Below are 144,179 nucleotides of genomic sequence, written 5' to 3'. Positions count from 1 at the left end.
ACTTTTCTGTCAGCCAGGAGGTGAGTGTTTCAGTTCCAAACTCCATCTGAATGCTTGCTTTCTTGAATCACTAATGGTACTAACTGTCCCTGGCTGGCTCCCCAGGATGTAGACTCTGAAAGGGAGTTTAGCTTGCAGGGTGTTTATTAAGGAGTGCCCTTGGGGTCAACATTTGTGAAGGCAGGGGAAGAGAGCAGGACTGGGTAGCAGGAAAAGTCAAGCTGCCGGAAGGCCAAATGCCATCCTGGACTGACCCCATGAAGAACTCTGGGCCTTGACTAGCTTTGTAGAGTTATCTGGAGTTGGGGCAAGAGGGTCAAGCCTTTATATTCCCATTTTGATCTGTTGTTGGATGCAGGCTGCCCTGAGAAGAGACTCAACCTTAGAGAATGTGGGTTTCTGCAGTTGAGGCCATCGTAGAAGGGCCTGTCAGATGATGGTTGACCACTCTCTCAGCAGCTGGGCAACAAATCCTTCATCCAAGGGGAATTTGAAAAGTATCTCACATTGTCTCTCACATTGCTGTTAAGGAAATTCAAGCTGCTTGGAAGCGCAGGTGTTTTTTATTCAAGTCTAGAAGGAGGAAACCAGAATTAGAATAAAGAGTAATTGATAGCAGCTAAATACTAGAAAATTCATGATTACATTATTTAAAACTTATTCTAATAATATTTTTGAATATGTTTTATGATTTATTCATTCAAGAAATATTTGAGAGCTTATATTAATGGAGACATTTATCCTTCATCTTGGCCATCTACTAGCTGAATCCCTTATATTTGGGAACTCCTCTGTATGAAGCCAAGCTCACCTACCACAGTAGAGGCTGAAAATGCAACGTTATTGAAAGGGCTGCAGGCCTCAAACCTAAGCTCTGCCAAACAGACACATTTTTTAATCAGACCTCGTGTTGTGAAGGACCAGAATTTTGTTTTTAGTGGTTTGTTGTGCCAGCAGAATAGTGAGTAAAGCCATATCCACTTTCCAGAGATGGCAGACTCCACTTCGGTGGAGTCAGCAGTGTAAACACCCAGAGCTAAAGACAGTAGTTTCCTCACCAGCCCGGTTCTGTGGCATGCTTCTTTGGGTTTTGTTTCTGACTGGGTAGCCTATCTGCTTAATTAACTAGGATTGGTGTCTGTTGCTTGCCCCTCAAAATCCCTGGCTAATATAACTTACCCTCCACCAAATGCTCTAGGCAGTAGGATTATCATGGTGAAAAGAAAAACGTTTAGTGGGGAGAGATTGATGGTTAGTAAAAAGATAAATTGACAATATAATTCTAGACTATAAGTAGCACAAAGGAAGTGAACAGGAAAAAGATAAATAAAGGAGGGGAAATTGGAGATGGGGGGCAAGGGATCCTTAAAGAAGGCTAGGAAAGTAAAATGATTGGCCTGAGACCAGTAGGCTGAGAGGAAGAGTGAGCTGGGTGAAAGGGGAACGGGTGTGATGAAAAAGAATTTTCCAGCCAGAGACAAGAGCATTTGCAAAACGGGTGAGAATGAACTTGAATTAACTGTTCAAGGAACCAAAAGGAGCATTGTGGTTGTCAGTTGTGTTTGTTTAGCTAATTTAACAGAGTTTCTCTTTTTAAAGAAAAATACATTTTGATATGAAAACCTATGCTATAACTGATGGCTCTCTATTAATTCTGAAGCAGTACTGTTTAAATCCAAAAACTTGTCTGATTGACTACATTAGAATCACCAGGGAAGTTTTCAGTAAGTACAGATTTCTGGGACCTACCCATAGAGAGTCTAATCAGCCAAATTTGTAATCATTAGTGTTAGACTGCAATGTTATATGAGGTAACACTGTCAGCAAAGCAGAAGCTTACTTTAGTTTCAGCTAAAGCACACTTGAGTAACAGCGCTGGTTACTGCAAATGCTGTGCAAGTCTCATGCATGTGAAATTGGTATATACCCCTTTACTTGATAGACATAAAGCTTTTACCTGACTAGAAATAAAACAGGGAGAAATCAGTCTTTCTTTCATTAAATTTTGCCTTTTTATGTAGAAGTCTATGCTAGTTGTGTTGTACAAGGTAAAAAAAAAATTATTTGGAAGTCTAGTTGCTAGCTGTATCTGACAAGGTGAAAATCCTAGTAATTCTTAGTAATATTCAGTATTGAATGAAACCCCAGATGCTAATATATTGAATCCTGTTGTGAGGTTATTGGTGATAACAGATTAAAGACTTTTTTTAATTGTCTATAGGACATGTTTTTATCCAGAGTCTCTAAGAATACTATGGATTAGCTTCAGGTTCAGCTAATTTGAAGGTAACCCCAGTCCAGGTTTTATTAACAGATATAATTCGAAGTATATCTTACCAAAGAGTCAACCTAGTTAAAGAACTCTGAGCAGAAGGCAAGCTGTTTTAATTATGAGGTCATTGATAACTTGGAGCTTTTCTAGGTGAGAACCAGTGTATCCAAGTAGAAGCCATGCTATGCTTATTCTGATCACAATCAGACAATTATGCAATTTTGTCTCCCTGCGTATAAATTTTTACCAAAAAACCCCATAAATGTTATATTAAAATATGAGAAAATTGTTGTCTAAGATTCTGTGTTTGTCACACTCAAACTGGTGTCTTGTACATTTTATTTCACTCCCCTGAGGTGGGAATAAACATGGCACTTCTTTCTGAAGCATCACTTTCCCTTGATGCTCGTGATATAAAACCTTATTTTTGTATGGAAACAAATATGTATATATTCTAGAATAGGGAATTTATTATTTTCATAAAAATGTGTCATTAATATGTAGTGATTTATTGTTTTAAAATGATTTAGTAAATGTTTTCAAATTTTCTTAATTTCCATTATTGCAAATATTAATTGTTATAATCACATAAACAAACTCTTTGGAGTTCTCAATAATTTTAAGAGCATAAAGGAGATCCTGAAACCACAAAGTCTGAACCAGAACTACTGGACTAGGTAAAATACTACTTTCCCCCAACTTAGCTAACATTTAAATATATCCTCACAGCCTTGTCCATGGAAAATATTTACAGCTTCTTGTTTCACTTTCATTTTTACTCCTTATTTTCTTTCAGTTTTGCAAAGAGTTAGATAAAGCAAAGACCTGGACTGGGAATGGGAAGCGAGTAAGGAGGCAGATAAGCATGTTTCCATTATAAGAAGATAGCTTAAAGTATTGGGAGTTGTCAAAGCATATCTTTTGTTTCTATGATTCTGACTTAAAGAAGTAGTAATTTCTGATGTATTTTAAGCCTAGGCAAAGTATATTTTGACTATATCAATGTTTTATTTTTCTTTGAAAACATTTACTTCATCTTTAAGGAAGCAGTGTTTTTAAAATTAATGTTGGTTTTTTTTAAAAATGGTAACTCATTTCCAGTTTTTAGTAGAAGTTATGAGGAAATTGATTCCATTCACTGTATTTGTTTTGCTCTGAAGCCTTCAAGAATGGTTCTGTATATTCTTCAGAAGTGAGATAGATAGACTGATAATCAATGTTAAATCTTTTTTTTCAAACTTTCTGATATAAAAAAAGATTACTGTCTAGAAAGAACCAATTCTTTTTTCTGAAAGAACTTTAAAAATATAATAATTGTCAGTTGCAGGAATAAATACCACCAAAACTCTCATATGTAGATGTAGAAATTTGGCAGTTATTTCACCATTATTTGGAAAATTATCTGTGGAAACATTTATTTGCATTTCAAGGGGATGATTTTTTTTTTTTTTCCTTCCGGTATGCGGGCCTCTCACCGTTGCGGCCTCTGCCGCCGCGGATCACAGGCTCTGGACGCGCAGGCTCAGCGGCCATGGCTTACGGGCCTAGCCGCTCCGCGGCAGGTGGGATCTTCCCGGACCGCGGCACAAACCCTTATCCCATGCATCGGCAGGCGGACTCTCAACCACTGCGCCACCAGGGAAGCCCCAGAGTTAGATTTTTAATAAAGTCTAACTCTTCTCTTCCAAAAGCAGTAGCTTTAGTGACCACATGTTAGACTGGGAGTCACCACCAAGAAATGCCAGTAAGTGTCAATGGGTACCACTTGGGAGGACAACAAAGAAATAAAACTACCATGGGATAAAAAAGTATAAGAGAGAAAAAAAGAAAAAGTGAGGGGTGGTAGTGGTAGAGTCCTTCAGTAGTATCTAGTGAGAATATTCAAAATAATTTAGGGCCATTACGGGTTTCAGGCACTAACCAACAAATAGATAAAGCCAGCAAATCTCTACTGTGATTTGTCAGTTGGCTGGTAAGTCCCCTTGGTCAGCATCACTAGCATGCTGTTGATTCCTCTGAGTGCATGGGTGATATTGTGAGGAGGGTCAGGAAATACTTGATCATACCAGCCAAATATCAGATGCTGGCTTAAGTGTTTTGCGTGATATGTTTTTTTAACTGAACTTTTTATCTTGGAATAACTTTAGATTTACAGAAAAGTTGCACAGATAGTACAGAGTCTGGGTATACCCTTTACCAGATTTCACTTTCCCCTCAGGTTATCATCTTACATTACTGCTTGGTTTCTTTTAATCCTCACGAACAACCTTTGATAGAAGCTACTATTATTTTGTTTTCTGTAAGAAGAAACTTTGGCCATATTGTGAGGAATAATATATCTATTATTTCAACAAATATTTGAGTGCATACTATGTGGCAGGCGTTATTTTAGGGTTGGCCATGGGCATACATTGGTGAATAAGATGGTATGCCTGCCTTCATGAAATTGTAATATTTATGTCATTTGTTCTGCATAGTACTACGTTGAACTAATTTCCTTTTTGTTCCTCTAGGAAGTCATTATAGGAAAAGCACTGAAATGTTTATCTTATGGGTGAAGTAGTATTGACTATCACCCACCACCCAATTTGTTTCCTCAAAATTATGAGATGTAGTTAGCTCAAGATCTCTCCACTTAGCCACCTTCTCAAACTGCTCCGTAATGTTAATATATTCCAGTTTGGATTTCTGATTATCTGTATACCCAGTTATATTTATTGCTGTATATTGTCATCCTCAAAACATCCTTTGTTGGCTTACAACCTAAAATGCATTGGCTCTGTAGGTAGTATAGATTATGTGAAAATATAGTTCTCAGCATCAGAAGCCTGGGTTAGATTTTCAGTGATGGAATATAGCCTTCAAGTCTGTTAACAGAAATGGGAATCCCATGACTACCTCACCACACTCCTTGCTGAAAATACTACTATTCCTGAGGAGGGGGGTCATTGACCTTTACATCCATTATAGAGGTATGGGAGGAGCAGGGAGGAAGAAGTACCTTAAGTAATATGTTAGCCACAGAGAGACGAAAGAATAATCAGAGCATTTAAAAGCTGGAGGAAGCTTATGAAAGAATGGGGAGGTGAGCTTCTTGTAACAGGGATCCCTGCTGTTCTCTATTTTCAGTGTGGCAAAGCAAACCAGGCCCCTATGGACTCTAAAGAATGAATTATGGACCTGAATAGTAATGTGGTAGTGCTAATGATTTCATCAGTGACCATGGCCTTTGTCATTCTGTTTTGGGTGTATGTGTGTTTATGTGTGTGCATTTGGGCCAATTAACTTATTAAATAACTTATTTGGCTTAAAAAATAAATTGTAGTTTTTCAAGAATAATTTAGTTATTATGAATTTGGCAGGGTGGGAAATGCACTTTACATGTTTCTACAATCATACTGACTGAACAAACAAATGGGTTACATCATTTTTGTGTGTGTTTAGTCCCATGTACATACTGCTTTCAGCCTAGTCCTTTTTCTGTCAGTCTTTTAGATCTTTCTCCAAATTATTCTATCAAAAACTGAAATTTTCACTTTTTTCCTCTAAATTGTTTTCCCATTTTCTCCCATCATCCTTTAATTCATTCTCATGCATTAGTTTTTATAACCTTCTAGAGGGAATCAGATTTCCTTTTGTTTGTATTTACATTTTTTTCAGAAATCTAGTTTTTTGGGTTTTTTTTTTTGTGGTACGCAGGCCTCTCACTGCTGTGGCCTCTCCCGTTGCGGAGCACAGGCTCCGGACGCGCAGGCTCAGCGGCCATGGCTCACGGGCCCAGCCGCTCCGCGGCCTGTGGGATCTTCCCGGACCGGGGCACGAACCCGCGTCCCCTGCATCGGCAGGTGGACTCTCAACCACTGTGCCACCAGGGAAGCCCAGAAATCTAGATTTTAATCTTTATATTTGTGAGTTTTATTAAGTGTCTTTTGTGGCAGTAATGATTTATAATAAACTCCCAGTTGTCAATGGAGATGTTATACCACTATTAAGTCTAAAAAATATAATAATGAAATGAATATTTCTTCTAGACATGTATTTATTGTTCCTCCAGACCGGTATCTAAGACTTAATCCAAAGTTCAGTTAGTTTTAGAAGAGACATTTTACATCTTTCCATACTTCCTCATCTAAAATATTCCTGAAAAGTTTATATGCTTTTCATGCTCTCTTTCTCCCAACTGTACATTTATGACATTAATGTTCTTAGAGTTTAGTGTTTCATTAGTTTTCTGGAATCTCATGGTTTTCTCAAACCTAATTTTGATTTCATACTACTAACTTTAAACTTCTCTAAGATTCTCTCAAGAGATCCTTGCGGGAGTTGGACTTGTTCTTGAGGCACTCAAGAATGATTATTCAATCTGTTCTTAAGTATGTGATGTGGGTCAGCATTTCATTGAAGACAAATGAAATATCTCTTAGTTTTAAGGTGAAAGTTACCTTATTCTCTTCATACTCTGCTAAATACCAAGCTACAAACAACCACAGACCACACGTGGATGGAGACATGATGCTATGCTATGCTAGGCTTCACTACACTACACTGCACTACTTTACACTAAGTGAAAAGTGCAAGGATGGGCTACTGTCCTCAATTTATATGAAGATTTGTGTGAAAGAAATGTACCTCGAAGAGGTGGAGATCCTCCAAAAACCCTCTTTTACCTAAGGGTGTTCTTTGCTATTGACATTAATTAGCAACTTTGAGCTAGTTTTATGCTGCCCAAAATGAAATGGAGAATTAATAATTTTCTCTAAATCTGAATTCTCTTCTAGATCATTTCGGACATCAATCTACTTTTTTATTCTTCTACCTAGAGCGTGGCCCTTGTGCAAGTGACAGAATTTATATTTCTGTTAAGCTTGAGACTTCTAAGAAATCCCCTTTCTTTTCTACAAAGGGACAATTTAAGATCTCTCACTGAGACTTCCCACGTTGTCTTATGTGCTGGATACTGCTTGCTGAGTTTAGATTGCCAATTTCTGTCTAATGGTTTTATCTTCTAGAAATCTCAAAAGCAAATAATTCTGTTGCCATTTTTCTCAAGGTGTGTTTATGCCTTTCAAATATTTGGTTGGAAACAGAAGACTGTCCCTGTCTTGCTTATCTGGGTAGAACTCATTTACTGTTTTTCCTTTTAAACTGTTAGCTCAAGTGACCTTACACACGAGTCCCAGCTGTGCATTAGCATTGCTTGGGGATGTGTTTGTATCTTTTGTCTAAAAATACCCAGCCGGTAGGATTCATGATCCATGAAAGCTAATTGAAACAATTTCTCTTCAAGTTTTGGCAAGCGAAGCATGCATTATAAGCATTAATATCTATAAATTGAATTGTTAATGAATCTAGACACTAATAATGAATGCCATTTTGCAGGCTTAACTAGAAACACTAAAATTAGCAGGATCTGGAGCAGAATTTTCAATCATTTTTGCTTATTAAATAGCAAAGCTATGCTTTTAATAAGCTAATCATTTTTATTTGACCCCATAGGAGTAGCTCAGTTGATTAGAAACAGGTTTCTAAGTGCAAAACAATGTTGTTTTTCTCTTACCAAAGCACTGAAATTTTAAGATGGATATTTGATCTCACAGTCTGTATCTTCTAATCACATCTGTACATACATTTCAATGCTTTATGAAATACTTACTCCATTTCTCCTACATTAAGCTGTATGTTTGTGTGTATGCATATGTGTGTGTGTATGTGCACATGTGCATCCTCTTCAGTTTTTAAAGTCACTGTCACAATTGGCTTAAACAAATGGTCTCATTTTGCATGAAAACATTTGAGAAGATTGCATTATTAAGGTGTAATACAATCTGGAGTGTAGTGGTTGCCTGATAGCTTTATTATTTTCAGAGCCTTTGATATATATATATATATATACACATACATATATATTTGCATTTGAATATCATCTCCTAAAACTTTTGCATAGACCCAGTTTAAATAGCAGCAAAATCTAGTATTGGGTTGGCCAAAAAGTTTGTTCAGTTTTAAGTAAAAAGACATTTTTCATTTTCACCAAGAATTTTATTGAACAATGTAGTCACTAACCGAATAAACTTTTTGGCCAACCCAATACATAATGTTAAACAACAATGGAATGTTTTTCTCCTAGTGCTTGAGTGACTTGAGATAGTAAGTCATGCGCTGAAGGGTACATTTAGTGCCTTTCAGTAGCTATATACCAAATAGTTACCAAGTGGCCTGAAAGAGTTAACGCACCTTTCTGTGTCCTTTCGCTTACTACCAAGGAATGACTTAACCACTAGGAAGAATGAAATGGTACTAACTAGGAATATGTGACATCTCTCTCTATATTCTCATGGAGGTGACTGAAACTGGAAGTCAAAGTACCTTTTCTGATTGCTTCTTTCCCTACAAATCTTAAGGATATTGACCACTGCTTTGGCTTGAACTAAAAAAAACTAAGATCATAGATTATGATCCTTTGTATTTCTATGGTGTCAGTTGTAACTTCTTTTTCATTTCTAATTTTACTGATTTGAGTCCTCTCCCTTTCTTTCTGGATGAGTCTGGCTAAAGGTTTATCAATTTTGTTTATCTTCTCAAAGAACCAGCTTTTAGTTTTATTGATCTTTGCTATTGTTTTCTTCATTTCTATTTAATTTATTTCTGATATGATCTTTATGATTTCCTTCCTTATACTAACTTTGGGTTTTGTACATGTATACAATGGAATATTACTCACCCATAAAAAGGAATGAAGTTGGGTCATTTGTAGAGACGTGGATGGACCTAGAGAGTCATACAGAGTAAACTAAGTCAGAAAGAGAAAAGCAAATATAGTATATTAACGCATATATGTGGAATCTAGAAAAATGGTATAGATGATCTTATTTGCAAAGCAGATGTAGAGACACAGATGTAGAGAACAAATATATGGATACCAAGGGGGAAAGGGGTGGGGTGGGAGGAATTGGGAGACTGGGATTGACACATATACATTATTGATACTATGTATAAAATAGACAACTGATGGGAACATACTGTATAGTACAGGGAACTCTACCTAATGCACTGTGGTAACCTAAATGGAAGGGAAGTCCAAAAGGGAGGGGATATCTGTATGTGTATGGCTGATTCATTTTGTTGTGCAGTGGAGGCTAACACAACAGTGTAAAAAGCAACCATCCTCCAATAAAAATTAATAAAAAAAAAAGAAAGAAAAGAATACTAAGAAGCCAAAGTGTAGAAGCTGAGTCTGATAGTAATTTTTGCTTCAGAGTTTATAGGTTGGAATTTTTGTGGAAAGGTAGCCCGGAAGGGTTATTAGGATTCTTTGGTATTGTTTTTTTTTTTTTTTTTTTTTCTTCAGCATGTTGCATATTCCTTTTTACTACCAGGTCTAAGAATCTATAATACATTTAGAAGAATGAAATGTATAACCAATGTATGTCATACATATTTTCTCAGGAATATAGTGTGTATTGTATTATCATTTATGAAAGTGTTTTCAGGATTTGTCAACCATCATAGATGTGATAATTACAGTCATGCACTTTTTTTCCCCTGATGACTACTTTCTTTAGTTAACTAAGGCTTATACCTTAATTCTTATATACATGGCTTCATCAAAATGGAAATTGAATAGTCTTAGAGCATTTGGTACCACTCCTCCCAAAAGCTGATGATCAGCCTACATGTATGTGACTGAATCAGCCCAAGAAAGTCTTCCTAGTCACAAAGCCCAAGAAAAAAACAAACAGCAAAACAAAATCCTTCCTCAAAGGACTGTTTAGAGAACACTCATTTCTTAGTTAATAAGCTTTCAGTACTCTGGCATTTTGATCAATATTTTAAAATGTTTTAATTGAATTCAGTCTTTCTTTTCCTGTTAGAAATAAAATTTGGATGGACTATATTTTTCATATCAGTAAATCTTGATTAAATGATTCCGTGGATTATAATCCTGCCTGGATTTGACTATCTACTTTTATTAATTTCCAAGAACATGTAATTTTAAAACTGTATTACCAATCTAAGTTCTGATATCAAAATCTTCTCCAGAATTGCCTAAGTCATTTTGCAACCATTTGACATGGCCACTTGTAGCACAGAAATAATATATGCTCCTGAATAAGCAAGAGTTTTTGCCTATTCAAAACTTCTTGCTATTATCTGGTCAATTTCATGGAAATGAATTCCACAGACAAGTCTTAATAGTTAAGGTCAACCTATTATAAGTGATTATACTTAGAGCAGAGTAGGAATCTTCTACTTTTCTTTCTTATCCAAATACTTGAAAAAGTTTTCTACATCAGTTCAGTTTTCTTGAAGTTTTTACAATATCCTGGGCATGTGATAGTTTACATTACAAACATGACTTAAAATCTTTAAAATAAAATTTATTTCTGTTTTTAGTTAGAAGGAAATGTGCTGACATTATCACTGCAGTATTTGATTTTTACACTAGCTCTGTTTCTCAAAAATGTTTCTTTTAATATCTGCAGTGTTTATAAATAGAAGGACCAAACTCTGTGTTATACTGAATGACATACCTCATTCCAAAGTAGAGAGGGGTTGAAAGGATGTCTCTAACACAAACATTTTCTCTTCTTATAAGTGCTTTTGGAAGATAGCATTCTATGAAAGAAATTAAAAACAGTAAGTCAAACTTGAACATAAGAATAATTCTTATTGCAAGCTTACTTCTTAAAATATCATCATCTTCATCTTAAAATGTATCCTCATTGTCATTATCTTAAACTATTCCTCTCCGTTAAAATAGTAGGACTTGAGGCTTTGTAATGTTAAAAATCTATTCTGCAGTGCTTATTTTAAAAATACAATGTTAACAGAGTGATTTTAAACCAAATCCTGAGCTGTATCTAAAGGTTATGGTTTTACATGACCAAGAACCAGAATTCTCTTTAGATCCTCAAGCCTATGCTTTTCACAGTATCTTTCCATGACTTACATAAGATAAGAAACCAATAGGGACGCTTACACATCGCTTATGTGAGGAATCCAGGAAAACAAACACATACAAGAGTGGGTAAATTATGAGACTTTGAAATTATGATTACTTGTTAATACTATCCTGTTTTTAGAAGTTAACTTAGAAGTACCTTGGGGACATTATGTTCCTTATGACACATTTTACTGTTGTTGTGACCACCCATTGGTTATATTATAGTACAAGCTTTAATGTGGGTTCTAAAACTATATCAGTTACAACTTTATCTTATCTACAGTAGATTAATCCAATATTTTATCCAATTTCCCATATTATTTCCTTATTTTCAAATAAGTAGTCCAGGGCTTCCTTGGTGACGCAGTGGATAAGTATCTGCCTGCCAATACAGGGGACACAGGTTCGATCCCTGTTCTGGGAAGATCCCACATGCTGCGGAGCAACTAAGCCCATGCGCCACAATTACTGAGCCTGCGCTCTAGAGCCCATGAGCCACAACTACGGAAGCCCACGGGCCTAGAGCCCATACTCCGCAACAAGAGAAGCCACTGCAGTGAGAAGCTTGTGCACCGCAATGAAGAGTAGCCCCCGTCCGCCGCAACTAGAGAAAGCCCACGTGCAGCAACAAAGACCCAACACAACCAAAAAAAATTTTTTTAATTAAAAAAAAAATCAAATAAATAGTCCAGAAGTAGGCAGTTCAGAGCTGGTTCATCTACTTGAGGAAGTCATCAAAGACCCAGGTTCTTTCTGGTAATTTCCTGCTCTTCCATAGTTAGTGTGCAGCTTTTGTTTTTCCAGTCAAAATGCTTGTTCTGACTGCAGGCATTGTATCTACATCCCAAGTAAGGAGAAAGGAGAAATAACAAAGGGCAAAATTTATCTTGCTAGCCTTGTGTTTATCAAGAAAGTGAAACTGTCCTCAGGGACTTTCATTTATATCTCATTGGCTAGTACTGTCACATGATCATGCCTACTTGTGAGGGAATCTGAGGAGGTGAGTACTTTTTTTATTGAGGTATAGTTGATTTACAATATTATATAAGTTTCAGGTATATAACATAGTGAGTCACAGTTTTTAATGATTATACTCCATTTATAATTATTATAAAATATTGGCCATATCCCTTGTACTGTACAATATATCCTTGTATCTTATTTATTTTATACATAATAGTTTGTACCTTTTAATCCTCTATCCCTATCTTGTTCCTCCCCCCTTCCCTTTCCCCACTGGTAACCACTCGTTTGTTTTCTGTATCTGTGAGTCTCATTCATTTTTGTTGTATTCAGTAGCTTTTTTTTTTTTTCAGATTCCACATACAAGTGATAACATATAGTATTTGTCTTTCTCTGTCTGAGTTCTTTCACTAAGCATAATACCTTCCAAGTCTATCCATGTCGTTGCAAATGGCAAAATTTCATTCTTTTTTATGGCTGAGTAGTATTCCATAGTGTATGGGGGTGTGTGTGTGTGTGTATGTATACACATACATACCTATGGAAGGTGAGTATTTTTTTAAATTATTTCTTTTTTTTTTTAAATAGCCAATACAGTCTCAAACTTAAAACATCAAAGTACAGAAGGGTAGATTAGTGAGAATCTCCCTTTCATATCACACCTCCTTCATCCTTCCACTTTCATATACTGCCCCCCCAAGAAACAGGTAACCACTGGTATTAGTCTCTTTTTTATCCTTCTACAAATTTTTTAAATGTATATGATTCAAATATGTGTTCTCTTCTCCCCCCTTTTTCTAAATATCGTAAGTGGTGCATGAGATAAGTATCTTTAACTGGTCACATAGCTGCCTCAACCAAACTAAACTAAAAAAACAAACCAGGATTCTTTTAATAAGGAGGGAAGGAGAGTAAAAACATCTTCCTTGGACTGTTTTATTTATTTATTTTTGTCTGAGTTGAGTCCAGTATTATACAGTTAGCTGTGAAACTATTGATTCTGTTTAGCAACTGACAAAGGCATAAGTGTTCTTCAGAACAGGTACCTGTGTCATCTGTGTAGCACAACCCTGTATAGAGGAGTTGATCAATAAATGTATAATATAGAGCTCATGATGTCTTTTACCCCATAACTGCTCATCTTCAACTCAATTAATGAAACTAACATTTGGTAAATTTTTCAGGCCAGAAACTAAGTGGTCATCCTTGATTCCTTTTTCTCCAGCCTCCAGATGCCTCTCCTTCTCTTGTATGCCACATCCATTCAGTCAGTCAGTCAGTCAGTCAGTCCTGCTGCTTCTACTTTCAAAAGATATCCCAACCCCTCCACCACCTCTATCCTGAACCTGACCACTGTACTTGTCTCCCTACTTCCCTTCTTGCCCTCTACAATCCATATAATAAACAAAGTGACCTTAAAAATAAATCATTTTCCTGCATAAACCTTTCTAAAGGCTTTCAACTGTAATTAGAATGAAATCCAAAGACTATTCTGAGGCCCATGAAGCCCTAGTGATAGGGTGTTTGTCTGCCTCTTCTTTGTCTCCTCCTACTCCTGCCTCAGTGTCATTGTATTCTCAGTTTTGCATAGTATGGTCTTCTCCCAGCTGCATGCAGGGCTCTTTATTGGGACTCAGCTTACATGGCACCCCCTGTTGACAATTTTTTAATCATCTATACACCCTTCTTCCTTGTACTCCAACATTTTCTGTTTCATTCCTCTGTTTTATTTTCCTCATAACACTCACAACTATCTAATTATTATTATTTGTGTAGTTGTTAACTCACTGGCTTTTCCCACTAAAGTGTTAAGTTTCATGAGTGCAGGGACTTTGTATTGTTTATTTATTCATTCAGCAAAATGTTTGCTGAGTACCTGTTATGTGCCAGATCCTTTGTCATGCAGGGATGATAACAATGAACAAAATGGACAAAAATTACTTCCTTCATAGAACTTTTATTTGTGTGCATATGTGCATGTACATTTCTGTATGCCGGAGGATAGACAATAAACAAATAAATAAAATATATAGTAATTTAAACTTAAGTACTTCTATGAAGAAAAATAAATAAGGAAAGGGGATGAGGATCATCTGGATGTTGGCAGTTGTTTTCACTTTCTCTTTGCTATTTTCACACTAATGTTTGTACCAAACCACCTAAAAATCAGTGGCCTTTCAACACCAGACATATCTGTGGGTTTCCTGAGGTTGAAATAATCCAGGCTAGACTTGGCTCCAGTTTATGGCTCAGTTTCAGGTATGTTCCATGTGTCTCCCATTTTTCTGGCACCAGTGGAATATCAAATCATGTTAGCCTCCATGGCAAAAAGCAGGAGTATAAGAGCCCAGGACTAGTAGTACAAACCATTTTAAGTCTGCTTGAATCATGTCCAGTAACTTCCCAGTGGCAATAGCAAATCACATGGTCAAGTCTAAAGTCTAGGGGCAAGGATGTACATTTTGGCCACCATAAGGCCAGAGTGTGGATATGTAATGCTACTACAGAGGAGTGAAAAATTGAGACTGATAATGTAATCTAATGTAAGGTCAGGGAAATCCTTGCTGTCATTTGAGTAAAGTGAGAGGTGAAGGAGGGAATCATGTGGCTATCTGGGTGATTCAGGCAGAGAGAACAGCAAACACAAAATTCTAAGGTGAGAATATTCCTGTCCTGTTAGAGGAACAGCAAGAAAGCCAGTGTAAGCAGAGCAGAGTGAGAGTGAGAATAACAGAGAGAAGGTCAGAGAGATTGTGGAGGATGATGGGAAGGTAGGCTTGTATATCATGGTAAAGACTTGGGCTTTTCTCAGAAGGAGATGAGAAACCTAAGAGGGTTTGAGCAGAAGCATAACATGATCTGACCAGCACAGAGCCTGGCATGTGATGATTGCCCAGTATATATTAGTTAAGTGAATGCATGGTGATAACACTTATTCTGACTTAAGTAAACCTTCCCAAAATAATGAAAGAGGGAAATACTTAGAGAGTGAATGGAGTAAAATAACCAAAGCCTTAGAAATGATAGTTATTAGCAATCAAATAGAAATGACTCACAAAAAGGGGAGATCCTGGTGAGACAGGAGTAAGGTATTGCTTGCCAAGTGAAAGCCATTTGGTGGAATCTTTTCAACCCAAAGAAAAGCCCATTGTGTTTGAAATTGAGCTAGTTATCCAAAAAGTACAAGACTGAACTTGGTGGCCATCCTTTTGGGATTCTGAAGGGGTCAGGGATTCCATCATTGTAAAATGATAGGAAGGAGGTGATTTTAGATAGAAGCAATTCACTGCAAATTAGCATATAGTAAGCACTTAAATACTTACAGAACTAAGCATATAATTGAATTGCAACAGTTTTTTGGCTGTGACCCAAAGAAATCAAGCAAGCCTTAATTCTATTCTATGGCTACTGTTAATATAAGAGACTAAAAGAAACTTGTCAACTTTATTAATCCAGGATATTAGTTCTCTTCCTGGCCTAGTGGGCTAGCTGTCTCCAAAACAGTTTTATTCCTTTACCTTTCTGTCTTCTGTCTGATCACATTTCTACAGAAGAATATTATAAAAAGATAGAAATTGTCAAATATATAACATACTTAATTTCTGGTTGAATATCCAAACTAGCCATCCATGAAAAATTTGCTTGAACAATATGAAGATTATCTTTCTGAATATCTTTCGCTTAAGACTTGTAACAAAAGTTCAACTGGTCTGAAAATCACACTTGTCTTTCTTTTTAGCCCCTGTATTGATCTTCTGTTGTTGATCTATTAAAGATGACAGTTAGTCAACAAAGACAAAAAAAGTAAATTATATTCCTTTGATGTCATGAGTGTTCTTTAGTCATTATTTTTAGTTTTAAGGGGAACTTTGGTTCGTATTCAAACCCAGTCTGGCTTCAGAGTCTGTACTCTGTATAGGATACCCTGTACTGTCTCATCACACAAGTTTTTAAACACATTCTTATTGTTATTATACTTACTAATTTTACAATCAGTTATTACTGATATTCACTACCCTGTTATGAATATCCTTGCTCATTTTTGCTTTGTTCACTGCTTCCTCTTGGGTTTGATTTTCTTCCTGTTTAAGTACATCTTTAGTATTGCTTTCAATAAAGGCTGCAGATAGTAAAATTTCTCTATAAAAAAATTTATATTACCTTATAAAAAGCTTTTAATGTCTGAAACAATTTTTTTTTCACCCTCTCTCTTTTGCGATAGAATTCTAAGTTTACAGTTATTTTTTGCTCCACATTTTGGTAATATTTTCTGTTACTACTGATGAGAAGTCTGCTGTCAATCTGATTGTCCTTTGTAGACAGTGTATTTCTAGAAAGCATCTTTTATGTTTTTCTCTTTTTCCCTTAATGCTCTGTGGTTTCATTATAATGTGGGTCAAACTGTGATTATTTTTTTTTAACTTCCAAATGATGCCTGCTGGCCCTTTGTAATCTGACGATTCATATTTTTCTGCATGTTTGGAAAATTCTCAGCCATCATCTGTTCAAATATTGCTTCTTTAGTTTTCTCTATTCTCTTCTCCTGGTGCTTTCTATATTAGAGCTCTGCATTTTATCCTCTATATCTACTGACTTCTCTTTCATATCCTCCATCTTTTTATTTCTCTTACTGCACTTTGGGGGATTTCTTTCCCCTTATTTTGAAATTCACTAATTCTCTCTTTAGCTTTGTCCAGGTAACTATTTACCCATTTAAATGGATTTTAAAATTACAACATCTGTTTTTTATGCCCAGACATTCATTTTAATATTTGCCTGTTTTATGATCTCTCATTCTTATTTTATCAGTGTTCTTTTTCTTCCCAGTAACTCTTTGGATACTTATAATCTAAAGTTCCTTTGAAATGTTTAGCTACCACTGTTTCCTAGGATGAAATGTCTCTGTAAGTTATCTTTATTGATATCGTACATTTTTAAAAGTAGTTTTCATATAAAAGAGAAACGTGTGTGTGTGTAATAAAACATATATCCATGTACATACTACCCAGCTTGAGAAATAGAACACACCAGTATGTTAAAAGCACCTGTGTGTTGCTCCCTGTTTTATCCCACTTACTTTCCTCAGAGTTAACCACCATACTGAAATTTGTTTTAATGAGTCCCCTACTTTTCTTTATAGTTTTCCCAACTATATTTGGATTCCTAAATGACAGAGTCTTTAGTTTTGCTTGATATTGAACTTGATGTGCATGGAACCATCTTGCATATATTCTTCTGTGCTTGCCTCTTTAATATATTTACAATCATGTTTGTAAATTTCAGTTATGGTGGTAAATATAGCTGTACTTTCATTTTCATTTCCACTGCCATATAATATTTATCCATTCCATTATTGATGGAAAATTAGGCTCTTTAATGGTTTATGTTGCTATAAATAATGCTGCTAAGAAAATTTTGCATATGTGATATATACACACATCTAGGCTATATTCTCTAAGCTCTGTTCACTTGGGAATAGGATTACTGGGTTGGAGAATATGTGCATGTTCAGTTTTACTAGAAATTCCAAACTTATTTTCCAAAGTGCCTATACTGGTTTTGTTTTCACTAACAATATGCATAAATTCCTCTTGCTTGACATTCTGGCAACACTGAGATTTGTTAGGATTTTAAAATATTGTCATTATTTTATGGGTCTCTTGGGTCTGAATTGGTATCTTTTGGTTTTAATTTGCAGTTACATCATTAATAATAAGATTGTCATGTGTTGATGAACCATTTGTGTTTTCTCTTCTCTGATGTGCTCTTCTCTTTTGCAGATATTTCATTTCTGATTGATTTGTGGGGGTTATTTAAATAGTCTGCATATGACTTCTTTGTTGGATGTATATGTATGCATATTACAGACATCTTTTCTTCGGTTATGGCTTATCTTTAAAAGCTTTTTTAATTGTTTTACAAAAGTTCTTAATTTGCTGTGGTCCAATTATCAATCTTTGTTTTTTAAATGGTACTTTGGTCTTTTGATTAAGAAATCTTTCCCAGTGTAATATAAAAATTCTGTTACAGATTGTCTTCTAAAACTTTTGTAGTTTGTCTCTCACATTTAGGACTGTAATCTACCTGGCAGTGATTTCAGTATATGGTGAGAAACAGGGAACCAGTTTGATCTTTTTCCATATTGAAACCCAGCTGTCCCATTGTGGGACTGCTTAGTCGGACATTTTCTCATTGATCATCAATGCCAGCTATGTTAAAAATGAAGTTTTCATAATCAATGGGTCTATTTCTGAGTTCTCTCTTTTGTTTCTTGGTCCCTGTACTGTGACCACTGTGTGTTTATCTTGGCTTTAGTAAGTGTTGGTGTTTGGAAGACGATTTTTGGTAGGACAATCCCCCTAACTTTTTCTTCTTCATGAGTATATTGGCCATTCTTTGCTCTTTGCTTTTCCATGTATATTTTATCATCATTTATCAAATTCAAGGAAAAAGCTATTGAAATTTTTTACATTTATAGATTAATTTGGGGAGAATTACTCTCTTTAAAATATAGAACGAACCTTTCTTTCTTTATACATGCACTACTATCCCTCCATTTATATTGATATCTTACTGTCTTTTAATAAAGTCTTATTTTTTTAATAAATCATATATTTTGCCGTATTTATTACATATACGTCTTGTGTTGATATTGTAAATGGCTTATTTATTTTACGGGTAAATACTTTAAATATATAGGTAAGAATAGAGAATAATGTAATGAACAACTATGGACCTATTCCCAGGTTTGTATAATATTACCACTATGACTGATTTCCTGCTGCTGCTCTTTCTCCTCCAATTAAGCATTATAAATACAATTACTGTTCCCACTGTGATCCTCTCCTATCTCATTCTCTTCCCTCCCTTCTTCTCTAGTGTTTCACACATCCAGTGTTTTCATTCTTATACATGTTTTTATATTTCCACTATATGTTTATGTATTTGTTAGCAATATAAAGTATTATTGTTTTATAATGTGAATGGCTTGATGTCCTTTATTAAAACAATAGTTTAATATTATTATATTAGTAGAAATAGTCTCTAAAGAAGGTCTTTCTACCTACAGTATTGGTAATTTGTATTTTGCTCCTAGGTTCTAGCTAAAACATTGCATCTTTGGAACTTATACTGTTTTCCTCTTTGAGAAACCTCTAGAGAGAGGAAGGTATAACATTTTCAAATGAAGGAATATATTTGAGCATAATCATGTATGTTTCCCACAGACATTTCCATATCATATGAGAAATATTTGAGTTAATTATTTTAACTATAACTCAATGAGATGAAATTTTGCTACCATTGATTTTAGGCATTTTTAGTTCTTGCCTCATTCACCCATAGCCCAATTTCTTAAACACTTGGCCAAAATAAATAAATGATAGACAAATAAAATGTAACCTAAATTATACATAGTATATTCCAAGTCCACAGAACCAAGATCAGTCTGGTTTTATACATAAATTTTCTCTTTAGCTTTGACACTGAAGATAGAGAAGAAAGGCAAAAGTAGTCACTTTTTTGGTTGGATAATTGCTGATGACTGGAAGTAAATTGAAGAATTTTCTTTATTTATTTAGAAGTCTGGTTCAGCTTTCCCTGGTTGTGGATGTATCCTTTCCCAAAGTTTAAACAAATTCAAGTGATGTTTTGCTTACTTTGAGCTAAATATCAACCCATGTCCATGTTCAAGAAATGACACATGGATACATGTTTTGCTTTTTTTGCCTACTAATGTAATGCTTATTTATATGACTATAGGGACTAATTACTGTCCTGCCTGAAAAGAGTATAATAGTTTACCCATGGATGAAGGAAATAAATATGAGACTTAAATGGAGTACTTCAAGGAGAACTTAAGAATTCATAAGACTTCTGTCACAATGCTTTTTCTGTAGTAATGGTACTGTTAGAACAAATGAATCAAACAAGGACTATTTATCTTATGGGTGATTTTAATAAGACAAGTTTAGGTCCTTTATACAAAGACTCATCAAGATGGTAATTCAGGTTTTGTAGCCTTTTATAAAATATGCTGCCCCTAGAGTGATAGAATTTATATTTCTATTTATTAAAATAGAAAAGATATTTAAACCACACCGCAAAAAAGTTAGTTTCATAGGATAGATCCCATGCTAGGCCAAAAAACAAGCCTAGTAAATTTAAGAAAACTGAAATCATATCAAGCACCTTTTCCAACTACAACATTATGAGACTAGAAATCAACTAAAAGAAAAAAACTGCAGAAGACACAAACACATGGAGGCTAAATAATATATTACTAAACAACCAGTTGATCACTGAATAAATCAAAGAGGAAATCAAAAAATACCTAGAGACACATGAAAACAAAAACGCAATGATCCAAAACCTACTCAGCAAAAGCAGTTCTAAGAGGGAAGTTTATAGTGATACAAGCTTACCTCAGAAAACAAGAAAGATCTCAAATAAACAACCTAAACTTACCCTAAAGGAACTACAGAAGCTACAAACAAAACCCAAAGTTAGTAAAAGGAAAGAAATCATAAAGATCAGAGCAGAAATAAATGAAACAGAGATTTTAAAAAAAAACAGTAGAAAAAATAAATGAAACTAAAATCTGTTCTTTGAAAAAATAAACAAAATTGATAAACCCTTACAGACTAATCAAAGGAAAAACAAGGAAAGGGCCCAAATCAATGAAATCAGAAGTGAAAAAGGAGAAGTTAGAACCAACACCACAGAAATACAAAGGATTACTTTTGTATTTCATTTTTTTGTATTGAGACTACTATGAACTATTTTGTATTAAGAGACTACTCTGAACAGCTATATGCCAAATCAGAAATGAAAAAGGAGACATTAGAACCGACACCACAGAAATACAAAAGATTGCTTTTGTACTTTTTTGTATTAAGAGACTACTATGAACAACTATATGCCATTAAAATGGACAGCCTAGAAGAAATGGACAAATTCTTAGAAATGTACAATCTCCTAAGACTGAACCAGGAAGAAATAGAAATAATGAAAAGACCAATTACCAGTAATGAAATTGATTCAGTAATTTTAAAACTCCCAAGAAACAAGAGTCCAGGACCAGATGGCTTCACAGGTGAATTCTACCAAACATTTAGAGAAGAATTAAGACCTATTCTAATCAAACTATTCCAAAAAATTGCAGAGGAAGGAACACTTCTGAACTCATTCTGTGAGGCCACTATCATCCTGATATCAAAACCAGACAAAGATGTCACAAAAAAATAAAATTATAGGCCAGTATCACTGATGAACATAGATGTAAAAATTCTCAATAAAATATTAGCAATCCAAAGCCAACAATATATTAAAAGGATCACACACCATGATCAAATGTGATTTATCCCAGGGATGCAAGGATTTCTCAGTATCTGCAAATCAATCAAGTATGATACACCATATTAACAACAATAAAAGAAGAATAAAACAATATGATCATCTAAATATATGCAGAAAAAACTTTTGACAAAATTCAACATGCATTTATGATAAAAACTCTCCAGGAAGTGGGCATAGAGGGAACACACCTCAATGTAATAAGGGCCATATGGCAAACCCATAGCTAACATCATACTCAAAGGTGAAAAGCTGAAAGCATTTCCTATAAGATCAGGAACAAGACAAGGATGCCCACCCTTGCCACTTTTGTTCAACATAGTATTGGAAGTCCTAGCCATGGCAATCAGAGAAGAAAAAGAAATAAAAGGAATCCAAATTGGAAAGGAAGAAGTAAAACTGTCACTGTTTGCATATGATATGATACTATACATAGAAAATCCTAAAGACACTACCAGAAAACTACTAGAGCTCATCAATGAATTTGGTAAATTTGCAGGATACAGATTAGTATACAGAAAAATGTTGCATTTCTATACACTAACAATCAACTATCAGAAAGAGAAATTAAGGAAAATCCCATCTACCATCACATCAAAAAGAATAAGATACTTAGGAGTAAAATTACCTAATGAGGTAAAAGACCTATACTTGAAACACTAAGACACTGGTGAAAGAAATTGAATACGACACAAAAGGATGGAACAATATACCATATTCTTGGATTGGAAGAATCAATATTGTTAAAATGACCAAACTACCCAAGGCAATCTACAGATTCATTGCAATCCCTATCAAAATACCAACGGCATTTTTCACAGAACTGGAACAAATAATTTTTTAAAAATTTGTATGGAAACGCAAGGGACCCTGAATAGCCAAAACAATCTTTAGAAAGAAGAATGGAGCTGGAAGTATCATGTTCTCTGACTTCAGACTATACTACAAAGCTACAGTAATCAAAACAGCATGGAACTGGCACAAAAACAGACATACAGATCAATGGAACAGATAGAGAGCTCAGAAATAAACCCACACTGTTATGGTCAATTAACCTATGATGAAGGAGACAAGAATATACAATGGAGAAGAGACAGTCTCTTCAATAAGTGGTGCTGGGAAAGCTGGACAGCTACATGCAAAAGAATGAAATTAAAACATTCTTTATCACCATATATGAAAAAAAAAAAGCCCTCCAAATGAATTAAAGAACTAAATGTGAGACTGAAAACTATAAAAGTCCTAGAGGAAAACAGGCAGAACACTCTTCGATATAAATCATAAATGTTTTTTGGATCCTTCTCCTAAAGCAAAGGAAATAAAAACAAAAATAAACAAATGGAACCTAATTGAACTTAAAAGCTCTTGCAAAGCAAAGGAAACCATTGACAAAACAAAAATTCAACCTACCGAATGGGAGAAAACACTTGCAAATGATATGACTGATAAGGGGTTAATATCCAAAATATATAAACAGCTCATACAACTCAACATCAAAAAAACAACTCAATTGAAAAGTGGGCAGAAGGGGCTTCCCTGGTGGCGCAGTGGTTGAGAGTCCGCCTGCCGATGCAGGGGACGTGGGTTTGTGCCCTGGTCTGGGAAGATCCCACGTGCCGCAGAACAGCTAGGCCCGTGAGCCATGGCCACTGAGCCTGCGCGTCCGGAGCCTGTGCTCCACAACGGGAGAGGCCACAACAGTGAGAGGCCCGCATACCACAAAAAAAAAAGAAAAGAAAAAAGAAAAATGGACAGAAGACCTGAATAGACATTTTTCCAAAGAGGACATACAGATGGCCAACAGGCACATGAAAATATGCTTAACACCACTAATCATTAGGGAAATGCAGATCAAAACCACAATGAGATATCACCTCACACCTGTCAGAATGACTATCATCAAAAAGAGTACAAATAACAAATGTTGGCAAGAATGTGGAGAAAAGGGAACCCTAATACACTGTTGGTGGGAATGTAAATTGGTACAGCCACTATGGAAAATAATATGGAGGTTTCTCAAAAAACTAAAAATAGAACTACCATATGACCTAGCAGGTCTACTCCTGGGTATATATCTGAAGAAAACAAAAATGCTCTTTTGAAAAGATACATGCATCCCAATGCATTATTTGCAGTTGCCAGGATAAGGAGGCAACCTAAGTGTCCATCAATAGATGAATATGATAGAGAGGATGAGGTATATATATACAGTGGACTACTACTCAGCCATAAGAAAAAGAATGAAATTTTTTTCATTGTGCAACAACATGGGTGGACTTGGAGGGCATTATGCTAAGTGAAATAAATCACACAGAGAAAGATAAATGCTGTATGATATCACTTATATGTAGAATCTAAAAAATGCAACAAACTAGTGTACATAACAAAAAAAGCAGACTTACAGATACAGAGAACAAACTAGTGGTTACCAGTGGGGAGAGGGAAGGGGGAGGGGCAATATAGGGGTAGGAGACTAAGAGGTACAAACTATTATGTATAAAAATAAGGTACAAGGATATATTGTACAGCACAGGGAATATAGCCAATATTTTATAATAACTATAAATGGATTATAACCTTTAAAAATTGTGAATCACTGTATTGTACACTTGTAACATATAATATTGTACCTCAACTATACTTCAGTTTAAAAACGTTGTTTCAGAAGAAGGTAACAAAATCAGAGATGTGAAATTATTCTAGAAGATAAAATAGAAGATGGCTGTTTAGAGAACTATAAATAGAGTCACACTATTGTAGTTCTGAACACAGAGGGTAACTTTAAATTTAAATTCTGGAGAATTCAAACATTTTATGCAAGGAAAGGTCAATATTTTTATTTTACTTCCTGAAAATTGCTTTTATCTGTGTTTTTGACACAGTGAAAACACCACAATAACAAGTTCTGACTGCTAGCTTTCATGACTACACTGTGTATGTGGTCATGAAACAATTCGTGTACCATTCCTTTTAGATACAGAACAAAGGATACATGGCACCTTGGATGGAATCTGCAGCCTCAAAGAAAGATGCCTGAGTTTGGGTAACTTTATCAGTAAATAGAGACTCCTATTAGCTTGTCCATCTGTACCTTTTTAATCCCTTTAGGTATATATATAGCAAAGGAGTTGCCATGTTTGCTTTAGACACAACTGTAAGGGTAAAGAGAAAAGGGTCACAGAAGCTCTTTGATTTTTCTGGCTATCCTATCTAAACAATGGCCTGCTTCCTCAAAGGAGACTCCATATATATGAAAGCCAAACTAACCTATCAAGGACCTCTGACTTCAATCCTTTTTACTTTTCTTCTTGTTATTTCATGATATTTTCTACCTTTTTTTTTTTTAACTTAAATATTTTGGGGGGAATTCCCTGGCGGTCCAGTGGTTAGGACTCCATGCTCTCACTGCCGAGGGCCCAGGTTTGATCCCTGGTCAGGGAACTGAAATCCCATAAGCCACGCAGCACAGCCAAATATATATATATTTTTGAATAGGGAATGTTTCCACAGTATTAAATTCTAAAGGGGAAAACAGTACTAAGTGAAACATAATACTACCCTTGTATCCAAACCACGTAGGCCTCTTCTCCAGAAGCAACCACTATCACCAGTTTCTGGTGTGTGTTTCCAAGACATTTTATGTGTATGTGAATATATAAAAACATACACTCATACACACATTTTTTAAAAAGTACACACCTACACATATTATAGTATTCCTTGTATATTGTTACGCACCTTGCCTTTTTAACTTGACATCTCAGATCATACCACAATAGTTCCTATAAAATTGCTACATTAAAAAAAAAATGAAGCATAGCATTTTGTTACATAGATGTCTTTATCTAAATGGTTCCTTCATTTCTGACATTTAAGTTATTTTTAGGTTTTTTAAATTATGAATTCTGTTACAATGGCTATCACTACATGATGATGATTTTTATATATGTATATCTAGGAACTACAGGTTTAAATGTATGTGCATTTCTCTGGTTTTCTCTTACTGCTATGTTTTTCTGTTTCAGTGATGTCCACTCATATATTTATTATTTCCTCCTCTCTGCTTTCTTTGATTTAAATTTGTGTGCTTTTTTTTTCCCACTTTTTAAGATAGAAGCTTAGATGATTGATTTTGAATATTTTTTTCTAATTAAAGCATTTAGAGCTATGGATTGCCCTTCAAACACTCCTTTAGCTGCATCCTAAATTTTTCATATGTTGTGTTTTTATTATTATTTTAAAACATTTTATGATTTTCCTGTAATTTCTTATTTGACATATGTGTTATTTAGAAATATGTTGTTTTAAATGTCAGCACTTGGGGCTTTTTGAGATATCTTTGTGTGATTGCTTTCTAATTTGATTTGGTTTTGGTCACAACACAAACTGTATATTTTCAGTCTTTTAAAATTTGTGACTTCTCAAAATTCATTGAGACATAGCATATGAATTGGTGGATGTTCCTTCTGTACTTGAAAAGAATGTACATCCTGCAGTTTATGGGTTTACGCTGCTTAACAGTTAATTAGGTCAATTTGGTTTTTCAAGTTTTCTATTTCATTTATTGTCTAATTTTCCTATCAAATACTAACAAAGGGATATTAAAATCTCTAATTATGACTGTGGGTTTGTCTATATCTTTATTTCTGCCAGTATTTAGAAATTTATTTTGAAGCTCTCTTAAGAGTTGGATACATGTTTACCATTGTTATGTCATCTTAATGAATTGATCTTTTATTATTATGAAATGTCTTTATCTCTGATAATATTCCTTGTTTTGAAGTCTATTTTGTCTGATCTGAATATAACCAATTTAGCTTTCTTATGTTTAATGCTTGCATGGTATGTTTTTTTCTGTTCTTTTACTGTTAATCTATCTGTATTTTTATGTTTAATGTGTGCTCCTCGTAAGTATTGGTCCTTGTGTTTTTTATTGTCAGACGGTTTCTGACTTTTAATGGGAATGTTTTGTCCACTTATATTTAATTTAACTTTGAATAAGCCTTTGGTTAAACCTACCATCTTGCTATTTGTTTTCTTTTAAGACCTGCTTAAAAGGTCTTTTCTCTGTGGTTTTTTTTTTTTTTTTTTGCTACCTTCCCTGCCTTTTGAATTAATTCATAGTTTTTAATATGTGATTTTTTTCCTCTTTCAGCTTATTAGCCATATCTTTTATATTATTATTTTCAGTGTTTACTCTAGGGTTTATAATTTAATCTTTAGGTTATCACATCTGCCTTCAAATAATATACGACATCACATATAATTTTACACCCCCACCATTCTTTGTTTTTGTTAAATTTTATTTATATCATATTATAAATCAACTTTACAATGTTCAAAGAAATAAAGATATGAAAGAAAATATATTTTGTATTTACCCATACATTTTTCATTTCCCATGCTCTTCATTCTTCACTTAGATCTGGTATTGTCCTTCAGCCTGAAGAACTTTCTTTAACATTTCTTATAGTGCAAGTCTTCTGAAAACAAATTCTCTGAGCTTTTGTTTGTCTGGGATATGAAATTCTTAGAAAAACATCTTAATCAAACTGCAGATTTTAGACAACACCCTTGATGCTTCTAGATAAAATACCCAGTTTACTTGTTTTCCTTTACCCCCCTTTCTTCCTAGCTCCCTTTGAAGCCAAATGTTTCATTTCTAAATTACAAGATGACTCTAACCATCACATGATTTGGAAAATGAGTTTCATTAACTCTCTCCAGACTACTTCACTTCATAGCCTCTCTCCTCTTTTTATCATTCCTATTATTAGGAATACCAATCCATGTGAAATTCAATGTAGGTGACCTGCTTAAAAGGTCTCTAGTCTCATCGACTTTGAAGATTTGGTCTGGTGGACCCAGCCATCTCATTGCACTACAGTCTGCCCTCTGTATCTGTGGGTTTTGCATCAGTGGATTCAACCAACCACAGATTGAAAATGTTCGAAAAAAATTCCAGAAAGCTCTACAAAGCAAAACTTAAATTTGCCACACACTGCAACTATGCAATACTGTGCCATTTTATATGAGACTTGAGCATCCGTGGACTTTTGTATCCACGGGGGACCTGGAACCATACCCCCTTCCCCCGTGGATACTGAGGGATGACTGTATAGGCCTTTTTAAGAAGAGGGAACACTAGGGCATGAAAAGGCACTCTGTAAGACTAGTAGAAGTGTATTTTAAAATTTCCTGTAAAATTGTCTGCAGTGATTAAAAGTTCTATTCTTGTACGTGAGCAGTTGAGGCCTTAAAGGAAATTTAAGGGAGGAGTTTTCAAGTTACACAATATTCATTTTCCTATTTTATAGTTAATATCTTTTATCTCTTGCTGTCAAGAAATAACTTTAGCAGAAGTATATACTAACCAATTTTATCTCCATCAACTTTAGGAGACTGTTCTTCAACTGCCAGTCTTCTCTCACTGTATATTCAATCTATCAGCAAAAGCTGTCAGGTTTACCTCCAAAATATATCCCAAATCTGACCATTTTTCTTCACCTCTAGTGCCCTCCCTTAGTAAAAATATTTTGATCTCTTATCTAGACGTCTCTAACAGCCTCTTAACTTGTCTCTTTGCTTTTACTCTTACCTCCTAAAAGTCTATCTTTACACATCAGCCAAGTCATCATTTTAAAATCAAAGTCAGATCATATTACTTCTTTGCTCAAAACCCTTTAATGGTTTCCCTTCATGCTTAAAATAGCAGCCTGTCTTCATCATGGTGTACAGTGCTCTGCATAGTCTGGTTCTACCTCTCAATGCCCTGCCATTTTACCCCTCACTGATTCTGCTCCAGACACATTGGCTTTTCCTTGAACATGCCGAGCATGCTGCATTTTCTGGGCTTTATTCTTATTGTTTCTTCTGTATGAATGTTCTCCCAGGTATTCTCAAAGTGTTGGCATCCTCTATTTACTCAAGCCTCTTCTCAGAGCCATATCACAGAGCACTTCTAAAGTAGCAACTCTCCCACATTGCCCCCTTGCTAGCATAGTTATCTATCTCTTTGTCCCTAATAAATGAAGAGAGACATCAAGAATATGTCAGGCTAAGTGAGGATTTCCAGCAGAAGCCCCTTTCTGATCATGTATGAAGTGCACATATACATTTGTTGTGTGTGCGTTTTATGCTTCTTAAAGAATTAGCTCATTACCTAATGTACATTATGAATTATATTACTGACAAAATTACTAGAAAACTTAGCCAGTTATTAGGAAAGTTATCAGAAAACTTTATAACCTACCTATAGTGAATGTGTATCCCTGCAATATAGAATACATTATTTATGGTTTCATTGTTTCCACCCTTGTTTTTCCCTCTTTTGTTTCACATTTAATTTATGTTCTGCTGTTACATAATGTATTTTTTTTCCAGCTGTCTTAAATTCTTTCTGGATCAAGGTAGAATATAAATAAATAAACCCAGATGTTATAGCATTGCCCACAGAAATTTAAGTTGGTAGAAATGCCAAATAAAATGAGATGAGTTCTGTCTTCTGTATAGTCACTGTTTTTAGTTCAACAGAAAAAATACATAGGGACATTGATAAATTTTAATATATGAACTTATGGGAGAGAATTTGTTTTTTTTAGGGTAGAGAGCATCTGTGGGATAGTGTGTCTAGCATATCTCTTTTGGAAATTTTTTCCCCATTCATATGTTTAACACTTTTGGTCCTGGATATGTACTTCAGGGATTATTTGCCCAAGCTTGGACACAGTTCCTTACCTACCAAGGCAAAGTTAATTTGTCCAGGGATAGACACGTGACTCATTAGTTAGGTCAATGAGAACCTTCCCTAATAATTTTGCGTTTAGGACTAAAACACTATGATTTTTTTTTAAACATCTTTATTGGGGTATAATTGCTTTACAGTGGTGTGTTAGTTTCTGCTTTATAACAAAGTGAATCAGTCATACATATACATATGTTCCCATATGTCTTCCCTCTTGTGTCTCCCTCCCTCCCACCCTCCCTATCCCACCCCTCCAGGCTGTCACAAAGCACCGAGCCAATATCCCTGAGCCATGCGGCTGCTTCCCACTAGCTATCTACCTTCCTATGTTTGTTAGTGTGTATATGTCCATGACTCTCTCTCGCCCTGTCACAGCTCACCCTTGCCCCTCCCCATAACCTCAAGTCTGTTATCCAGTAGGTCTGCGTCTTTATTCCTGTCTTACCCCTAAGTTCTTCATGACATTTTTTTTTCTTAAATTCCATATATATGTGTTAGCATACGGTATTTGTCTTTTTCTTTCTGACTTACTTCACTTTGTATGACAGACTCTAGGTCTATGCACCTCATTACAAATAGCTCAATTTCGTTTCTTTTTATGGCTGAGTAATATTCCATTGTATATATGTGCCACATCTTCTTTATCCATTCATCTGATGATGGGTACTTAGGTTGTTTCCATCTCCGGGCTATTGTAAATAGAGCTGCAATGAACATTTTGGTACATGACTCTTTTTGAATTTTGGTTTTCTCAGGGTATATGCCCAGTAGTGGGATTGCTGGGTCATATGGTACTTCTATTTGTAGTTTTTTAAGGAACCTCCATACTGTTCTCCATAGTGGCTGAACCAATTCACATTCCCACCAGCAGTGCAAGAGTGTTCCCTTTTCTCCACACCCTCTCCAGCATTTATTGTTTCTAGATTTTTTGATGATGGCCATTCTGACTGGTGTGAGATGATATCTCATTGTAGTTTTGATTTGCATTTCTCTAATGATTAATGATGTTGAGCATTCTTTCATGTGTTTGTTGGCAGTCTGTATATCTTTTTTGGAGAAATGTCTATTTAGTTCTTCTGCCCATTTTTGGATTGGGTTGTTTGTTTTTTTGTTATTGAGCTGCATGAGCTGCTTGTAAATTTTGGAGATTAATCCTTTGTCGGTTGCTTCATTTGCAAATATTTTCTCCCATTCTGAGGGTTGTCTTTTGGTCTTGTTTCTGGTTTCCTTTGCTGTGCAAAAGCTTTGAAGTTTCATTAGGTCCCATTTGTTTATTTTTGTTTTTATTTCCATTTCTCTAGGAGGTGGGTCAAAAAGGATCTTGCTGTGATTTATGTCATAGAGTGTTCTGCCTATGTTTTCCTCTAAGAGTTTGATAGTTTCTGGCCTTACATTTAGGTCTTGAATCCATTTTGAGCTTATTTTTGTGTATGGTGTTAGGGAGTGATCTAAACTCATACTTTTACATGTACCTGTCCAGTTTACCCAGCACCACTTATTGAAGAGGCTGTCCTTTCTCCACTGTACATTCCTGCCACCTTTATCAAAGATAAGGTGTCCATAGGTGCGTGGGTTTATCTCTGGGCTTTCTATCCTGTTCCATTGATCTATCTTTCTGTTTTTGTAAAACACTATGATTGAAGCTGTGAAATGTACAACTCTCTAGCTCTAGGCAGCCATGTTTCTCTTTATGTGGAAAAAGGCAGACTTGCAGTGATGTTTGAAAACTAAGCTGGCCTGTGGAAATAGATATAAGAAAGAACCTTTACAAGTTTCAACTGTATCTTTATCCTTCATTTTGTACTTCTTCCTCGTACAGTTTTGCTAAGCCAGTTCAAGATAGTTTTGGTCGCTTGTAACCAGAAGAGTCCTAACTGATAGAGTTAGTTATAGGCAAGGTGAGTAATAGGAAGTACATGTGGGAAAAGAATCCATATCCTGGGAATTCCCCAGTGGTCCAGTGGTTAATTCCACACTCTCACTGCTGAGGACCCTGGTTCAGCCCCTGGTCAGGGAGCTAGGATCCCACAAGATGCACAACGCAGCCAAAAAAAAAATGAATTCATATCCTTACCCTGAACTACCTGAACATGAGAGTCTGCCCAAATACAGAAAGCTGTTATTCCTAGAATTAAATTGTGAAGATATGCAAATTGATGAGTATTTAAGAATATGTAACACTTCTCATTAAAACACTTTTCTCCAAACTTAGCCTGTTTGGGGTTTTTTGTTTAATATTATTATTTCAGAATCTCATGCCTATGCTTTTATAGGCAGGAATGAAATCAGAGATAATAGTAACATTAGGCTATATTCGGTCATTTCGATGAAAAAACCCTTGGAATAAAAAGAAGTTTTGTGTAATGTACCTTGTATTATGTGACTGAATGTTAGCCAAGTCCCCAGGGACAAAGCTTTTATCACTGGCAGAGTGTAGCAGCAAAAACTTTTGTCTTATGTTGCAATCAGCACTTCGTGTTTAATGTTTTAAAATATTTGGCAAATACAACAGAAGAAAGGTTGTAGATGTTACCTTTAATTGGACTTTAAAAATTAATACAGTGAAACAGTGTTCTGATTTTTGCCCTTTGCCATTGACCATATCTGGTCTATCGAGGGTACTTTTCTCAGCTCTATTTTGTTCTTAATGAAGGTAGTGGTATTAAGAAGAAATTATTTGCTCTAAATGGTACTGTGATCAGTTGCATTTTTAGTGGGTTTTTTTCTGTGTATATAGTCTATGTACAATAATATTGATATATAATGGTTATTTATATACGAGAGGGATTATTCCAATAAACATAATCTCATTTCCACCAATAATCTCAATTTTCTCCCCAAAGATGCTAGATGCAGGATAACTGGTTTACTTTTTATCTGCTCTTCTGAAGCCCTTGCCAATTTCTAATGGATGTACAAATGAAACATCAAAACAGAGAATGCAAAGTAGTCTAGATAACCAACAAAGCAAAAATTAATTTTTCAGTTTTTTAATTAACTAAAGTCAAAACGCATATTTCCTCAAGCTTCAGAATTAGATTGATGCCATCACAAGGTAAAAGAGGGTCTTTCATGGGAACTAATAACTTTTGACTTCTCTGGGATTAATGTTCCAAGCCACCAGTCTATGCCACAGCCAGCTCCATTGAGAAAGTTCTTCTACCCTTTAGGTGCTCTTATGATTTCTACCAAGACAGAAGTCTAGGAAATGAACCACTCTTTTCCCAGTATATCTTGACTAGGAATTTTTTGGCAGCACCAACAGAATCTGTGCAAAGATCTTTGCTGGTCAAGCCCTCTACACTTAACTGAATCCTCAACTTAAACAAGTCCTACTAAATTTGCATCTGGAACCTAGAGCATCTGGTGGGCATAATTATAAAAGTAGAACTAAGTAAAAATCATTACTCCTCTCTATAATAGCTATTTAACCTTGAAAAAATTATTTAGCTTCTTGGTCTTTTCTGGTCTACCATAAAATGTTGTTATGAGATATTATATCCAAAGTATCTTCTATAGTACCAGCCATTTTTCGTTTCCCTAACATTCCTTATTTCACCATGTTCCATATTTATATCTTCATTGTTCATGAGCCCAAATACTATCCCCGTAAACTCCTTTCTTTTACTGTAAACTGTCATTCATGTAATGCTCTGTGCGTAGTCTTATGATCTTTCGCTGCTTTTGCTCTTCCTCATCCCTTCCATTGTGCCTGGTGGAACTGGTCCTATGAGAAAAAATTACCTTAGGTCCTCAGGCTTTTCTCGGAATTATTCTGGTACTGGCTTCTATTTGGAGCTACACCAAGAATTTGACTATCCCTGAATACACTCTAGAGTGGAAACTCTTTGTCTTCTTCATTATATATCCATATGTCTGAGACATTGGTTACTCAGTATTGTTCAGGTTGGTTTTTGTTGCTTATAATTCATCATTCCTCTATTCTCTGCTAAAAATAATCTCCTATGGCACAACTATCTTTCAACAATATGACTATCTTGCTTTCTTGTGGTCTTCTACCAGTCTCCAAGTTACTTTTCCATATTCTGTGCTAGATGCCATCACTAGACTCAATGAAATGTTCTGTCTGATAACATAGTCACATAGTTTCTTGACATCCTTCTATATCTTGATGACTCTATCCCTGAAATCTTATCTGTTATTGTACAAAATCTGGAGATATTGTATAAGAAGTGAATTATTTGCTACATGTATTCCATCTCAGTGTACCCAGGTGAAAGTCTTAACGGTTGCCCTGCACAACATACCAGGAATCACTGATCACTAGTTTTGTCCTTATTGACAGACAGCCAGTCAGTGAGTGAATCAGCTCTAGAGTCTCATCCTTAGAGTATGCTTTGTAGGGCCACTTATGTCACCAATTCTCTTAGGTTGGGTCCCCTAGAAGCAGAGCTCAAGAAAGAGATTCTTGTGCAGTGATCTAGTAAGAGGATACTCTTCAAAAGAAAGTAAGGAAAGCAGGAATGAACAGAAGCTAGACAAAGATGTGGTTTCAGAAGTCTAGCATCATTTTGACCCCATGGGGAGCTCTGGAGAATGAACGGTACCACAAAATTATCCTCTTATGGGACAACCCCTCTGTGGGACCAAGATGTGATGACTTGGCTTTTGTAGCCCTGTATTTGTTACTCAACTGTTGTGGGCCACCCCTAGTTAGTTGACTTATATCACAGATATACTGTGTAAAGAGACTGTCATTAACAAAGGGTAAGATTGGCAATCACTAATTTTAATTAGGTTCCTAGTATTCCGATGTAGGATTATACCTATATTTTGTTTAGCAAGAGTCCTAATTATTAGACATTTTGATTGTTTTCATTTTTTCTATTGTAAACCAGATGAAGATTAACATATTCTCTAAATAATTGAGATGTGCAATTTTTTAAAAAGCAATAACAAGATAATTGGAAAAATATGAAAAAAACCTAGACTCATCAGCTTTTTATTGTGTAATACCTATATAATTTAAGGATGAAATTTGAGTTAAGTTTTGGATTAAAAGATGAAAATATGTTAAAGTTGTTACATAGATATAGAGATGAGAAATGGAAATTAAAATGGAACCAAAAACTATGCAAGGAAAATTTTGATAAGAAAGAGTAGAAGTTTACATTTGTTAGAGAATAAATATAGTTCTTATTTTTAGGTACCTGCATACATTTGCTAATCTCTTAACAAATGTATTGACATACAAGACTTGGCAGAAAAGCAGGTTGAGAGATCTTCTTATTGGTTTAAGCAGGTGAAATTGGACCTATATGCCATAATTAGACCATAATAAGTAATTTAAGAATATGTATACACCCATAAATGAGAAAGAGGCAGCATCAAAAAATGGTCCAAAAATATATAAGTGAAGGGGAATGCATTGAAGAAGAAGAAGAAGGAGAAGAAAAAAAGTTGTATGTAAAGGTAACACTAAGGATTTAGGTAAAGGAAGAATTAAAGAAAAAAATGATTGCTTTCTTCCAAGATTATTGTGAACATATCACAAGATATTCATTATTCATGCAGGGAAAATTCAATATTTAGAAAAGAGAATAAATTAGTATAAGATGGAAATAGATAACTAAAATGCCTGAGATAGTTAATTCTTGAAAAAATACATCTTAGCTATAAAGATACTTAGATAACTGTATAAACAAAAAACATAAATATTTTCATAAAAGCAGTTGCCCCTAAGAGAGAGAAAGAAGTGTGCAATTGGAAAGATGTATATAGATAGCTGCTAAGGTTACTGGGGATGGCATTTTTTAATCTGTGTGGTGGGTACACACATGTTGTTTTTAATATTATGTTTTCAAAACACACTTAGAGAAGTCTGACATATTTCCTCAAAAAAATAAAATTAAAAGTATGTTTTAATACATCAAAAAGAATTTTAAATAATCAATAAATTAAAAAGAAATTACAGAACTTCCCTGGTGGCACAGTGGTTAAGAATCCGCCTGCCAGTGCCGGGGCTGGGGACACAGGTTCAACCCCTGGTCCAGGAAGATCCCACATGCTGCGGAACAACTAAGCCCATGCACCACAACTACTGAGCCTGTGCCCTAGAGTCCGCACGCCACAACTACTGAAGCCTGCGCACTCTAGGGCCCGCGTGCCACAACTACTGAGCCCGCATGCTGCAACTACTGAAGCCCACACGCCTAGAGCCCATGCTCCTCAACAAGAGAAGCCACTGCAATCAGAAGCCTGCACACCGCAACAGAGTAGCCCCCACTCGCAGCAACGAAGAGCCAACTCAGCCAAAAAAATTTTTTTAATTAAAAAAAAAAAGAAATTACAGTTGTAAATGTAAGGAGGAACAATAGTTTTGTTCAATTCACATGAACCATATTGATCTTGGTTCAACTTATCAATTCCAAAATACTTAAAATAGAAGCATTCTATTAATCTTTATTCATATAATATAACAACATTATCATGGTAAATTGTTATCTAAAATTTAAACAACTCATTACATAACAACAGAATTTGGAATAAGATATCTTTGTAAGTTTACATCATGGATGTGAGAACAGAGTGAGGCTTCCATGCCATTAGACTGCATTTATGAAAAACATAGCAATTGCAGGAGGATAGAAAATTGTCAGTAAAAGCATTGTTATTCTGCTGAGAAACAATCATAATAGTAATTTAGTGCTAATATTAAAAAAAGAAAACCAGTGACCCTGAGCATGATTCTGTTTTTAGTCCACCATCAGCCACTCCTAAAATAATGAAACAAATATTAAGTGGCAAAAAAGTGGTATGTTCTTAAGAATGCAGCAAGACTATAAACATTGAACAGCCTTAGAATCTAAAAACATAAAGCGTAGAAGAACTTTATTAATGATTTATAAAAGAGGATACACATCATGTTAATTAAATTTACAGATGATGCTAAATTGGATAGTGTTGAAAAAACCAGTGAGGGCAGATAAAAGGGACCTAAAGTGGTTAGAAATATGGGCAGGAAATGAAATGTGATTCAACCTGGAAAAATGTAGCTAATACATCTGGGGGAAAATAATCAGAAACACAGCCATTCAATTGGCAGGATATACAGTACTTGGAAAGCAGTAATACCAAGAGACTTTGAGATGATAGTGGGTAGCAAATTATATATGATCTAGTAATGTAATACGACAGTAAAATCAGTCAATGAGATTTTAGTCTGTATATGCAAAAGCTTCACATTGTATGGCTGGAAGATAAAAGTTATTTAAATGTTACTGCTGAGATCACAATGAGAATACCAGTTTAGGGCATAAATACCTCAAATAAATAAATTGAGTAGTGTTCAAACTGGAAAATAAATATACAATGGGCTTCAGACTTTAACTTGTCAGAGAAGATTAAAATAACAAAACATACAAGATTTGTCTATCTCTGAGTCCAATTTTGATAACATTTCACAAATATTTGATATATATTTATATCTTTCAAATATAAACATAATGGAAGCCAAGTCATTTTGAAAGGTAGAATAAGGGGTTTATAGTCAAGTAATGGGATGAAATTAAGTAACGGAAATTTAAGACTGAATCGGTGATATGTTTCCTGACAGTGAAATCTATTAGTCTCTGGAATGGATTCCCTAGAGAGATGAGGGGAAGTTCCATTGCTCTAGTCATTGGACTAGATCAAGGCTTGGACAACACATTATTTAAAAAAAAAAAAAGTAAAAACTAATTCAATCAGTTTGCATTGGCAGGACTGCTCACAATAACAATGTTGGGTCTCATCCAATTGTCTTAGATGGCCTCAGACTTCTCTGACATGTTATGTCCTATCATTAAGGAGCTGCATGTTACTTTTTTAATGAATGATTTCTAAAAGACAAAATTCATATTTTCCAGCTCATGGACTTCAATTTCCTGGATAATTATTTTTTTCTTCCAAGTCATAGGAGTGCTAGAAAACACCCCTCCTTTTCCCTATTGATGAGCTTTGGCCTTAAATATTCCAAGCCTTTCGGAACAAATCAGGTGAGGTAGCTGAACTCTGAAGTCTCTCTTATACCAGTGCATTGAAAACATATTTTTACTGCAGTTTTGCAACCACAACTATGCAGTATATAAAAATTCATTCACTTCCTTTTCTCGGTTAATCCACAGAGAGATTTTTACCAGATGGTGTCCTGGAGGTACTATTTACTTTTAGCAAGCAATATAACTGAGTTTGAAAAATATAAAGTATGCACTTCATCCCAACATTAAAACATTCTGTCAGTTTTACTTTTAAGTTATGTAGGCTAAAGTTTGTCTATAATTTTGTTCTGTGTCCCCACTGAGTGAAATGAATGTGGAAGAATTCTTTTAAATGATAATCAATTTTAAACCAAAGTGTGATTCTTCTAAGTAAAAACAAATTAAAATTATGTACCAGACTTTGAGGTAAACTTTATATATATGCATATATTTATGTTTTAAGGTATGTATATACACTATATATTTTACATTATTAGTTCTTGTTATCATCTCTGTAGAAAGTAAAGAAAACAGAGACTTCTGTCCTTGAAGTGCTTAACAGAATAGCTGGAGAGAAATATGTGAGAAGTAAATATAGGTGTTATAGATAAATATTAGTAATTTTGTCAAAGCATTTCAATGGAATTGTGCAAATTATGTAGAAGGTGACAAATGGATTGATTCAGTGGGGTGGAGAATCTGTTGAGGTTTAATAAGAAATGAGCTGGTGAAATGGGACTACAGAGTTAGAATAGACATAGTGTATTAGGGTTCTCCAGAGAAACAGAACTAACAGGATCGAGAGAGAGAGAGAGAGAGAGAGGAAGGGATGGAGGGGGAGAGAGAAGGAAAGGAGGGAGGGAGGGAGGAAGGGAGGAAGGAAGGAAGACAAAGGGAAGGAGGAAGGGAAGGCAAGGAAAGGGAAGAAAGTGGAAGGGAAGGAGGTCTAGATCACCTATCTATCTGTATATCATGATTATGGAGGCTGGTGAGTCTAAAATCTGCAGAGTTGATGTTTTAGTTCAAAGGCCATCAGACAGGAAGACCAGATATTACAGTTTGGTCATAAGCCACAAGTATAAATAGAGACTACTAATTTGAGTTTAAAGATATATATCAGTCTGGCGATTTAATAGTTGTTAAATGGAAATGGGGAAGTTGAGACGATTATTTTGCTTTATTTGGTTTCTAAAAAAGATTTCTTTTGTCTACCTCTGAAAAAACAATTTTGAAAACCACAATTTTATTCCACTTTACTCTTAAATATATTAAAAATATTTTTGAGGGAAATAAATGATCAGTTCTGATTTTGGTATAATTAAAACATATGCAGTATAATATGTCATGTAGAGGTGAGTTACAAATATTACATAAGTTCAGGTGAGTTGAAAACTGCCTGGTTTTTCTTCTTGACTGAGTAAATAGTATTGCTCTAGGAAAGCAGCTCTTCTAACATCACAGAATTAGGATACTTATTTTTTAGTTTTGGGGTGTTTACATATATTTTGTTATAAACAAAATTCAAAAGTCCCTAATACAACTAGGTGAGAAAAAATAGCCCCACATAAGTTAGAGATAAATCTTGACTTTAGAACAATTCACACTTCTAAACAACACGCCTTAAATTTAATCATAGATATAGAATTCACTTACATAAATAGAATTCATATGTTTGTATATTACTAACATAAGACAGTTCTGAGCAATTGTTGTATGGTAGCTTGCTGGGTAGCAGACAGTTCAACTTGCAGAGTTTTTACTTAGCTGTATTTACTCTTTGTGTTGCCTTTTGCTGGAACTTCCAGCTTCTTCCATGAACCTGTAAGAGGTTCCTTAGATGCCAATATTAAGAAAGGGCAGGAGTCTGAGTGGGAGGAATCTGAATCTACACTCTGTTTCAACCAGGGCAACTCCAGATTATTTTTGCTTTATTGGGTTTTAGCACTGACATATATACACTACCAAATGTAAAATGGATGGCTAGTGGGAAGCTGCTGCATAGCACAGGGAGATCAACTCGATGTTTTGTGATGACCTAGAGGGATGGGATAGGGAGGGTGGGGATATGGGGATATATGTGTACATATAGCTGATTCACTTTGCTGTACAGCAGAAACTAACACAACATTGTAAAGCAATTATACTCCAATAAAGATGTGAAAAAAAAAGATCTCTTTTGTCCACTCCTAAAAAAAAAAGTTTTGAAAACCACAATTTATTTCATTTCTCTTTTCTCTTAAATAATATAAAGCTCTGTTGATTTAAATAGTGTGGTAAGAATCTATGAGTAGACAAGCAAATTGCATAGAAAGTACAGAAATAGACTGAAATACATGTGGAAATTTAGCATATAATAAAGGTAATGTTTTGACTTAGTATGAGAAGAATAGATTATTCAATAATAAATGATGATATGACAACTGGTTAGCCATTTGTATACACATAAAATGTTGTCTTTTTGCCTCATACTTTACAACAAAAATTTCAGATTTAATATTGAAAAATAAAAACATAAAAGTATTAGCAAGATCCCTGGAAGAATTTTTTTTTTTAATCACAGAGGTTTGAAGTTCTTTCTAAGTAGGACACAAACCTCAAAAGTCATAATGGAAAAGATTAATTAATTTGACTAAACAAAAATAAAAGAAAATAATTCCACATTAAAAAAAACACCAGAAGCAGAGTAAAAAGGCCAACTAAAAACTGGGGAATTGAATTTACAATTCTATGTTGCTGATAAAATATAACCTTGATATATAAGGAGCTGTTACAAATCAATAATAGAAATACCAAGAGTCTGATAAGAATGTATACAGACAGGTGATGAAAAAGGAAATATAGGGACTCCTAAAATTCTGAACAGATGAGAACTTTGAATTAAAACTACAAGAGGAGTCCTGCATCATTGTCTATGAACACCAAAAAGAGTGCAAACAAGATAAATGTCTACCAGGAGAGGACTATTTAAAGAAACTCTGATATAATTCTATGCATAATTCCTCATAAGTAGGGAAGTGTTGTCATTATAACAGAAGTCATGGTGATTCTAATGTGATTTTCATTAGCATGTTAATGCTTTGCGCCAAGTAGCGGTGGTTTCAAGTGTTTTTTTATAAACTGTATCTAGCCCATTAATAATGACTGCGGCTTGAACATTGCCTGGTAGCCCCCAACCAGCCCTGACTGTTGAAGAACCTACAGACTGGAAGCTGGGAAGAGGAATGTCTTAGTTTGGGTTGCTCAGAAAAGACTCTGAGACAAGAATTAGAATAAAAGGATTTGAAGACTTTATTTTGGAGGTCATCCCTAGGGACACTGGTAGAGAAGTAGGGAAATAAGTAGTCAATAAAGAATGCAGTATCAAGTTAGAGGAGTCCTGTGTATAAATTCTGGGTAACAGTGGAATATAGTGCTTAAGAGTTATTCTCAAATATAGGTGTAGATTCACACTGAATCCCATCAGTCATCGGTAGAGAGCTTTAACTGTTTGTTTTGTTTTTGTTTTAATTCTCCTGCCCTTCCAACCAGCTGTGTACAAGCTGTGTACATGAGAGCCTAGGGGAAAGCCTTCATGCTGTGTTAAGCCCTCTGCCAAGAGCAAGGGATGTTTGTGGGGAGGAAGGGGGGATAATATCCACTTCTGTAGGCTGTAAGGTGGGTTGTAATCTGCCATGATAAGCTGCAAAACTGATTGCCAATGCCAGAAGGACTAGGAGAGAGGAAGCTGGCTTAGTCTTCAAGTCTGCAAACTCCCGTTCTTCAGGGTAATTCCCCACCAATATTTTTCTTACCACCCTGATTTTGCAGAAACTCGGTTGTTTCAGAACTGTCGTAGCAGAAATACCTGTATTTATTACAGTCATTCAGCTTAGATGGAAGATGCAACTTCCTAGTTCAGGCAGAAATGCTTGTACTATGCAGCTATTCAAGTTTTTACCTAGGTCAGCCATATATGAACTATTGGAAACATCTCTAAGGTAAATTAAGCAAACACACACACACACCCTGTGGAGTAAAACAGTTTGAAGAATGTATGTTTAAGAAACAGCTACTCTCCAAAGATTTATGCTACCCTTCCATAGAGTAAAGTTGACTAAGTGCCAAGCCAGGGACTAAATTTCCCAGCCTCTCTACATCTAAAAGGACCACATGATTTATATCCAGTAGAATATGTTCAGAGACATCTGGTGACTTCTAGGCAAGATGGTTGAGAAGCAGTTATGTTTTCTCTTCTCTTTCATTTTCCCCTATTTGTTGTTGAAGTGAAGACTCTAAAGCCCTGAGCTGTGGCAGAACTTGGGCTCCTGAAGCACACATGGAAGGCTGCCCACTGAACATTGGACTGTCTGTGTGAACTAACCTTTTGTGTTAAACCACTGAGATTTCAGGGTTTAGTTATTGTGGCAGCTAGCATTACCTTAGCCTAACAGTATGCTGCCATTTGAATGTATCTATAAAACTGAATATATAAATATATGTTTCCATATGTATAGAGTGTGATTGAAGAAATACATAAGAAACTGAGAATGGTGGTTCACCCTGGGGGTGTTGATTTCAGTTTCAGCATATGAGAGAGACTTACTTTTCAGGTTCTGCATTTTATACCATATTGTTTATATGTAATATCTAGCCAAAAAATAAAGAAAAGATAAATACTTGAACTTAAAAAGAAAGGAAACCATGAGGGGAATATTAAAGATATTGGAGAAATAGTGAATAATTGAGTAAGTAAGTTCAAATGCAGTAGGAGGAAACTGAGTCAAAGGCATAAGTGGAAACATAAATCAGGAAAGATTCCTCATCCTCTGACATACGAGGTAGCAGAAATAACAGTTATATTGCCCAGAACAAGACAAATGCAAGTGAAAACTGTACTGAGACACAATTTCTCATCTATCAGATGGACAAAACCCCCAAAGTTTGCAAAATCCCATACCCCTTCACAAGGTTATTTTAAAGTCAATCTCAGGCATATTATTGAATCTATAAATATCCACAAGTATTTCACTATGTATCTCTAACACGTATAAACTATTTTTAAACAATCACACTACAAGTGTTACAATTTCTTATATATCAGAGAAATTTAAAGAATATCTAATTAGAGTACACTTTTATGAACATTACCTTATGTTTCAGTTGCCCTGTTTGCCTCTCTCCTTATAAAGTGTGAGTTTATTGTGGGGCTTTGTAGTACACTTTATTGATAAATTTTCATTTGTAAATAACTTTCTTCTATTTATTTATTTATTCATTTATTTATTTTTGGCTGCATTGAGTCTTCGTTGCTGTGTGCAGGCTTTCTCTAGTTGCAGAGAGCAGGGGCTACGCTTCGTTGCAGTGCGCGGGCATCTCATTGCAGTGGCTTCTCTTGTTGTGGAGCATGGGCTCTAGGCACACGGACTTCAGTAGTTGTGGCATGCAGGCTCAGTAGTTTTGGCTTGTGGGCTCTAGAGCGCAGGCTCAGTAGTTGTGATGCACAGGCTTAGTTGCTCCTTGGCATGTGGGATCTTCCCGGACCAGGGCTCGAATCTGTGTCCCCTGCATTGGCAGGCAGATTCTTAACCACTGAACAACCAGGGAAGCCCTGTAAATAATTTTACCATATACTATTCACCCTGGTACCCAAATTGTTAGCATATTACTATATTTGCTTTCTATCATCTCCTCTCCACCCTTTCTCTGAATATATATATGAATTATGTGCATGTATTTTTTTCTGAACCATTTGAGAATAAGTTGCAGACATAATGCTTCTTTACTCCAAAATACCTCAGTATGTATTTCCTAAGAATATTCTGGTACATAATCACAGGAGGAATTAACATGATACAATACTATTATTTAATCTATAAACTTGATTCATAATATACCTATTTAACTTTGTGATAGCCTTCATAGAAAATAAAATAAATTTTTTCAGATCAAGATCCAATCCAGGATCACACATTGCATTTATTGTCATATGTCTTAGTCTCCTTTAATCTGGAATGATTTCTCTGTCAGTCTGTTTTTCATGAGTTTGACATTTTTTAAGGAGTACAGGGTAGATATTTTTAAGGATAGACTTCAATTTGGGTTTGTCTGATATTTCCTCATGATTAGATCCAGGTTATGAAGTTTTGGCAAAGATATCACTAAGTGATGTGTCTTTCTCAGTGTATCATATTTGGAGACATTTGATGTCTTTTTGTCCCATTATTGTTGATGTTAACTTTGATCATTTTGTTTAGGTGATAGTTGGCAGGTTTCTCCATTGTAAAGTTAATTTTTTCTCCCTTGTAATTATTAAGAATTTTGTGGGGGGTAATTTGAGACCATAGAGGCATCTTATTCCTCATAAAACTTTCACCCACTAGTTGTAACATATATTGATGATATTTGCCTAAATCTATTATTACTTTGCTATTTGTCAAATAGTGATATTCTGCTTTGTAAATAAGTTGATTTGTATTATTTTTTTAAGATTCCACATATAAGTGATATATTTGCCTTTTTCTGTCTGACTTACTTCATTTAGTATTATAATCTCTAGGTCCATCCATGTTACTGCAGATGGCATTATTTCATTATTTTTTATGGCTGAGTAATATTTTTATATATATATATATATATATATATATATATATATATATATATATGCCACATCTTCTTTATCCATACATCTGTTGATGCACATTTAGGTTGCTTCCATGTCTTGGCTATTGTAAATTGTGCTGCTATAAGCATAGGGTGCATTTTCAAATTAGTTTTCATCTTTTCCAGATATATGCCCAGGAATGTAATTGCTGGATCATATGGCAACTCTATTTTTAGTTATTTAAGGAACCTCCATACTGTTTTCCATAATGGTTGCACCAATTAACATTCCCACCAACTGTGTAGGAGGGTTCTGTTTTCTCCACATCTCTCCAGCATTTGTTATTTGTAGACTTTTTGATGATGGCCATTCTGACCAGTGTGAGGTGATAGCTCATGGTAGTTTTGCTTTGCATTTCTCTAATTATTAGCAGTGTTGAGCATCTTTTCATGTGCCTATTGGCCATTGGTATGCCTTTGGAGAAACAGAAATAGACTCACAGAAACAGAAAGCAAACCTATGGCTACCAAAGAGGAAGGGGAGGAGAGGGATGAATTAGTAATTTGGGGTTAACAGATACACACTACTATATTTAAAAAAGATAAACAACAAGGACTACTGTATAGCACAGGGAACTATATTCAATATCTTGTAATAACCTGTAATGGAAAAGAATCTTAAAAAGAATAGATACATATATATGTATAACTGAATCACTTTGCTGTACACCTGAAACATTGTAAATCAACTATACTTCAATTAAAAAAAAGAATTGTCTAAAACATAAGACCATATGGTCAAAAAATAGTGATATTCTAACTCTATTATTCCTTCTACATTTATTAGTTGATGTTCTACCCTAACGAAAAACTTTTCCTTCCCTCCAATTTAAAAATAAATTTATATCAGTATGGTTCGTGGATTTAACATTATTTCAGTGCTTATACTGTCCCAAATTTAGCCTGTGCAAACGTTTTCAACCTGGCTCTTGTGTCTCTTTGAATGTCTCCAGAATTTTTTTTATCATTTTCTTTCTTTCTGGTCTAACAAGATGTTCCAGGTTTATCTTATACATTCCTTCTCTCAATCCTTCAATAAGCCATTTCTCCAAGGAGTCCTACTTTCTTTTAATGATTGAAATCAAGATCTACATACTAGGTATGCTTATTATTACCAGATTTTCAATTCTTCTAGGCCCAGTACTGACTTTTGAATCATGTAAATATATTGCCTTTTAAAAATTATAATTTGAAAGTTTAAACCTGAATACACCTGATACCACAAATAGATTGTAAAGCCAGTGAACACAGCATCAGGAAAAAATTTTAATATACTGTTTGAAGATGCAGGCTTTAGAGTTGGTTAGCTCTGGGTTCAAATTTATCAGCACCACTTAACAGTTTTGTAATTTCATTTTATTTACCAGCTAATTGGGGATGAATATGTATCTAAATGGGTTGTTGTGAGGATTTAATGAGATGTAAAACTAATGACACATAACACACATTTAAACATAGCTGTTGCTTTATGAATAACTATATTTATACTTAGCACAGTTTTGAACATTATATGCAGGAAGTACTTGTTGAGTTGAATTGTAACACTCTTCTCCCTTAACTCTGAGATACATTTCTAGATTCACTAGTACTGGAATGTTCCTGAACGTTCCCTCAAACCATGAAAAAATATGGAGTCAACTAATTTACAGACATGGGACAAAAGACAAATTGGAGTTGATTTCAGCTCTAGGATGTTCTGAGTTGAAAAAAACTTGAGGTAACAATGTCTAGATCAGACTTGTTAGATACAGACAAAAGTAATTTATTAAAACCATTTAGTCTAGGTTAAGCCTGTACGTGCCTCATTACTAAATTTCCTCAGGTGTACTATTATAGTATTTTATACTTTGCCACTTTAAGAGTAGAGGATGAAAGCAAGAAGCAGGAAGAATAGCATTGAATTTAATATAATAATAGAACTCATGCAGTTTATCATAGAGAGGAATAGAAAGGAGAATGTTATTGTAAATTACATTTTCAGCTGGTTCATACTTGACATACAAGGTAGGATTGTTCAGATAGATTCTCATCAAGTTCAGGAAGATGGCAAGTTCACTGCTTTTGCAGCCACAACTATTATATTTTTTTATTCCCCAATAGTTATGAACCATTTCATATTCAAAATACAGAAGTAGCCACTGATAGAAATACTATTATTGTCACTAGTATTCACTTCTACCCTGCCAAATCAGCAGTATATTGAACATTTTGGATGGGGAAAAAAGGGCAAGCCACTGCAACTATGGTGGTGGTTAGTCACATATACTATAGCAAAGAACAGGCCTGGAGAAGGACTTTTCCTTCAGCATAACTCTCTATAGTTCATAACCATTTTTCATGATTATGTTAACCAGCAGAAAAAAAAAATTCTAATTTATAAAATGGTTACCAACATGAATCAGGTGTTTCTCCTATTTCTCTTTACATGGTTTACCTTGAAGGAATACATGTTCTTGGGGTGGGTGGGTAGAGTGTGTGCATGTGCATGTGTGTGCACATGTGTGTATGCATTTTAGAAATAATGAAGGAATACAGAAAACATAGATAAAAATTGTGATGGGGAGCTAAATGTGTTCTTTCTATAGACAAGTAGGCAAAACTATCAAGGGGAAAATAAGGAATTAAGGTAGCTATCATATGAACATTATGTAATAACTATGTAATAGGATTTCATATATATTCTGACAGATTTTTAAAAACTACGAAATAAGCTAAGATTTTCTTATATTTGGACTTATTTTCTGAGCAGAATGGTAAGGATTAATGGGTTATTGTCTATATGGTACTTTTAGGTACACAGTTAAAAGATATTATGAAATAATTACTGCTCTTGTAAAAAAGCATTGCCACAAACTTGTGGCAACATTTGCAGCTCTTCTCAGAAGTCAGTGCTGAGTGGTATAGGTTTGTTACTGCTCCAAACTTATCAGTAATTACTAATGAATATTTCAACTTGCACACTGTAATCTAGATTGCATTGTCTCAGGACAAAAAATTTGTTAGTGGAATGTTCAGGTTTTCAATTTTTATCTGGAAAATATCATCCACTCTGATAGTTTTAACTATACATACATGGCAACTTAAACCACACCTCACTACCACCATTTCTACTGTAGCAATTCAGATACACTCTTAATTCTTCATACTCTTTGCTTTGCCAGAAACATCTGATTCTCAGAGGCCCCACTGTTCCACTTCAGGTCTTACTTAACTAACTTTTTTTTTTTTTAAAGAATGTATTGGGGGTAGGAGTTTATTAATTAATTTATTTATTTTTGCTGTGTTGGGTCTTTGTTTCTGTGCAAGGGCTTTCTCTAGTTGTGGCAAGCAGGGACCACTCTTCATCGCGGTGCGCGGGCCTCTCACTATCGCGGCCTCTCTTGTTGCGGAGCACAGGCTCCAGACGCGCAGGCTCAGTAGTTGTGGCTCATGGGCCTAGTTGCTCCGCGGCATGTGGGATCCTCCCAGACCAGGACTCGAGCCCGTATCCCCTGCATTAGCAGGCAGATTCCCAACCACTGCGCCACCAGGGAAGCCCCCTACTTAACTAACTTTTACTCATACTTCAAAATAGCTTGCAAACCATCTCTTCTAGAAAGTTTTCCCTGACTACCTGCTACCACTGATGGACTTTGTTCCCATCACCACCATGGATGGGGAGGTACCCCAACTTTTTATTCTTATAACACCTTCACTTCCGTGTTTCATTCCTCAAAGCATATTGAATAATAAATTTTTGGATAATTGGAGACTACATTGCATTATTTTATTTAATTTTTATTTTCGTAGCTTTATTGAGCTGAATATAATTGACAAATGACACGTTATTTTAAATGGAAAAAAAGTACAACCTATATAACAATCCACTAAGGGTATGTGTAAAACGTAAAGCCTTTAAAAACTAACTACTTCTAGGGCTTCCCTGGTGGCGCAGTGGTTGAGAGTCCGCCTGCCGATGCAGGGGACACGGATTCGTGCCCCGGTCCGGGAAGATCCCACATGCCACGGAGTGGCTGGGTCCGTGAGCCATGGCCACTGAGCCTGCGCGTCCGGAGCCTGTGCTCTGCAATGGGAGAGGCCACAACAGTGAGAGGCCCACGTACTGCAAAAAAAACACAAAAAACTAACTACTTTTAAAATGGATAATGAACTCAGTGAGCATGTTTGTATGCAGTATGAAATGATAAATGCATAGTATCAGATATGAATTTCATTATCCTTCTGTATTGCAAAGAACATGTATTAAAACATAAATAAACATGAAATAATACTTTTAAGATGGATAATGTAAAGTACTTTTGGAATGGCAGAGTAAAGACCTCCATAAACCATCTCCTCCACTAAATCAATGAAAAGTGTGGTGGAAAATTGTCAAAATAAACTTTTGGAGACAATTGGAATTTAACCAAAGACTTGCAACAATCTGAGGAGCACTTAATCAAGAAGAATGGCTGAATCTCAATATGAACAACAAGCTCTGTGGTGTTTTCACTTGCTTTATATCTATTATCCTCTCCCAGACTTCATGGTAGCCTTGAAAACCAACACCCTCAAAACCACAGTAGCTGTGTAAACTTGAAGCCTAATAGCTAATAAAAGAGGCAGAATGGTTTTGGCATTCTCCAAGAAGCCCCATCCCCAGAGAACTGTCACTATTTGACCTGTCTGACAGCTTCCTTGAAAAGCATTGTTCACAGAGCTTATCTTTATTTCATCTGACTCAGAGCGTACCCAGTGAGGAAAGCTCTATTGCTGGGGCATTTTTTGAAAACATTTAGAAGCAAATCTTTAATATCATAGCTGCCCAAGGTAGTGACATAGTTGGAGCCAACAAAAGGTTGACCAAAATATGTAAATGGAAAAACTGGGGAATGAGATGTCTATAGTATGCTTTGAAAAGCTTGAAAATACTCCTGGAAATCTAGAAGACCACATTGCATGTGAAGGCTCTTTGCAGGCCCCAGAAATACCTGAGCATCCCTTAAGATCTCATCTCTGTTTGGTTTTGATGCTCTGTATTAGCAAGAAGAGAAGAAGACAGTGATAGAGGAATGAAGGAACAGAAGAGTTACAAGACCTATAGAAAGCAAATAGGCAAATGATGAACCTAAATCATGTGTTATCAGTAATTACATTAAACAAGAGTAGATTAAATATTTGAATCAATAGAGATTTGCAGAATGGATAAAAAAGCATAATCTTACCATATAATATCTATAGGAGACATACTTTAGATTCAAAGACACACATGGGTTAAACGTAAAGGATGGAAATATATAAACCATGGAAACAGTAACCAAAATAGAGCTGAAATGGCTATCCTAATAATAGACAAAATAGACTTTAAGACAAAAATTGTTACTAGAATGAAAACAGGATAATTTATAATAAAATGTCACTCCATTAAAAAGATACAAAAATTATAAACCTATATGCACAAATACAGAAAGCAACAACTGATAGAATTGAAGAGAGAAATAGACAAAGAAAAAATGATAAAGACGTCATATCCCACTTTCAATAATTGATAGAACAACTAGGAAAATGATTAACAAGGAAATGGAAGACCTAATGGCATGACCAACTAACAAGAACTAATAGACATCTATAAAACACTCCACCCAACAACAGCCAAATACACATTCTTCTCAAATACATATGCAGTATTCTCCAGAGTAGATCATCTATTAGTCCATAAAACAAATCTCAGGGCTTCCCTGGTGGCGCAGTGGTTGAGAGTCCGCCTGCTGATGCAGGGGACGCGGGTTCATGTCCCGGTCCGGGAGGATCCCACATGCCGCGGAGCGGCTGGGCCTGTGAGCCGTGGCCACTGAGCCTGCGCGTCCGGAGCCTGTGCTCCACAACGGGAGAGGCCACAGCGGTGAGAGGCCCGCGTACCGGAAAAAAAAAAAAAATCTCAATAAGTTGAAACGATTGAATTCATGCAAAGTATGTTTTCCGACACATTGGAATGAAATTAAAAACAAGTGAAGGAAATTTAAGAAATCCCGAAATACCTGAAAGGTAAATAACACACAATAAAAAAAAATAACAAAGGAAATTAGAAAATGCTTTGAGATGAATGAAAATGAAAACAAAACATAGGAAAAGTTGAGATGCAGCTAATGAAGTGCTTACATGGAAATTTATAGGTGTAATGCCTATATTAAAAAACAGACCTGAAATCAAAACCTAATCTTAAAAAGTGATAAAAAGAATAAACTAAGCACAATGAAGTAGAAGAAACTAAATAATTTAGAGCAAAAATAAATAAAAATATGGAATAGGGAAACAATAGAGAAAATCCACAAACCAAAATTTGCTTCTTCAAAAAGATCAATAAAGTTAACAAAAGTTTAGCTGGACTAACAACAGAAAAGAAGACTCAGATTACTAAAATCATGAATGAAGCATGATTCATTCCTGAAAACATGTTCAACACTAATGAACATGCGGAAATTAAATGAAAATGTAATCTAAGGTAACACTGTAAACAACCATATACCAACAAATTAGACAACTTAGATGAAATGGAAAAATTCCTAGAAAGACAAAATGAAATGAAAAATCTCAATAGACCTGTATAATAATAAATTACATTAGTAATTTTAAAACTTCCCACAAGCCCAGGCACAGGTAGCTTAACTGGTTAATATACCAAACGTTTAAAGAACATTTAACACTAGTCCTTCACAAATGCTTCTTACCAAAACTACCTGAGGAGGGAACACTTCTCAGTTCATTCTGTCAGGCCAAGATTACACTGATATCAAAATCAGAGAAAGACAAACTTAAAAAAATGATGTTGACCAGTATCCCTCATGAATTTAGATGCAAAAATCTTCAACAAAATAATAGCAAACCAAATCTAGCAACATATTTTTTTAAGTATATGCTCTGATTGAGATTTTATCCAAGGAATGCAAGTTTGGTTTAACATTTGGTAATCAATGAATGTAATACATCAAATTAATAGAACAAAGGATAGAAACACATGATCATTTGAATAGATGAAGAATAAGCTTTTGACAAAATTCAACATCCTTTCATGATAAAAACATTTAACCAGCTAGAAATAAAAAAGGAAATCCTTTAACCTGAAAAAAAAAGTATCTATGAAAAACCCACAGCTAACAACATACTTAATGGTGAAAGACTAAATACTTTCACCTAAAATCAGGTACAAGATGAGATTGTTCAGTCTCAACTTCTACTTAACATTGTACTGGAAATTCTAGCAAGTTTAAGCAAAAAAAAGAAATAAAAGGCATCCAGATTTGGGGGAAAAAATGGTATGAAACTCTCTTTGCAAATGGTGTAATCTCATATATAAAAAACCTCTAAAGAATCCACAAAAACAACTGTTAGGTCTACTGAATGAGTTCATTGGGTTGCAGGATAAAAGACCAATATATAAAAATATATTGTATTTCTATACACTCATTCCTACAATGTAGACCCAGTTTCAAAACTTACTACAAAGTTTTGGTAATCAGGACTCTGTGATATTGACATAAGGACACAAGTAGACTAGAACTGAAATCCCAGAAACAAACTCTGACATTTGTTGTTTGCTTGATTTTTCACAGTGACAGGACAATACAGTGGGGAAAAGAATAGTATTTTCAATAAACTGTGCTAGTAAAACTAGATATCCACATGCAAAGGAATGAAATTTGACTTCCACGTCAAACCATACATAAAAAGTAACTCAAAGTAGATCATATGCCTAAATGTAAAAGCTAGAACTCTTAGCAGAAAACACAGGAGTAAATATTGATGACCTCGGTTTAGGCAATGGTTTTGTAGTCACCAAAAGCACAGTGACAAAAGAAAACTATTATGATGTGAATAAAATGGATATCACCAAAATTAAAAACTTTTGTGCTTTAAAGGATTCTGTCAAGAAAGTGAAAAGACAACCCACAGAATGGCTGAAATTATTTGCAAATCACATACCTCATAAAGGACTTATGTCAGGCATATATATATTTTTAAAACTCTTACATCATAACAATAAAATACATCAAACCACCCCATTAAAAATATGCAAAGGATTTGAAGTTTTTCAAAAGAAGACATACAAATGGTCAATGAGCCCTGAAAAGATACTCAATATCTTGTCATTAGGGAAATCCAGGTGGAATCCACAGTGAGATACTACTTCATTCCTGCTTATAAAGGCTAAAATGAAGAAGACAGACAACGACAAGTGTTGACAAGGATGTAGAGTAATTGGGACCCTACTAGTGGGAATCCTACTAATGGGAATGTAAATGGCACAGCCACTTTCGAAAGGAGTTTCACAAAATCTTACACAGAATTATAATATGAGCCAGGAATTCTACTACTAGGAATAGAATAATCAAGAGAAAACATAAAAACTTGTATGCCATGTTCATAGTAGCATTTTTCATTGTGTCAAAATGTGAAAATATATGGGAGGTAGACATGGAAAGTAAGCCCAGTAAGATTCTGGGAATATATCAAAACTGACTTCCTAGGAACTGGTGGAATCAGCCATTATTTCTGGGTAGATTCTGGGCAGTTGCGGCTTATGTTGAGAGCCGTTATATTGCATTGGGTCCTGAGGTAACCTTGCTTCTGCCATTAGTAGGGTGCCATAAGACTGGTGTTTTTCTGAACTATGAGTTGGGTGAGGGTTCAATATGAATTATAGGTCTCTTCTCTGTACTTATAATGATTCTTTTACAGAAGCTGTTTGGCCCTATTTCTGTACTGGAACAGCTTCTGAGCCTCTTAAAAATGTCTTCAGTAATATATCATGAAAGATGTAATACTTGGGAAGTGATTGTGTTTCAGTTTTTTGGCCAGTAAATTTAGTCTCAATAATTCTGAATTCTTTTTAAGTTTTACCAGTGAAAATCAGAATAGATTTTTCTCCTTGATTTTCAATAACTATAAAAATATGATAATGATGCCAGTTTCATAGATGTAAGGGGTATCATTTATCCAGTGCTTTGAAATTCTAAGATAAAATATTTGAGAATTACATTCCTTAACATATTTAAGAAAATATTTTTTAAGTGAAAATAACCTGAAGAGTCATCAACTGATGAATGGAAAAGTTAACTGTGATATCTCCATACAATAAAACATTATTTGACCATAAAAAGGAATGAAGTAGTGGTACATGCCATAACATGGATGAATCTTGGAAGCACTATGCTTAGTGAAAGAGGCCAGTCAGAAAAGGTCATATGTATGATTACCTTTACATGTAATCATTGTATGATTACATTTACATGTAGCATTGTGTTTCTTTTTTTTTTTTTTTTTTTTTTTGCGGTACGCGGGCCTCTCACTGTTGTGGCCTCTCCCATTGCGGAGCACAGGCTCCGGATGCGCAGGCTCAGCGGCCATGGCTCACGGGCCTAGCCGCTCCACGACATGTGGGATCTTCCCGGACCGGGGCATGAACCCGTGTCCCCTGCATCGGCAGGCGGATTCTCAACCACTGCGCCACCAGGGAAGCCCAAGCATTGTGTTTCTTAAAGCATTCAGCTCTTTTGGATAGAGATGACTAAGTGTTAATATTATACCTGTTTCGTTTGTATCTTTGGTAAGTGGAATAATGACAAATAGATTTACTCCATTTGAGTAGCTATGAAAGGTCGAAAGTGAAGATTTTCTATTTATTTAGCTATCATATGTATTGCTGATATAAAGGAAAACTAGAGGAATTTCTTTTAGTGCAGTGTGAAAGTTCATAAGGTTAGAAATAATTTCCATCCTGACTTAAACCCATAGGTAATTTTTTTTTAAAGATTTAATTACAGTTGTCATTTCTGTGATTTCTACTGAGAAAACAGTAGGGAGAATACCCCCACTGAATGTTCTCTCTCATTCTTGAATAATTATTATATTCTTGAAACAGTGACCTTGTCAGGTGACACATATTGGTAAGGCCAGAGAGCACCTGATTTTCAAAGTGTTTGAATTCATGTATGGCAATTTCACCTTTTAATAAAATGTAACATTTTGACTAAATGAATCATTTGACTTTTAGTAGTACTCTAATGCTAGCTCAAGTAAGTAATATTTGCCCTTGATATGTTGACTGAAAAACAGAAAAATCTTTCTGAGGAGCTTTACTGTTTGGGGAAACTTTAAATTTATTGGATTATTGCCATTTTTTGTATATTAAAATATATTAACATATTATAAAAAAGAGACTGATATAAGCAATACCCACATGCCTATTTTACAGGTTAATAAATTCTTACCATTTTGTCATGATTGCTGCAGAATTTTAAATAATAATAATGATGCCTTATAGGTACAATTCATGTCTTCCCAAATCTCATTACCTTCCTTCTCAGAAGTAGTTCCTACCTTGAAGTTAGTGGGTTTTATTCCTAAGAGTTTTTTCATTATTATTATACAGTTATGTATCCAAAATTGTTACATAATATTATTAAGCATGTTTTTGAGTCATAAATGGTATCACACTATGTTTGTCATTCTGCAATTTGCTTTTTACCTCAACATCCTATTTTTGAGATTTATTTTCATTGACACATTTTTATGGTATTCCATTTAAAGAATATGCCCCAATTTATCCATTCATCTCTTCATAAACATTTGGATAATTTCTCTTTTTCTCAGTGAACATTCTTGGGCCTGTCTCCTTGTGCTTACATGTAATATTTTTTGCCTGATCATATACCTAATTGTGGAATTGCTGGGTATATGTGTATATTTAACTTTATTAGATGTTGCTGAGTTGTTTTTCAAAGTGATTGTACCAGTTTACATGTCAGCCCCATCCTCAGCCATTTTATAAACATTTTATTGTAATAAAATTAACGTGCCATAAAGTTCACCTGTATAAAGTGTACAATCCAGTGGGTTTTAGTATATTTACCGAGTTCTACAGCTGTCACCAAAAGCTAATTTTAGAATATTTTTATTTCATCACTCCCAGAAGAGACCTTGTACCCATTGGTGGTCACTCTTCATTACTCCTACTTCCGTTTGCTTATGACCTAGCCAACCACTAATCTACTTTCTATCTGTATAGATTTACCTATTCTAAACATTTGTATGTATGGTACCATATAGTATGTGATATTTTGTAACTGGCTTTTTTCAGTTACTATAATGTTTTTGAGGTTCATCAATGTTTTAGCATGTATCAGTATTTCATTCATTTTTTTTCTTTTGCTGAATAATATTACCACATTTCATTTATCCATCCATTCATCATTTGATGGAATTTGGGTTGTTTCCACTTTCTGGCTATTGTAAATAGTGGTGTTATGAACATTTATGTACAGATTTTTGTGTGAATATATATATATTTTTTCATTTCCTGGAGTATATTCTGGAATTGTTGGGCTGGGTCATATGATAATTCTATGTTTAACATTTTGAGGAACTGTCAAAAGTGGCTGCACTATTGTACAATGATGCCAACAATATATGAGGGTTCCAGTTTTTCCACATCCTTGCTAATACTTGTTATTGTTTATCTTTTTATTGTGATTATCCTATGGGCATGGAATGACATCTTGTTGTGGTTTTTGGTTTGCATTTTCTAAATGACTGATGAGCAACTTTTCATATGCTTGTTGACATTTCTGTATCTTCTTTAGAGGAATTTCTATTCAAAGCTTTACCTTTTTAAAAATTGGGTCTTTTGTCTTTATTGTTGAGTTTTATGTATTTTGCATATATATTTCTTATCAGATAAGTGATTTGCAAATGCTTTCCTCCTTTCTGTAGGTTGTTTTTTCACTTTCTTGATCATGTCCTTAGAAATACAAAAGTTTTTAATTTTGATGAAGTGCAAGTTATCAAACTTTATTTTATTACTTGTGTTTTTGGTATCATATCTAAGAAACCATCGCTTAAGCCAAGGTCAAGAATATTTACTCCTATGTTTTCTTCTAAGAGTTTTATAGTTTTAGCTCTTATATTTAGGTCTTTGATCTATTTTGACTTAGTTTTGCATATGGTGTGAGGTACGGACCTGCTTTATTCTTTTCCATGTGGATATCCCTTTGTCACCGCACAATTTGTTGAATGGGGAATTTTCTGCCATTGAATTATTTTGGCACCCTTGTTGAAAATCAATTGACCATAAATATAAGGTTTTATTTCTGCAATCGTAATAACTGTGTTTCATTGATCTATATATCTATACTTATGTAGTACCACATGGTCTTAATTACTGTAGCTTTCTGGTAAGTTTTGAAATCAGAAATTATGAGTTGTACAGCTTTATATTTCTTCCTCAAGGTGGTTCTGGTTATTCAGGGTCCCTTGCATTTCCATATGAATTTTAGGATCAGCTTGTCATTTTGTGCAAAAAGGCATCTGGAATTTTGCTAGGGATTGTGATGAATCTGTAGATCAATTTGGGGAATATTACCATCTTAACAATATTGTTTTCCAATTCATGACCATTGGATGTCTTTCCATTTATTTAGGTCTTTAATTTTTTTTCTGGTACGCGGGCCTTTCACTGTTGTGGCCTCTCCCGTTGCAGAGCACAGGCTCCGGATGCACAAGCTCAGCGGCCATGGCTCACGGGTCTAGCCGCTCCGTGGCATGTGGGATATTCCCGGACCGGGGCACGAACACGTGTCCCCTGCATTGGCAGGCAGACTGTCAACCACTGCACCAGCAGGGAAGCCCTAGGTCTTTAATTTTTTTTCAACAATGTTTTATAGTTTTAGTGTACAAGTCTGCCCTTCTATTGTTACATTTATTCCTAAGTATTTTATTTTTGTTGATGCTATTGTACATGGAATTATTTACTTGATTTTATTTTCAAATTGTTCTCTATACATTAGTAGTGTATAGAGATACAACTGATTTTTTTATATTGGTCTCATATCCTGCAACGTTGCTGAACTCACTTAATATTTCTAATAGTCTTGTGTTATTGTTGATTCTTTATGGTTTTGTATACAAAATCCAGTCTAGAGTTTATCCATATTGAGTTTTTAATTTCATTGACTGTTTTTACACTTCTAAATTTTTTTTCCATGTCTACCTGTTCTTATTTTATTTCTGCCTCTTTCATTTCATAATTTCTTATTTTCTTTTGCTGGAAATTATTTCTTCATTTATGTCTTTAAACATCCTAAACTTACTTCTCTTAAAGTCTTTTTCGTACTATTTCAATAAAACTTATTTTATGTGAATTTAATTTGTTTTCTATGATTTTTTGCTTCTGTTGGATACATATGTTAAGATTAGATTTCTGTGAATTTTGGTTTGCAGGCCTATTTTTTTTTTTTTTTTTTTTTTTTTGCTGTACGCGGGCGTCTCACTGTTGTGACCTCGCCCGTTGTGGAGCACAGGCTCCCGATGCGCAGGTTCAGCGGCCATGGCTCACGGGCCCAGATGCTCCGCGGCATGTGGGATCTTCCCAGCCCAGGGCACGAACCCGTGTCCCCTGCATCGACAGGTGGACTCACAACCACTGCGCCACCAGGGAAGCCCCTGCGGGCCTATTTTGAATGAGAAGTTTTATGAGTGTTTTGTTCTTTCTATTTGACTCTACTTATTCCTCCCTATGATAATCTTTCAGTTATCTGCATCTGGTTCCCCAAGGCTCCTGTCCAGATGTAGATCTTGCAAGGACAGAGTGATATTAGAAGTTCTACAGTTCTACAAATTCAGCCCAGAGTGATATTAGAAGTTCTACAGATTCAGTCACTGAACCATCTTTCATATGAGGGGGAGCCCCACGCCACCCCGCAATGTCAAACCCTATAACTTTCTATTCCTTGTTTCTGTAAAACCTGTGTCGTCTCCTTTACCACACTGGAGCCTAATTTCTGGCTACCACTATTTCTCTCCAGAGTGCAGCAAGCCAGTAGCCTAAGCACTGCACACTGTTTTGCAGTTCACTTTTCATTCTGGTCCATGAAGGCATATATCTTGTTTATAAGCCTATTAATGTCTTTTTTTTCTTAGTTATTTATATTTTATCTCCTTCTACTATGTTTCCTATTTTGAGCAGAGGATGTATGTCAAATTTTATATCAAATTATGAAGTCACTCTATCTTCAGTACTGAAAACCCAATAGTATTTATTCTTTAAGTTAATTTTAAATTGTCAATAGGTTGAAACTAAATTATTTGTTCTTCTATATGGAATGTTATTTTGTTATAATAAAACAAGTCATATAAAGTGAATATTATATTTACATTATCAGATAGGTCTCCCTCTCTTCCATGAAAATCTTTTTGGTAATAAGTATCACTGCTCTATGACAGGCACTGTGCTGAGCATTTCACTTATTTAATCACAACAACCCTACAGAGTTGATATTGTTGTTATTATTATAGAAGAAGAAACTGAATGTTAGACTGTTCAAGAACTTGTCAGTTAGTAGTCAGTAGAACCAATATTCAAATCTAGGTTTGTCTGATTTGAAAGCCTGTGCTTTACATCACTTTTTTATGCTTTTATATTTTAATTGTTGAGAAGTTTGCATCCTCTTCTCCCTCTTGATAAATTAGTACAATTTGAATGATGTTTTGGTTCAAAAAATGAAAAAACTTTCTCTGAGAAGGGAACAGACTGGATGTTTTCAGCATTTGGTCAGAGCTTTAGCTAGTGTTTACTGTAGTATAAGATTTCAGAATATGTTTGAGGGAGATTCCCTGAACTGGTGGGATCTTTCCTGATAAATTGTCATTTTTGTCATTGTTAAAATTTTCAAAGGGTGTCCCATGTTCATGGATAATAAAAATTAATATTGTTAAAATGTCAATACTACCAAAAGCCATCTATAGATTCAAAGCAATCCCTATCAAGATTCCAATGACATTTTTTACTGAAGTAGAAAAAACACTTCTAAAATTTATTTGGAACCACAGAAGACCCCAAATAGCCAAAGAAATCCTGAGAGAGAAGAACAAAGCAGGAGGCATCACACTCCCTGATTTCAAGCTATAGTATAAAGGTATAGTAATCAAAACAATATGATACTGGCATAAAAACAGACAAATAGACCAATGAAACAGAATTGGAAGCCCAGAAATAAACCCAAGCAGTCAACTAATATTTGACAAAGGAGCCAAGGATACTCAGTGGCGAAAAGACAGTCTCTTCAATAAATGGTGCTGGAATAATTGGATAGTCACATGTAAAAAATGTAATTGGAGCCCTATTTTACACCACTCACAAAAATTAACTTGAAATGTATTAAAGGCTTAAATATAAGACCTGAAACTATGAAACTCCTAGAGTAAAACATAGGACTAAAGCTGCTTCACATGGACCTTGGAAATGGTTTTTTAGATATGATACCTAATGCACTAGTAACAAAACAAAATAAACAAGTGGGACTATATTAAACTAAAAGACTTCTGTGCAGGAAGGAAACCATCAACAAAATAAAGGCAACCTATGGAATGGGAGAAAATAATTACAAATTGTATATCTGACAAGGGGTTAATATCCAAAATATGTGAAGAACTCATACAATTCTATAGAAAAAAAAGAAAGAAAGAAAAAAACCACAAACAATTCAATTAAAAAATGGGCAGAGGAACTGAATTTTCCAAGGAAGACATACAGATGGCCAACAGGTACCTGAAAATGTGCTCAGCATCACTAGTCATCCGAGAAATGCAAATCAAAACCACAATGAGATACTGTATTACCTCACATCTGTTAGATTGGCTAGAGGCTGTCATAAAAACAGAAGAAATAACAAGTGCTGGCAAGGATGTGTAGAAAAGGGAACACTTGTGCACTGTTGGTGGAAATTTAAATTGATGCAGCCACTATGGAAAACAGTATGGAGGTTCCTCAAAAAGTTAAAAATAAAACTACCATATGATCCAGCAATTCCACTTCTGGGTATTTATCCAAAGGAAGTGAAATCACTATCTCAAAGAGATATTTGCACCCCATATTCACTGCAGCGTTATTTACAATAGCCAAGACAGGGAAGCAACCTAATTGTCCATCAATGGATGAATGGATACAGAAAATGTACACACACACACACACACACACACACACACACACACACACACACACACTGGAGTTATTCAACCATAAAAAAAGAAAGAAATCCTGCCATTTGTGACAATATGGAGAAACCTGGAAGGCATAATGCTAAGTGAAACAGGTCAGACAGAGAAAGACAAATACTGTATGATCTCCCTTATATGTGAAATCTAAAAAAAACAAAAAACAAATTAAAAAAACCAAAACCAAACTTATAGAAAAAGAGATCAGACTTGTGGTTACCAGAGGTGGAGGGTGGGAGGATGGTAAATTGTAGGAAGGTGCTCAAAAGGTACAAATTTCCAGTTATAAGTTAAATAAGTACTAGGGATGCAATGTACAACATGATGACTATAGTTAACACTGCTATATGTTATATAGGAGAGTTTTTAAGAGACTAAATCATAAAAGTTCTCATCACAAGGAGAAATTTTTTTTCTTCTTTTTTTTAAATTGATTTACAATGTTGTGTTAATTTCTGCTGTACAGCAAAGTGATTCAGTTATACATATATATACATTCTTTTTTTAATATTCTTTTCCATTATAGTTTATCACAGAATAATGAATATAGTTCCCTGTGCTATACAGTAGGACCTTGTTGTTTATTCATTTTATATACAATAGTTTGCATCTGCTAATCCCGAACTCCCACTCCATTTCTCTCCCATACCCTCCCTCCCCCTTGGCAACCACAAGTCTGTTCTCCCTGTCTGTAAGTCTGTTTCTGTTTCATTAAAGTTTGTGTCATATTTTAGATTCCACATATAAGAAATATCATATGGTATTTGTCTTTGTCTGACTTACTTCACTTAGTTTGATAATCTCTAGTTCCATTCATGTTGCTGCAAATGGCATTATGTCATGCTTTTTATGGCTGAGTAGTATTCCATTTGTATATATGTACCACAGCTTCTTTATCCATTCATCTGTTGATGGACATTAAGGTTGTTTCCATGCCTTGGCTGTTTACTTTCTTTTCTTTATATTGTATCTATGTGAGATGATGGATGTTAGCTGAACCTATTGCAGTAATCATTCCACAATATATGTAAATCAAGTCATCATGCTGTGTGTCTTAAACTGATACAGTGATGTACATTGATGATTTCTCAATGAAACTGGAAAATTTTTTTAATATAAATCAAATCAAAAGTAACAAAAAATTTTCAGAGATGATGTTGAGAGAATTTTTTTCTGGATGTCCATTTTGATTACTTTTATATTGTAAGGTTACTTGTGATTATGTGTCTTTGGGAACTTTATTTTTCTGGAATAGGGTTAATTTTTTATAATTTTACTTTCTAAGGGAAGTGCTAAAGGATAAGAGGCAAACCTAATTACAGAAGGACAAAAGAAAGTCTGAGAGTTGGCATTAATGAATTCAGTGATATCTTTGGAAGTTTTTAGCAAGATTCCTGTAGTAGGAATCTGTAGATGAAGAATTAAACTGAAACTTTGTATCTGCCAGCACTTATTAACTAAAGAAATATGTAGGTATTTCCAGTAATTAAAAAAGAAGCTTCAGAAATTTTCACCCTATACTGGATAACTGAACTTAAGGATAAAGAATAATAATGACTGGGCAAAAGTAGTATTGTAAAGGGTTTTAATTTGTAATAAATCGAGAATTAAGATAGGTGTCAGAATCAAGTGACTAAGAAGGAAATACGTATGCCAGTGCTCTACTAGGCTGATTTTGAGAGTTTTAGTGCTAGTATGGAGTGGAGCATTGGAGGGACATGATTTCAGTTAGGGTTTTAGTGATGAAATAAGTAAGAAGGAATAGAATAATTCTTAATGGATTGAAACTATCTGCTGAAATGAATCTCCTCCGTGCCTTTCCTCTAATCGTAGGAGATGGTTTATTGGAAATCTCAATTTTGAACTACTCAGGTTCTGTATCCCATCCCTCTAAGGCCAGCTCAGCCCTTCATCCTGTCAACGCAGATAAAACGGAACAGCCTGCAATTTGCTATAAAGGGGTCCTTGGGATGAAGCATTTTAATGTCCATGAAGAGTAGACAAGACCTTCATTTTTAAAGACTCCCATGGAACATTTCAAATGGCATGGATTTGTCTTGTTGCCCTTTGCCAAAATTAATAGATTTGGGCTGCAGACTTGGAGGGAAGCTAAGCATTTAGGTCTGCTTATTATCCAATAATATTTTGCTATATTTATCTTATTTTTGTAAAGATGCCCTAAAACCGACAACACATTGAGTAAATAATACTTAAATAAGAAGGCTACTAATTTTTAGATCTGTGTCAACTAAACATAGGAAGAATACAGAGTTACAATAATATTATCTTAGAAACTAAAAATCAAGTATAATCATCTAGAGAACAAATTAAATTAAATTGATCTAATTCGGCTATTGTTTTTTAAAAATTTTACTTCTATTTATCAGTCTGGGGTTGAACTGCTTTTCCGATTCCCAAAGGCTATTCCAACAAAGAGCCTTCTGATGAGGAAATGACACAGGGATTGGAGTGTAATAAAATACCAAGTGTGTTATTTTGAATTCTCCTCATGCTTGAGAACAGAAATATCTTAAGCTTTGACAAAATGGTGCAATTTTATATTTTCCATTTGACTATTTTAAAACCTTCATTGTCTTTTAATTAAACTACAGGGGGCAAGAGCAGAGATTAAAAGATGTTGTACTGTAAAAAGGATGGCTTTTAGCTACTAGTACTTGAGTGAAGACCCTACAATAAAGCAAGATGGAGTGCAGCAACAAGTTTTGTGCCTTGAAGCCTCCTCTTCTCTGACTGTGGCAGTAATTTGGAGTTAATTTGTGCAGCTTCTCAATAAAAGACTTTGTGTTTTATATTCCTTGATTCTTCCTAGCATCTTTTCCCAGCTGTTCTTTTACCTTCCCTTTCATGCGATCTGGTGCAGCTTATACAACTAGATGTGATAATGAGGTAAACCAGTTTAGGGGAGAAGCTTGGACCAGGCTCAGTACATGGATATTTCCTATTCATTAGCTCTTTTTACTTTCCACAGAATAATCACCTCAACTAGCCCCTTCCTCTAATTTCCCACTTTCTGTTCTTACTGATGAGTGGAGGTCTCCTTCCTCCTATAGTGATTTGTAGTTTTAGCGTGGAGTAAATGTTTGGGTTTCTACATTTGGGAATATTATTGCCTGATAGTTCTTATTTTCCTTTGTCTGCACAAAAATTTTTTTCTTTGTGTCTGTTTTTCTCCCTTTGGTTTCTACTCCCCCACATGTCCCCAAGTCCTTCAAGCCAATGAGGCTGTGGTGACACCTTCTGGGCAGTACTGGGAGTGAATTACAGCCATAAGTTCCATGGCGGTGTTAGCATACCATAGATTTGGTGTATACTACGAAATTTAGTTTTCTTCATCAAAAGAACTGATACAGCATTCTGCTTCAGCTCAGTTTCTAAAACCTGTTAAATATTGTTGTTATTTCTTACAATGAGCAGGGGTTTGTAGTTAACTAAATAAAAAGGCAGTGAGTATGCCTGCTTAATAAATATAAGGATATGGTACTTGGTTGGGCCTGAAAATAATGTTAACAGAGGAAAAATTAACAATTGCATGTAATTAGAATATCAGCACTGTACACTATTGGTCTTTTCCATGCTCTGTTACAACAGTATCATAGCAGTGGGAAAATGCCCTATAAAAAGTCTCAGTAGAAACAAGGTCATACATCATGACCATCCACTGCTGGGACAGCATAGGATGAAGGTTCTCCAGAGACATTCTTGTCCTCCCATACCATTCATTAGTTTTAAGAAACATGTAAGAAGTCTTCTGTGTAGGTTCTATTGGATCCTTGATTTTTTTCTGATCAGATTTCATTCCTTCCATCTCTACTTCAAAGCTACTTTAACCCTTGTATTAAAAAATTTTTAATTATAGATTTTTCATATACAGCATGAAAAATAAAAGATTAGTGTTACCAATTTATTTATTCATTTTTAACCTACCTTTGTTTGGACACTGAACATGCTAAAAGCTACAGTTTTTAAGAAAATCACTAGATAGTTCTAGCAAACCTTATGAAGTTTGTTACTAAGTAATTTCAGAGTTCTCAGGAATCTTTCCTCTATTATCTTCAATAACTCAATAGCAAATGCAGAAGTATCGAGCAACAAAGATGTGACTGGCTGTCAAAGCAGCCATAAAGCTAGCCATCTATAACATTACCTTAGTGCAGTGTCAAATGGGAAAGCACAAGACATTAGACATAAGGACAAAGACAACTGGTACAGTTGGTTATACAGCCTTTAAAATGGCACTGCATGCTTTTCATAGCTCTTTGCATCATTCTTTGATCAAATATTGCATATTCCATATGTGATATATGCATTTATACTTGGTATAGAACCCAATATTTCTATTACTACTACATAATAAAATTAAGGCATGGACACATTGCCTTGTAATTTTGATTTGCAAACAGATGGTAGATAGCTGAAAAATAGACTGGGGCTATAAAAAAAATTGGGGAAAATACTTTTCTGAAGTTAAAATAAAATAAAGCTAATTTAAAATACTAAGAGTGTGAATGAGTAGCAAAAATCATGTAGTAACTGTGGAGATGATAGTTTTATTTGAAGGGTGGGGGAGGGAAGAGAAAGCTAGAAGGAAGCAAAACCATAATTTGGCCTAAAATTGAATTTCTCTGATAAGGCATTTCAGAAGTGGCTTGTCTTATTCACTCAGCAGCAAAATAATCGTATGTGCTTTAATAATCTTTATTTTACAGGAGTGTGTTGCCAGGGTAACCGGATGTAAGCAGGGGAACAGCACCTTGCAGATCACAAAGGCAAATCTGTGGAAAGAAATTTCACTGAGTTTCTCTTTTCCTTACCAGTGTAATAATGACTCATTTTTCCTGCACTATTTAATAATCTCACATAAACATTCTTTTCCCTTTCCATTTCTGTATCTGTTTAAACATGGACAATAACGTAAATCTGGAACTGTCAAGCTCAGTGGGTTAAACAAAAAAACAGATGTTATATCTTTAACATTTTTATATAATTACTTTTTATTACTGTTTTAACCCGTCTCCATCCCTCCCAACCTTATTGTTATTTCCTTCTCTTCTGTAAACCAATCTGTTGATAGTATCTCAAGTAGGGCGGGCCTGAGGTAGGAGTTGGTATTTGGCTACATTAATCAAAATTTTTTATTAGCTAAGCTTGCCTGCATGAAGATTCTAAAGAGGCAGGAATTGCAACTTAAACCATCTATCTTTTTGTAAGGGGGTAAATTGAATTACAGCAAGTAGAGTGACAAGCATCCAGGCCAAAAGCTGCAAAAATAATGTTTTCATTACATTCATGCACATACAAACATATATACACATACATAAGAGAGGAGTGAAGAAGGAAAGAAAGCAATATTAGATTCCTTCAGCTTTCCACTGGGCACTGGAACCTCGGTTTGTTCTAGGAAATTGGCTGGTTTGAAATTAACAAAATGACAGTTGCCATTGCCTTTGAAAAGAAATAGAAAACTAGCAATAAGAATGTGCCTACTACTAATAATAATGGGGCTTCCCTGGTGGCGCAGTGGTTGAGAGTCCGCCTGCCGATGCAGAGCACGCGGGTTCGTGCCCTGGTCCGGGAGGATCCCACATGCCGGGGATCGGCTGGGCCCGTGAGCCATGGCCGCTGAGCCTGCGCGTCCGGAGCCTGTGCTCCGCAGCGGGGGAGGCCACAGCAGTGAGAGGCCCGCGTACCGCAAAAAAAAATAATAATAATAATATAATAATAATGATTTCCAACTAAAACAAAAAGAAAGAATGTGCCTACTGATCATTTGATTGGATCAAATCTATGACAAAGCTATGGCTTATGTTTATCTGTCATTATCCTTGTCAAAAGCCATAGGCTGTGAAAGTGAATACAGAAACAAAGTAATATTAGGCTGTGGGACTGGAAAAAAATTTTTTAAGGAGGCTTCATGATATTAAATATGAAAATCTATATTCAAATCATGATTAAACGTTTGAATTCTGCGAAGATTTTTAAGTCAATGCTGCCTCTTAGTTTTAACATGCTCACTGTGTACCCAAGTTGTATAGCTCATACAGTTCTTTATCTAGGTCTATAGAATAATCAGCAACCAAAAACAGGCACTCAAAAACCATTTCTGGATGGATTTCATTATAAATTATATTCTTTCTGGGTTTTGGTGAAATTTATTGAAATGTAGTTTTAATTATTATTAATATTAATATTTTTCCTAGAAATTATTCTTTCATCTTAGATAACCCTGCACAAATACTTAAAATTCAAACTAATTAGAGCAACCTTAAAAACAGATAATGGTAAAAGAAAAAGTAAAATATTAAAAGGCCAAACAAGGTTCATTAAAATGGCAAATTGTAAAGAAAACATTCCATAGTGGTATGGCTATTGTATCTCAGATGTTCAGAAAAATGGAAAAGGGTTAGGTAGAAACAGTAAGATTTCTGATGTTCCAGAAGTAATTTTAAACCCAAATGCTACAGGAGTCAAAGCTTGATCATCATTAAGCACCACTGAATGTTTTTGAGAAAAATTTTAAACTTGAGTCCATTTAAAATTGTTTCTCCATATTATAAAACTGTTGATTTAAACTCAGCTCGTGATTATTCATTCTACATAGAGTCAATTTATTTGGGTTTTTTTTTAGAGCCAATATTTTCTTTGATACAGAATATCTATTAAATGTCTATAATGTTAATTATTTCTTAAGAGCTTATAAGTTCCCTAAGATAATGTAGCCAAAAGGGAAGACATTTTTCTCTCCTTGGACTCTTGTTTACATCTTAGATACAGCATTCAGTGGAAATACAGTTAGCAGCTTGGGGCACAGAGTTGCATGTCTATTTTCTTAGAATTTGAGCCATAATTTATTCTTGGTACATGAAAATCACCAATAACTACATTTGTATTTAATTGTTTTGAAGATGAGCATATGGTTGGCAAATGAAAGCATGGTGGTAAGTAAATACTGTTAATTTGGTGATCTTACTTTGGCTATAATAATTTTCAAATCATCTGCTAGTATTTGCTGTTTCTTATTTGGTGAAAAATAATTATTCCTCCTTACCACCTAAATTTCGTGTAGTTTGGAATTGTGTGTAACAGGATCTTAAAATGGGACTATCCCTGTTTGTTTTAGCTGAGTCTTAAGAAAAGATTTGCCAGTAATATACGAAAACACACTCCAGTTTTTACATTCAGAGGAGGGAGAAAACCATTTATGTGATTCTTAAGCCTCTTAACCTTGTCAAGGATATAAAAGAATTGGGAGGGTGGAAATTAAGAAAAGGAAGATTCTTGGAGAGAGTTGGTGTGCTGAGTGTCCCATCACACCTCCAAGGAGGAGGAGTATGGATGCATCTCCTTTCATCTGAATCCAAGAGAGAAGCTTCTTGGAGATGACCTAGAAACCTTAATAACTGACACCTGCATTTTAAGAACTGTTCTCTGACTAATGCCTGAAAGATCTATAGCTTGATATTGATTGGCCAGCTGCTGTAAAGGTGGAGTGATGAACATGTGGCTGTATTAGGTAACCTACAATTTCAGGTTTTTTTGGAGCAAATGTTGCTTGAGTGTATGTCATGTCATGGATCAGAGGTAAGCCATATGCACAAGAGAGATGATACAAGGTTGTCTTAGACCTATAGACTGCCTGGAGGAGCCCAGTGATCCCAATAATGAAGTGAACTGCCATTTTGTCAGTAACAGTAAGCAGAAAGAGAACTTCACCCAAATCAAAGGATCTGCAAGTGAGAGTCAGACACCTTCTTTACCGCTGCAAGCAGACAGCCTACGGCAGAACTGAATTGGGAAAGAAAAGTAGCCATACGTTAAAATATAAAGTTTTTATTACCAGACGAGACTAGACGTATTAATTGTTTAGTATTTTTAATACCTGTAAATAAACAGAAACATGAAATCTGCCCTAAATTTCATGCATGGGCATGGGAAATCCCATAGAATAAATTATCATATTGAAAGGCAACAATAACTTTTTTTATTATTACACTTGTTCAATTTAATGATTGTGTGTGTGTGTGTGTATTTATAGATATATATATATATATATATATATATATATATATATATGGCAAAATGGTGATCTTGAAAGAATAGAAGAGCTGCGTGTTGGAGAATACCATTACACGCTTCTTTTGATCTCTAGCTTGTTACCTCTATCTTGGCAGACAGTATTTCTACCCAGTCTACTTGACCCTATCCATACCTCAGTGAGAAGGTACTAAAGCCAGGCAAAAAATAGTAGACAGGAAGCCTTTTTTTTTTTTTTCTGGTACGCGGGCCTCTCACTGTTGTGTCCTCTCTCATTGCGGAGCACAGGCTCCGGACGCGCAGGCTCATCGGCCATGGCTCATGGGCCCAGCCGCTCCGCGGCATGTGGGATCTTCCCGGACCGGTGTACGAACCCGTGTCCCCTGGATCGGCAGGCGGACTCTCAACCACTGCACCACAAGGGAAGCCCGACAGGAAGACTTTTGATAGACCGTTTTATCCATGTGATTTTTATCTCTTTTCCAAAACTTCTTTTACAGCCTTTCTTGATTTAATATTTTGCCACATCTTTCTTTCTTTGTCTAGAGCTCAAGAAGGGGTATTAAAAATCAAGGGGCCTTGAATAACTTGCAAACTGGATCACACATTATTAAACATTGGAGAGTTAATGGTAGTATTTTTAGAAGGACATGATCAAGTTCTTAATACAGTATATGGATTAAATAAAAAATAGATATTGTAAGTTAATGCAATGTTTTCTAAAGGCTCTAAATAATCTTTAATAAATTTTAAATACATAAGAAGAATGTCTAAAACATCCAAACACACACATGTTATTTTCATTACTTCTTCCAGTTTGGTTTCCTGGGGATGCTTTGGCCTCTGAGTTTTGCTGGGCTTGATTAGGCTATAGCCATATTATGCCTTTTATTTAATAGTCAGATGTTAGAAAACCTAGTATTGAAGTGGGAAAAACATAGAACTCTTTGGAGGGCATTTGTTTGAAAAATTGGAAGCCAATGCTGATGATGTGTGAATGACAAAGGAGAGATGATGTGAATATCTACTTTCATAAATTAGGTCTCATCAAGCCCTCTAAGGGTGATCCCATAATGCTCTCTACAAAAAACTACTGTTCTTTCTTGACCTTAATAGGAATTATATATCTCAATTCAGACAAAGAAATCAACATATTTTTTAAAGTGTCTCTCTCTCTCTCCCTCTCTCAATCAATTTTTAAATATAGTTGGTCTCAGTTCTCTTATACTATTTAATAATTCTTATTAGTTGAATGAGATTTTGTTTATTATTTACAAAGTGATTTATATTACAAACTATACAAATATCAGTGTTTTTTCCACCAAAGTTCATTTATTGTATACAAGTGTATTTGTATATAAATACATACAAATATTTGTATTTACTATAAAAATTAGTACAGATATTACTAAAAATTGTTATTGAAACATATAATTAAGGAAATTGACTCTTTATTAAACATTTCTAACTGTGCTTATAATTTTATCACAGTGAAGCAGACTGAAAATAATGTCTAACCAGTTCAAGTCTTGACTCTGCCACTTAATAGTTTTGAGACTTTGGGGCAAAGTGTTTTCTGTCTCTCACCTGTAATTTGGGAATAGTATTGATACTTCTTCCCCTGCTTAAATGATAAAGTTATTGAAAAGGTCAAGATAAGGAAGTATATAAAGGGTAATGTATATCTATATAATACAGGTATTCTTTTATATATTATATGCTTTTTATTATATGATTTAGTCATATTTATGATATTCTTTTTCATTATAATGATATTAAATGCACAGAAGTATCCAGTTGTGCTTCCTCCTTTCCACTACTGAGAATTGTTTGTTGAGTGAAGATATAAGTATATTTTCAGTCAACAAGAAGATTCATCATGTCCCACAATTAAAGGCAAGTCTTGAATTTGAGGGGAAACAGGACCTTCAGTAGTTTTCATTCATTCAGAAAAAAGCTGAATAGAATAGGGACAAAGCTGTTAGAATAGGGACATAGCAAGGAACAAATCTTATTTAGAAGAATGCTGAAAGAACTATAAAGAGCTTTCCTGAATATTCTATTTAGACATCTAAGCCTGCAGTTTGGCTTTTGGATAACAGATCTCACTATCTCAGTAGTGGAATAAAGTAAAATCCTTAAACACACACACACACACACACACACACACACACACACACACACCGCACTTTGCTTTTTTCTCAGGGAACCCACACACATCCATAGAAGTCTGTTAAAATAAAGAGGATACAGCATGTCTGACTAGAAGTGAGAATAATATAATTAATCACAGATAAAATATTCAGACTCTTAGGAGCAAGTTTTGAGACTAGTGCTAAACTTGAAACTTAGTTCATTTAATTCAACAATGGAAATAATTTTTAGAAATAGTGTAATATTATTAACCTTGAGAATCCCTCCCTCCCTCCCCCAACTCTATACCCTCTTAATCACAAGTGGTTGAACAAATGTGAGTAATTTGATATTAGAAAACTGATGGACAAGTTATTATCTTGGCTTTAGTTTTAGCCCAGTGTAAAGTGTGATAGCCAAAATGTGTTAACCCTTCCAAATAGAAAACAAACCAGAAATGTTAGCCAAAAAACAGGGATAAGTGACTTCTTGAGACAACAGTAAGCACTTGTCCAGTTCCCAATTTTAAGATCACAAACTAAGAACTTTTGATGTGAAGTTAGAATGCAAGACAAGAACCTTCTAACATCTTATGCTTAGTTCATAAACAAGATTTTTTTAACAAGAAGTGTTACATATTTTTATTCCTTTAGGGCATAGCCTATTTATAATGCTTCTTCCCTCATCAGAGAATAGTATAGGCTTATAGGATATTTTTTCCCACAAATTAGCTTAGGCATGCATGTACAGGTCAATTAAGAATCCCTGATAAATAATTCTTTTTCAGATTTTAAAAACTATTTCATCCTTAATATTAATTAACATTTTATAGTGTCTTCTATGTGAATGATTTCATTTTCCTAAGGATAGGAAAAATATGTTCCATGAACTCCAGGAATTTGCAACTTAGGAAGTTATTTCTGTGCTCCATTTAGATAAGAGAAAATCCCCTTTGTTTAATGTCCTCAGCTTGAATTAATATTTCTCTAGCTTTGATATATTTTGTATCATGGACTAAGGGAAAAGCAAATTTTTATTTTATTGATAATATGATTACTTTAACCACTATGATATGAACCATCTACTTATTTTGTAGATGGTTAACTGAGATATGAATAAGATTGTAATTGGATGTCTGGGTTGCAATTCAAATCTTTTGATTCTCAGTATGCTAGGCCACATACACTGGTAATAATTGTGGGCTTTTTGTGGCTGTTGTGTTTGAAATGGTTGCTGATCTCTTGTTGTAGTTAGAGGGTGGATCTTGGCATGACCTACTTCAATATAATATAATTCCTATTAGTAACTCCATTGAAGTGTTAAATGATAAATGCTTTGAAATTTTTTCCTTGGATAATCCTAACTTAACCATATTATGAAAATAGAAATAGCTCTCTAAGGAAGTAGGTGGTGTGTGTGTGTGTATGTGTGTGTGTGTGTGTGTTAGCCTTTAGTCCTTCTGAAGAGCAGATACTTTGGGCTTCCTTTTGTCTCTAGGAATGTTATTTAAAGCTGTAGGTGACATTTTCCTATGTAATGCAAGGATCTGTGAATGCTTTTTCATTTCAGGACGTGTATATAAAATGCAAATATCACAAAACTTAAATGATCCAGTTTCTTACTCTAAAGCAGAGGGGCAACACATCTTTATCCCACCATAAAGTATCATGATGAGGGTGATGTACTCCAAATGTGATAAATCATGGCAGAAAATAGCTTGTCTTTAAACTTTAAGTGTATTTACACCTACATTTTGAGACAGTGGGAATCATCTGCAAATATCAGTGATCAGCTAACGAGTTCTCCATTGAAAGCAAAGATAACTGTATATCTTAGCTAATTACAGAACTCCAAACTTAAGGATGTTTTGTAGATCATTATAGCTGAGAAGGAATATAAAGAAGGAACACTAATGAAATTGCACAAGGGAAATGGATTCTCATCATTATAACCAAGTATTTGTTACTGACTGCCTTCTCTCCTCTTCTTCTCCACCTCCCTGTACATCTTTCCTTTTCAGGAGAAGAAGTGAACATTTTTATGATTTTTTTTCTCTCATCAAGCTCCATTATCTCTTGAGTGAATAATGAGGTGACAACCTAGTTGTACTAACATAGTTGTACTTACATGCCGGAGATTCTTTAGCTATCATTCCTATTGAGGGTCTGCTGCTTCTCTCTCTCTCTCTTTTTTAAATCTCTTTTAACTGGGGAAGAACTAACTCATAATCGACCTTAATTTTCACAAGTAAAGGTAAAGTTGTTTTTATTTAAATAAGCCATAATATTCTCAAAAGGTTAAATTAGACGATTTACTTTTTCCTGGTGTGGTAACCTAGATTCTCCTGTCTTTTGAAATGGAAACTGTCCTAACCCCATAACTTCAACATCACTGTGAGTAAAACTCTTTCTAATTATATGACTGCATTGTATGCACATTAGCATTGCTAATCAGCTTACTGCAGTGGAATTGTATCTTTACTACTGATGTTTGTAGAATGTCCATTGACATAATTGCAGCTCTCTTCCAGTGCTTGGGTGCTAGTGTATTTCAAACCACAACTCTGAAATTCATAGTGCAAACCACAGTATATAGAAAAATTTTAAGCCATGTGTAATTTTATGTCACTCACTGGAGTTTCCATACAATTTTATGTATCCAAAATGTTCATGGTGTCTAATGCTATATTACACCGGATCTTTAACTTAAAAAATTGAATTTAAATGAACACTTGATCTCACTTGTTTTTACTGTATGTTTGTTTCTTCTTTGACTGCTAGGCAATCATCTCTTCTGGGAGAAGATTTTTTAATCTGTGTTAAAGAATAGCTGATGATTTCTGAAAATCACTTTCAAAAAGCCTGTGTGAGGTCATCATGATTGCCACAAATGAATATTTATTAATGTCCATTGGATTCTTGACATTCTACTAAGTTTTGCAGAGATTTCACTGAAGATAAACAGTGGTGTATAACATTCAGGATTGAGCTAAGGTGTATAGGGGGAAAGATTTATGTGAATATAATTTTATACACATATAAATTTGAAGAAAATTATTACATAATTAGAATGTATGTTTTAGGAAATATATGGTATATCCCTAATGCATATGAACATGGCAGAGATATGATGAAAGAGCCATATATGGAACAATTTCTATATTTACTCCTGGAAACTAAACCAAAACCTGTGTAAAATCTCTCTCAAGTTAATGAGATACCAAGAATAAAGCAGAATATAATAGAACCAAATAATTAAGACTCATATGCTCCCCACATTTGGCACTGCCTTATTTAATGGAAAGTATAGTTGAGTATAACTGTTGAAAGAAGAGTTTAAAATGGTAAAAGCAATAAAAAAAAAAAAGATATTTGCAAGTCCATTGGCAGTAAAATGATATGGCAAGAGTTTCATGTTAAAAAGATAACTGGCAGTTCTACATGAGGCAAAAAGAAAGGAGAAAGAAGTTAAGGATGGATTACCATGACTACTATAGTAGTCAATGTGAGAAAATTATACTAAATGAAGTCCATAAAACATAAATTTACAAATTTATAATGAGGGATTTGAGAAATAAATGTTCGATAAAAAGAATTAATGAAGGAAAGGAATACTGATAAAGAATAATAATTGATTCACTATATCTCTCAATGACACATTTGTTTGCACTGCTCTCTGCCAGCCACTATGCTAGGGGCTAAGTGAAGAATAAAAAAATTTATAAGAGAATTCCTGGACAGGGAATCTACTATTAAGTTGAAAATTCTCCCACTACTCAACATCCAGAAGTGGTAGCTAAAATGCAACAAATATCCCTTTGAGTCCATAGCTGTGCTTGTCAGAAAGAAAAATCCTCAAGACCTAAAAATGGAGAGGGTTTAAAAAATAGAGTGGCAAGTATGAGTAGTAACATGGGCTATCCTGGGAATGGGATGGGGGTGGGGGAATGTCCTGGCCCAAACATATAGGTTTAATAGCCAGTCAAGATTGGGAACCCTAGGAATTTGTTCAAAGAACAGAATTTAAAAAAAAAAAAAACTCTCTCCAGCATAGGCAGACCACAAGGTAGATTTTTTCTGAACCTGGACTGTGTGTCTAAGTGAATAAAAAAGCTTCCCTGAGAATTTCTAACCAATAGGCATAACATTTTTTAGGTTTGAGGTCTAAACTTACACTCCTTACATTCCGTATGTTGAGAAATCAATATAAAAATACTAATTGAACATAAATATTCCCTAGGTGCCTTACAAGAAACTAAGATAAAAGCTATTCTAGAATGAAGCACCCTCAACCCAGGCTACACTGTATTTCCTCAGAAAATGAACTGCTCAACATGGTTTCACTTTACAAAAGTTACAAAATATGCAAGGATACAGCCAATATGAATAAGAGTCAGTAGACCCAATTATACACTAGGATTAGCCTCTATTAACTTCAGATAATTGTATGGAGAATATATATAGAAAAGTATAAAATATTTTCAACAAAATCCCAAAACATTAAAGTAGAATATCTAAAGGTAAAAAATAATTGACCGTTGAAGAGAGAATTGACAACCAGAAGATAGATCTGAGAAAATTACCCTAAAGGCAGTAGAGTTAGAAAAATTGAAGTGGAGTTTCATAGACACGGCAAATAAAATGAGAAGATCCAACATACATATAATAGGAATTGCAGATTGAGACCATGGAAGAATGAAAGAGAGACAATATCTGATGATGAAGTTATTGAGAGTTTTCCTAACAGTTTTGCAAACACCTAAATTTCTGTAATAAAGACTTTTTATTTTAAATTTATTTATTTAGTTAGTTATTTTTGGCTGCATTGGGTCTTTGTTGCGGCGTGCAGGCTTTCTTTTCAGTTGCAGCGAACGGGGGCTACTCTGCATTGTGGTGCACAGGCCTCTCATTAAGGTGGCTTCTCTTGTTGCAGAGCACAGGCTCTAGGTGCGCGGGCCTCAGTAGTTGTGGCACATGGACTCAGTATTTGTGGCTCGCGGGCTCTAGAGCGCAGGCTTAGTTGTTGTGGCACATGGGCTTAGTTGCTCTGTGGCATGTAGGATCTTCCAGGACCAGGGCTCGAACCTGTGTCCCCTGCGTTGGCAGGCAGGTTCTTAACCACTGCACCACCAGGGAAGCCCATGTAATATAGACTTTTTAACTTTAATTATCTGCAATAGTTTCGCTTTTCCTGGCTGACCATGATTGATACATAATCTCACCTAAGCTATTATTTAAGAATGAGAGCATAATAAATAAATTTTCAAAACAAACAATTAGTGAAAGAGTTTATATACTTATAGACTCTCTGAAAGAATTAGTAAAGAATACTTCATGTGATAGGAGAATGATCCTTGAGGGAAGAATGGCATTATTCTGAGTGAAAAAAGCCAATCTCAGAAGACCATATAAAGTGTGATTCCACTTATACAATATCTTGAAAGTGACAAAATTGTAGTGAAGGAGAGCATGTTCATGGTTGCCAGGGGTTAAGGATGATGGGTGAAGGGTGGGCAGAGAGGACTGAGGTGACTATAGAAAAGTAGCATGAGAGAGAACTTTGTGATGATGGAACATTCTGTATCTTGATTGCAGTCATGGTTACATGAATCTACATATGTGATAAAGTGACACAGAACTATATACAGATGTTTTACCAATGTAAATATCCTGTTTTTGCTATTTGCCACAGTTATTTAAGATGTAACCATTGGAGGATATTGGATAAAGTGTACATGGACCTCCCTGTATTATCTCTACAACTTCTTTTGAGTCTGTAATTATTTCAAAATAAAAATTTCTCTAAAAAGGAAATATAAAAGTGGAACTGGAACAAGGAAAAATAATATCATGTAAGAAGGGAGAAGATTTTCCCTTAAGAGTCTTAACTTCCTTGTATTATTTGAGAGGAAGATATACTGATTGATTTTAGATTTTAAGTCAGTTTTCTATAGTAAAAGCTTAGGTATATCCATTAAAAATATAAAACTAATTAATGTGTGATTTCTAAACCAGTATAAAGAAAGGGAATAGGGCAGAGTAAAGAAAATTTAGGAGATGAATTTTATTTCTGGCAGTGTGGTTAGCTAAGTACTAACAGCAACTTCCCACTAAAAACAATTAAAAATGCTGAATAAAATTTTTTTTTACTTAATTCTATCCATGAGTTGGTAAGAAAGTGAAGGAAATTCCAAGAACTGTCCAAGTAAATATCTTAAGGCTGGGACCTGAAAGGAAAAAAGAAGGGAACAAAGTAGTTGGAATTAAAAGTTAAGTTTCCTCTAATCTTTAGAAGGAAGGATTGGATATTTAGATCTTTATTAAGCTTGGGCTGTGATAATGTAGGTATGTGTGCAGAAATGTATGTGGAATTACTAAAAGAAAGATAATGGCATATATATATGTGTGTGTGTGTGTGTGTATGTGTGTATATATATATATATATACACACATATATATTTTTTAAGTTTGAAAAACTATATAAATTTCACATAGACTAAGGGAAAAACTGTATTAGAGGTAAGGAAATGTTACTATATAAGTATAAAAGTTTCACTACTAGAAGGATACAACATTTCTAAATGCATATGATAAGAGAGGTTAAAAATAAATATAGCAACAATTGACAGAACTGTAGGAGAAATAAGACAAATTCACCAGCCTTCTTTGAAATGTTTAACATGTATCTCTCAGTTTTAGCAAGATTCATCTTACATTAATAAATTAGTTACTGTAATTAGCCACTCATTAAAATCAAGAGCTAGACATATTTTTCACGTTTTATAGGTATTCTTTTTATTCCCTCATTATTTAATATAATTTTTAAAATTAAAAAAAACTTTGTCGAGGCTTCCCTGGTGGCGCAGTGGTTGAGGGTCCGCCTGCCAGTGCAGGGGACACGGGTTCGTGCCCCGGTCCAGGGGGATACCACGTGCCGCGGAGCGGCTGGGCCCGTGGGCCATGGCAGCTGGGCCTGCGCGTCTGGAGCCTGTGCTCCACAACGGGAGGGGCCACGGCAGAGGCCGGCATACCGAAAAAAAAAAAAAAAAAACTTTGTCAACAGAAGGCAGAAAAAAACAAGGAAGTTCTAAGGAAGAGCAAAGTAAAAATATTAAGTACAAAATAAGATGATAGAAATATACTCAAATATTAGTTTTCAGAAATGTACTAATCTTATCAGATTAAAAGACAATGTCAGATTTTTAAAAATTTATCTACATTTTACTTATGAGAGGAATACTTGACACATTAGGACACAGAGATTAGAAGTGAAGAATAAAAGAAATGTATGAGGCAAACACTAATAAGAAGAAAGCTAATATAATATATAGATATCAGATCCAGTGTTCTTTAAGGCAGAGGCTTTATTAGAGAAAAAGAGCCTACTACAAATTATAAAATGAAAAACTCCAAAGAAAATATATAAGAAAAACTTGTATGCACCTATTAACTATATACAGCAAAAATTGACAGAATTACAAGAATAAAATGACAAATCTGCAGTCATAATGGGAGATTTAATACCCTTTTCTATAGTTGCTCAAGCATACAAATTATTAGTAAGGCTAGAAAAGATTTGAACAAAACAATTAACAGTGTGATCTAATGGATAGACTAACACAGTGATTACAATAGTTAATGAATATTGTTTTCAAATAAATGTGTGATATTTGTAAGAACTTACAACACATTAGGGTACAAAGCAAGTCTTAAAAAAAAGCTTTAAAAAAATCAGTGTCACACTAACTGTATTCTCTAACCAACATTATTAGAAATCAAAACCAACAAGATAATCTCAAACATCCCTTAGCCTTGGAAATTTAAAACCACAGTTCTAAATTCATGAGTCAGAAATAAAAATTGCAACAGAAGATTGAAATTACTTAATATGGCACAATAATAAAAAATATAGTATTTCAGAGCTTGTGAGATGAAGCTAAGGAGGTACTTAGAGGAAAAGTTATAGCTGAATATTTAACTTGAGAAAGAGTAAACTGAGAAAGTAAAAGGAAGGAAATAAAGAACAGAAGTTGAGGAATTAGAATATAGATAGAATTAAAAGATTTTTCTTTGAAAAGAATAATATAATAGAGAAACATGAAGCAAAACTGATCAAGAAAAGCAGAAAGCTTTTATAAATAATAATTAGGAGTGAAAATTTAATAAAATTTAAATAATTAGGAGTGAAAAGGGAGTCATAGCTAAAGGTACATTCATATTTAAAAACATAAGGGAATACATTTGAGGATCAAGGATTACCTAGCTCTGTTCCCTTGGAGTTACAAATAATCGCCACAGCTGACTTTTGGAATGTGAGCTATGTTTATACCAGGCATCATTGCTTATATTAAAAATGACACTTGATGAGTAAATCACATTGACCTGGAAGAGCTGTAAACAAGCTATTAATAACTGGTAGGAAATCATAGCTTTAAACTTCTCTGAGTGTGGTGACTTTAAGTTATCCCTATATTAAAGGAAATATCAGTTACTCCTTACTCATTTACCCACCCAATGTGATTTTTCATTTTTTTAACATCTTTATTGGAGTATAATTGCTTTACAATGGTGTGTTAGTTTCTGCTTTATAACAAAGTGAATCAGTTATACATATACATATGTCCCCATATCTCTTCCCTCTTGCGTCTCCCTCCCTCCCACCCTCCCTATCCCACCCCTCTAGGTGGTCACAAGGCACAGAGCTTATCTCCCTGTGCTATGCGGCTGCTTCTCACTAGCTATCTATTTCACATTTGGTAGTGTATATATGTCAATGCCGCTCACTCACTTTGTCCCAGCTTACCCTTCGCCCTCCCCATGTCCTCAAGTCCATTCTCTACATCTGCATCTTTATTCCTGTCCTGCCCCTAGGTTCTTCAGAACCATTTGTTTTTTAGATTCCATATATATGTGTTAGCATATGGTATTTGTTTTTCTCTTTCTGACTTACTTTACTCTGTATGACAGACTCTAGGTCCATCCACCTGACTACAAATAACTCAGTTTTGTTTCTTTTTATGGCTGAGTGATATTCCATCGTATATATGTGCCATAACTTCTTTATCCATTTATCTGTCGATGGACACTTAGGTTGCTTCCATATCCTGGCTATTGTAAATAGTGCTGCAATGAACGTTGTGGTACATGACTCTTTTTGCATTATGGTTTTCTCAGGATATATGCCCAAAAGTGGGATTACTGGGTCGTATAATAGTTCTATTTTCAGTTTTTTAAGGAACCTCCATACTGTTCTCCATAGTGGCTGTATCAATTTACATTCTCACCAACAGTGCAAGAAGGTACCCTTTTCTCCATACCCTCTCCAGCATTTATTGTTTGTAGATTTTTTGATGATGGCCATTCTGACCAGTGTGAGATGATACGTCATTGTAGTTTTGATTTGCATTTCTCTAATGATTAGTGATGTTGAGCATCCTTTTATGTGTTTGCTGGCAATATATATATTTTCTTTGGAGAAATGTCTATTTAGGTCTTCTGCCCATTTTTGGATTGGGTTGTTGGTTTTTTTTGATATTGAGCTGCATGAGCTACTTGTATATTTTGGAGATTAATCCTTTGTCAGTTGCTTCGTTTGCAAATATTTTCTCCCATTCTGAGTGTTGTCTTTTCGTCTTGTTTATGGTTTCCTTTGCCGTGCAAAAGCTTTTATGTTTCATTAGGTCCCATTTATTTATTTTTGTTTCTATTTCCATTTCTCTAGGAGGTGGGTCAAAAAAGATCTTTCTGGGATGTATGTCATGGAGTATTCTGCCTATGTTTTCCTCTAAGAGTTTTATAGTGTCTGACCTTACATTTAGGTCTTTTTTATTTTTTAACATCTTTATTAGAGTATATTCCTTTACAATGGTGTGTTGGTTTCTGCTTTATAACAAAGAGAATCAGTTATACATATACATATATCCTCATATCTCCTCCCTCTTGCGTCTCCCTACCCTCCCTATCCAACCCCTCTAGGTGGTCACAAAGAATGGAGCTTATCTCCCTGTGCTATGTGGCTTCTTCCCACTAGTTATCTATTTTACATTTGTAGTGTATATATGTCCATGCCACTCTCTCACTTTGTCCCAGCTTACCCTTCCCCCTCCCCGTGTCCTCAAGTCCATTCCCTAGTAGGTCTGCGTCTTTATTCCCGTCTTGCCCCTAGGTTCTTCATGGCCTTTTTTTTAGATTCCGTATATATGTGTTAGCATACGGTATTTGTTTTTCTCTTTCTGACTTACTTCACTCAGTATGACAGACTCTAGGTCCATCCACCTCACTACAAATAACTCAATTTCGTTTCTTTTTATGGCTGAGTGATACTGCATTGTATATATGTGCCACATCTTCTTTATCCATTCATCTGTCAATGGACACTTCGGTGGCTTCCATGTCCTGGCTATGGTAAATAGAGCTGCAGTGAACATTGTGGTACATAACTCTTTTTGAATTATGGTTTTCTCAGGGTATATGCCCAATAGTGGGATTACTGGGTCATATGGTAGTTCTATTTGTAGTTTTGTAAGGAACCTCCATACTGTTCTCCATAGTGGCTGTATCAATTTACATTCCCACCAACAGCGCAAGATGGTTCCCTTTTTTCTACACCCTCTCCAGCATTTACTATTTGTAGATTTTTTGATGATGGCCATTCTGACTGGTGTGAGATGATATCTCATTGTAGTTTTGATTTGCATTTCTCTAATGATTAATGATGTTGGGCATCCTGTCATACGTTTGTTGGCAATCTGTATATCTTCTTTGGAGAATGTGTATTCAGGTCTTCTGCCCATTTTTTGACTGGGTTGTTTCTTTTTTTTTTATATTGAGCTGCCTAAGCTGCTTGTAAATTTTGGAGATTAATCCTTTGTCAATTGCTTCATTTGCAAATATTCTGTCCCATTCTGAGGGTTGTCTTTTCCTCTTGTTTATGGTTTCCTTTGCTGTGCAAAAACTTTTAAGTTTCACTGGGTCCCATTTGTTTATTTTTGTTTTTATTTCCATTTCTCTAGGAGGTGGGTCAAAAAGGATCTTGCTGGGATTTATGTCATAGAGTGTTCTGCCTATGTTTTCCTCTAAGAGTTTGATAGTGTCTGGCCTTACATTTAGATCTTTAATCCATTTTGAGTTTATTTTTGTGTATGGTGTTAGGGAGTGTTCTAATTTCATTCTTTTACATGTAGCTGTCCAGTTTTCCCAGCACCACTTATTGAAGAGGCTGTCTTTTCTCCATTGTATATTCTTGCCTCCTTTATCAAAGATAAGGTGACCAGATGTACATGGGTTTATCTCTGGTCTTTCTATCCTGTTCCATTGATGTCTATTTCTGTTTTTGTGCCAGTACCATACTGTCTTGATTCCTGTAGCTTTGTAGTATAGTCTCAAGTCAGGGAGTCTGATTCCTCCAGCTCCGTTTTTCTTTCCCAAGATTCCTTTGGCTATTCGGGGTCCTCTGTGTTTCCACACAAATTGTGAAATTTTTTGTTCTAGTTCTGTGAAAAATGACATTGGTGGTTTGATAGGGATTGCATTGTATCTGTAGATTGCATTGGGTAGTATAGTCATTTTCACAATGTTGATTCTTCCAATCCAAGAACATGGCACATCTCTCCATCTGTTTGATTCATCTTTAATTTCTTTCATCAGTGTCTTATAGTTTTCTGCATACAGGTCCTTTGTCTCCTTAGGTAGGTTTATTCCTAGGTATTTTATTCTTTTTGTTGCAATGGTAAATGGGAGTGTTTCCTTAATTTCTCTTTCAGATTTTTCATCATTAGTGTATAGGAATGCAAGAGATCTCTGCATTAATTTTGTATCCTGCTACACTACCAAATTCACTGATTAGCTCTACTAGTTTTCTGGTAGCATCTTTAGGATTCTCTATGTTTAATATCATGGCATCTCAAACAGTGACAGTGTTACTTCTTCTTTTCCGATTTGGATTCCTTTTATTTCTTTTTTTTCTCTGATTGCTGTGGCTAAAACTTCCAAAACTATGTTGAATAATAGTGGTGAGAATGGCAACCTTGTCTTGTTCCTGATCTTAGTGGAAATGGTTTCAGTTTTTCACCATTGAGAACGATGTTGGCTGTGGGTTTGTCATATATGTTCTTTACTATGTTGAGGTAAGTTCCCTCTATGCCTACTTTCTGGTGGGTTTTTATCATAAATTGGTGTTGAATTTTGTCAAAAGCCTTTTCTTCATCTATTGAGATGATCATATGGTTTTTATCCTTCTATTTGTTCATATGGTGTATCCCATTAATTGATTTGTGTATATTGAAGGATCCTTGCATTCATGGGATAAACCCCACTTGATCGTGGTGTATGATCCTTTTAATGTGCTGTTGGATTCTGTTGGCTAGTATTTTATTGAGGATTTTGCATCTATGTTCATCAGTAATATTGGCCTGTAGTTTTCTGTCTTTGTGACATCTTTGTCTGGTTTTGGTATCAGGGTGATGGTGGCCTCGTATTATGAGTTTGGGAGTGTTTCTCCCTCTCTGATATATTTTGGAAGACTTTGAGATGGATAGGTGTTAGCTCTTCTGTAAATGTGTGATAGAATTCACCCGTGAAGCCATATGGTCCTGGGCTTCTGTTTATTGGAAGATTTTTAATCACAGTTTCAATTTCAGTGCTTGTGATTGGTCTGTTTATATTTTCTGTTTCTTCCTGGTTCAGTCTTGAAGGTTGTGCTTTTCTAAGAAGTTGTCCATTTCTTCCAGGTTGTCCATTTTATTGGCATAGACAATTGCCAGTTGCTTGTAGTAATCTCTCATGATCCTTCATATTTCTGCAGTGTTAGTTGTTACTTCTCTGTTTTCATTTCTAATTCTGTTGATTTGAGTCTTTTCCCATTTTTTCTTCATGAGTCTGGCTAATGGTTTTCCAGTTTTGTTTATCTTCTCAAAGAACCAGCTTTTAGTTTTATTGATGTTTGCTGTTGTGTCCTTCATTTCTTTTTCATTTATTTCTGGTCTGATCTTTATGATTTCTTTCCTTCTGCTAACTTTGGGGGTTTTTTTGTTGTTCTTCTTCTTCTTTTTCTAATTGCTTTAAGTGTAAGGTTAGGTTTTTTATTTGAGATTTTTCTTGTTTCTTGAGGTAGGATTGTATTGCTGTAAACTTCCCTCTTAGAACTGCTTTTGCTTCATCCCATAGGTTTTGGGTCATTGTGTTTTCATTGTCATTTGTTTCTAGGTATTTTTTGATTTCCTCTTTGATTTTTTCAGTGATCTCTTTGTTATTTGGTACTGTATTGTTTAGCGTCCATATTTTTGTATTGTTTACAGTTATTTTCCTGTAATTCATATCTAGTCTCATAGCACTGTGGTCGGAAAAGATACTTGATATGATTTCAATTTTCTTAAATTTACCAAGGCTTGATTTGTGACCCAAGATATGGTCTATCCTGGAGAATGTTCCATGAGCACTTGAGGAGAGAGTGTATTCTGTTGTTTTTGGATGGAATGTCCTATAAATATCAGTTAAGTCCATCTTGTTTAATGTGCCATTTAAAGTTGTGTTTCCTTATTTTCATTTTGGATGATCTGTCCACTGGTGAAAGTGGGGTGTTAAAGTCCCCTACTGTGATTGTGTTACTGTTGATTTCCCTTTTTATAGCTGTTAACATTTGCCTCATGTATTGAGGTGCATAAATATTTACAATTGTTATATCTTCTTCTTGGATTGATCCCTTGATCATTATGTGTTGTCCTTCTTTGTCTCTTGTAATAGTCTTTATTTTAAAGTCTATTTTGTCTGATATGAGAATTGCTACTCCAGCTTTCTTTTGATTTCCATTTCCATGGAATATCTTTTTCCATCCCCTCACTTTCAATCTGTATGTGTCCCTAGGTCTGAAGTGGGTCTCTTGTACACAGCATATATAAGGGTCTTGTTTTTGTATCCATTCAGCCAGTCTATGTCTTCTGGTTGGAGCATTTCATCCATTTACATTTAAGGTAATTATTGATATATATGTTCCTATTCCCATTTTCTTAATTGTTTTGGGTTTGTTATTGTAGGTCTTTTCCTTCTCTTGTGTTTCCTGCCTAGAGAAGAAGTTCCTTTAACATTTGTTGTAAAGCTGGTTTGGTGGTGCTGAATTCTCTTAGCTTTTGCTTGTCTGTAAATGTTTTAATTTCTCCATCGAATCTGAATGAGATCCTTGTTGGGTAATCTTGGTTGTAGGTTTTTCCCTTTTATTACTTTAAATATTTCCTGCCACTCCCTTTCAGCTTGCAGAGTTTCTATTGAAAGATCAGCTGTTAACATTATGGGGATTCCCTTGAATGTTATTTGTTGCTTTTCCCTTGCTGCTTTTAATATTTTTTCTTGTATTTAATTTTTGATAGTTTGATTAATATGTGTCTTGGTGTTTTTCTCCTAGGATTTACCTGGTATCCGTATTTATCGTCAGAGATGTATTGGTGATTAGAGCATTGTACATGTGGTAGCCTCTCCAAGTTATGAGATCCTCTTGTATTGGACATGAAATCAGGTCCTTTCTACCTTGTCAGACTGGCTTCTGTTCAGGATTTCCAAGCTGCTATAATTCTGAGTCATTCTCATCTCTGCTCTTCTCCAGTCCTTCTGAAAATTTTGAACCAGGTACTAATCTAGGTCCATGGATTTCAGTAGTAAAAAGCAGTCAAAAATGTCTGGCTTCATGGAGTTTATACTGGTCTTCCTAAAGCCGGGCTACGTGCAGTAGCAACTTCTTCTAGCCACTCTTCCATAAAGCCCCCAATATGATTTTGTTCCCTCAGTTCTGAGATTAGCTCCTTTTTGGCTTAGTGGCCTGTTGTGATGACTTCTCCTACTCAAGAAAAATGCATGATATTGCCCTGCCAGTATGCTGTATATCCTGACATGTATTCTGCTAAAAGAATTTATGCCAAGAGTGGCCTATAATAGTTATGTGCATGTAATTGTAGGTTAAGCACAGAAAAACTTCCCCTAGTGGGCATAAATTACTTCAGGCCAATAAATTTGAAAATGTAGCTGAAATGGACAGTTTCCCATTTTAGAAAAATAAAAATTTTAAAAAATTGACTCAAGAGCCATTAGAAAATATAAATAGAACTGTAATTCTATAAGAAATTAATATATCCATAACTTTTTAAGAAATTAAATTTTTTGTTCACTAGAAGATATGATAAACAGTGAAAATACAATCCAGACACTGGGAAGTGATTTTGATACCATGTCAAAGGGGCAAAAATGATCATACTCTATGGTAGAGCAAATCCACTTCTAGATAGTACCTTAAGGAAACTCTCATGTATACGTGGGGAGACATGTACAAGAATATTTGTTACATCACTCTAAGAGTGAATAGTTGCAACAAACTATCCCTCAAAAAGAGAATAAATAAATGTCCTGTGATCAGTTAATGTAAAAGTGTATTATATACCCAGTTAATAAATGAACTAGAGCCATTTACAGCAACATGAGCAAATATGGTAAGCAATGTAGAGCACAGTAAGCCAAAATATAATGTGTACATTGGGGTGTCATTAATATAAAGTTTTAAAATGCAGAGATAGTGGTATATGTAATAAAAGTAGGAAAACGTGTAAGAATTTACGTTAACCATTACCTCTACTAGGGGAAGGAGTCGGGATGGAGAGGACTGCACAGGTACTTCAGTTTTATCTTTAACGTTTTATTCCTTCAGCTGGGTGCTAGTTAAATTTCTCGTAACTTTTTTGGAAGCATTAAATGTTGTATTAAAGAAAGGTATATAAGGTACGATACCAATTTTAATGTCCTTATATTACAAGAAGGGCTATAAGATGATAACGAACTATTATCTTAAAAGGCATTACATAATCACCATAAGAATAGTCAAAAGAACAGGTATTGTACGGTTTTAGATAAAATAGCAATGCTTCTCTGTTAGCGTGCTAAAAGAAAATTTCATGGAGATGGAGGCATTTGATATTGGTAAAATTCTGATAGATTTGTTTTTAAGGTTCTATTTTGTCCTTTTCCCTTTATTGTATATTTAGTGAAATCCCTATGGCATATCTGCAAAGACAGTTGGCAAAGCATGGAGTGTGTTTTAAGGTAGGACAATTAGATTAATTTGAGAGGATTAATGGATTTGTGAAGGAAGAAGTGAACAGTAAGGATATAACAAGTAGTTAGGGATAAGATTGTGATAAGTCTTGAATGTCTGGTGTAGAAATTTAGACCTTATTCTTTAAGACATTGTTTTTCAATTTTTTGTTTTTAACCATGATTCACAGGATACATTTACATTGTGACTCAAAACACATGACTAGGAAAAGAAGTTTCACAAAATATTATGTACCCTTTGAAAACATTGTTCTTAGCAAATGGAAAGCAATTGAATGCCTTCAAATAGCAATGTGAGATGAAAAAATTAAAAATAAGCCAAACATGTGTCTGACCATAGTCTGCAGTCTATTTTAAAGTGAAAAGATTCTGGGTATAGGGAGATCTGATAAGAAGCTGTTGCATTAGGCTAGACATGATGGCCTTGTCAATTGAAAAAACAGTTGAGAGAATTGTGAAGGAAGAATTAGCAGAACCTGTGACTTTGGAAGTCCTGAAAGAGCTTTTACTACCAAGTGTCAGAACCTTTAACAAAAATGGAAGAATGTGGCATCTGGCCTTTGTCCTAAGGTGTTCACATTCTCATGACACATTGTAAAGGTACAGATTGTGACCCTGATTTGAGGTTGGTGGTCTGCCTTTATGTTAAAGAAAATGCAAATGACAGAAGAAAAATACTGAAAGCATTAGGGCATTTAAAGGTACTTGGAGTCCTAATATGAAGTTAACATTGGAAACAAGTAATTTGGGAATTAGTGGCGTCATGGAAACTGAAAACTAGTGAGGTTAAATAGACTGCAGATAGACACTTAGTCATTGATTAAGTAAGGGCAAATAAAGCAGTAAGTGTAAACTGGATGGGAATTGGGTTATGGTATTTAAAATAACCTGCACTTTGGAGTGAAAAAACAGAAATAAAAGATGGTGAAGCATTCTTCTAATTTAATATGAAATAAAAGTTAAAAACAGAATTTCTGAGAGAAAAGAGAGAACGACCCAAGTGTCAGTTACAGAACTGAGTCTGAAGCAGTTTGCAGAGGGGAAATTTTATAACAGCATACTGATGATTTGCTTTCTTAATATTGCAGAAAGAGAAGAATAAAAAGGAAAATGATATTACTTTTAACACCATTTCTTATTTCACTTATAAGAAATATGATAAAACACTTCTTTGTCAAAAGGGAAACTACAGCTTTAAATAGACTGAATTTTATTTGGGGCTACATTGACATCTTTAAGATGATGCTTCTTGGGTTTTTTTGTTTGGTTGGGTTTTTTTGTTTGTTTTTTTGTTTTCTTCTTTCTACCCCCTGCCCTGCCCCCATGAAGCAGATCACTTTTTTAAATTAAATTTTTAATTTTGAGATAATTGTAGATTCATATGCAGTTGCAAGAAATAATATAAAGGGATCCCATATACCCTTTATTCAGTTCCCCTCAATGGTCATATCTTGCAAAACTACAGTACTATATCACAACCAGGATGTTGACATTGATACAGTCAAGATACAAAACATTTCCATGACTGCAAGCATTTCTCATGCTGCTTTTTATAGCTAAACGTCCCTCCCGTCTCCAGCTTTCCTTATCCCCTGGCAACTACTAATCTGTTCTCCATTTCTCTAATTTTGTCACATCAAGAATATTTTATGGGGCTTCCCTGGTGGCGCAGTGGTTGAGAGTCTGCTTGCCGATGCAGGGGACATGGGTTCGTACCCCGGTCCGGGAAGATCCCACATGCCGTGGAGTGGCTGGGCCCATGAGCCATGGCCGCTGAGCCTGCGCGTCCGGAGCCTGTGCTCCGCAACGGGAGAGGCCACAACAGTGAGAGGCCCGCGTATCGCAAAAAAAAAAAAAAAAAAAAGAATGTTATATAAATGGAATACACAGTATATAATCTTTTAGGATTGGCTTTTTCTTTACTCAGCATTATTCTTTGCAGATTCATCCAGGTTTTTTTGCATGTATCAGTTGTTCTTTCCCTTTTATTGCTGAGTGGTATTCAGCAGTGTGGATGTTCCACAGTTTAATGTTTAATGTTCCTTTGAAGAACATCAGGGTGGTTTTGTTTTGAGCTGTTTCTGAATAAAGCTGCTTGTATTAGTTTCCTGTGGCTACCATAACAAATTACCACAAACTTGGGCTTAAAACACTGGAAATTTATTCTCTCATATTTCTCTGAGGCCCAGAGTCCAAAATCTGGCAGGACCCTACTCCCTTTGAGAGTACTGGGGGAGAATCCATTCTTTGCCTCTTAACAGTTTATCTGGCTTCCTTGTAGCTCTATCACTCCAGTTCCTGCCTCTGTCTTCATATCGACTTCCTCTCTCCTATCTGTCAACTATCCCCTTTGTGTCTCTTATAAGGACACTTGTGTTTAGATTTAGGGCCCACAGATAATCCAGAATGGTCCCTTCATTATATCTCAAAAAACCCCTTTTCCAAATAAGGTAACATTCATAGGTTCCAGGAATTAGGACATGAACATATCTCTTGGGGAGCCATCGTTCAACCCAGCACACTGTTCTAAACACTCAGGTACCCGATTTTGTTTGAAAGTAAGCCTTCATTTCACTGTGATAAATGCCCTGGAATGCAGTTGCTAGGTTGTATGGTAATTGCATGTTCAGTTTATTTTTTTTCTTTTAGAAAATGCCAGGGTATTTTCCAGAATTGCTTTACCATTTTACATTCCCACCAGCAGTATATGAGAGATTCATTTTCTCTGCATCCTGAGCAGCAATTGATGGTGTTGCTATTTTTTATTTTAGGCATTCTGATAGGTGCATAGTGATGTCTTATTGTGGTTTTACTTTGTATTTCCTTAATGGCTAATAGCTAATGATGCTGAACATCTTTTCATGTGTTTATCTGCCATCTGTATATCTTCTTTTGGGAAATGTTTCTGCATGTCTGTTGCCTGTGTTCTAATTGGATTGTGTGCTTTTTTTCACTGTTGAACTTTAAGCATTTTTTATATAGCCTAGATACTAATTCTTTGTCAGATATTCCTTTCCAATGCATATGCTATTTGTTTCCTTTTCTTGCCTTATTGCACTGGCTAGAACTTCCAGCCATGTTAAATTAGAGCAATGAGAGCAGACATCCTTCTCTTGTTTCCAGTCTTAGAAGGAAAACATTCAATCTGTGACCATTAAGTATAATATTAGGTGTCGGGATTTTTTTACAGATGCTCTAAATTCCCCTCTCTTTTTGTCATTCTGAAATTTTGTCGTGAATAGGTATTAAATTTTGTCAGATGCATCAGTTGATATGATCATGTTATTTAGCCTTTGAATTTTGAATATTTAACCAGTCTCTATCCCTGTAATAAATCCCACTTGGTCATGGTTTCTAATTCTTTTGGTATATTGTGAATTGTGTTTGATAACTTTTGTTAAGCATTTTTGCATCTATGTTAATAAGAGATATTGGTCTGTAGTTCCCTCCCCCCTCCTCTCTGTCTTTCTTTCTCTCCTTCTTTCTTTTCTTTCTTTCCTTCCTTCCTTCCTTTTTTCTTTTTGGTACTGTCATTGTCTGGTTTTGGTATCAGGGTAATGCTAGCTTCATAAAATGAGTTAGAAAATGTTCCCTCTTCTTCTGTTTTCTGAAATAGATTGTGTAGAGGTGGTGTTAATTCCTCCTTAAACATTTGGTAGCATTCTTCAGGGAAATTGTCTGGGCCTGGGGATTTCTTCTTTGGTGGTTTTTAAAATTATAAATTCAATTTATTTAATACTCACAGGGGTATTCAAGTTCTCTCTTTCATACTGAGTGATTTTTGGTGGCTTAAGATTTTTTTGGAATTAGTCCATTTAATCTGAGTTGTCAAATTTATATGTGTAGAGTTGTTCATTATCCTTTTGATGTTTGAAGGGTCCGAAGGGGTATTCTCTGTTTTATTCCTGATATTGGTAATTACTATGTTTGTCAACTTTATTGATGTTTTAAAAAACCAGTTTGTTTCATTGATTTTCTCTATTGTTTATCTGTTTTCAATTTTATTGACTTCCTATCTACTCTTTATTATTTCCTTCCTTCTGCTTGTTTTAGGTTTATTTTTATTTTCTCTTTCTAGATTGAGCTTAGATTACTGATTTGAGAATTTTCTTCTTTTCTAGTGTATATAGTTAGTAGGATAAATTTATTGCATTCCATTTACTATACCAAAAACTATCTATATCTATATAATTTTAAAAATTTGCAACAACAATAAAAAATATAAAGTATATAGAGAGGAATAAATCTACATAAGGAGGTATATAATCTTTACAGTCAATGATAAACCTTATTAAAAGTTTAAAAATCTGAATAAATGGTCAGAGAAACTATGTTCATTAATAGGAAGACTAAATATGATAAATATAATAGTTTCCCCCAAACTAGCCCTAGTCATTGCAATGGGATTCAAATATTGGGCATTTGAATTGAGTATTTCATACTCATCAGATTGACAAAAAAATAAGATTACAAATATTTATAAGCACAGATATGGAGAAATAACCTCAAAAACTATAGGTGGTAGCAATAAATAGGTACAGTCACTTTGAGGAGCAGTTTGGCAACATCTAGAAAAGCTGAAGATGCTCATATGTACCTTTACAAAACTCTCATATATGCCCACAAAGAAAGTTAAAATTAATGTTCATTGCTATGTTGTTAATAATAATGAAAAATTGGGACTCAATGAAGAGTAGCCCCCACTCACCGCAACTAGAGAAAGCCCGTGCGCAGCAACAAAGACCCAACGGAGCCATAAATAAACAAATAAATTTTTTTAAAAAATGAAAGCAGATAGTATTTTGCTAATGGACCCAGGAACCACATACAGAATAGGAATCGCAAAGTAAAAATTATCAGACCACTGTGAAAGAAAGTGATATAGTCAGTGTATGTAAGGTTAATCAGTTTGTACCTGTGTAGCTGGCTAATAAATGTTCAGTTTAAACCTTTATATTTGAGGCACTGGGTACCTGTGGAGCCCACAGACTGAGCCTCACATGACAGCTATTCTCTTTTGCTGTTCATCTCTCTTTATCTATGTTCCAATCTCTCTTTCTCCTCCCTCTTCCCTAGATGTGATGCTAGTCTAATGTTTTGTCCTTTCATCTGTTGATGAGAAGCAGGAAACATTTCTTTATTTCAGTTGATCCCTTTTCTAAGTCAAAGGGCACACACACACACACACACACACACACACACACACACACACACACACACGAGAGACTTAAAGCAAGTCTCTGTGCCTATAAAAACCCTCAAAGGGGCTTTTTTTTTTTTTCCTAAAAAGTGAGAGGTAATATTTTCAGGATCTTCCAGTAGAAACCAGTTCTCTTTTCCCTTTTATCTCTAGCCTTCCTCACATAGAAAGCTCTCTCTGTTGAAGTTCACTACCAGGACAGGTATGTGTGTCATGTGTTTGTGGTCTATTCAAAGAGCTACTAATTTGATAATATATAAGTCTTAAACATATACACAAAAAATCCTTTGTTAATTCCTATAGGAGAGGATCAGACCCATTTAATGTAATATATTACATAGAATGTGATTCTGTGAGGATTCTACCTGATTCGTCTTAAAATTGAAAGACTTTGTTATTCTATGACATGGTTTTCCAAGCCAGCACAATAAGGTAACAGGACAAATTTTCAATCAGCAATCATATTTAGTAAAGCCCTATAGATTCTGTTATCACCGATAGACAGATCTATGTTCTTTATGCTAGGTGGTGATAAGTGTTATAGAGAAAAATAAATCTAGGTAAAGGAAATAGAGAGTACCATGGGCAGGGAGAGATTGCTCTTCTATAATGGGTGATCAGGAATGATACCAGAAATAAGAAAGAGAGAGAGACTTGTGACTCTGAGGAAAGAATATTTCAGCTAGAGGGAGCAGCAGTTATAGGGCTCAGAAAGTGAGCGTGTACCTGACACGTTCCAGGAACAATGAAGAGACCACTGGAAGCTGGAGTAGAGTGAAGAAGATGAAGACTAGTAGGAAATGAGGTCAGAGGAGTGCAGGTGGGGGTGTGGTCATATCAAGTAGGGCCCAGTAAGTCAAGGTAAGTACTTTGACTTTGACTTCAAATGAGACAGGAGGCCACTGAAGGATTTTGATCAAAGAAGGGACCTTTGGCTGTGGAGAAAAGAAGATGCCTGTAAGTCAGTCTTCCTTTATAAATTTATAAATTTAACAACAACAACAATAATAATAATAATAGTTAATATTTATGTGCTAATAAATATTAGCTATACTGTATTTTTCAAATATTCATGTATTTAATCCTTACCACAACACTATGAAATAGGTCATAATTATCTCCTATTTTCCTAATGAGGAAAGTGAAACACAAAGGGGTTCAGTAAATCGCCCAAGGCCACACAGCCACTAAATGGCATAGCTTGGATTCCAACCCAGGCAGTCTGACTTCATTGCTTCCACACTTAATTAACAAAAATGCCATACTGCCTCTTGTACTTCAGGGTGGTACTATGAGGAATGTGTGGGTGTGTATATCTTAAAAATGTTAAAAATCCACCAAGTACATAAAACCAATGAAGTAATGGAAAGAATAGAATTGTAATAGAAATAAATTATGTAGGTAGTCTTAGTTGTAGAGGATGGCACTTGTGGTAGATCACTGACTCGAGGGGGAAGATGGCTTGTAAAAGATACATGTATGTGAAAAGAATTTTATATTGAAGGAATAAAATTTCTGTAAATGTTTAATTAAAAGGCTAACTTAAAGGGTAGGAAAGAATTAATCTAAGTGGCAATATTTTGGCCAGTGAGGATTGCTGCTGGATAAAATTAAATTTGAATAACATCAGCAAGTATCATAAAAAAACTAAAGAACTACAAGTTTTTCTGTTATTCTGTAGAAGACTGATCTCTGACATGCCACAATATGTCCTGAAAGTACCCACTTCAGTTATTCTTTACCTATTTGCTGGATTAAACTGGGTTTCAAGATCAGTTCCATTTGAAAGGAAAATGTTTCTAGTGGTGGTTTAAGACACTTTTTTTCCTATTCGGTATTTCAACTGAGTCATCCAATTTGAAACTATTGTGTCACATTTTCCACCTTTCATTCTCCTCAAGAGGCAGGAGTCAGGAGAAACACAAATGATGAACATTAGTGGCAAAGTGTGTAGTTACAAGAATCAATAAACCACAGGATCCTTCAGATTCTGAAACAGTTTTTTTTAAAAAAACAGGTGAGGCCGCTATGTGGAGTCCACAAAGAGTGATTATCTAAAGGTGGTACTCAGAGTGTGAGAACCAGCCTATAATTAAAGCTTCCTTATCCCATTATAACTCCTTCTTTTACGAAGACATCCTGAGAGAACCCATAACCTTGACTGCCTCTGAATGTTTTACAGAACTTATGTTTTACAAAATAAAAATGCCATTTAGTAAAGAAATTAACACATACTGTATAGTACTTAAACTGTTATTGCAACAGTGTTAAACAGTCTTGCATGCAGATTAAAGAAAACCTCCATTATCAGATTTTAAGACTTTAAACCAATTCACTCTAATCTCTCCAGTCTCCTGTGATCATGTAAAGCATCACAGCTTCAAAAAACTTGTTTAGGATTTGTATTTTGAATTTTTATTAAAATTCTTTCTTGCTCCTGGACTGATTTTTTAAGTTTATTTTAATTTCTTCCATATTTGATTGTATAACTCAGACTGATAAACTTTTCTTGCCCGCTCTTTAATTGGTCCTTTAATTGAACAGATATAGGCTGTACTCTGTGAATTCTAGATTAGCCAAACAAAAGAGAAAACTAGGAAAACCCTGACAGTGGTACCAGTTTTAACATGTCCCTTGTCCTCATTTCTTCAATTCCAGCTTTTATCCACTTAAATTGAGTGGTGTTAGCTTAGATGGGGCCTTCATAATATAAATAGATTCTAAAAGCAGAGGACTTTTACATTGTTTCAGGAATGAGACAGAAAATATGACAGATAGGAAACAGCAAGAATAGAGATGAACTACAACCCAATCAAAAAATGGGCAGAAGACCTAACTAGACATTTCTCCAAAGAAGACATAGAGATGGCCAAGAGGCACATGAAGATATGCTCAACACCACTAATTATTAGAGAAATACAGATCAAAACTACAATGAGATATCACCTCACACCCATTAGAATGGGCATTATCAGAAAATCTACAAGCAATAAATGCTGGAGAGGGTGTGGAGAAAACGGAACCCTCTTGCACTGTTGGTGGGAATGTAAATTGATACAGCCACTATGGAGAACAGTATGGAGGTTCCTTAAAAAACTAAAAATAGGGGGCTTCCTGGTGGCGCAGTGGTTGAGAGTCTGCCTGCTGAAGCAGGGGACACGGGTTCGTGTCCTGGTCCGGGAAGATCCCACATGCCGCGGAGCGGCTGGGCCCGTGAGCCATGGCCGCTGAGCCTGCGCGTCCAGAGCCTGTGCTCCGCAACGGGAGAGGCCACAACAGTGAGAGACCCGCGTACCGCAAAAACAAAACAAAACAAAAAAACTAAAAATAGGGACTTTCCTAGTGGCACAGCAGTTAAGAATCCGCCTGCCGATGCAGGGGACACAGGTTCGAGCCCTAGTCCGGGAAGATCCCACATGCCGCGGAGCAACTAAGCCCGTGAGCCACAACTACTGAGCCCACGCGCCTAGAGCCCATGCTCTACAACAAGAGAAGCTGCCACAATGAGAAGCCCGCTCACCACAATGAAGAGTAGCCCCTGCTCACCGCTACTAGAGAAAAGCCGCGCGCACCAACGAAGACCCAATGCAGCCAAATAAATAATTTAAAATTTAAATAATTTTAAAAAAAACACTAAAAATAGAATTACCATATGACCCAGCAATCCCACTACTGGGCATATACCCAGAGAAAACCATAATTCAAAAAGAGTCATGTACCACAATGTTCACTGCAGCTCTATTTACCATAGCCAGGACATGGAAGCCACCGAAATGTCCATTGACAGATGAATGGATAAAGAAGATGTGGTACATATATACAATGGAATATTACTCAGCCATAAAAAGGAATGTAATTGCGTCATTTGTAGAGACATGGATGGACCTAGAGACTGTCATACAGAGAGAAGTAAGTCAGAAAGAGAAAAACAAATGTGTATTAATGCATATATGTGGAATCTAGAAAAATGGTACAGATGAACTTGTTTGCAAGGCAGAAATGGGAACACAGATGTAGGGAATAAATATATGGACACCAAGGAGGGTGGGATGAATTGGGAGAATGAGATTAACATACACATTAATATGTATAAAATAGATAACTAATGAGAAAGTGCTGTAGCACAGGGAACTCCACTTCGCTGTACAGTAGAAACTAACACAACATTGTAAAACAACTATACCCCAATTAAAAAAATAAAATAAAATGTTACATTTCATTATTTAAAAAAGAATAGAGATGAACTAGTTTAAAAAGACAAAGTCTCTGGACTAAAGAAAAGAGGGATGTCAATGGGGGCAAATTGAAGGAGTCTTTCAATTTGATAACAGTAAGTATAGTTGTTCTTGTGTGTATCTAAGATGAGCAGGGCTTTAGCTTGCCTATGCAAAGCTGACATTAACTGAGCACCTACTATGTGCCCAACAGTACTTTACTTGTCTCAACTTACTTAATCCTCATAACAACTCTATGAAGTCATTACCATTATTTCTTCCATTTTATAGATGAGTAACTGAGGCATAGAGAATGTAAGTAACTTAACCAGTGTTATGTGCCTTGTGAGTGGTGGTGCCCGGTTTCAAACTCAGTCTAGCACCAGAGCCTGTGCCCTTTACCACTATACTAAATCAGCTCTAAGATAGCAATTCTGTATTTCATTGCTATACAACAAATTTAAAAGTATTTTTTGCACAAGTCTTAATTTGTCATATATCAGAGGAGAGGATAGTTTCAATGTAGAGATGTGTCAAGATACTGGACCTACCAAACATGTAACAGAAGCTTTCTGAATTGGGGACCATAGTATAGTGTCACATCTCATTGGTTGAGAAAGAGAGGGGAATTTCATTTCACACATTCAAAATTTTTCCTAATCTTTTTGCTCGTTTTGTAGTGATACAAGCTATAGAAGCTATTTTCTAAATTTATCTTTAAATTTAGAAATTTAAAGATACTTTAAATTTTTTATACATTTTATACTTTTTTAATATATTTTATACTTTTTACAAAAAGTATAAATCTTTTTATAATACTACATAGAGTGAAAAAATATGCACAGATGAAATTAATAGGAAATACTGACTATGAAATTGTCTACTATAAAGAAAATGTGAGAATGAATACTTTGAAGATTATCTAATTTCAACAAAATTTAAATGTTAGTAAATGGTTATATTTCCTGGTGTGGCTACAAGTGATTTTGCACCTTCTTTGTGCTTTTCTTGAATTCTAAAATTTCTTTCATTAATTTGTTTTCCCCATTATAACAGAAGTCATTTTTTTAACGCTTCATGAATTTGAATAAGAAGTTTAATTAAAGATTATTCTGTAATTAATTTGTAATTTTTTAAAGTGGCTAAGTTAGCTTACTGCATTATAAACTCATTGAGGGCAGAGAATATAAGTTCTCCTTCTTTTAATTTCCCACAATACCTTTTCTTGCAGATGGTACCAGGCTAATATGTAATCATTGACAAAAAAAATCCTTGCTGTGAACGCTTAAATTCACCAGAGGGAGGAGTAAAATGAAATTTAGAAAATTTAGATGAATCTTCAAAAGCTGGTATAATAGAAGCAAGTGCTAGGGGATAGGGAGTCATGAAACTTAGGGAACTTAGAGCAGAGTAAGAAAAACTCCTAAGTATCAGAGTTCCCTGTGCCATCATAATAAAGTACAGCAGCTCAAGTTTTCACTAAAATTTGCAGTTTGCCAAAAGTAGCTCTTGTGATTTCACCAGAAACTTTTTAAAAATATAAGAGAGTTGATATTAAAACCGAACAAGATTACCACAAGAAAATTGCAAACTGATCTCTCCCATGAACACAGAAATAAAAATCCTAAACAAATGCCAGCAAATTGAACCCAGTAATATAGAGAAATTATTATAAATTATGACCAAGTGAAGTTTATTCCAGGAATGCATGGGTAGTTTAACATTTCAAAATCAATGTAATACATTGTATTAATAGAAAAAGAAAAAGGAGAATCACGTGATCATCTCCATAGGGTTTTTTTTTTTTTGTCTTTGATAAACTTTAATAACCATTCATAATACAAACTAGGAACAGAAAGGAACTTCTTTAACCTGATTAAGAGAATCTACAAAAATCCACGTCAGAATTCAAAACAAGACAAAGGTGCTCACTATCCATCATTTCTAGTCAGCATTGTACTGGAGTTCCTAGCTAGTACAACAAAACAAGAAAATGAAATCAAAATCATAAGCACTGGAAAGAAATAAAATAGTCATTATTCACAAATGACCTATTAATACACGTGAAAAATCCAAATGAATTCACAATCTTCTTGGAATAGGCCCATATTTTTAAACAGAGCACCGAATGCTAACTGCAAAGAAAAATATAATTTATTGAGCTATGTCAAGGTTAAGAACTTCTGTTTATCAAAAGACACCCTTAAAAAGAATATAATGGCATACCACACCTAGAAGATATTTACAAAAGAGGACCTGACAAAAGACATATCTATAATATACAAATAACTCCTACAGATCAATAACAAAAAGCCAGATAACCCAATAGAAAAATAGACAAAAGACTTAAATAGAAGCTTCATAAAAGAGAATACCTAAATGGCAATAAACATATGAAAAAGTGCTCTCAGCCTTATTAGACATAAGGGAAATGCATATAAAAAGAACAAGAATAGCTAAAATACCAAAAGTTGTCAAGAAAAAGAGCAATTAGAATTCTCACAAGAGGGAGGAGGTATGGGGATAAATGTATATGTATAGCTGATTCACTTTGATATAAAGCAGAAACTAACACACCATTGTAAAGCAATTATACTCCAATAAAGAGGTTAAAAAAAAATACTTCTCATGCACTGCTGGTAGGAGTGTAAACTGATAAAAAAAAAGCACTATGGAAAACTGCTTAGCAACAACTATAAAACTGAACATATACATACCCTATACCCAGTAGTTCCACTCCTAGGTATGCGTATATTCACAAAAGACATGTTCTAGAATTTTGTAGCATATATTTATAATAGTCAATACTAGAAATAGCCCAAATGTCCTTCAAGAGTAAAATGAATATGTTGTGGTATAGTCACACAGTGGAACACTTTACAGCAGAGGTTAGCAAACTTTTTCTGTGAAGAGGTAGATAGTAAATATTCTAGGTTATATGCCATGCAAGTTTCTACTCCAGCTACTCAACTCTATTGTTGTAGCATGAAAGCAGCCATAGATAGTACTTAAACAAAAGAGCATGACTGTGTTTTTTTAAACTATTTATGGGCTTTGAAATTTGAATTTCATATAATTTTCATATCATTAATATTACCTTTCTTTTGATTTTTTAACCATTTAAAAATGTAAAAATCTTTTTTAGCCACAGATCATACAAAAACAGGCAACAGGACAGATTTGGTTCACTGGCCATAGTTTGGTGACCCCAGATCTGCAGTAATAAGAATGAAGGAACACAACTACATACATCAATGTAAATTAACTGCACATAATTTTGAGTGAAAAATCTAGACACAAAATAGTACATACTGGATGATTTCATTTATATAAAGTTAAAAAGTGGGCACAGTTAATCTGTGACATTAGAAGTCAAGATAGAGACTACCCTTGGGGTAGTTGATAGTGACTGCACAAGAAGGCTTCTGGGACACTAGTAAGACATTCTGCTTCTTGGTCTGGATGCTGGTTACACAAGTATGTGCAGTTAGTGAAAATCCATAGATTATACTTTTGATTTGTGCACTTTTCAGTATTTATGTTACTTGAATAAAAACTTTATTGAAATAAGAGCCTGTTAGTTATGTGGGTTTGGAGAGGGGAAAAAGAGGTTTACATGACAGTAGTTCTCTACCAGGAAAAAAAAAAACATTGACAGAAAAGACACAGTAATCAATGGAAGATTTTTTTTAAAGGATCGTTGAAAAAGGTTTAAAAAATTATATCAGTGACAAACAAAATTTCAAAACAAAAGAGGGCCTGTGAAGATGAAGTATTATTATAAAGTGGCTGAAGTTTTTAACTCCTCTTCAAACACTCCATTTTAGGAGGTAATTTGTCTATTTCTTAAGGAAAATGATGTAGATGGATTTTTATTGCTGAGGAAATCTCCAAAAGGAAAAAAATCAGAGAATCATTCGAGCTTTCATTAAACCTCTAGCCTTTTCAAGCATCTCTGAATATGGACTGATTAGTTCCCTTCTTATGTCTTTGGATCCTGCTAGTACTGTAGTTAAAACTAGGTCATACTTGAAGTGAGAGAGTGACATGGACTTAAATATACCACCAAATGTAAAATGGATAGCTAGTGGGAAGCAGCCGCATAGCACAGGGAGATCAGCTCAGTGCTTTGTGACCACCTAGAGGGGTGGGATAGGGAGGGTGGGAGGGAGATGCAAGAGGGAGGAGATATGGAGATATATGTATATGTATAGCTGATTCACTTTGTTATAAAGCAGAAACTAAACACACCATTGTAAAGCAATTATACTCCAATAAAGATGTTAAAAAAAAAACTAGGTCATACTAAGTCCCAACCATGCAGCCTTGAGAAAATATAGCCCTTTCATTTTATGCTATAGATGTAAAATATAATTTTCATTTTTTATATTCAAAGAATAAAAAATATTTTATCCAAAGACATTATGTATATTTATACTTGTAGTGATTTAAGTTCCCATGGGTTGATTCCATTGTTTCAGTGGTATCTGTGGGAGACTAAAGAACTTGTTTGGGGGTTTACTGCAGCAGCCAAGAGGCAGCTTTAGCTACTGGAGTCCATGAAATTTTAAAATAATTTTTTAAACTAAGAATGTACAGAAAGTTAAGCAAGCTGTTACATAATTAAAAACCTGTAAGAATTTTTACTCTTTGTCACTGAACTTTGAAATAAGATAAATGTAGCTTTTTTAAAAAACTAGAATACTATACTTGCTGAGCACTCTCTTTACAGCTCCTTAGAGTATTTGCATAATGTAACATTAACTTATTTTCCATTGCTTTTGCAATTCACCTTTTGTGCAACATTACTGAGAATTTTTTCACCAAATTCCCTTTGTTTAAAACCTGCTTTATGTGTACACACACACACACACACACATAGTCCTCTTGAATTGTCGTCTTCATTTACAGACCAGCACATACAAACCATTCCAGCCTGATTTCTAGAATTTTTTATAGTTTAAAAAAATCCTGCCGCTTATGGCTGTGATACCTGGTATTTTTTATGGGTTTTCATAAAAAACTGGGGTGAGAAAAAAAATACAGTACTCTCTGGCCTTTCTCTACTTTCTCCTCCTTCTCTATTCCCCCTCTACACAGAGGAGTTTAATTTTAAATGATAAATGTGGAAATTAGAGACCATCGAGAAAATCCAATTTGGTGAGGAGTTTTAAAAATCCCATAATAAACGCAGAGTGAAATGTATGATTTAATGCAGGGCGCCAATGGCTGCTATTATGGGCTATTAGCAAATCGGGGCTGAGAGTGAATCTTTATCACTTGGTGAGTGCGGGTTGGTCCTGCCTTTCCCTCTGCTATTGATTTGTAGCCGCTTGTCATAATGACACCGGGAAGCAATGAATGGAAGATGTGCTTTTGATAGGATTCAGTGGGTCTTAGAGGGGGGAGGGAAAATTCAGCAAGTTTTCTATCTCTTCTGCCTGATTAGATTTTTTTCTTCTTTTAAGAGCTTTCACATTCCAATAAAAATGCTAAATCAGCTCTGTACCAGAATTGTTAGGGTGTAAATAGCTAGTCACATTCAAAGGAGGAAAAGATATAGAAATAGCAACCATACTATGGAATGTTAGATGAGTTTGACTTTATAGAAATGCGGTTCTGTGTGTGCGCATGCTGTGCGTCTGAACACATGAGCAGTGTGAAGGAGTGTCAAGGCATAATGCTATTACATGCACTTACTATATAAAGTACACCTATATTTTTGTAAGGATGTGATGGTTTGCATCTAAAATACCGTAGAAGGTGATCTAGCTTTATATGAGTGTCCATTTTATGAAAAGGATACATTCTGTGTGTGTGTGTGTGTGTGTGTGTGTGTGTTTAACTCCATAGAGGACACATAGAAAGAGGTATACTTGTACTGCTGATTAAGAAAATTAAACTTTCTAAATCTAACTGCTCATAGTGGAGATTTACTCAAAATTTTCAAAATAAGGAAAGCACACTGAGAACAAAGGCACTCATAGGGTGATCCAATGGGGGGAAAATTCTCTATAGAAAAACTACTTTAATTTTTCTTTAGAATAAATAAAATAGAATAAAATTTTCCTTAGCTGTGGTGATATGGAAATGGTTAGGTGCAACCTGAGTATATTTCAGTTCTACACTTTTACGAGGAAACAATTGCTTTCCTTCCATGTTCTTTTAATCCAAGATAATGCAAGTCCCTGTCTTCGCATGCAGAAGTGCATGAGTACAGGCAGTATTATATTAAAGCAATGAATATGGCAAATGCGAGCATGGAGGTAGGGACACATTCAGTGAGCATATTAGGCCATCTTGTTGGTTAAATCATATGATAAAACCCATCTTCTCACCTGCTTTATTTCTCAGGCAGGTCAAGATGAGACTTAGTAAGAATAACACAAATATTTCTCCTACAGTGAGTAGATACCATTGTTAGATACTTGTTAAATCCTTATGGTTATAATGTATCCCTTTATCTTTACTAGCTGAGGAAGAAAAGACGGCAAAATACACTTGCACTTAAGCAGGAACCAGGTAAGGAAAATAAATACCGTCTGGATCCTTAGGACAGCAAACACCACCAGGTTTTCTAGTCTATTGGAATATACCATGAAAAAATTAAATAGGCCTGGTTTATAGTATTTAATGTCAGGGAACCAAAAAGCAAAAAGTTTTGATTACTTTTTGAAAACAATCGAAACTATTAAAATAAATGTATTTCTCACATCTGTGAAGTGAAAAAAGTTGTGTCTTACTCTACGTGTTAATTTCACTAAAACTGTATGTGTGTGTGTGTGTGCATGCGTGTGTGTGTGTGATTTAAAACCAATAGTAAGTGATATTGACCAAAAACAATTTATCTGTAGTTAGAACTTTGTGTCAAATAGGGACTGCTTCCTGTTATCCATACACCACCTACCTGAAAGGACCTTATGAGAGCCTGCACCTTTTCAAACCTTGTGAGAACAACGCCCTTTAACAGAGAATGTTTCACAGGCTATGTAAACAGCTGCCGGAGTTCATACACTCCCATTCCCCATTCAAGGAGTATGCCTAAACTCTGATAAATTAGAATGTTGCCATTTATTATGTATCATTTATTAAAAACTAATTAGTGACAGAAAGAGGAATTTCTCCATTTTCAATGGGGTTTTTATTTTATTGTATATAGTAGGTGATTATTGTTTGGTCTATATATGGCTATTTCATACTACAATGAATTACCTGTATTAAAGTAATAATACCATATGTTCACATAGCTTTTGTTCTTAGGTTAAAGCATAATTAATCATTCCAAGAACACAATGAGGTAGTCCTTTCCATATTTTATATATGTTAAGTGATTTCTACTGTTATCCAACCAAAAGTAATAGAGTTGAAAATAGAAGTGTGAAATATTTTTATTTTTTTACCCTGAGGTTCTATAAGATATAAATATAATATATCTCATTTGATAAATAGGGATAAATAAATATTTTATAACTTGAAATTTTTCCAAAATATCTGTGCTGTTATTTGCTAGCAAATCTTTGAAAAATTATAATAATGTTTACTGTGAGTTTATTATGTCATTGGTTATTTCCTCTTTCAAAGTGACAGGATAAACATTTTCCTACTATTGAAGATTTTGTCTGTTTGGGGCTTATAAATAATATATATATATAAACTATCAACAGTTTTTCTAATTGACACTAACTTGAGTAAATAAATGAAATGAGATTATAGTTTGTTTACAAAGCACTTTCACATATATTAAGTGCTAGGATCATTGTTACAGTTGCTTTTATTATAGTTGAACAACATAGAAATGAGTAGTAGAAGAAAAATAGCCATGTCTACTCATATAAATATAATGAGGGAAGGGAGAAACTTGAGACAAGAATAACTCATTGTTTTGTGTAAATAAAAGACTAAAAATAAGGCAAGTAAGATAGAAGAGAAATTAGAAATTCCCGGACATAAAAATATTAACAAATAACACATAATAAAAACAGCACATTGAAGAAATGATCTAGATAAATGGAAATTAAGATGTTTTGCAGAATTTAACCTCATGTTTTATATATCTGCTATCTTCTTAAGTTTTTGTGGGGTAGTAAAAGAGCAAGATCTTTTCCAAAAGTGTTCACAGTACAGTAACATTTCTATAAGTTCTACACATTATCACACTAATCCTCCCATTATCAACATTCCTGTGTTGTTTCTGGCAAGAATTACTGCTCCTGTTTGATGGAGAAGCTGAATCACAGTGGTGATCACTGACTTTGTCAAGGTCAGTGGTGAGTCAGGAACAGAAACAGAGACCAGAGGTTTTTTTACTCTTAAGTGTTGTGGCCTGTTTACACGCATTTCTGTGTCTAGTGCTGTCATCTGTTTGTTAGAGCTCCTGTTCTAATTGGACACTGTTCAAGGATTTAGATAACACAAGTACTTGAAGACTATGTTTCAAGAATATTTCATCTCTAAACGTTGTCCTATACTAGAAACATTAGGACATATTGCCTTTTATTTGTACCAATTATATTTTTGGATTGGTATTATTTAACCTTTTTTTTTAATTGAGATATAGTTGGTTTTCAGTATTATATAGATTTCAGGTGTACAACATAGTGATTCACAATTGTTAAACATTATATGCTTAAAATTTTGTTTAATCACTTTATCATGCATAGTGCACATTTAAACTTATTTAATGTGCACAATGCAGAATAACATACCTCCCCCCCACAAAAAGCCAAACAAAACAAAATTTTTAAAGGAAACAGAACTAATAGATCTATGAATTCTAGTTTTTCCATCAGTGTTGTTTCCTCATTCATCAGAACACAGTTTCAGAGATCTTATACGTACCCATGTTCTCAGCCAGGTATCTGATTGACCCTCACTTTATTAAACAGAATGACAACAGTACATAAACAAGCATACGTACACAGACATACCACACACATATACATGCTTAACCTGCTTATTAGTCCTTTAGCTTTTTCTCATCTTTCTCATGCTCTGGCTTTAATTCATTGTGCATATGGTCTTTTAAAAGGGAAAACATTATGCCCAAGATAAAGTGGTAGTCAATGGAGTTACTGGTCTCATGGTTAATATTACTTGGTGTGTATTAGACAATGAAAACAATGATTTCCTTCACTCCTTTAAATTTCTTTGTGCTAGTGTCAAAACTGTTTAAAGGAATATATTGCCATTATTTAATACTGCCTTTTGAATTATCTCATGTTTGTTTTTTTCCTGGAATTTAAAGATATACTCACCTTATAGTCAGGTAATTTGTTTTTCTATGTTTTCGCTTTTGGATTTTGATTAAGCATGAACAAAATTTTTTATTCAGAAATAAAAAGTTAAACACAAACAAGTTTTAAAAAATGTTTTTAGGATACCACCAGCCTAAGTAGGTGAGTTTCCAGAGACTGAGGTTGAGAGAAGCAATTATTGTCACTTTTAACTTTTTTTTCTGAGAAAACAAACTCCTCTTTTTATAGGTACTATGAAGCACACTAACATTTTTGCAAATTATTTTCTTTAAAAGCTAACCCTTCAACAAAAAGCCCATTATTTTTAAAATAGTTGTACCTTATTTCATAAAAGTTAAAAAAAGAAAACCTTCTCCCTCTTTAATATATTATGATAGTCTTACTTAGATGGAATTACAAGCCAGAAAATTGTTCTAAAGCATCACTTATCTTTCTTGGCCCAAGTTGCAAAGAAAACCTAAGGTCCAGTATAAGCAGAACAATTCATGAAAAAATTGATATGAGCACATTTCATTTGCAAGATAGCACTAGAGGGCGCTCTTCAGCAGGTTGCAAGAAAAGGTCTTTCTTACTGGTTTCAGAGCCTGACTTCATAATGGGGGTTTGAGGAGCTGGTTCAGCGCGTGGGGGAAGATGGCATTTAACCTTTTATAAGCTATAACCTTTTATAAGCTCTACTCCAGAAAGACTAGAAAATTGCAATTAATGCCAATAGTACAATACATACTATGTTTCTTAAAAACATTGTTTTAATTTTCCATGAAGCATGCAATTTTTAGAAATTAAGAATCTCAATTACATCCAAGTGTCTCATCTTTTTAAGAGGGTACATTTATTTTTTTAATTAAGTGTTGTAAGGTTGTTCCCCCATGTTTCTGTTTATGTCAATATTCTTTTCTACATAGATGAATAGGAAAAAAATTATTGGTACTTCATTTCTGGAATAGGAAACGCATTTATTTCTTCTCTTAATTTAAAAAAGCTGAAATTAAACCTAAAGTAACATTCTTTATCTTCTCTGATAAACCTTTTTCCTTTCTTCTCCCAGCCATAGATGAAAGTATTTTCCTTTTTTTTCTTTGGAGTTTGCTTTGAAGCAACCTCTTTGCATACTATCCTAATCACTATTCTTATTATTTTATCCTAGTCCACAAAAGAGATATGTTCTCTAAATCATATATTTTCTCTTATAATCCTTTGTTTTTTCCTTCTCTCTTTTCTTTGTCTTACATTTTCATTTTCCCTTTCTTAATACACCATGCTATAAGGCTGCAGGAAGAGGGTAGTCTATCTAAAGATTATTAATTCAGTTTTTCTAACAAGAATTCTGAATCTATGTAAAGAATTGGCATTTAGATTTCTACCTATCGTAGAGATACAGTTGACAGATCACCAGTGTTAATGGCTATAGTTGGGAGGCAGCAAAGCATATCAGATAAGAGGTTGGGCTTTGGAATTAGATCAACTTGAGTTCCTGCTGGCTTTGTGAGTGTGAGCGAACATCTATAAACCTTAGTCTCCCTACTGTAAGCATGGGGATAATAATAATAATACTTTAATTCAGAGTTGATGACTGAAATATATATATTCATCAATCACACAATAAGCACTAAGAAAGTATTTGCAATTAGTTATCATTATTTGGATTTAGCTGTGATTTCTAATTGTTAGTATTACCCTACTTGTTTAATTTTTATGCAATGCCTATTTGTTATAGAGTCTTAAAATTATTTACTTGATTTTTATTAACTTTCAAACACAACAAAACAGTGTGAAAACAGATAGCATTGCCTTGACTCTTGAAAGACCTTTGGGAGTAAAAACCAGGGATAGGACCAGGACCAGGGTCGGGATTGCAAGGTGCCTATGTAGCAAAATATAAAGAAGGAGCTACTCACTCTCAGATGCCAACCCTGTACTTCCATGACCCTGAGACTGAGTGCCTCCTTAAATTTTGAACCCTAGGTATTTCTCTTGCCTCACTCCAGTCCTGGCCCTGATAAGAACCTCAATTTTCACTTTGACTTTTGCCTTAAGTTCATGGAATCATTGCTTATCAATAAAGGTAGCTTGCACATGGCTCAGCCTGTGTGCAGGGTCTGGGCATAAACAAGTTTAAAGAACCTTATCCAAGACCTTCCAATCTTATGGACTGACTTGAAGACTCAAAATGTCTTTGTTATTCAGATGGGTATTTTAACTCATAATAATGGAATGCCTTAAATATCTTGAATATTAAATATGATATAATAACCCTTTTTATTTTTGTCAGGCATATTATAACCTAAAAATCCAACTTAGCCTTTAATTCTTTTATTAAATTTATCTCTGACACAGCATGTTTTAGGCCATTCTAGTAAGGTTACCAATCATCCTGATTGCACCCAACTCATTTCAGCTGCAAATGACTAAAGTAAAATAAAAATCACCAGTGTTATATCCAGAAGGTAAAATTACATGGAGGTTTGGGCTGTAAGTAGCTACACTGCAGTTTAGTAAAGTGACAAAGCTAGTGTTTGTTTTGGTCATCACTGAGAGATATACATCTATAAGGGAACAAAGATCACCTTTTTGTGTTCTCCTGCCAGACTAAAAGTTCATATCTGATCACAGAACCAGCATTCCTGCTCTTCAGAGACACTGTGTTCTCCACATTCCAATCAGTTCCAAAGCATTCTTTGTGCTAATAGTGGAAATACTTATTCTGTTCATTACTTTCATTTTAAAATCTGACTCGTTAAGCCTGCATGCAGGGTCTGGGCATAAAGAAATTTAAAGAACCTTTAACTTTAAAGCTCATGTGTTTGCCTAATTTTACCCCATTCTCAAACTTTATGGGGACCTCATCATAACAACAATTGTAAACATAAAAGCATATGCATAAAAAAGACTATAAGCTTGAAACAAAATTTCTTGATTAAGTGATAATACCGAAGGCTATCTACTTAGAAGCCTTTCCTAGATCCTCTTGATTTATAAATTCTCATCACTCAGTAAGCTTTCCTTCTCTTGTTGAGTCCAGTAAACTGAGTTAGATTTTCATATAGCCCAAGAAAACTAAGTCTATTGACATTGGTGACTTTCTAGGAAGTATTCCCTCCTCTGAGCCAAACTGAAACCACTTCCTAAACAGAGTTACTGTTGGACTGACATCTTGCTGAAGATGATACTTGTAAAACAATTTAAGGTAACTGAGCAGAAGATTAATTTCTATGTCATTGGACAAACCACTAAACTCATTTGATATTCTTGAAATCTTTGTTCTGCTCACACATTATATGAGAGTAAAGCTGTCATCCTTTGTTCGTACATTATTACTATAAATGTGCAGTGCTTACTCTCTATATAATAAGTCTTCAAAAGATGTTGACTGCCGTAGTTGCTACTGTTTCTAAGAGGGAGGTTTACTAGAAGATGTACTGAGGAAATAGCCTAATAGAATGGTTAGGAGATCAGCCCTAGGTTTGAACTCTGGCTCCTAAATGAGTTAAATTATTTCTGAAAGACTTAGCTTCTTCATATGTAACATGAGAAAAATGATAGTACCTACCCCAAAAGGTGATTATGATAGTCTGTTAAGATAATACATTAAAACACTGATTATTATTTGACATCAGAAGGCTCATGAGAATTTGGTACAGTAAATGTGTTCTTTTCTCTAAAAGGCATTAAAATTAATTGGATTTTTAAAATTTTTACTTTAAATAAGTGGAGGATCTTCTCTCTCCTAGGAGCTTCCATCTCAGTTGAAGCTCTCATCCAGGCTTCAATTATCTGCCTTTAATTCTGTTTGGTTTTTTTTTTGGCCTTTGATTCTTTTTTTTTTTTTAGCATCTTTATTGGAGTATAATTGCTTTACAATGGTGTGTTAGCTTCTGCTTTATAACAAAGTGAATCAGCTATACATATACACATATCCCCATATCTCCTCCCTTTTGCATCTCCCTATCCTTAAATTCTATCTCTAGTCCAGATTTCTGTTCTACTTGACATTTCTAAACTTAGCCCCAAATCAGCATGTCCAAAACTGTACTCATGATCTTCAAACCCCCATCCCTTAAAAAATAAAAACAAAAATCTGGGGCTTCCCTGGTGGCGCAGCGGTTGAGAGTCCGCCTGCCGATGCAGGGAACACGGGTTCGTGCCCCGGTCCGGGAAGATCCCACATGCCGCGGAGCGGCTGGGCCCGTGAGCCATGGCCGCTGAGCCTGCGCGTCCGGAGCCTGTGCTCCGCAACGGGAGAGGCTATAACAGTGAGAGGCCCGCGTACCGCAAAAAAAAAAAAAAAAAAAAAAAAATCTGTTCTTTTGTCTTTCATTCCTTACCTTTTGTAAATGACTTCGCTATCTATCCAATTGCAGAAATGTAAGAATTATTTTTTGTAACTCCACCCCATGTCCAATTCATCAAGTTCTGTTAATTTTACTTTACAAGTATCTTTTCAATTCAACCACTTCTATCTATATCCATTGCTACCACCCTAAGTCAAGTTACTATCATCTTTCACTTGGTCTACTGCAGGACCTCCTGTTTTTTCCACATCCATTCTTCTGACAATCACTTCTCCATATCACAACCAAGATGATCCTTTTAAAAAACACAAATCTGATTATTTCTCTCCTGTTCATGAAACTTGAGGCTTCCCATTTCTCCTACGATGAAGACTTGACATCCTTAATGTGGCATTCCATGCCAAGCATGATCTGGACTTTGCCTGACTCTCCAATTTCACTATATCACATTCTTCCCTTTATTTTCTGTATCAGTCACATACCTGTTAAATAGGATGTTTACACAAATCTTTCCTTCTGTATGTAATGATCTTTTTCCTCTCATCTCCCTTTTTCCCTGGGTAACTCACTCATCTTTCAGATCTCAGCTTAGCTTTGAATTCCTCAAGGAAATCTTCCCATACTCTTCCCACCAAACTGAATCAGTTCTCTCTATTCTATGCTTCTATAGATCCCTATAGTGTTCTTTATACCACTCATGCAATTTTTGATAACATATAACTGTTTGATTAAAGTCTGTAAACTTTGGGAGTGGGATCTACGTTTAGTTTTGCTCACAGTTGAATCACCTGAACCTACAAAGCTGGCTAGAACACAATAAGTATTGTCACATGAGAGAGAGAAAGTAATCTTACTTGATAAAAGAATGGCAATACTCTATATCTTTAGATACCAAGAAACCTTAGAAAGCATTTAATCATATATATTTGTCTTATAGATTAAGAAGCAACATTCTGAAGTGGAAATTTTATCTTGGAAAAAACTTCTTAATTTCTGCTTAATGAACCAGTAGGAGTCATTGCAATTACTCTGTATCCCATATAGCTTCAGTAGCTAGTAATATATTGATTATCTGTTCTGCAATTGCCTGACTTCTTCATTGCATCCCAAAATAATTATATATATATATATATATATAGAGAGAGAGAGAGAGAGAGAGAGAGAGGTGTGTGTACATATATATATGGGTATCTATAAATATATCTTCCCCCTCTTCTTCCCTCTCTTTATCCCCATTCACCATAGAATCTATATGTTGAAGTATGGCATAAAGGTGAAAGGTGACAGGAATAAAGTGCAGGCTGAATTTAGAGAGGGACTATTTTACACTATAAAACCAAGAAAGAAAAGTAAGAAGGCAGAGTGTCAGCAAGGAGAAGGTATCACAAAGAGTTTTAATGACTTACAGTACAACGTAGAAAGCCAAAGAGACATCGCTCCCACATCCTAACGATGAACAAAAGCCAGATAATCTACAAAATCATATCTTTGTTGAACCCATCAGAGAGTTGAGCTTGTGAGACAACCAGATGAACTGAATTCCAAAGAGTGACAAGCTCCTGCGAAGTAATGGGACACACAAGTTGTTTCAACTTCCTCATAGTGAAGAAAGAATACATGGCCTTTATTAGAGTATATAAGAACAAAACCACAATTTTACCGAGTTCTTAAAGGCCTAGTGTGGGTAACTGTGACATTGTAGAATCCCTCAGAGTCCCAGACACAAATGGTGTCTGCATTTATTCACAAGCTCTTTTCCATAGACTCTTCTACATGCTCATGAGAAAGATTGGGTGCAGGGTGGAGGGAGGAGATTAGTAGATGAAAGAGATCTTCTCTTTTTTACATTCAGGCATGTAATCCTGCTTACTTCCTGGACAGTTTTCTCATACAAAGCAAAAGTCTTATTAAGTGGTGGACAAGAAACTCTCCACTAAGATTCAACAAAGATTCACTGCTTCTGGGGAAGGGGTAGACATAAAAGCCAGCACCCCCTCTAGGATAGGAGCTATCATTACAGAGGAGTTGAGTCAATTTGGTTAGTAGTCGAGGATAAATATTTCTTACCTGAATCTCTACTGTACTACACATGGTGTCCATGATTCAATCGATAAAAAATTGACACACAATCTCAAGGGAAAACAGTTTCCAGAAGGAAAGCTGTTAAAAGAACTAGACTTGGAGAAGACACAGATGTTGGAAATTTTATACAGGGACTCTAACTATGATTAATAAAAGTGAATGTAGAAAGGGTGAATGCCATTCATGAACATGTAGGAAATTTCAGGAGAGATGAAAACTGTAAAAAAGGATTCAATAGATATGCTAAAAAAAAATCACATATAAAGAATTCCTTTGCTGGCTTATGAACAGATGGTACACACCTAAGGAAACAGTCAGTGAACCTGAAGATAGATCACTAGAAATTATCCAGAGTGAAAAACAGAGAGGAACAAAAGTAGGGGTAAAAAAAAAATTGAACAGGGTACCGAGAACTGTGGGACAATATCAAACTGTCCAATTTATATGTCATGGGAGTCACAGAAAGAAGAAAGAGAGAGAGAACTAGAGAGACGAGTAATTTGAACATATAAAATTGAGTATTTTTCTAGAAATAAGTAGACAAAATAACACAAATTGAATAGAACCTCAAGTAGGATAAAACACAGACACATGCCCCTAGGGACATCATATTCAAACTGTTTAAAAAAAACAGATATAATCATGCAGGCAGGCAGCCAGAGGGAGAAAGGAATATTACTGAGAAACAAAGATCAAAATTACAGCAGACTTCTCATCGGAAACAGTACAAGTTGAAAACCAATGTACCAGTATCTTTTCTGAAATAAAGAAACTATCAATCCAGAGAGGAGAAACAAAGATGTTTCAGTAAACAAAAGCTGGGAGAATTCTTTGTCCGCAGACCTGTGTGACAAGAATATTAGAGGAAGTTGTTCAGGTAGAGTCAGTACGGTAACAGATGAAAATTTGGATCTACACAAAGAAATAAAAAACACCAAATATGGGGAAAATGTTGGTAAATATAAATAAACTTTTTTCTGATTTTTAATCTCTCTACATATAATTGACTATGTAAAGCAGGGGTCAGCAATTACAGTCCATAGGCCAAATGTGACCCATGGCCTATTTCTGTATAGCCTGTGAGTGAAGATTTTTTTTTTACCTTTCTAAAGTGTTATAATAAATAAAAAGAATATATGACAGAAAACATGTGTGACTCCAAAAGCCTAAAATATTTACTGTCTGGTCTTTAAAAAAAAATGTTTGCCATCTCCTACTCTAGAAATAGTAGCAATATATTGTAGCATCTAAACATATGTAGAAGTAGAAGTAAATCATGTGATAACAGTAGCACAAGAGATGGGGAAGATGAACTGGAAGTGTACTGATAATATCATAAGTCTCTAACACTGTAAATGAAGTGATATAATTTTATTTGAAGGAAGACTGTATAAAGTATATATATTATAAACTCTAGAGCAATCGCTTCATTTTAAAAAAAGAGGCATAATTATTAAGCCAGTAGTGGAAATAAAATGGAACCATAAATTAATAGTTAATCCAATAGAAAACAGTATAATGGAGGGGGGAGTGTTGCAGGGAGGGGAGAGAAAACTAACTGCAAAATGGTAGGTGCAAACCAACCTTATTCACAGACAATGATTGTCTAAGTAGAAAATCCCAAAGAATCTACAAAATTAAGTGAGTTCACCAAGTTCATAGGATACAAGATCACTAGACAATCACCAATTATATTTCTGTTTATAGTAGCAATGAAAATTTGGAAATTGAAATTTTTTAAATACCATCTACAGTAGCATCAAAAAGCATGAAGGGATAAATTTAATAAAACATATGCAAGATTTTTACACTGATAATTGCAAGACAGTGCTGACAAAAATTAAAGAAGACCAAACTAAATATAGAGATGTACCATATTTACCTATAGGTTTGCCACAATTCCAGTAGGAATTCTAATAGGCTTTTTTTTTTTTTTTTTTTTTGCGGTACGCAGGCCTCTCACCGTTGTGGCCTCTCCCGTTGTGGAGCACAGGCTCTGGAGGCACAGGCCCAGCGGCCATGGCTCACGGGCCCAGCCGCTCCGCGGCATGTGGGATCCTCCCAGACCGGGGCACGAACCCATGTCCCCTGCATCGGCAGGCGGACTCTCAACCACTGCGCCACCAGGGAAGCCCCTAATAGGCTTTTTAAGCATAGAAATTGACAAATTAATGTGGAAAGCAAGGAAACAGAAGAAGAACAAAGTTGGAGGGCTTACATCAGTTGATTTCAAGAGGTGCTACAAAGTTGTAAATAGTAATCAAGACAGTGTGATATTTACATACCGTTAGCTCTACAGATCAATGGAACAGGATGGAGTACAGAAAGAATCCCATATGTATAGAGTCAGTTGATACTCTTTCAACAAATGATGCTGAAACAGTCAAGTATCTATATGCAAGGAAAAAGGAAGGGAGGGAGAAAGGAATACTATGAACGTTGACTCGTATCTTATACCTATGCAAACATTTTATAGAGGAATATGTAGAAGAAAATCTTTGTGACCTTATATTAGACAAAGATTTCCTTAAAAGGAAACAAAGACACCATAAGAAAAATGATGAATTGGATTTCATGAAATTTTTTTTTAAACTTGCTCTTCAAAATGTTAAAAGAAAATGAAAAGAGAAGCTACTGACAGAAAATCTTTTCAAAACACGTAGCTGATAAAGGACTCCTATCTACAGCGTATAAAAACTCTAACAACTCAATAATAAAAAGGCAAAACCCACAAATTTTTAAATGGGAAAAAGATTTGAACAGACACATTGTCAAAGTAGATATTCAGATGGCAAATAACCATAGGAAAAAATGCTCACCATCATTAGTCCTTAGGGAAATGTCAATTAAAACCCACAATGCTATAACACTACTATATCTAATAAAAGGTCTGGAAAAAAATTTCAAACCATGAGAATCCTAACTGCTGAAAGGATGTAGAACAACTGGAACTGCCATACATCGCTGATGGAAATGCAAAATGGCACATCCACTTTGGAAAACAATTTGCAGTTGAAAAGTTAAATACATATTTTAATAGATGACCTGGAAATCCCACTCTTCAGTATTTACAAAAAAAAATGTGAAAACCTGGAAAAGGCAAAACTATAGGGACAGAAATCAGATCAACAGTTGCCAGAAGCCAGAAGTGGGAAGAGAGGATTGACTATATAGGGTCATGAGGAACTTTCAGGGGTGATAGAAGTATTATGTACCTTGATTGTGGTGGTGATTTCGTGACTCAATACATTGATCAAAACTTATGGAACTGTACACTTAAGCGTGAATTTTATCGACCTTAAAAAAGACAGAAATCTTGCCATGTGACAACATGGATGATTCTGGAGGATATTATACTAAGTGAAATAAACCAGACACAAAAAGACAGATATTGTATGATCTCACTTATATATGGAATCTTTTTTTAAGTCAAACTCATAGTAACAGAGAGTAGACTGGTGATTGCCACAGGCTAGGGGTAGGAGAAAAAGGGAGACACTTATCAAAGGGTACAAATATTCAGTTATAAAATGAATTAGTTCTGGAGACCAAATGTACAGCACAGTGACTATAGTTAATAATAGTATGCTGTATATCAAAATTCGCTAAAAGAGTAGATATCAACTGTTCTCACTACAAAAAATAATGGTGACTATGGGAGGTGATGAATAATGTTACTTTGTGGTAATTTATTTGTAAAAATAAAATCAAAACAAAGATGAATTTTACTATACGTAAATTATATCTCATTGAAGCTGATTTTTTTTAATAAATAACAGGAATGTGATATTTGGCTAATAACTTGATACCAAGAATTGACTATTGAAGTTTAAATGACATCATCAGAGTAAGAAACCATGCTGCATAATCTCTATCTATAAAGTTGAATACTGCTTTTCAACTCTGATTTCTAAGATTCAGTGTTACACCTCAAGTATTATAAAAGTATCATACATAGGTTTTTGCTTTTATAATTTTATAAAGTCTGTATTATGATTGGAGATATTGCTATCAGGCAGTGATGCTGCTATTTCCAGCCCCAAACATGGTGTAGTTTCTCTTTTGATAGACTATTTGCTTCTTTAGCAATTTGTATCCCTGAACCACTGTAACAAGGGGCTCCTATTACATCTAGTTAGGTAACAGGAGTTTCTATCACATTTAAAATTTTCCTTAGCTATAATTAATTATGTTTATAATACAGTAATAATAGCTACTATTTATTGAGCACCTCTGTGTTTTAAGGGCTTTTTTATTCTTCTATATCTTTGCTGACTTTCAATCTACTTGTTCTATCTATATATACAGAAAAGAGTGTGGAAATCATCAATTTATACTTGTGTATTTGCCAGTTTCTCATGTCAGGTTTATCAATTTGTCCATCCTTTATGTTAGGGTTCTGTTATCAGGTACAAATATATTTAGGATTTGTACGTCTTCTTGATGAATTTACCCTTTTATTGTTATGAAATGCTCCTGTTTGTCTCTGGTAATGTTCTTTATCCTGGTGTCATTTTGCCTGATGATTAACATAGCCATGCTAGTTTTCTCATGATTAGTATATGAATGTTTTATAGTTTTTCATCCTTTTAATCTATGTCTTGGTGTTTGAGTTAGATTTGTTGTAGGCAGCATATAGTTAGGTTTTGCTTTTTTATTCATTCTGACAGTCTCTGACTTTTAATTGTTTAACCATTTACATTTATTTTTATATTACATTTAATTTAATTTATATTATCAGTATAGGTGATTTAAATCAACTATATTGTAGTATAATTCTGTTTCATCTGTTTTTTTCCCTTTTTTTTTTCCATTCTTATTTTGGATTATTTCAGTATTTCTGTTTTATCTCCTGTATTATCTCATTAGCCAAATTTATATGTTTAATTTTTTTAGTAGTTGCTCTAGGGTTATAATACACATTTTAACTTTTTACAATCTACTGTAAAAAGATTGCCACTTCCTATATAACAGAACTATTTTACAACAGTGTACTTCTGTTTCTCTTCCTAACCTTTGCGCTGCTGTTACCAAACATTTTACTCCTGCATAGTTACAAAGTGCACAATGCAATGAGACTAGTTTTGCTTTAAACTAGTGGTCAGCAAACATTTTCTATAAAGGTCCAGATAGTAAATATTTTTGGCTTGGTGAGCCGTATGGTTTGAAATGCTCAACTCAGCCATCAGCCATACACAATATGTAAAAGAATGAGCTTGGCTGTTTTGCAGTAAAACTTTATTTTCCAAAACAGGAACAGATTTGGCTCTTAGTCACAGTTTATTGACTACTGCTCTAAAAAGTCAGTTGTCTTCTAAAGAGATAAAAAATAAGAAAAAATGTTATATTTATTCCACATTTTAAACTATTTCTTGTACTCTCCATTTTTTCCCCTGTAGATTCACATTTTCATCTTCTGTGATTTTTCTTCTCCTAAAGAACTTGCTTTAATATATATATTTTTTAATTTTAGGTCTTCTGGGAATGGAATTCCTTAGCTTTTATTTATTTGCAGATGTCTTTATTTTACTTTCATATTTAAAGGCTATTTTTGCTAGACATAGAATTCTAAGTTTAAGGGCTCCCCCCAGCACACTGAAGATATCCCCCCCTTTTCTTTGGCCATGCCACACAGCCTGTGGGATCTTAGTTCCCCAACCAGGGATTGAATCCAGGCCCTTGGCAGTGGAAGTGCGGAGTCCTAACTACTGGACCACCAAGGAATTCCCAAGATACCCCATTTTTATAGCTTCTTTGATTTTGAAGAGAAATCAGAAATTGTTACTGTCTTTATTTGCTTGTCTGTAATGTGTCTTCTTTTCCTAGTTACTTTTAAGATTTTCTTATTCTTGCAGTGTTTTTGACAATTCAGTTATGTTTTGCTTTGGTTTGTTTTTGAGTTTATCATGCTTCCGTTTATTGAGCTTTTTGAATCTGTGGCTTTATACTTTTCATCAACTATGGAAAATTTTTAGCCAATATTTCAATATTTCTATGAGCCTCTCCCTTTTCCAGGAACTCCAACAGCACATATGTTAGATCAGGTGATATTGTCCCTCATGTCATTAATGCTCTGTTCATTTTTTCTCATTTCTATTTTCTCTGTGCTTCAGTTTGGATTGTTTCTACTGCTGTGTCTTCAGTCACTCTGCTTTTACACTCATCTAGTGAATTTTTCATTTTGAATATTGTGTTTTACAACTCTAGAATTTCCCTTTGGTTCTTTTTGATTTTTCCCATTTTTCTCCTCATTATGTTCATCTTTTTTCTTTAAGTCTTTGCACACATTAACAATAGCTGCTTTAAGGTTCATGTATTGTCATCTCTGTTGTTTCCAGGTCCTCTTCTATACACTGATTTTTCTCTAGGTATTGAGTCACATTTTCCTGCTTCTTTGCATATCTGTTTTTTTTTAATTGGATAAGATTTACACTATTGAGTCTGGATTTTATTGCCTTCAACTACAGTGTGCTTAACGTGTTATGAGGCAGCTAAATTACTTATGGATCAGTTTGATGCTTTTGATGCTTATTTTTAAAAAGCTGTTTTGGTCAGTCTACAGTAGTGTTTCCTCAAGAGTTTAAGTTTAGCCCACTACTAGCTAAGGCATGGTCCTTCTGAGGGCTTTACTGAATGTCCTACATGGTCAACAACTTTCTCCACACTATTGGTTAGAATTCAGATATTTTCCAATCTTCTGTGAGCTTTGAGAATTGTTGAAATTAGAGTTTCTTGGTAGTTCTTTTCCTGGCCGTGAGGATTTTCACCCTATACATATGCAGCATAGTATTTGGCCAAAGACTATAGGGCATAAAGTGTGGGCCAGAGCCCCATGGGAGTCTTCAGTATCTTTTAGGAATCTGTAAGTTTAGAACTACAGTCGTCCCTCTGTATCCACAGATGCAGAACCCATGGATACAGAGGGCTGACTGTACTATGCCATTTTGTATAAAGGACTTGAGCATTTGTGGATACTGAGGGATAGCTATACTTTATTATAATACCAGGGCCCATGAGTTCAAAACTATTTTTATAATTATACTAAGATGTTATTAGCCTTTCTACTCTCATTCACTTAGTAGTATACAGTAGAGTATTCCAGAGGCTACATGACATGTGATGTTGCAAAAAAATGAACTCAGAAACAGGTATGAAAATCCACATGTCTTCTCTTAAGCCAGAAAATAAAGAGAACTACCAAAAAAAGTTAAATGTTGCTACTATTCTTACTATCACGTTTTTATTTTCATAAAATGTATTTTTAATTAAAATATGTTAACATATGTGGCTTTTATATTTAAATGAATTGATGAACAAATATTACAAATAATTTATAGAGTTGCCAGTTTTAATTTCTAATACACTAAATATTGATAAATATAATCCACAGAAATAAAATCTCTTTTTTTTTTTTTTTTTGCGGTACGCGGGCCTCTCACTGTTGTGGCCTCTCCCGTCGCGGAGCACAGGCTCCAGACACGCAGGCTCAGCGGCCATGGCTCACAGGACCAGCCGCTCCGCGGCATGTGGGATCTTCCCAGACCGGGGCACGAACCCGTGTCCCCTGCATTGGCAGGCGGACTCTCAACCACTGTGCCACCAGGGGAGCCCATAAAATCTCTTTGATGTCCTCAATTTTTAAGAGTGTAAAGGGGTTCTAAGACCAAAAAGTTTGAGAACCACTGTGCTAGGATATCACTAGGCGGCTTTTTGGACTTCTTTCTCATTCCATCTCCCTCCTTTTGGGTATAAATTCCAGGTACTTCAGTTTTCCTAGACTTTTGTTTCTGTTTCCTCAACCACATGAAACTGCCATGCTCTGCTTGTTCCATCTCCCTAGGCTTTGGTCTGAAAAGTGCCTCCAGACAGAAAGCTGGGGAGATTGTGGAGCTTGTTTTATTTATTTCCTTCTCTCAGGGATCATAATCCTGTGCTGCCTTTTCTCCAGTGTCTAAAACAAGTTGTTTCATATATTTTGTCCAGTTTTCCCACAAGCACCCCAGCTTTCTGTCTGGAGGTACTTTCCAGACCACAGCCTAGGGAGGAGGAACCAAGCAGGGCATGAACATAAGGCAAATCTGATACCAGTAACTCCGTTGGTCATCTAAGAAAGTTGTTAAATGCTTTTAGATGAACATTTAATTTCCACAAGAACACTATAAGTGAGAATTATAATTTTTCCCGTTTTAATAGAAAAGAAACTAAACTGTTATGGAGGGAGGTTATGGTTAAGCCAGAGTCTGAGCCCTGGCAGTCTAACTTCAGAGTCTTAAACTCTATACTACAGTGCCTTCCATTGATTAAGTTGATATGTATTGAGTGCATATTATTTGCTAGGTACACGACACGACAGTAAATAAAATAAACAAAATTCCTGTCCTTGCATAGTTGATATCCTAGTAAGGAGAGACAAGGAATAAGTTAGATAAGCAAATCATATTTTTGTTAGGTAAGTATTCACGAGAAAAAGAAAACAATAAAGAAGGATATGGAATGATTCTGAGGTGGGGAGTATTGTCGATTTAAAATAGTGCATCAAGGAAAAGACTGCATTGAGAAGGTGACATTGAAGAAGGTGAAGAGTAAACTGTGAGAATAACTAAATAACTAAAATAACAGGAGGAGGGCATGGCTTATGCATGGGCTATGGGGCAAGAGTGTACCTGGCAAGTTTGCAGGAGTAAAGCGCACAACGGAGAAAGCAGTGTAGTGGGTGAGATCTTTGAGGTTAGTGGAGGACCTGATTGTGCAGAGCCCTATAAAACCTTTGTTTTTCACTTGAAATGAAATGAGACCTCACTGAAAGTTTTTAAGCAGAGACGTGACATGAACAGATTTATTTCTATGGCCATTATGCTAAGAAATACACTGTCTGAGGGGAAAGGCAACAGTGGGAACAAGAAGACCAGTTGGGAGGCTCTTGCGATATTCCAGGCAAACCCTGATAATAGCCATGGAGACGGTGAAAAGTGGCTTGTTTTTTCTTGATAAGGATAACAGTAACAGTAATTGTCTGTATGACAGTTATGTTATTTTTGTTGTCATTTGTATTAAATTCCTTAAATTATACTTTCCTTATCATACATCATCTATCAATTATTAAGGTAGTTTTTAGAATCCTTTTTATCAGATATTATTTCTATCAATATTTTACAAATTTGGTGTATTTAAAAATAAACAGGCACACACACACAAAGCCTCCTTACACCATCACCCACAAACAGTTAATAACATGCTGGTGCTCACTTTACACATAGGCCATTTTGGCCAATACACTCACCCCATGGAACCTATTGTTCATTGTTTGCAAACATTGCCTGAGGATCCATATCTTTCTCTGAGGATTAAGTCTATAAAACACAGCTTGTCCCTTCTTACCATGTGTACATGGGAATTATCTGCTTTAATGCTATAGCTTTCTCTGAGACCCTATTGGGAATGAGACAGTTCCCTCTGTTTTAGTTTACAGGGAGAAACTTGACATTGGTGGTCATTCTTCAGAAACAATAGCTTTATCCTTATACCCAATTTTCCCTAGGGACAAAGAAGCAAGTACAGCCTTGCCTTAAAGGGCAAAATGAGGAAAACAAATAGAAAACAAAGGGAAAAAATCTATGGTCTTCAGTTGTCTATGAACATTTGGCTTATCTAGTGGTTTAACAGTTGGCTTTGAGAGCTTATAATAACAGCGCCTACAATTACAGTTTTAGTTTGTGCTTTTTATTTTCGTGGTAGTGAATTTATCTTTGTCACATTGAGCTGAAAACCCTTAAGACACAAGAAATTGGTTCTCAAACCTACTAATTTACTGTCTTCATTAACACATCACCTTTCCTAATGGATCTTTATACCTTGGGTCCAAGATGGTAAAAGAGCTGGTTTTCAACCCTGTTACTCATTTTGGGATTAGTTTTCAAGACTATACACAAATGAATATTAGTTGCCCTTGTGGTTTGGAAGTGTGGAAGGAAATACAGAATCTGAGTCCTAATAAATTCCTTCAGAACGGTACCAAATAGCAACAGCTTTTAGCTATTATTTTCTGCAGTAGAGTTTTTACTTTTAAGACTATTGATATAGATCTTAACAGCATGGTTTATTACTGTGTGAGTCACAAAGTAACATCCTCCTAATCTTCGACCTTGATTTCTTTAAAGCTGTTAGATTTTGCCTTGTTAAATTTTGCATTGATTAAGTGCACTTAATCATACTTACTTTCCTCCCATTGAAAATGAAGACAATTAACATTTATAACAACATATAACTGCCATACAGAAAATATCATAGGATTCTGACTCCTAGTAACAGAAGGATTGAAGCGTGGACTGTTATGTTACCAATCAAGAAAACATCCCAGTTTCCCTTTGATAATGTATTATGAATCTCACATCCGTTTATTTCTTTAGATTGTTTCAAAACCTATTTATTTTTTTATTGAAGTAACAATTTCTGAAACTTTACTTTGTTATGTCAAGTAATCCTGTTTCATTTCATCATGTGTGTTCTAGGTTTACCACTTTCAAACTTCAAGAGATGCCCCTAATTCTAGGATAAACTGGTAAATCAGTTTTCATCCTGTTAGAACCTTTATTATTCTCAGCTTTCCAGAGCGAGGCATCCTAACCATTTCAAGTTTGTCTCCCCATTCCCTAACCCCATTGACTTTTAGTGACCTATAGTGTTGTTTTTTTAAGGTTCCAGAACTACGCATGGAATATCAAGCATGAATGCCCTATAGTTTCATGCAAAAAGCCCCTTTGTGGATTTATTCACATGGATTTCAATGCCAGTATTTTAATTTAATTACAGTTGTGGCTGCTGGGACACACTGAGCCAAACTCTTCAGAGAACACTTAGTAACCACTTAAGAAGAAAAGTACTCATTAACATAATGGATCATTTTTTGGAATCTAAACGTTGAATCACCCTAGTTAATGTTTTTCGCAGTTTTGTTTCTGCCATGCATTTTTTTTGTCTCCTCAGCCTGTAGATCCAGTTCTGACAGAAGTTAATTTTGAATTACATTTTTACTTTATCTAACCAATTGAGCTAACTTTTTAGATACATTTAAAATAGCATTATAACTACATATACACTCATTCATACCTAGTATCCACAAGGTAAATTGAATTTCCTAGTACCTCCCAAATTAGGAAACCTTTGGAAGGGAAAATGGCTTTTGTTGTTTTCTAGAGTGATTTGCCTTAATTTATGGATATCTTTATTCCTACTTGAAAGATGAAGTTATTCCCAACTGTTAACCAAACATTTTTTTTAGTTATGTTCAATTACAATACCAACTAAGTGTTCATTTTATCCTGTATATCATTGTTTTTTATCATAGCCAAATTTTGAGATATAAATATAGTTGTTTTTCTGTATTGAGAATAGGGAGAATGAGGGAACTTGAATACCAAAAATAGTTGAGTTATTCTTTCTTATGAAGAAGCCTCTGAATCATGCTTTATAAAGAAAGCATCTAATATAATTCAGTGGATTTTCTCTGTGTGATATAACTTCATAGAAATTCAGATATTACTATACTTATTTTTTAAATGGCGACAGGGTTATAGGCAGAGGCATCAGTGGTTCAGTGTTTACAACCAAACTACGTAGTGCTTTGGCTTCCATATAGGCACAAAGGATTTGATCCATAATTTTATTTGACTCACAATTTGTCTGCTGTCCAATCTGAAGACAGCAAGTAGAACTTCAAGCTCAATTATATAGAAACCAAATGATTGTTTAAATCTGAAGGCAGAGAATAGAATTCCAAATTAGTGTATCCAGAACATATAGTCTCATGACTTTCACAAAGTCGGGAAGAGTTGACTTCCTCTGGCATTTAAAATTATGAACACCTTTAGGTCTGAACCAGTCACTCTCATAAAGGATGAAAATAATTCATCCTCCCAGCTAGTTAGTACATGAAAGAATGCCACATCATCAATTTATCCAAGAAAGAGCCAACATTTCATTAATAGCATCCTATTATCTCAAACTCTAGAATGACTTTGGAGAAGTAGATTAAATTGTCCATTTCTCTCAAAGAATATATAAAGTTTTATCCTCTTAAAGCTTTTTTCTCTTTTCCCAAAACCATTGTCCAAACTGGATTGAAATATAATTTTATGAGAGAAAGAACTCACAATTTCTAACTGGAGGAATGATTTTATGGACAGAAAGAGTTCATAATTCTAATTTTAAGAAGGGATTGGAATATAGATATAGAAAAACAAACTAGTGGTTACCAGTGGGAAGAGGAAAGAGAGGAGGGGCAAGATAGGGGTAGGGGACTAAGAGGTACAAACTACTGTGTATAAAATAAATAAGCTACAAGGGTGTATTGTACACCACAGGGAATATAGCCAATATAAACTATAACTATAAATGTAATCTTAAAAAATTTTGTACACCTGAAATATATGATATTGTAAATCAACTACTTCAATTAAAAAAAAGTGATTGGGAAAAGAAGATGATGCTATGGAAAGAATACTGATCTAGGAGATAGGAGGCCAAAGTTTTAATCCTGATTCTGTTATTAACTAGCTGTGTGAAATTGGATGGATCACTTAACCATTTTACAACTCTGTTACCTCCTCTCTAAGGGGATTAGGTTAGGTGATCTGATGTCTCATGTATATAATTCTGTAACGAAAGGAGGAATATCTTTCTTTGAAATTCTATAGCCTTATCTACCTAACAAGAAGAGTCAGAAGAAAATGGGTATCTAGGTCTAACATCTATTAATTTGGAACTGAATATCCATAAAGCCGTTGCCCAGGAGTTCTGTGTGCTTTGCAGTCCTTTCCCCTATATTGGTGAAAAGATCAAAGCGGAAGTATACATTTTGTTCGCTCAAGGCCTTTAGCATACACAACAGCTTGAGTTGGTGTGACACTGCTGGCTACTGTGTCCTATTTTGCTAGTCTGAAATTCATAGCTAACTTAGGGATTTTATAAAGCATTTTCACTCTCCATTCTTTATCAATCACTGACAGACTCATTGTTTTATAATGTACTTCTCAGCAAGCTGTTTGCGACTCATCGCCTGCCTTGCTGTATAGTCTATAAATATTTAATTCTTTAATAAACTGCTTATATGTAATATAAAATGACTGATGCTATTCTCTCTTCCTTCTTTTAATAGTGCTGCTATTTGCAAAACAATTCTTTTTTTTTTCCTAAATAGCAATATGTTTCATAAATGTTTGACTTCCCTTTTTCTAAGTAGCAATTTATTCTGGGAGGTTGGTGGAATGACAGGCAGGAAAACAGCCCCTTGCTCCTGGGAACACAATATAACTCTTCCCTCACCCTTACCCCTACCAAGCTGCATACTGATGAGGTAAAGAGGGTGGACTTTGGAACTGTGACAGAGAGCAATCACCTGTCTCTCTACAGACCCAGTGTGCAAAACAGCCTTTAAATCTGTAGACTAAATATATACTTACAGTGAGCAAATATGGTTCCCTCTCTGCTCTGACATCTTTGTCTAAGGGAATCATAAAAGATAGTCAGTGATAGTATACCAGCACCTTAGTGTTCTCATCTTCTTTGTAACTGTGTACTTTATTTTTGCGTGTTGGCTTGATTTGCTTTCTGTGCCATGAAATGATTTTCAATATTTAATGACTCATTTTTAAAAATCAGATAAGGCAGACATTTATTGGGGGTTTATTGTGTGCACTGCACAGCTGTTAACATGTTTTCAAGCAAGCTCCTATTATTTTTCTATAATATTTCAATATAATTTATGAACTCTTAAAAATCAGGAACTGCCTTGGGGGCAGGCAGGGAGGATGAATTGGGGAATGCCAGAACAAATGTTTCTTCAGTGCTTACCACTAATCAGGTACATGTATTATCCCATGGCACTAACTCAGTTCTGCATTTCTTTAATACACTGCCTTTCACTTAGAATACATTCTAAATGTTCTACTAGAACCCAGTATATTTGATTTGGAAAAAGCATGAGGAGTATAGGGGTAGAACATTTGTTTACAAGTTTTAAAAACTTGATTTATATGCTACTTCTACCATGTATTAGCTATTACTTTAGATTTATCATCTAGACTTTCTTATCTGTAATAAGAGAATAATAAAAATTATATAGTTTATATAAACACGTATATAATGGGCCATCAAATAATTGTTAATTCTCTAATTGTTCCACTCTAAAGAAGAACATCAAGACAAAATCAAAATGAGTGAATGTTGTTAATGCAAAGATGGTATAAATTTTATGTAAACAGGAAACGTAATTTCAGTTGTTTATATAATAATAGTGATGGGTTACTTTAAGCAATAAACACTTTTAACTGAGGCTCCTTGTTTAACTGACAGCACACATTTGTGAAGAGACTTACAGGGTCTTTTTACTCTGGAGCAGAGAGGATTTTTAATGCAAAATTGTGTGGGTCAAGTTTTTATCCTTGTTCTTGTAATATCTATGATCAATCTAAGTGAGCTAATTTGCTTATACAAGTGAAATTATTCCAGCTTCATGTTGCCTGTACCCCACTCCATTTTATATGATACTTTCCCTTATTTCATAGATACCATTCCATTTTCTTATTTCATTAGACATTCACAGCACAAATGTGCTTCCATTTTATTTTTCCTAAAACAGAATTGCCTGTGATGCTCTCCATATAACTTTCTACCCTATTTAAGCATCATAAATTTGAACCTGCCTAGGTGAAATCTTAGATTCCCTAATGAGTTCCATTTCCCCTGGTTGTACTGTCTAATTTGCTTCTGAAACAGACTTTAACTTCTACCTTTCTTCCTAACTTGATCTATCATATTTGACCAGTCATTGTCTCATATCTAATTATTTCCTTTGCATATTAAGGTATATTGAAATGTTATGAAGGTCAATGAGAAAGAATAGATCATTTTAATCATAATAATTATATTATTATTGTTATTATTGAGTTCCTACTATACACTAAGTATTGCTTTAGGGTATGTAAACTTTTTCCCTTCATCTTACTCTATGAGGTCAGAATTTCCAATTCACAGATGAGGAAAACTAAACATATGCAGGTTAAGTAGCTTACTTAAGGTTACATAGCTAGTAAGTAAATCAAACTAGGATTCCAACATAGGTGTTATTGACTCCAGAGCCTGTGCTTTGCCTTAATTGCCTTTTGAGAAGCTGAGCAAAAAAAAAAAGGTGCTGTTTTCGTACTATAAAAATGATAGGCGTTATTTCTTTTTCTGTTTTAAAAGTACCACTATTCATTGAAAAATAAATAGCATCAGTTCATGTTCTTATGATGCCTTTCTTTTAAAAGCAGCAGTATATGTGAAAGTGCTTTGTACATTGTAAAGTCCTAGATAAATGTAAGGTATAATTGTAATAATAGTAATGAATTCAAAGTACTATTATAACCTTGTCAATAGTTATGGCATTTTTATCCCAAATATAGGTATATCATGCTCTGTGTAAAAAAAAAAAAGGTTTTCTGAAAAGTTATAAGTAATTTAAATTTTTAAAAAAGATAATACCATTTTAAATATATAAAAGAGCTTATGATTTCTGGATAGAGCCTATAGCAAAGTCAAGAATTAGTTTGTAATGTGACTAAATCCCTAATTATCTGTTTTGAATCTTAAATTTTTTAGTATTAAAGTCTTTAAAGGAGGGTACTCTTAAATAATGTTGACTGACACCTACAATCTCTTGAAATAATTGCCAAAAAGACATCATGAGAAGGCTACTAACTTTTTTTTAAAGATTTTTTGATACAGACCATTTTTAAAGTCTTTATTGAATTTGTTACAATATTGCTTCTGTTCTGTTCTTTTGGTTTTTTGGCCCTGAGGCATGTGGGATCTTAGCTCCCCAACCAGGGATTGAACCTTCACCCCCTGCATTGGAAGGCAAAGTCTTAACCACTGGACCGCCAGGGAAATCCTGGCTGCTAACTTATTTTTGAGGTCAGGAACCGTTGTAAGAGCTATACATTACGGAATCCCTAGGTTTCTGTTAATCCAAAGCCTGAACTATTATCCCTACACATTAATGTCCACTAAAATATGGAAAACCAGACATATTTCATTAGAAAAAAATTTAGGTACCCACCTATAAATCAGCTCATATATTTTATGTATGCAGTGAACACATTACTGTGCAATACTCAGATTTGAAAAATATTATGAGAGGCCATATGATATTTCTGTATTACCTATCATTCATTTTCAGACAACATAACATCAGATTCTCTCTATTAAAATAGTATTATTCTATTTTTTTTCTAAAAACCCAATATAAACTTAAATCTTCTCTGGTAATTCTATAAAGATGTATAGGACATCTTTCACTTAATAAAACTAAATTCCTTATACCTCACTCACTATGTTTATTAACCTTCTGATTATTTCTCTTTCACACAAAGTTATGAAATACATATATTATGTATGAAAGTATCTGCACACATAAAGAAGCATATACGAGCATTATAATAATGAGTTAAAAGTCATGTTCTTAATCCCTAAGTTGGCCAATTGGTTGCAGTATCTTCCATGATCATAAACTGCATTCCTGACTCTAGATATAGCACTCGTTATTGACTATTATGTCAACAGGGGGTGGAATTTGAGTGAAAACATGGTAGAAAGCATCTGGATAAGCTTAAAAATAGGAATCAGAAGTAAGTGCTTAGGGTGGATATTCTACAATTTGCGAGGCCAAATGAAGAATATATATAGCAATCCTGATTTAGATGCTAAAAAATATAAACTCATGATATAATGATCATATGGAGTCAACTATTCAAATCCATTTTCAAAGTCTCATGCCACTAAAAGTAAAATTTCTGATAGATTCATGGTTGGCCTTGCTAGTAATTTGCATCCTCAGTAGTTGGAAGAAATGATAGGAAAACTAATTATATGAGCCTAAATTTGCTCAACAAGTGAGAACTTCTCAGAGAGGTAGAAAAAAAAATTAGCACCCTGGAAGAAAGTAGTCATTTAATATTAGAGCTTAAAAGAGCCAGGAATGGTGAATATTGAACATAATCAGACATATACCCTATAGCTACCTGTCCAATAAGTTAGCCCATTAAATTAAAATTAGTTAAAATTTAATAAAATTAAAGATCGGTTTCTCAGTTGTACTAGCTAGCAGCTACCCTTTTGGACATAATATTTCCATTATTGCCAAAGTTCTTTCAAACAGTGTTATCCTAGACATCAGAAAGGCAGATTTTTAAATATTTACATTAAGGATAAATATAATTTTATGAGCATCATCTCTAAAAAGTTAGCTCAAGAAAAATAAGGAGGCCCTCCAAAATAACATTAAAATTGCACCTAACACATAACACATTGTTTTGTAATTGGTTTATTGCTTGTATTGCAATAAGGCAGGAGTGTGTGTCTCTTTCACTGTATCTGCCACATAGTAAGTGTATTGGTAGGAACTTCAGCTAGTAGATAAAATAAAGAAATTCTCAGGCAAAAAAGGAGGGGGGATAAGTAAAGAGCAGTGTGATTTCACAGGGATCTGTTTGATTAAATTTAGATAATTGATTGTGTATAAAAGATATAAGGAGGAACATATAAAGGAGATAATTTGAGACTTGCTTCTAGGGGAAAGTAAAAGAGAGAGACTTGCTGCAGGATTTTAATCTTCTGTTAAGAAATTACTAAAAGAGAGAGTAAGAGGAATAGATGGAGAGAGAGAGAGAATTATTCTCTAAATTCTTTTACTCTACCTTCTCTGTCAATGAAAAGATTTTCAGACAAGGAAGAAGAAAATAAATCTGTTATTGAGGGGTGTATCCCAAGATCAGGTAAAAAGATTAAAAGAGAGCACTAATTGTTGGAATTCAAGTCTCATATCCCAGATATATTACTTTAAGAGGTGCTATGAGAATTTGCAGTTGAGCTTGAAGAACTACAGATGTTTTTGAGAAAATATACATATTGGGAGATGTGCTCGAAGCCTGAATAAGAGGGGAAATTTTCCCAATTTTCTAGAAATGTTTTGTTGATTTTAAAATCAGTTATTTAAAAATTATTTTTGTAAACACTTGGGAAAGGGAATTTTGATCACTAGGAATAAATACAGGTTTACAAAGAACAAATGTCTTCACTTCCTTTTTTGATGGAATTATTTCAGAGAGCTTCTGTAGTCACAGTTTAGATCAGACTTTCAATTTTCCTTGCCTAGATAAGAGGCTAAGAAGCAGAGCAGAAAGCTGATGAAAGCCAAATGGAGCTTTCAGCATTCTTACAGTGATGGGAAGACAAAAATTGGAGTTCAGGAGGAAATGGGACCTGGGAGATAAAGTGAGCTAGATGTAATCAGAGCCTTACAAAGACTATGTCTAGCTTTAAATTAACTTACTCTTTTATTAGATTGGGGTGATTTGTACTTTTTCTGTCCTACTGCTTCCCAGATGATAGGGTACATTTTATTCAGAGAAAGCTATGACCATTTGAAGCCTTTAAAATTTTCACACACAATATCTGGCACCCATTCTATACTTTCCAGGAATATCAAGAAACAGGACCGAAGGGAGAAAAAAAAGTGTACAGTAGAAACAGACACAGAGTAAACCAGATATTGGAGGTATCAGAAATAACTCCTAAACTCCAAACTGATAATATTTTGAAGAACAAAAAAAACTGCAACTCACAAAAAAAATCAAATGAATATTCTAGAACTGAAAATGCAATAACTGAAATTAAGGCATCTATAAATACATTTTACAGCACAGGTTGGAAACAGATGAAGAGAGGATTATTATATGATAGATCAGTAAAAAATATTCAAGCCAAAGCAGGAAGAGCTAAAAGGATGGAAAATGAACAGCATATGAGATATGGTGAAAATATCTAACATATGTGTAATTGGAACCCTACAAGGAAAAGAGAGATTGTAATAAAAATAATATTCCAACTGATAATAATTTCCAAAAGGGTGGAAAGATATCAAGCCACAGATACCTCAAGCAGGATAAATACAAAGAAAAGCACACCTAGGCACATCAATAGGACTGCTGAAAATGAAAACTGAGGAGAAGAATCTTAAAAGAAGGTAAAGAAAGACGTTATTTTATAGAAGCAATAGTAAGACTAACAGCTGATTTCTCGACAGAAATTATGGAGACCAAAAGCCAATGGAATGACAGCTTTAATATGCTGAAAGAAAATAATTGCCAATCTGGAATTCAATACTCAGTGAAAATATAATTCAAAACAAGATGAAACAACTTTATAGACAAACAAAAACGGAGAGAACTTAGCATCAGCACACCTCACCTAAAAAAACAAACAAACAACAAAAAAAAAAAAAAGGAAGGGAATTCTTTAGAAAGAAGAAAAGCAACCCCAGAAAAAAACATGGAAATAGAGGAAAAAACAAAGATCAATGCACAAGGTACATATGTTAGTAAGTCAGAATGAATCTTAACTATACATTAAAAAGAAAAAAAGAAAACATCTTGTGAGGTTTAAAATATATAAACAATAAAATGCATGTTAACAATAACATGAAGGGTGGTAGAGGGTCAACAAAATGAATCTAATCTAAGGTTCTAGTATCATCTGGGAAGTGGTAAAAGTACTAATTTGTAATTAATAGATTATAGTAAGTCAGAGTTGCATGTTGTCATATTTAGGGTAACACTTAATAGTAAAATAATGTATTATTAACAAGCTAATAGAGAAGAAAGTGGAATAACAAAAATACTTGATTAATCTCAAAGAATGCAAAAAAAAGGAATGAAAGAATATAAATCAGGTAAAATAGGAAACAATAAAGTAATATGTATATAATTTTAAATGTGTAAGTAACTGCTTTAAATATCAGTTGACTCAGTTCTCCAGTTAAAAGTCAAAATTGTAAGAGTGGATAAAAGATAAAGTCTAACTAAAAACAGGTAAAGTTGAAATAACAAGATAAAAAATAACCCACCTATACCAAAATATGACTAGAACAACTGTAATAACATTAAACAAAATAGATTTTAAGGCAAGAGATAAAGATGTATATGGAATAATTTTTAAAGAGTCAATCCAACACAATATAATTTCTTAATTTGTGTCCACTTAATAACATAGCCACAAAATATATAAAGCAAAAATTGACAAAACTAAAAAATATGGACACAAATTCACATCATGGTGTAAGACTTTAACACACTTTTAACACACCTCGCTTGTGGTAACAAATAAAACAAGTATACAAGCAGACAAAAAAATTAGTAAGAATATAGATGAACTCAACAACATAATTATCCAACATAACTTAGTTATACATAGAACACTGCACCTAACAATCTCAGGATTCATTCTTTTCAAGTGGACATTTACCAAAATTGACCATAATATCCCTTTGGACTGTGTATTTTTATTTTATTTATACTTCTGCAGCTCAGAGAAGTGCTGTGTTGTTGCTTCAGGGCAACACATAAGAGCCTAGTTCTCGTGCCTCAGTGCACTCACCACAGTCTCCCTTGGAACCTGAGGAACCAGCATGCAGCGAAGGCAGACAAAGCCATGAGAAGGTGCTTTCCCCGTGGGGAAGAAAAAGACATTTCAGACACCTTGAGAAGGAAAAAGACACTGTCTTTTCTGTGCCTGGCCACCCTGGGGATTTAGTGCTACAGCAATCATGTACATCAAATAGGAACTATCTGGTAGGTTGTCTGAGAAGGGATCTCAACAATTTTCTAAACATATGATGAGAATCAGGGACCCAAATAAATGGTATTAAGTCAAAAAAAAATTGACCAGAATACAACTCTCAAAAATAGTCAGATTTAAATCATTCAGAGTAGACTGACCACAGAGATCTGGAAAGCACTGACAAGAAGCTAAAAATCAATAACACTAAGATAACTAAAAGTTTCGTGAATCCCCAAAGGTGTGGAACTTAAGCCATATACTTCTAAAAAACTATGTTGCAAAGAGGAAATTAGAAAATATTTTGAATCAAATAATAATGAATATATGACATATGAAAAGCTAGGGGTTATATCTAAAGCTATGCTTAGAGGAAAATGTATAGCCTTTAAAGGAATGTTTAAAAAGAAAAAGAGGTTAAAAGTCAGTGATACAAATACCTTATCAAGAAATCAGAAATAGAATAGAAAAGGAAACCCAAAGAAAATAGAAGGAAGAAAATAATAAGGACAGAAATGAACTAGATAGAAATTAGCTGTATAATAGAGGAAATCAACAGCAGCAGAATATTCATTTTTCTCAAGTGCACACAGCATTTCAAAGAAATAGACCGTATGTTGGGCCATAAAACAAATCTTGAATTGAAATTACACAGAATATATTCCCTGAATACAGTGGTATTAAATTAGGAATTCATAGTAATAAGATACCCAGAAAAATAACTGAATGTTTGGAAATTAAACAACACACTTCTAAATAATACATGTCCAAGAAGACATCACAAATCACAAATAAATGATAATGAATACCCATCCTATGAAAGTATATGGGATACAACTAAAGCAGTCCTTAGAGGGAGATGTATAGATCTACGCATCTATTTTAGAAAAGAAAAGTGTAAAATTAATTATCTAAGATTCGACCTTGTGAACCTAGAAAAAGAGAAGCAAATCAAACCCAAAGTAAGTAAAAGAAAGGAAATTATAAAATTAAGAGTAGAAATCAAAAGAAGATCAACATATAGAAGTTGATTCTTCAAAAGTTTAATAAAATTGATTTTTAAAAGAACGATCAAGAAAAAAGAAAACACAAATCACTAATATCACAAATGAAAGAGGGGACATTACTAAAGTTTTGAGAGACAAAAAGTAGAATAATAAGATATTGAACAACTTGTTCTAATCAATCCGATAACTAAGATGAAATGGACAAATTCCTTGAAAAACACAGCCTACTAAAATTGACACAAGAAATTAAAAATTTGAATACTCCTAGATCATTTTCTTAAATATTGAATTTATAATTGAAAAACTGCCCACAGTTTTTAGACCTATAGCTTCACTGGTGTATTCTATCCAATGTTTAAGGACAAAACAATGACAATCTTACACAAACTTCTTCAGAGTATAGAGGCAGGGGACACTCTCCAACTCAGTCCTTAAAGCCACGAAGACCCTGATAACAATACCTAAGTCATTTCAAGAAAAGAGAATTATAGAACACTCTCTCTCGTGAACATGAGTTCAAAAACCCTTAACAAGATATTAACGGGTAAAATGTTGCAATGTATAAAAAGATAAATACATCATGAGCAAGTGGGGTTTTCACGGATTGCAAGGTTGGTTTAACACAATGAAGATCGGTCATTGTAATTCACCATGACAACAACTTTGAACTATTACTTATTTCAATAGAGGCAGAAAAGGCATTTGACAAAATTTAACAACCATTTAAAAAAAAATTCTTAGCAACTGAGAATAGAAGGCTCCCTCTTCCACTTGATAAAGGGCATCTTTCTTAATGATGAAAGACTGAATTCTTTCTCTCCTAAATTCAGGAACAAGGCAATGATGTCTCCTAAGATTGGAAGCAAGGCAAGAATGTTCACTTTCACCACTCACCACTTCTATTCAACATTGTTCTAGATGTCCTTACCAAGTTAAAGACAAAAATTAGTGGACATGGTTACTGGAAATGAAGACTTAAGCTATCTATTTACAGATTAGTTCATTGCATTTGCAGAAAATTATAAGGATTCCTTGTAAAAGCTACCATTTGTGTAAAAAAATGGGAGGGAAAACATATCTGAGTATAATATATCAATATCTGGAAGGATAAAAGAGAAACCAGTAACTGATTACCAATTTGGGGGTGAGGTTAGAAAATCATGGCCAGAAGAGGAGCAGGAAGGAGACGTTTTGCTTTCTACATTAAATTATCAATTCTGAAAAATAGTTAACGTATTACCTATTCAGAAATACCTTTTTTAAGAAAAGACTGAGGGACTTCCCTGGTGGCGCAGTGGTTAAGAATCCACCTGCCAATGCAGGGGACACAGGTTCAAGCCCTGGTCCGGGAATATCCCACATGCCGTGGAGCAACTAATCCCGTGTGCCACAACTACTGAGCCTGCACTCTAGAGCCCACGAGCCACACTAGCCTGCATGCCACAATGACCGAAGCTGGCGTGCCTAGAGCCTGTGCTCCGCAACAAGAGAAGCCACTGCAATGAGAAGCCCACTCACCGCAACGAAGAGTAGCCCCCGCTCGCCGCAACTAGAGAAAGCCCGCACGCAGCAATGAACACCCAATGCGGCCAAAAATAAAATTAATTAATTAAAAAATATATATGCTGGGCTTCCCTCGTGGCTCAGTGGTTGAGAGTCCACCTGCCGATGCAGGGGACAGGGGTTTGTGCCCCGGTCCAGGAAGATCCCACATGCCACGGAGCGGCTTGGGCCCGTGAGCCATGGCCGCTGGGCCTGCGCGTCTGCAGCCTGTGCTCCGCAACGGGAGAGGCCACAACAGTGAGAGGCCCGCATACCGCAAAAAATATATAATAAATAAAAAAATATATGCTAAAAAATAATTTTAAATAAAAAAGACTGAAAGTTGGCATTGCCCTATCAATTTGGTAACTAATGAGCACCTCTCAGTTCTACAGCTCTCCTCTTAGTTCCCATAGCCCTCCACCGCAAACAGGATAGGACTCTCTTATTAGACTTAGATATTATGCAACATGATCATCATTTCAGAATTACACGTACATTTTTAAAGGAACACTTTCATGGGTATATCATGAACTGCATTAATATGAGCTGTAGTTTGACTTTTGATTATTTATAATTTGTAATCTATCTACCATAGATACCTATTTAATGCTTTCTCACTAAATCTTTTACCTGCATTGCTATTTAGTAGTAGCAGTAAAGACTGAATTTCATTTCCTTTACCTTATTTCTCTCTAATACTAACCAATACACTGAAATAATAATAATATAGCAACAATAAAATGTAACATTATTAGTGCTTATTATATGGAAATACTGTGCTAAATTCTTTACATGCATTGTTTCAAAATTTAATACCCATAATTCTGTCAACAGAGAGAGAAAAGATAAGAAGTTACAGGCTGATTCAGATTAAATAGCCATTCTCCACATTAATTCATTGTACTCTGTAGTTTGGTACACTGTACCAGTTAAGAAGCATGTAACAATTGAGGGTGTGTTATAAAGGACACTCATAGATGGAAGTTTGGGCGAAGAGCAACAGAATTTAGAACATGCTTACATGCTCATATATAAACAGAGGACAGTTTCAAGTCAACGTTATGCCATCAAATAGAAATCTGTGCTGGTATACAAACCAGAGCGAAACTGTCTCTGTCTCTAGGTAATTTAAACAGAGGTATAAAATTGTTTTAACCTGAATTATTAAAGTAATTTGAACTATGTCCACCTGACTAAGGGAAGTAATGAAATCTCTTTTTTTCTGACTGCTGCTTCTTGCTTTGTTTTTCTTTATGAATTCTTTGAGGCCATTAGTAATATTCCAAATATTATATCAGTTCTGAATCCACCCAATAGGTTCATTCACTATTTGTTCATCTCTATTCATCATAAACATGCATTAATCCACACTGGTAATTTTCACATCCTGAAAATGTTAGAAAACCACAGTAATCTTTACTCTGAGAATTAACCAGCACCAACATTATCAGGCCTGCTTAAGCACCCAGATGATTCCACCTGCTCTTTAGCAACATATACTATGATAGCACCAAGAATTCCCTCTGTCACAAATACCTGGACCAGGAGGCACTCTACTGCATCCCCAAATTAGGAGTAGCTGTGCTTTTGGCTTCCGAGCTGTAGACAGCTGCGGGGGGCAGGCACCAAGTTGCCGCTGCTTTCCTCAGCCTCAGACCTAGAAGGGCCTGTCTCGGTGCTCATCTTGGCAAACCCTGATAGCTCCCTGTAATGGGAGCCCCATCTGAGACCAATGAAGAAGCAAAGATGGTTTCTGAAAACCTCCTGTACTACGAAATATTATGCTGTGGCTCTGAATATACTCCTCTTCGTATATTCTCTCTTCTCCCCTCCCTTCCATATCCATGCCCTTATTTAATTCCGGTTTCCATTAAAATACTATTTGGGTAGCAAATTTCACAGATTGGATCCATCTCAATTCTGCCATGCAAAGAAAACACATCTGTCTTACTCTTCATTTAAAATAAGGAAAAAATTGAAATAGCAAAATGCTGTAGTCGCTCTGAGCTATCTCCTAATGAACCAGTTTGTCCCATGAGCTGTAGTGAGGAGCTTCTTCTCCACGGTTCGAACTCTTTATGCATATTAATATTATGCATGTTTTCCATGTAACTCCTTCTGACTTGCTCTCACCCCATCCTTTGAATTGATTTAAATAAAAATAATTTATGTGGACATTCCTTCAGTCAGGATTTTCTCTCCCCTTCTTAAAGACATCCATAATATTTCATTGATGCTTTGCATCCAAACCGAGTAGTTATGCTTTTGCATATCATTAGAGCTTTATAAAGAACAACAGCGACATCTGCATGTGCTGCAGCGCCAAGGAGATAGGAAAAATACCGAAAACAAACTCCGTATTGGCTTGGAGGCTGTCTGGCTCTCTGCCTCCCCAGCAGCCCCTGCCACCACCATGGATAGGAGTAATTGTACAGTGTAATCACATCATGCCTCATCTGAATATTCATAGCAGAGACAAAGCTTTAGAGGATAAGGGAGGAGCGGGGATAATTTGAATATAAAACAGCATCTCATTTCCAAATCAACTTGTGCCAGTTAGACTGTGCAGCAGAATTCAATATTAAGCAACATCGTTTTACAGTTTGGAAATTGTAAGGGAAAAAGATGGAGGAGAGAAGACACTCAATAAAGAAGAGGTGACATTATATTCTCATCTTGACTGAGGAAAAACAAAACAAAGCAACAATAACAACAGCGACAGAATAAAAATACTTAAAGTGTTATTTGAAGAGTCACCAACAGTGGCTAACCAGCTGCTACTTTTCCAGGAATGAAATAGCCTATTGAGGGAGCTTTAAAAGCTCCCAATTAATATGTTGTGCATGTATTGGATCTACAAAGAACTCACTGTATTCCTTCTCTCCCCACAAATCCCCCCAGTACACACATATTCCCTAACCACCACCTTTCTTTCCTGTCGGGTGCAGGGGAAAAAATCAAAGCTACAGAATAATTGACTAATCACTTTAAAAGTGACAACATCCCTCTTCAAAAAGAAAGGACAAAAAACAAACACGCACAAAAGGTGACTGTTCATTAATGAAGGGATAAATTACCGATGGCTTCTTCATTCTGTTTAGTTCATTACCCCCCAAAAGAAACAAATATAATCCACATGTTAATATTGGAGTCTTCGTTTTCTTTGCTTTAATATGATGCTCTTTTTAATTTTTTTTAAGTGTTGGTATTTGTAGAAGCCTCTGCCACTGCATTCCCCAAAGAGCTACTAGTTTCAACCCACTGGAGTTTATATTCCTTTAATTGTCTAGTGCAGGAACATTTCTGCTGTTTTTAAAAATATACCGCTCTGCAGGAATTAGAAGAATCCAAGGTTGTATCCAACTTCAGAGGTTTCCAAGTCATAATGATTTTAGCAAAAGTAGAAGACAGATCATGGAAAAAGTACCCCGTTTGAAGATAAGCATCATAGGGACCTTTTTTTCTTCCCTCTCTCCCCAACTTTGTACTTCTCCTGGCTCTGAATGCCACTCGCTAACACAGTTTAATGATATGCAAATGAAATATGCATAAAACCATTCTACTGTATGATGATTAAACACTGGAGACATTAGCAGCGGAGGCTTCACTCTTTGTAATAATCCTTCCCGACCATCCACTTTGATTGCGGAGTTATGGAAACCCATAGCAGTTGGCAGAGAGTGAAAGAGAGAGAAGGAAGGAAAGACGCAGGGACACATCACCCATCTCGGTGCTTCTCCCACTCCAGGAGAGGTTCCCCCCCTTTGTACTGCGTTCCTATTGCTGTCTTTTGTAATCCATCCATGCAGTCGCACCACAGCGATTAACGGAAAAAAACCTCTTTTCTCTTAATGTTTCAAAGCTCATTAGCCAAACGATTATTCCTCATTAACAGCGAAAGCTCTTTCATTAAAAGGAAGAATATGCCCAAAAAATGCCAGCACGGTTAATCCTGAGTCCCATTCTGGGCTGTAAATCCCATACTACTTGTATATTCCATGCGAAAGGGACACGCGCCAATCCACATTTTTTTAAAAAAAGAAAGAAAAAACAGTTTGTGTGTTTTGTAAAATCCACAAGAGCAGCAATTAATATTCCCATTGAATGACTTTATTTATTTATTTTTTTGTCTCTCCCTTTTGTTTCCAGCACCTGCCCCTGGCTCAGCGCCCGGTGCCAACAGAACACCTTTCAGGATCCACAGCAACGCAGACAACGTAAGTACCAGTCGTTTCCAGAAACCCTTATTCAGAATTTTTTTAAAAACAACCACCTAAAACATAGAGAGAGACAAGCCTCTTTCCCCTTCTTCTCCCCTGCGTTATGCCACCAGGGTTTCCTAAGTAGCACCTTCCAAATCCCTCTGCCTTCAAGTTTGTGCATGTCTGTGTGGCATCCCTCCTCCTCCTTCACTCCCATAGTGGATCTTGTAAAAGGGCTTCAGATCGGCCCCATTCATCTCCCTGGTGATAGCAGTGAATGTAGATAAATCTCTGACTGCCTGCCTGCTGCTGGAGTATGATTTTTATTTTGCTTTCTGTGTATACCTGGATCAAAAAGTGGGATGTATGCACACACATACATGCACATACACACATTTCCTTCTCTCTTTCTCTGCCTTCCTCTCCTTTTTCTCACACATGCATACATCCCACATATGTGTGTATATGCATAAACATATACACCAATATACATACGCATACCTACAACACAAAAATATATACATATCTAAATGTTTAAATTGCCTGAAAATATGTGTATTTATATACACATACAACCTTACACACGTGTCTATATGCAATCGATAAGTGCCTATCCTTTAATTTATACCCATCTATATCTCCATTTGAATATTCCCTCTCTCCTCCCAGCAGAAGCTGCGTGCAATTGCAATCCAGGATTGTAGAAGCGGTATTCTTTCCTTATGATTTCTGTTTGTAGATCTCTCTGCTCCTTTTTCTGCCTTCTTCCAAGCTGTAGAATTGGCATCTTTCCCTGAGGTTTTCCGAATGGCAAGTGGCACCGGCTGTGGCATGCATTCATGCCGCTTCCTATGGCATTTCTCTTCCGATGTCTGCTTTTTCTCTTTGTTTGTTGTTGACTAGGCTGAATGGTGTTTTTTTAAAGTTAATTATAAACGAAGTTGAATAGCATACAAGCCAACAGCTTGCCCCCACCCAAAAAAAAAAAAAAAAAAAGCCCAACAGAAGTGCCTTCTGCTGCAACAGATGCCCAGATGATCACCCCTGGCATGGGCAAATGGGCACACAATTTTTGTGGTTGTTAATTTTTTTGTTTGTTGCTGTATTTGTTGTATGTTTTCCTTGTTTCTTTCTGATTTTTCAAGGAGTCCAGGATCCCGGCCTCTGCTTGGAACGGAACAGTGTCATGGCGGAGACGACGGCCTTTGTCTTGCTGGGTGTGAAAGCATTCGCTGTGCTGGCTCCAGTGCGGCAGAATCAAGTTTAAAGGAAAAAAGTGATTAAAGTCAGCTTTGTGCCTCTTTGGTGTGGAAGACCCCCAAACCCCAAGTAGCCGAGTCCCTGGATCCGAGGAAGGGCTCATAGTTGGAGCCAGCCTAGGCTGTAATCCTGGCACTTGCGCCTTCGGTTGCTGCTTGCTGTTCGCTCCTGGGGGTCTGGATAATCTCCCTTGGCTTTACCGCACTGTCTGGCCCGCGTACAGGGCCCCCGTAACATATACCCGCTGCTCCTATCACACGAAACTGTGGCGTTGCCCCTGAATGGATGGCACTGTGCCAACTCTTCTGCCATCCGCCCTTGCAGCTTTTTTCTTTCCTCCCTCCCTCCCCTTCTCCTCCTCCTCCTCCCGTCGACTTGACGTTAATTAACACACGGGTTAATTGATTTTAAAAGCCGAAGAATTACAGTTAACTTTTCCCACAGGGTACAGACGCCAGCCGCTTGGCACACTCTGCTTTTCGCACTGGTGCAGGGGGGCCGGGAAAGCCCGCAGCAAAACTAGCAACTGCTGAGGAACGTTGCCTGCTTATTGGAGTAGAGCCGATAGAAGTCGACGTGGTGCTGCCTCATCCTTACAGTATATAGCCATTCTATATTTTGTTAAGTAATCAAAGCACAACTGTATCTTCTTCTCCATTCATCTTTCAAAACAGGAAAACCCTTCAGAAGTTCTTATGGGGGGAATAAACCCTCCCCCAGACCATTTATTTCATCCATAATATGCTTGTTTCCAATAATAAGCAAATACCTGGTGCTTTTTTTTTTTCCAAGTCATAAGGAGGAAGGCTACCTCTTTCCTAAATATCACAGGCAAAGGAGAAGATTTTTTTTTTTTTTAAGGAGAAAGTTCCATAAAGTTCCTTTCTCTCTATCAGTGTTTTGTTTTGTTGCTGTTCCTCATGACCCAGATTCGTTATTTATGGTGAAGAATTTCACTAAGAAAGTAGGTACATTGTAATTAAAAACAAAATTCATATGAAAACTGTTTGCTTTTTGTTTATAAGTGTGGATTTTTGTTTTCTGTCCCCTTCACCCCAGTCCCCTGTAGAAAATGAAAGCAATTGATACTGTAGTTGGGAAGGAGACATGCAAGGCTGGAAACTTGATGCTTTCACCTTTTCATGCTTTCATTTTATTTCATTTTGTTTTTTAAAAGCATGTGGCAAGTGAAGCGACAAAAGGAATCCATTATGCAAATCATGTCACTTTGCATAATGTCTCATGACTGGAAGATGCAGATGAGCTGTATAATTTATGAGTGCCAGTGTCTGTCTAAAAGTGTTGCACACAATTTACCAAGTGAGCCTGAGAGACATGGGGAAGGCAGCTCTTCCAACTCCATTGCCAGGAAAGCTCTATATATTTTCCTGCAAGTGTTCCCTAGTAATATTAAATGCTATTTAAAAGAAATTAAGGTGCCAAATGTTTATGAAAGATGAAGACTTTCCTTTCACTCCCTTCACCCAAATTCTTTGCCTAAAAGTTTACAAGAAAGTATTAGACTCTAAAACATTAATTTTTAGATTCAATTTGGAAAAGAAAAGTTATTTGAGCCAAACGTGCCATTTGTATATGGATTTTCCTTTCTACGGCAAGGAATGTCTTAGAGAAACAGACACTTTATCCATTTGTCTGGATCTGTGTAGGCAGAGAAATGGGATATCTCATTTTGGTTGGTTTTGTGTGTGCCCTGCTGTGTACAACATTTTATAAGTTATAGTCTCTTGGATGTATTAGATATGTAATATGGAAGACTGATACATTCATTATTCTTCTGATGACGTAATTCTGCTTTCATAGAAATCTTCAAAATAGAAATTCTATTCAATAAAAACTACATTTTAGTTAAGTCAGCTTAGTTGGTCACTCCATGTCTCATTTTGGTAACTTTTTTGAAAAGATGATTCTGTACCTTTTGAGAAGTTATAACATCTTTGATAACCTGACTAATCTGGCCTTATATTTTTCGTTTCAGTCATAGCAAGGTGTGTGAAAGAGAGGTACCGTTTGCCATGAGAATGTATACCAGGAGGATCTAAACTTTGGGGAGCATGTCAGGAAAGGCTTCCTGAGGAAAGTGAATTCAAGATCACTTCTGAAAGTTGAAGAGAAGTTAGACGAAAAGAGAGAGAAAGTATTCTCCATGCAAAGAATATGTTCAGTAAATCCTGAGACAAGAAAAGATCATGGTTGCTTGGAAGAACTAAAATAAAACCAGTGTGGCTAGAGTATAGATTATGGGTCATTGGATCATACTGGAAACAGATCAGGAGGTAAGCATGTGAGTAAGAGGTAACTTATTCATTACTTGCATCTATTTTCTGGTGCTTGGTCTCTTATGTCATTATTAATTGTATGTACATACACATCATTAAGTTCATACTGAGAACTACTTACCGTTATAATACTTTTTATAAAATAATTTTTAGATTTTTCAAAATCAACTTGTGCATTGAACCATGAGATTTCTGAATCCGACCTTATGTGACATATTTCTTCTTTTTGTGAAGTTTTATTTTCAAAAAGTTAATAACCATTTAAGAAAATAAAATAACACTCCACCTAATAAGAGCAAAATACAATTTTTTTTCAAGTATACTTGGAACATTGGCAAACATAGACCACTTTCTGGTTCATTTAATACAAATTAAAATTATTAAAGTCAAGCAAAATATATTTTCTGACCACAAACAAACTAAACTAAAAATCAATAACAGAAAGACGTCTGGACAAACCCAAATTTTGGGAAATTAAACACATGAGTCACAGAGGCAGTCACAGGGAAATTAGGAAAATTTTGAATTGAATGACAATGAAAGCACATTACAGAATTTGTAAGCTGCAGCTAAAGAAGTACTTACAGAGAAATAAGCTTTAATGCCTTATTTTAGAAACCAAAAAAGTTTTGAACTGATAATCTAAGTGTCTTAAGGAAACAAATTAGGCCCAAAGCAAGAAGAAGGAAGGAAATAATAAAGATAAGAACATAAACCAATGAAATTGAGAAAAGTAGGGAAAATCAACATACCCAAAAGCTGGTTCTTCATGAAGAATACAAAAATTGATTAACATATAGCCAGACTGAATAAGAAAAAAAGTGTGAAGACACAGATTATCAAGACCTTGAATAGAAGAGGGGACATCACTACAGATCTGACAGATAGTAAATGGATAATAAGGGATAAATAAATTAAAACTTTGTAAATAAATTTGATAACCTAATTGAAATGGAAAAATTCCTTGAAAGACAGACTACCAGAATTCAAGAAGAAATAACCTGAATAGTTTTAGGTCTATTAAAGATATTGAATTTGTAGCTAAAAATACTTTCCTATAAAGAAAACACAGCCCAGATGGTTTCACTGGCAAGTTCTTCCAACATTTAAAGAAGAAATAATGTCAGTCCTAAACAACCTCTTTTAGGAAATAGAAAAGGAAGGAACCCTTTCCAACTGATTTTATGAAGTCAGCATTACTCTGATGCCCAAACCAGACAAATACAATATAAGAGCCGAGAACTACAGACCAATAACTCTCATAAGCATAAGCACAAAAATCTTTAACAAAATGTTAGCAAATTGAGTTGAATAATATGCAAAAAGAATGCATGACCAAGTCAGGTTTATTCCAAAAATGAAAGGTTGGGTCAACATTCTAAAATCAGTTTGACTTACCATATCACCAGATTTGTTACATCATGAATTTAATGGATGTAGAAAAAAGTGAGCCACAGTAATCAAAACAGTGTGATAGTGAGGTAAGGATGGACATAAAGATTAGTGGAGGAGAAGAGAAAGCCCAGAAATAGACACAACTTTTTGATAAAGGGTCAAAGATAATTCAGTGGAGAGACAATAGTCTTTTCAATACATGATGCTGTAACCAAATAAATAAATACCTTTACCCATGCTTTACTATAATATAAATGTTAATTTTAAATGGGTATTGAAACAAAATAAAAAATACTGTAAAAGTTCTTGAAGAAAGTATAAAATAAATATTTGTAACCTTGGGCTAGGCAAAAGATTTTATAGAGAGGGAAGATTTTATAGCAGGGAAAGAAACCTGGACCATAAATGAAAAAGATAAACTGGACTTTAGAAAAGTTGAAAACTTTTGCTATTGGAATGACAATGTCAAATAAGTGGGAAAAAAAAGCTATGGACAAATATTTGCAACCCATAATGAGATAAATTAATCTAAATCAAACAAAAAATGACACAGAAGGTAGAATTAGTAGATGAAGACATTAAAACAGC

Source organism: Aethalodelphis obliquidens, unplaced genomic scaffold (assembly GCF_003676395.1).
Source record: "Aethalodelphis obliquidens isolate GAN/ISIS:26980383/991018 unplaced genomic scaffold, ASM367639v1 scaffold20, whole genome shotgun sequence".
NCBI classification, from domain to species: Eukaryota; Metazoa; Chordata; class Mammalia; order Artiodactyla; family Delphinidae; genus Aethalodelphis; species Aethalodelphis obliquidens.
This window is presented reverse-complemented; position numbering follows the sequence as displayed.